The sequence below is a fragment of the Diadema antillarum genome, unplaced genomic scaffold (assembly GCF_040938485.1).
Source record: "Diadema antillarum isolate AM-2024a unplaced genomic scaffold, OU_Dant_1.0 scf00000127, whole genome shotgun sequence".
Taxonomy (NCBI): domain Eukaryota; kingdom Metazoa; phylum Echinodermata; class Echinoidea; order Diadematoida; family Diadematidae; genus Diadema; species Diadema antillarum.
Window position 1 is genome coordinate 502,790 of NW_027271016.1, and position 121,896 is coordinate 624,685.

Sequence of the window (121,896 nt, forward strand, 5' to 3'; positions counted from 1 at the left end):
CCCATTCTGTTTCTCGGTTTCATCTTCAAGGTATAAATGTGTACGGTACGTTAGTCATAATCAATCTGTTTTATATTTCTGATGAAAAAAAAGAAGAAGCATAGTCCAATTTTCCTTTTTCATGAATGTACGGGGAATATGATGCTACTGCAACCTTTGTACCAAGTATTCCACTTTAAATTTGTGCACATGTCATGCATGATAAGTTACAATCGCCAATTTAGCATGAAGCAGCCACTAGTGTACTGAATATGAATCACATTTGTACACGACTTCATACCATTTTGAGTGCATCATAGTGCGGTGCCTCAAGCTTAAAGCGATGGTACAATTTCAGTTGAGATGGGGCTTCAGGTTTCCAACGTTTTTGACAATGATTACTTGTTGTTGTTGAGATAATGAGAATCATCTTATGAAATACATGAAAGAGCATATACAATTGTAATTCTAAGAAGAATTCAAAGTTAATTTGGTGAAGATTGGTTTTGACATGGCCGAGATATCCAAAACAAAGCAATCCCACTAAAAGGTGGGACCTGCCTTTTTTTATCAGGATGGTTCTGTTTTACTTTGTTTTTGAATATCTCGGCCATTTCAAAGTGATTTTCATCAAATGAACTTTGAATGCGTCTTAGATTTGTATGTTCTTTCTTATTTCATACAGTGGTTTCTAAGTATCTTGGAAAAAAATTAAAAGATGAATCCTCACCTCAACTAATATTAAACCATTCCTTTAATCTATACTAGGGTAGTGCACAGCTAGGGACCTGATGTGGCTCAGTGGATAAATACAACGGACAATTAATCCAAGGTTCCTGGTTCAAGTCCCCTGGGTGCAGCGGTTGTGTCATTAGGCAAGGCACTTTATCCTCGTCTACGTTACCTTAGGTCTTTGGGAGACATGAAGCAGTGGTGACCCATGGCTGCTTGCCTACAAGCATTCATTACTCCCTTAGTGGCCACGTAAAACAAATCATAATACACAGTGGACTCCCATCATAATTAAGTCCTCGCGACCGGCAGTTTTCTTATGTTATATCAAAAATTTTGTTATAACCGAACAAATGAACAATAGTGGATAACGTTGTGACCCTAAATTTTTTTTTTTTCGTTGTAACCGGAATTTTGTTATAACCATGTTCGTTGTAACAGGAGTGCAGTGTAAATAATATTCATGACTGCAGCATAAAGGCTGAGTCTGTTTGATGTAAAATTCTTTGTGCTGACTTATTAACCCTTGGGACTAATAAGTCACAGATTCCATTCCGTTTGTGAAAAAGGGTTGTATTTCATATAAGCAGAGACTCCAACTCTCCCGTTTTCGACGGGAGATCTCCCGCCGAAAACCCAATTTTGCAAAATCTCCCGTTCTCCCGTTTGAGATTTAATTTCTCCCGCCCTGGCTCAATGTCTCCCGTTGGAAAGTATTTCTTACTTATTGCTATCGTATGTTGCAAGAATAAGCCTTAGATAGCACCAGAGAGCATCTGTAACCCTAGGAACTTCGCACTTCGCACACATAAACTTGGAGTCTCCCGTTTGCTAGGGGTTTCAGGCGGGAGAATCTCCCGATCAGAAGGTGCTTCGGGTTGGAGTCTCTGTATAAGTCCATTTTTGACGATTTTGAAGTATGGTCTCTGTCATAAAGTACAAAATAATACCTTTTAAATGATATATTGGTCACTACATATAAAGGTATATGTTTTAAGTTATGGTCAAAAGAAGCAAAAATTTTCTTATTATTCTCTTTATTTTTCTTGACCTTTAATGGCAAATATCTCCATTTGACAAATATGGACTTATCGGTTTTTGCAAACAAAGTCTTCAAATTATCCTTACTGCATATTCCTTCCTTAAACTATCACACCCTCACATTCTGCAGCAAACAATATAATCATCTCAATATTCCTCAGGCCAAATAAATTTGCCACGACAGCGTAAAAGCGTCTGTTTGTAAATGCTCAAGAGATGTAAGCCTCACACACAAGCACACACTTAAAATTGCTGTACATTCTCATTTAATATTCATGCCATCGTCCTTCATTTTCTCCACTTTCTCATTCCTTATGAGATGATTTAATTTTGTCACCTGACAACAGATATGAATAGGTACTGCACATACTTGTCTTTGTATAGCAGTCATCGCCATACATATGGCAACCAAATTTGCCAAAACAGGATGCTTAGCAACACCTCACAGTTCACTAAGCCATTGGGGGCCATCATCCTAAAATTCCTATTGATATTGACATGAACATATCGGTCATGGAATCAAGAGAGTTAAAGTCTTTACTATACTCCAGATCAATTCTCAACCTGTCCCCAAGTTTGAGATCAAGGGCATAACACAACAATATCCAATGCCCTTCTACGCCAGCACATCCTATTCACACTACATTCCTAATGAAATAAACAATCAAACTTGTATGGTTTAATATGTGTCATGATAAGTATTGAATACGCACGGCACATCTACTCACTGTATTCGAAATTTCATGATGGTGCACAGTGACCTTCCTTGATCTTTCTACATGCTGTAACATGAAATAAACTGCAGTATTGAGGAAATCAAATTTGCGTAAATTATGTACTCTTTTGAAGTAGTCTGAAAATTAAACAATTGCATATTTTTGGAAGATATGAATATATATGCAAGGAAATATTCTCATCCTTTTATAACGAAAGTATAAACAAGTGAAATTCACTGAAATAAGCGCAGAGCATTACATTTATCACGCTGGAGTTTTCCACTTTAAGAGCAGCTAAAGAACAGCAGCAGCAGCACAGAAGTTATGCTGAGCTCAGCTGTTGCTCACTGTACTGTCTACAAGAAAAAAAAATGGCCATCTGGAAAAGCCAGGTCACTGTTACATAATTAATGGAATGACTGCAAAAGAACACTGCTTTTAGGTGAGCATCGTTTGGGATGTGAGCCCTGGGCACTGTTGCCTAAAAGTTGAGATCAAACGTAAGTCTGAAAATTACACATAAGTCTCTGAATACTCAATTCTCAATGGCTGATACCTAACTTAACCCGTTCGATGCTGAATTCTGAAATCCCCATAGACTTAATACACAGGCCACCGGGTTCCAGTATGAAATGGGTTAAGTTTGGTTTTCTGACTTAAGTTTGGTTTTCTGACTTGTGTTTGATTGCATCTTTTTAAGCAGCAGGGCGCTGGCCAGTGAAACAAGTCGATCATAGCAGGGTTAAAACTTTTGAGATTTAATTTAGTAATAAAACACTTCATCTTCACAGATGCCAGAACAGGTGCACTGAAATTTAGCCCTACATAGGTCATGGCGAGGCTCCTTAGGCTTGCTTCAAGTGATTTGAAAAGGACATTGATTGCAAGCTAGTCAGCATCACCTTTTATTCTGCTGACAACTTTCTTGTGTATATTTATCTTTACAAAAATAGTATGCTGTCATTCCAGAGTCTACAATTGAATTAACCCAAAGAGGATCTGTAAATGTCATTTCTGACTCAAACACAGCTAACAAAAATTAATATATCCACTACCTACCTCTGAATCATAACACTAGCATGAATTATATCTTTATTTCTAATTCAACTTATTCACTTGACACTACCATTTCTCTTGATGAATGATGCTTTCTTTCATACAAAAAAAAAAGCATAACACTCTGCAATGATTTCGCTGGTGGCTACAAGCACTTCACACGGGCCTCATGAGCTGTAATCTGTCTCAGTCGACCTTTGTTGTCAAGTCCAAACATTTCCTGGGCAGTTCGTACATAGCCAGGCTCACTCTGTTCACACTTGTCCTCAGCATGAGCACAGCGTACGCGTCCAACACGGTGAGGCTCTGGGGAACGAACGGCCGCTGCATTCCACTGCCCGAACTCTGACCTCTCAACGACCTCCCCATCACGAATCCCGAGGAGCAGACGATCTCACTGGCAGCGGGGTCCCTGCTCTCGATGGCGTCGTCGATGTCGGCCGTGTTCCAGACGAGGAGCTGCCCATCCCAGCCGGCAGAGAGGAGAAAGTTGCCAGAAGGGTCAAAGGTCACAGCGCCGACAAAAGACTTGTGACCTGTGCACCAGAAGATGGATTAATTAATATTACTTTGTAACAGTGATAATTAATCATACTATGTAACTGTGAAAATAAATGATTAAACTAGAAATGTCGCTATGGCGACTGATGCCTCCGCCATAATGCATGATTCTCCCAACAGGTGTATAGTATAATGTCTTCACAATGTGAGATAACAGTTTCACATAAATGGCAAAATATTGAAATGACAGGTTTGTCAGAAATATCTTGAATGTTCACCTTCCTTGAACTACGTTTGCTATAATTGTCTATTAAAGAGTGCAGGTACACGTATTTGGGGAATTGAGGATTTTTACTTGACTTCTGACTAACCCTTTTATAAGTTTATGCATTGAGTAATTTTCAAGGTATAAAGAAAGAGTGTAATTACAGTACAAAACAGATTTTTTTTCTTTGCATTTAAACCTGGCCTTGACCCTTAACCTTTGACCTTCTGGCAGGAAATTTCCAAGAGAATCTCCATTAGGTAATACATTGTATATTAAGTTTTAAAAATAATAATGCAAGCATTGCATGTACTAGTATATGAGGGAAATAGTAAAATTTTGACGAGTTGACCTTGACCTTTGACCCCTGACTATTGACCCATGACCCCTAAATTCCCTAGATAATCCCTGCCAGTCAGTACATTTGTATGTACCAAGTCCCATGAAGATAAAATGAACCATTTGTGAGAAAAGTGAAATTGTAACATTTTCACCTAATCTTTGACCTTTTGACCTTTGACCTTATGACATGAAACTCTCTCTTGAGAATCTCTATGCAGTAGTATATGTCTACACTAAGTTTCAAGAAAATACCTCTGGGCATTGCATGGATATGGGGAAATAGCAACATTTTTAGCATTTGACCTTGACCTTTTGACCTTTGACCTCTTCCCAGTGTCACTAAAATCTACTCAACTAACTGCCCTATCATACATCATCCTTGGCCAAGTTTGGTGAAAGCTGCTTCATCCAGTTTTGAGTTATCACGTAAAAAGATAAATTTTAGGATTTGACCTTGATCTTTGACCTTTGACCTCTGTCCGATTTCACTCAAAAATTAATCAAGTAATTGTCCCACCATATATCATCCTTGGACAAAGTTTGGTGAAATTTGCTTGATCCAGTCTTGAGTTATCGCGTAAACAGATACAATTTCATGATTTGACCTCGACCTTTGACCTTTGGCCGATTTCACCCAAAATCTAATCAAGTAATTGCCCCATCATACTTTATACTTGGACCAAGTTTGGTAAAATTCCAGTCAATATTACTCAAGTTATCGCGTAAACGAATGCGGACGGACGTACGGACAGACAACCCGAAAACATAATGCCTCCGGCATCACTTCGTGGCGGAGGCATAAAAAGATACAGATTCATCTGACATGAAACTGCTACAAAAGTTATGCTCATCAAACTTTGTGGGGAAAAAAGGTGCACACACACTCAAACCCAATGAGAGAGATGATACAATTTCAAAACACCTTTCCCTTCATTGAGTCCACGGGGTATTTTGTGGACACCTTACAATTATCCAACCTTTTTTTTTTCTTCACTTCAAAGCCACTGAACAAATGAGGCAGCTTCATCACAGAACTGTCACAAAAGCTCACAATCATTAAACTTCACAAGATGTTATAACACTACTCATTCAATCCACAAAACAACAATGGTGCAAATGTGACAGAAAGTTTGTCTTTCATTAGGAAAATCCCTTTGCTTAAACTTGGATGGCTATTAATATTAGCACAATATGTAAGTACAAGTACTTGAAAGGTTTCTGGAGTTTTGATGAAAAATAAGCAGTCAAATTTTGATTCCACCTCTTTACATCTACAACATGACTCACTCCAGGGGCAGTGAACCAATCTCACCTTTTAGAATAGCACATTGGTGGAAGCCACGCATCTTTGCTGGTCTCCTTGGAGATCTTGAAACTGGAATGAAAAAATAGCAAATTCTATATTCTCACTGCAGCTCTAGACGGATGAATACTTCACTATTAAATCACTAACGACGCAATTCAGCTTTAAAGGGTGTGTACAGTTCTAGTCGAGGTGAGAATTTAGCTTTTATCGTTTAGCGAGATATTCAGAAACCACTCTATGAGATGTCAAAGAGCATGCAATTCTAAGGGGTATCAAAAGTTTATTTGATGAAAATCAGTTTTGTAATGGCTGAGATATCCAAAAACAAGGTGAAACGAAGAGATCCTAATAAAGTTGTGGCCTGTCGCCTTTTATTATTATCACTTCTTTGGATATTTCAGTCATTTGAAAACCATTTTTCATCAAATAAATGTTGAATCCTTCTTAAAATTACATGCTCTTTCATATTTCATAAGACTAGGTTTCTCATTATCTCACTTAAGAATATTCAAAACATGAATCCCCACCTCAATCAGTACTGTACAGTCCCTTTAACCTCATCATCTTTTCAAGAGTCCCACATGGCACAGTTAAAAAAAAAAACCTAGAAATGTCGCTAAGGCGACTGGTATGCCTCCTCCATAATGCATGATTCTCCTAATAGGTCTATAGTACATGTAGACAATGTGTGATTACATTTTCACAAAATTGGCAAAATATTAAAATGACAAGTTTGTCACAAATGTGTTGAATGTTCACCTTCCTTGACCTAGGTTTAACTGGATGAAAAGGAGAGCATGTATTTGGGGATTTACTTTGACCCATTCATAAGTTTATGCATTGAGTAATTTTCAAGGTATGGAGAAAAAGTGCAATTTCTGTATTGAAAAGTTCATTGTTACCATTTTCATCCGGCCTTTGACCCTAAAATTCATAGGATAATCACTGTCAGGCACAACATGCATAAATATGTAGTAAGTTTCAAGATAACTTGAGCCACTTCTGAGATATGGAGGAAAAAGTTAGTTCAGCACTTTCCCTTGATCTTTGACCTTTTGACCTTTGAGGCAAACAAAAAAAAAAGAAGAAAAAAGAAAGTTTCCAGAGAATCTCTATTAGGTTATACATGTACATGCATACACCAAGTGTAAAAAAAAAATAATAATCCTGCTGGCATTGCATAAATATGAGGGAAATAGTAAAAATTTGAAGTGTTGCCCTTGACCTTTGACCCCTGACCTTTGACCCATGAACCCTAAATTCTCTAATTAATCACTACCAGTCAGTACATGCATATATATACTATGTTCCATGAAGATACCTTGAACAATTTCCAAGATACGGAGAAAAAAGTGAAGTTTTAATATTTTTACTTGACCTTTGACCTTTGACCTTTGACCTCATGACCCCAAACTTTCACCAGAGAATCTTAATTGGGTAATACATGTCTACACTAAGTTTCAAGAAAATATCTTACGGCATTGCATAGATATGGTGGAAATAGTGAAATTTTACATATTTTACCTTGACCTTTTGACCTTTGACCTTGAGCATGTGCACCCAAAAGTTGATAGGCACAACATCACCCCCTTATACACATACATGCCAAGTTTCATTAGGATACCTCCAAAGGTTTTTTAGTTACGCTGTCCACAAAATTCATTACGGACGGAAGGACGGACGGACAGACCACGGTGATATACTTGTGTGTCTACCCCTTTGTTCTCCCTTTTGTTAAAATAGACACACAAGCAAAAATTTTAGCCACACAAGCCTGACGGAATAAAGGCCATCTATTGTGCACTATTGTTCTCCTAGCCACACAATATGTTTTCAGTGCGGGCAATATTTATCTGGTACCTCCCGAAAGAAAGGCCAGTCAATATCATAATTATTACCTATCCCCCTAGGTAAATTAAGAAAATATGTGAATACGGCTATACACTATAATATATGATACAGATCAAGCCACATTTGACTACCTGTAGACCATCAACATGTTGAATCATTGCAAAATTGTTCATCAATGTATATCATTCAATTCCAACTTCAAAGATACATGTAGTTGTAACAGGCAAACTTCAAACTTCTGAACGTTCTTACACTTTATTTTTACTTCTCTGCTTAAAGTTTGAGAGTTGTAAAACTGATGGTCACTGTGCAATTACTGATCACAAATGGACTAGTCATTGCCTAGTGCTGCTGTAAGTGGTCGACCTTGTATGAGTTGATTTATCAACGTTCTTCTGCGGTGCGTGTAACTGACACCCTGGACGTCCTGGAATGTTTTCTTTTCGTGGTCGATCGGAATGTTTACGTTTAAAGCAGGGAGGTGGGGAGAGAGATTCCACTCTTTCTCTTCCCACCTCTCCAAACCGGAAGATTGCACTGTTTGCACATACTGTTACTTTTACGCAGCGACGTGGCGAAAAGCATATTGACCGCTGACCTTTAACCCTGCAAAATAACAACTCCTGACCTTTAACCCTGCAAAATAACAACCGGAATTGCCTCGCAAAACTCCCTCGTATAGGTAATAATATGTGATATCTTCCGTCTTTATACAATTATGACCTTAATATCAGACTTAAGTTCATCATATGAAATTTTATGTGTACTTGGAGGGAAATGTTACTCCTTGGAAATGAGCACAGAAGATATCATTACTGAACGGGAATGAAAATATGGTCTTTTAAGTTAAATATGCCACTGCTGAATACAAAAAAAAAAATCTTAGATATCAATACCACGGAGGAAAGAATACATGATCTTTTCAACTTCAGATATCAATACTGGACAAAGAAGAGAAGCGTATCTTTTACATTTTAAGAGATCAATAATGAAATGGGGGAAAAAAAGATGCCAATCAATGCTAAAAAGGGAAGACACGGACATCTTTCAAATTTAAAATATTGCAATTCTGGGCGGGGGGGGGGGGGGGGGAAATGATGTCTTTAACATTAGAGATATTAGTGCTGAAAAAGGGAGAAAGTGGATGTCTTCTTCTAAATGTAAGATATCAACAATGCTGAACAGGGAAGAAAAGGAGGTCTTAGAAATGCAAGAATTCAATATTGGTTACAGAAGAAGAGGAGGGTTTTGTTTGTTTGTATGTGTGTGTGGTTTTTTTTTACATATAAGACAGCAAGACTGAAGAGGGAAAGAAATGATGGTCTTTACATTTAAGATAGCAAAACTGAATGGGGAAGAAGACAAGGTCTTTTCCATTTAAGATGTCAATACAGGACAAATGAGAACAGCAGGGGGTGTTTCATGAAACTTTTTGTCAGTGATTTACACTGACAACTGTTAAAAGCTTCTGAAATCCTTGCGTCTGATTGGCTGATAGCAAATTTGTCGGTGAAAACCTCCGACGAACTCGTTGATGAAACGCCCCACCCCCCCCCCCCCAGGTCTTTTATATCTTTGACTAATGGTATCATTATTCTATCAGGAAGAAAGAAGCATCTCTGAAATGTTCTCTCCTATTTTTTATTTGATAATGTGGCTACATAGGCGGGCGAGAGTGCATCAATTCCTCTCAGATTTCAACAAGCAAGTCTGCAGAAACCACAACATACTGGACAACTACTTTCCAACTGTTTCATTTTGTGTTGCTGATTTCTCTACTCCAAGAATCGACTCAGAAACTGAACATGATGTTCTCAGGAGTATATGATTGATGATCAAACCTGATTCCATATCAAATTAAAAGAAAAATGATCATGGCCATAATGATGGACTTAACTTTGCTTTACCTCTTGAGGGAATATCTCTGTCTACTGAAAACCTGCATGCACCCCTCCTCACATACAACAGCCACATGATTGTTGTTGTCTACTCACAGTAATGCTTGAGTGTCCTCCCTGGAGCCTGTGCAGTTGGCTTCTTCATGAAGAACACGGTGATCTGGTCATCTTCACCCCCTACCACCAGCAGGCTACATGAAGGGTCAAGGATGGAGGTAGCAAATAACTTAGTCAGGCTCTTCAAGAAACAATGGCTGATGAACTGAAAACTTGACTTCATTAAATTTGCAATCATTATTGTGACGTAAGAGTATGCTACAGCTTAAAGGTAGTAGAAGTAGTGCTAATAACAATACCATTTTGATATCGTACATAATATCATTTTTTTTTTTTACTATTATGAAGGACTCCATGGATTGGATTTAAATTTAGAATTCTCTTCTTCAATTTACCCAGGCTTGTCTAGTTTGAGGATTTACAGCCTAGAACTTTTCTAGATCTACTGAAAATTGAAAATGACCATGGAACAGTTTACCTGTTTCATTCAACAAGTAATTAGCAGCCATTCTGTGCCAACATAATCAGAAACCTAACTACTCAAATTACAAAATGTTAAGTTCAGCTAGCTAAATATGACAAAGATGATTCAACCTTTTGATAAAAATAATGTACTTTACTCTTCAATCAGCTCATCAACTTCCTTCTTTTCTTTTTCCAGGCCATCTAAAGGATAAGGTAATATACTTATGCCCCACTGTGATACGGCAACGGCCGTTATAACTAGACTGCTGCATTTGCTCTATGAGTGGGTTTCTCTGACCAGTGACAAATTAACTGAACTGCTTAACAAGTTAAAGCACTGGCATGACACATTATTACATCTGAGCACCATGATGTGCTCTCGGGGAGAACCTACAACTTTGTGGGATGCCAGGCCATGCACAGCACAGCTCCGTAGAGGATGGAACACCGGGATAAGACGTGGGAGTCGGGTGAAAACATAGAGGACGCCTGGTCGAAGGACCGCCTCGAAGGTGCCTTCTTAGCGTCAAAGATCACGACTTCACTGCTACGGTAGCCTACAGCGATAAACCTGGAGCGGTAGAAATTCAAATTTGAGATTCTAGTTAGTTTGATCACCCCCTTATGCAATTAATTGTAATCTTTCCTCCTTCCATCAAAAAGTAAAAACAAAACAAAACAAAACAAAAACTTAAAAAAAAATCTAACAGGAATAAAAAAGAGTTGAACAACTAATGAGGGCAAACACAATAAGTGGTTTTATGTTTGGATGTGAATGATTATTCACACATTGACTTGTCATTGTTATGGTGCTGTTGTGATTAGCTTTGAAGTTGCTTGCACATAATTTTTTAGTGTAAAGTTTAATTTTTGCGGAATGTTTACATTATCAAACTGAGTGAAGAAAAAGGGGCATCACATCAGTTGATTTATGAACATGTAGTCATCTTGCCAACATTTTTCAAATTTGGTGGTCTAATTTCAGTGTATTCATTAAAAAATAAACAACTGTTTGAGGAGGAAAATACCTACGAAAGCAATTCAGAATATTTAAATCATGTGGCAAACAATAATATATGTGCTTTTTATGGCTTTTTTTTATATGGAAGAGCCTTGCTTTGTAACATTAACCTTGGCACATATTCATCTAGTAATATAAATTTTTACAAAATTCCAACAACAGCCACTGTTGTCCTGTATATACAAAGTATACAACAACATAGACCATCAGATCATTACCGGTCATCCCCTGAAATGCAAATGGAGGTGACCCTTGACCGGGATGAGGACTGTGAGAGAACGGAGGACTCCATTGTGGCTGAAGGGGTGTCAGCAAGTTTCCACAAGAGGGCTGTACCACATGTGTGTCCAGAAACCACAGCTTTCCCAAAATGCAGCCACGACACACTGCCAATAAAGTGCAGACACACATGGAAAAGTAGGTACAGACAAGAATTCTCTAGTTTATCTTTATCATGAGAATATGACCCTTTATACTGGAGTACCCTGATAATGTCAGATGTCAACCCCCAAAACTGCAAAATATGGTGACTTACTCAAAAGAGGAGACTTGTTATTTGTTCAAAGCTAAGATGTTTGATGTCCCTTATAATTGAAAGGAATCTTTCAATTATAATTTATAATTATTATTTAATTTATGTGACAGTTTGTACTTTAAGATTTTTCATTACCTGACTTGGACTCTTTAGACTACCCAATGTACAGACTCTTTATATATCTATAGATGGTCTGAACTTTTCAGCCATTGAGTCGAATACAGATAACGGCTAAACAGAGTAGCATATAGTCATACCTTGTGCATAGGCTCACCCCATCAGGGAACCTAGATTCTGTGAAGACACTGAAGCTGTCGGCACATAATCTGTGTACTATGATCCTTCTGTCGTCAGTGGTAACTGCACAGTAGTTTGCTGTTGGTAAAAACAGATCAGTATTAAAGGAGTATTCATTTACTACTTCTACTTCACAACATGAAATCACACAAATCATTTCAACACACAGACAGAGAAAATGAATCTAGTAATTTTTATCCAAAAGGCTTTTATGGACCCTTCACTTTATTTTCCAAATCAACAAATAATCCTGATCTAGTCAACTTTAATACAACTTAAACTTTTTTTTTCACTGTGTTGCTTGACTACATTCTTAGTCCACAAAAACTGTACGCCAGCTGTTTTCTCACTTGAAGAGAGCAATGCAGATTTGTGTTTACAAATATACATTTACTGCAACAAAGTTTACATCCCTACACATCTCAATAAATTCAAAATGAATAGATAAGGGATAAATTCTGATATGACTGCCACTTCTCTTCTTTAGATACTTGTAATATTGTATCCTTACCCTCTGCCTGATGCTGCGACATGGCAACTGCAGTGACATCAATTGCATCTTCTGTCACAGGTCTCATCTGGGCGACGAGTTGGGCGACCGAGCGAGACAACTGCATCCCTGGGTCAATGGCATCCATCTCACTGCAGTATTCAAATGGTAGAGAGAATCATGATTCATCTCTTTTAATACAATGTACATGTGCTTGCACGCAACAGATGAGTCGGGTACAATATAAAGAAATCTTGCGACTATCTCAGCTTGTCTTTTTAAAAATCTTCTACTGTGACATCATGTAATGATGTACAGTTCCTGCCATACGAACAGCAGCACATAAAATCAACCAAAACTTGATCAATTTATAACATTTGTAACTAATGGCTTGTTCGGTATATCTTCAAACTTTCAATGGTTGTTGATGTGTCTTTCTGCATTCACTGAATAGACATACACATACATGTATGTCCCAGAATCTACATTTCTGAGGTTTGATGATGTTTCTTTTATAATAATTAGTGTGTTCCTTGCTTCTTTCATAAGGTAGAATGAATGTTCTCTTTCATCTGAGCCTTACTATGGTCATGGTATCTTATAGTCTTATACCACGTTTACTTTAGTTGCAGAGTATGAAGTCTCTTAAATTCTTAAATCTACTAGTATATAATTGAACTTTAAATTGGCAAAACATTTTGGAAATTACTTTAAAAGTTAATGTTTCTGTCTCAAATTGGCAATTTCTTTCTGGTTCTGTGCAGATCGATAAAATCAAATTGGCCATTCCCATCTAAACCTATCTCTGATATAGGAAACCAAGTAAGAATCCGAGTGCCAATTTGAATGAAGAACAGGATGATGATTTCTGCAGTGAAATCCCCCAGGACTTAATATAGCTTAACCAGTTGAGGACAAGCTGATTCGGCTATAACACATTTTCCCATAGGCACCTGCTCAAATTTACTCGGGACTAGTCCTCAATGGGTTAAAGTGTATTGAAGACCTCACCTCTCTGATGGGAGAGTACTGCTCCGGCTGACTAGTTTCCTTCGCTTGATCTTCTTCTTCACACCTTCCATTATCTTACTCATCTTCCGTCTCCTCTTGCCCCTCGTCTTGGTCACTGGCGTCGCTCTTTCCTCCTCGTTCTCCTTCTCCTCCTCCTCCTCGCTGTGGCTCTCATCTGCATCCGTGACACCACTGGAGGCAGACAGAACGCGCTCGCGGTGATGGTGGTTGGTGAAGGTCACACTGCTCATGCAGACTAAGCGCTTTGTATTTGAAGAGTCCTCTGATTTAATTTGTTTTGTAACAGCCAGCAAAATCTGAAATGTGAAAAATAATCTAGTCGCTTCAGGCTCACTCTGCATGTAACATATCTCTACTTAAATGTCTGTACATGGCATCAATAACAATTTCCACATCTGCATACCACACTCTTTCTTGGATCTCCTGAAAATAAGAGCTAGAGCATCAGATTTCTTCATGGTGGTATATTAATGTTTATACAGTCAAACCTGTCTATAGCGGCCACCCAAGGGATACGGAAAAAGTGGCCGTTATAGACAGGTGGCCGCTATAGACAGGTAATCCAACTTTGTGTGCATTGCCTACGTATACAGTACATGTATCATCGTTGTATACGTCTATAAATACTTTTACATGTACATGTATGTGTGTACGTATGCACACGTGTGTATCATGCATAGAACAATGCTGGTGTTTATGAAATTGTTGCACAGTATACAGCATGTGCACAGTCATGAAGAAAGCTTAACACTAGTGCATTATTGTGACTGAATAAGTGATGAATGCAGCGGTGGCGATCACTGAACGTTGCCCAGGAATGACTGGCACGGCTAAAAAGCAGAAAAACACGCTGAATTATCGGCTTGGCTATGGCTAAGTCCATCGGGTTTTTGGCCACTATAGACAGGTTAAAATCTACCACAGGAAACAAAATTTGTGGCCGCTGGCCGCGTTAGACAGGTGGCCGCTATACACAGGGTCTTTAACATGGCTTTTCTCTCGGGGGGATTTTTCAGTGGCCGCTATAGAGAGGTGGCCACTAAGGCAGGTTTGACCGTATCTGCAAAAATCTCCTTTAAATACATTTCATTGGACATTGAGATAAAGACACAAGACACCATGATTTTATAGATAGAACATTTAACTTGTAAAGTGTTACCCATCATGCACAATATACATGTACTACACACACTTGTAGCATGCAAGTTGGTTTATCTTGATTCATTCAATCCAGTACAAAAATATTTTCATGCTTCTGGTTAACATATCTCACATACAAGAATTTCATTGTGCAATTGAAGGTATAATTATGCTCTGGCAAAACAAAGAAAGAAAACGAATTCTAAATCTCTATCAGTACCATCACGATGCAAACTTATGCAATATATTTTACATGAGGGGGGGGGGGTCAAGAAGATTCTGCATAGGCTAGAAGGGAGCATGATAGCACAAAATTACACGGGAGAATCATCCAATTTGGACAATTTGAATATCTGATGAGATAGAAATATGACATACCCTGTGAGAATCCAGAGTTGTGTTGATTTGATGGGAGAGACACACATTGTCATGGAAACCAGCCCTACTGCATGCAGGAAGGCTGACCACACTCAAAAACGTCAGATTATTCACCTTTCTGGCATCCAGCTGGTTAAAAAAAAATAAAAATAAAACAAAATTGAAAAAGAAAATGACAATCACAAAGAATTGGAATGCATTTTGTCAAGTATTTTTGATAAGAAACAAACTCAGATAAAATATACAGTGTGGTTTGAGAATGCTATGTTTTAAAGATTGATAACCTTTGATTTGTATGAGATCTATGTTACACAGGGGTGTCACCAGCTTTTTATCAAGGGGGGCGCGTTTTGACAGTAAATGTAAATTTTAAGATTTTTTTTAATTTGATTTATTGGCTCCTGTGTCATCATGTACATTTACACATTGTACATAATACATGTGATTGTATACAAACACAAATCTTTCGCTAAGAAGGACTATACGAGGGTACATTATGTGACGGTGTGAGATCCTCGGCGATGATCTATTCCGCTCCTTCAGTGCGGAGGGTGTAGGAGGGGGATACCCCCTCACACGGTAGGAACTTTTTGTAAAAACAAGAGTATAAAAGTCGCGCTTATAGAGCATAGTAAAAATAAATATGCTATGAAGGACTATTAGGGGGGTACATTTTATGTGACGGTGTGGTGTGAGATCCTCGGCGAGGGAGCGAAGCAACCGAGCAGAAGAGGGTGTAGGAGAGGGATACCCCTCCCACGGAGGGTCTTTTGTGAAAAGAAAAAAAAAAGGAGAATTGCATAACAATAAATGCGAGCGAGCGGAGCGAGCGAACTTGAAAATTTTGATATTTTACAATCCCAAACTGCGGTTTGTAGCTATATTTTTTCGCTTTGGAAATGAAGGGGGGCGCACCGGGCACAACTGCTGGCAATTACTGGCAGCAACATGAGGATAATGGCATAACGATTAAATGCGAGTGAGCTTAAAAATTTTGACATTTTACGGTCCAAAAACTGCCGTTTTTAGCTCTATCTTTTCACTTTGGAGATTAAGGGGAGGATGGTGCACTGGGCGCAACTGCTGGCAATTACTGGCAGCAACGTCAGGAGAATGGCACAATGATAAAATGCGAGCGAGTGGAACGAGTGAGCTTGAAAATTTTGACACAGTCAAAAAAATTATTTTTTTGGGACATTTTACAGTCTAAAAAGTGCCGTTTGTAGCTCTTCCTTTTCGCTTTGGAAATTAAGGAGGGGGGGGCGCAGCGGGTGCAACTGCCGGCAATTTAATACTGGCAGCAACATCAGAATGGCATAGAGATCAAATACGAGCGAGCGGAGCGAGCGAGCGTGAAAATTTTGACATTTTACAGTCCAAAAACTGCCGTTTGTAGCTTTGTTTTTTCGCTTTGGAAATTAAGGGGGGGGCGGTGCGCCACTGGGAGTCAAGGATGTCGGTTGATGTTCATAGTTGGGGGAGGTACACATGTATGACCAGAGAGGGGGCGTCGAAGTGACCAAGCGGAGGAAGGATGTCCAAAATCTGCACTGTAGAGCATCCCCTAATTGTTTGTGTTTGTGTGTGTGTGTTTTATACATGGAAAAGTTGGGAAATAGCCCAGGTCAAGTCTTATTATTGGCAATGCAAGGCATTTTAATACAGACTATAGTATGTAAAGCAACACTCAGTGATCTAGCTTTGATATAACGAAGTGTAAGGTACAAAGGTGTACATTCTACATCACGTTGCGCAACATTGCAGCGACTCTTTGCTGTTCGGATGTTCTGAGTACACTGCTCCATCCTCCTTATCATTCAGAATGCCAACCAGGAATCACGCTGAATCACAATCTTTTGTCGGCTCCGGGCTTTTTGAACAATGTTTCACACTACATTGATGCCTCTTTAATTATAGTTAAAAGAAATCTTAGAGAAAAAAAAATAATTTCTTGCTCACCCTTTCATGTCAATTTCAAAAGCAGTTAACTAATCCTTGAATTACCATTTTGATATTTTTTTCTTTGTACAGTATTCATCGCATAATCGGGCATCTGATAATCGGGATCCTCGCTTAAATGATATACGCTTCCCAGAAACATTTCCAACGCACGTTATTTTCACTGGATAATCGGGCGGGGACCTCTGATAAACGGGACAGATTTTCTTCAAGCGATCTTTGATTTTGTTAATATTTTACACAAAAAATCTACCAAAATACCACAACAATATTTCAAAGATTCCGTATCAGTTGTCGTTTACAACAAACTTACAAAGCAAGCTTCGGATTGGTGTGTTTTGACCTCCGTCCATCCAGTACACGTACATGTATAGCCATGAAAGCGCCATGTATAAGTATCCATGCCATTGCAAAGCACATGCCTTCGCGAACATTCTTCTCCCCTACATAAGCAAAGCCATGTGCTCGCACTCGCTTGCAATTCCTACTCGATTCACATCCAATAAAAAACATGCCTCGCTCATACAGCCCAGGCTGTGTGCGTTGTTTAATCTCAGTCATACACTCTGAGGGCAAAGTCCATTGTTATCGCGCGCCTTCGTATCTTGTTATCTACTGTCTTTGGTTTCAACTTTCAACACAGCTGTACACTGTGATCTATGTGTACATCACAATCTTCCTCAGTTGTGACTGGGCAAAAGTTACGTGATTGAAATGAGGGCTATAAACAGTTACGTATTCAGTGAAATGGGGGAGAGAGTGGGAGGGAGAGCGTGAAAGATGAGAAGGGTTCAATGTATGTGCGAATACGTAACGTTTTATGAATCTAGACTATGAGCTGACATTGATTACGTGAACACGCGTGTTTGACAGAAGAAGAATCGAACCCGGTTGCGATTACTCTACATCATTGCGAGAATGCAGGGAGAACTGGAGGGTCGCGCCGAGGGGTAGCGTGTTGTGTATTCATGTACATGTACAGTACGTCAGTATGCATGTGTGTGTGTGTGTGTGTGTGTGTGTGTGTGTGCACTACATGTACATGTCGTATGCCGTTAGTGTATGGTGAGTACTCATCGCGAAATCGGGCACCTCGCTTAAAGGGGCCGTGTTTGCTACTCCCAACCTGTCCCGATTATGCGATGAATACTGTACCAGCGGATGGGGGGGGGGGGGGCACGTGCCCCCCCCCCCCCACTTACGCCACTGATTGGAGACCTATAACGGGGGAGGAGGGTGTGGGCGGGGTATCTCCCTCCCATGCGACGGAGCTTTTGCATTTTGTGAATTGATAATCCGTTGCACAATGAATGAAATACACTGTACACCTTACGTATACAGTACGGTCGATAGATATACTAGTAAACACTGTATGTATAGCATCAGTGCTGCCAGAGCCGGGGTGCGATAGTTTTTGTTTTTTGTTTTTGTTTTGTTTTGTTTTGTATTGTTTTTGTTTTTTCCTCCTGGTGCAAAATATTAAAAAAAATAACAAGAAAAATAAAAAAGAACAATTATTTAATAGCGTCCGGCGTTGAGTTGAGGTCACGAGCAGACTGAAGCGGTTTTTGTTTTGTTTTGTTTGTTTGTTTGTTTTTAGATGTTCTGAAGGGTACCAGCGCACCCCCCCCCCCCCCAACAACAACATACAACTGAATTTGTCAAACTGTGCACCTACTTGTTTGAGTTCATGTGCCGTGTGCTGCCTGTGATTTCTCATGGCGTGGGCACAAAGCTGGCATGCTAGGTTGGGGATGTGCTCTGCTACAATATGCTGCCTGTCAACAAAAAACAAAAAACAACTAGAAATGTCGCTATGGCGACTGGTATGCCTCCGCCATAATGCATGATTCTCCTAATAGGTCTAGATAGTACATGTGGACAATGTGTGATTACATTTTCACAAAATTGGCAAAATGTTAAAATGACAAGTTTGTCAAAAATGTGTTGAATGTTCACCTTCCTTGACCTTGGTTTAATTGGATGAATAGGAGAGCATGTATTTGGGGATTGAAGGGCTTTAACTTGACTTTGACCCATTCATACATTTATACATTGAGTAATTTTCAAGGTATGGAGAAAAAGTGCAATTTCTGTATTGAATAGTAAATTGTTACCATTTTCATCTGGCCTTTGACCCTAAGATTCATAAGATAATCACTGTCAGGCAGAACATGCATAAATATGTAGTAAGTTTCAAGATAACTTGAGCCACTTCTGAGATATGGAGGAAAAAGTTAGTTCAGCAATTTCACTTGATCTTTGACCTTTTGACCTTTGAGGAAAAAAAAAAAATATCTTTCCAGAGAATCTCTATTAGGTTATACATGCATACATCAAGTGTAAAAAAAAAATAATCCTGCTGGCATTGCATAAACATGAGGGAAATAGTAACATTTTGAAGTGTTGCCCTTGACCTTTGACCCCTGACCTTTGACCACATGAAGCCTAAATTGTCTAGATAATCACTGCCAGTCAGTACATGTATATACACTATGTTCCAAGAAGATACTTTGAACAATTTCCCAGGTATGTAGAAAAAAGCGAAGTTTTAATATTTTACTTGACCTTTTGACCTTCGACCTTTGACCTCACGACCCCAAACTTTCACCAGAGAATTTTAATTGGGTAGTACATGTATACACTAAGTTTCAAGAAAATATCTTCAGGCATTGCATAGATATGGTGGAAATAGTGAAATTTTATGTGACCATGACCATGACCATTTGACCATGACCTTTTGACCTTTGACCTTGAGCATGTGCACCCAAAAGTTGATAGGCACAACTTCACCCCCTAATACATATACATGCCAAGTTTCATTAGGATACCTCAAAAGGGTTTTTAGTTACGCTGTCCACAAAATTCATTACGGACGGACGGAAGGATGGACAGAAGGACGGACGGATGGACAACCTGAAAAAATAATGCCTCCCGCACCACTTCGTGGCGGAGGCATAAAAAGAAAACTGAAAGAAAAGAATGACTAAATGAGCTGAATCAACAATTAAATGAAGGAACACATAAATAAAGAATGCATTGGGAAATATTGAATAAGTGACACAAACAATTGATACAATATACTCATAGGAAAAACTTCATGTAAGAACAATGTGAGTGTTTTCTGGACTTCTGAAAACACACAAATTCATACAGCTTTTGGAGCCTTAACCATCAGTCTTGATGTCCTGGCAAATGATGTTGGAGCTAATCCATTTGCATCCTAGATTTCAAAGGCATTTACAGTTGAACCTCTCGTATCCGGACAAGTCGGGACCGGGGCTCATCCGGATAAGGGATTTGGCCGGATACAGGAGACTCAATGCTTTATACACGTACATATACATACACATGTACTGATATAGCCCATTGTAGTACCACATGTAGTAATGTGTATACTGCAACCTTTTCATTGTTACATTGGGGATGTTTCGGGATGTTGAAATGTCTGAAGGTAAGCAATTTGGAAGGAAATTTGATGCAATGTATGTTAATCATATTGGAAGTAATATGTAATTCATGTGTGTTTGGGTAGGAGTTCTCAAGGAGTTGGGAATCCCCCTTTCTTCCCGTAATTATTAAAAAAAAATCACGGCAAGATTGCGTCCGGATAATAGAGAGATCCGGATAAAGGGAGGCCGGATAATAGAGGTTCAACTGTATCTAAATTTGTTGATGACAGCAGTATTGCAAAATGGAATCAAATTTGTGAAGAACATATCACACACGTCATGAAGCACAGCAGTACTATAAACCCATTCCTCCCTCAATTCTCTGAGAACCTTCAATGCCCCCAAACAATATTCATTTTGCCCGTCAACACAGAACGGACAGTTTGGTAAGCTGCTTCTGTAAAAGCATTCAAGCAGTACACGTTTTCCCTTTCCATGGTCAACTGCAAGTGCCATTAAACAATACAATATATCAATTGGACATGAAAGATGAACAGAGTGTGCACTGGGCTGGCATACTCTTTTGTTATATACTATAAGGGCACCCAAATGGGGTTTGCAAAAGTCAAAATATAGTGAGCTCAGCCTTGATTGGCATTTTTTTAAAATAACAAAACAAGCATAACAGACTGCATCAAGGAGTATTATCAAGAAAAAAAAAAAAACAAGACGATTTTAGGAAGCACAATCTTTGACAATATCCAATCAAATATGAATTCCAATCGAGAAGTGAGATGAAAGACAACAGCACAAACTGTGAATTTGAACATCATGAAACTTACTCCAATCAAGTACAGTTGAACCTCTCGTATCCGGACAAGTCGGGACCGGGGCTCATCCGGATAAGAGATTTGGCCGGATACGGGAGACTCAATGCTTTTACATGTACATATACATACACATGTACTGATGTAGACCATTGTAGTACCACATGTAGTAATGTGTATACTGCAACCTTTTCATTGTTACACTCAGTAACAGACCCCAAAATAGAGGTTCGTGTTTGCAAGAATGAAATCATTTTTTTCATAAATTCTTGGGATGATTTACCTAAATAATTATTAAGAAATGTATCAAGTAGATCTTGAAAATAAACAGTACGAGTCGATGAAACTACGCTTCAAAATTTTGAGTGTTCAATATCATTCGTTGCTCAGCCAATGACTCCAAACAATGCATGTCTATCTAGTCATATTGACGGCTGTGTATGGACCTATATGTGGCAATGCGATATGAGAGGACTCGAGCACATAATCTGTCCATGTTCTTGCGATGATTTGGGGATGTTTGGGGATGTTAAAATGTCTGAAGGTACGCAATTTGGAAGGAAATTTGATGTAATGTATGTTAGTCATGTTGGAAGTAATATGTAATTTATGTGTGTTTGTGTAGGAGTTCTCAAGGAGTTGGGAATCCCCCTTTCCTCCCGTAATTATTTTAAAAAAAGTAATTATTTTAAAAAAAGAAAAAAAAATCACGGCGAGATTGCGTCCGTATAATAGAGAGATCTGGATAAAGGGAGGCAGGATAAGAGAGGTTCAACTGTACATGGTAGCCAAATTACATGCCTGCATGACACTATGGAAGTCTACACTTATTTGCACTGATGAGGGTTGCATATCATAAATTATCTTGTAAGCCTTATAAGCATTGCTCTGTTTGATAGCTAAGCAATGCCAAACACTGCAATAACTATGCTGCATCTGATTTGCAGATACAAATCCGACTCACGGAAAGCCAAAGTACTGATTGCAGATTCGCGCCTTGTCATCGAAGACGAAGCCCTTGCACTGGCAAATAGCAGCACCAAGGACTGACACTTCTTCATCCCTGTCGATATTCGTCGGTTCCAGCCACCCATTCAGGTATGCGTCATCATCCACATCGTTGCTCCGACAGGATGATCGTACCTGCTGCATGGGGATATGATGATATCAGACTTTTCAGTTAATACTGTATTATACTTGGTATATCTCACAGTATTACACAAGTAATGTTTGCAAAATCATCAACTCATCAAACTAGAGAAGCACTGTGCTGAGAGTGCAGATGAGACCTCCGCCAAGCATGCAGCTAATTTCCACCACTGATCTCGTTTTTTCCATAGAGATCAGTGATTTGCACCCATATGTAATTATAGCATTGTGTGCTGAAAGTCGCCCGATTTCCCAATATAAAAACCTTTTGTTACGTCATAAACTTCCAGCTGCGCGGTGCGCCTCACCTTGGCAGAAACTAGAGCAAGCACTTTAGTGCGCGCATGCAGACCTCAAATACCCGCAGCCTGAGCTCCCAAGTTCATTGACCCTACCTGCCAAAATATCAAAAATCCTTCATAACTTCCCAAAATATTCTCGGATCACTTCCAAAATTTTGATCATCTGTTACTTATATCATTCTTAACCTTTCCTGCAAGTTTCATCCAAAGCTGTTAACTGCTTTTTGAGTTAATTTGCACATAGACAAACTAATAAACCAACGATAACAAAAACATAACCTTCTCCCTTGGCGGAGGTAAATATTGAATCTTAAATTGAAAATGTGTTGTATGCATTGCACATAATATGGGAAATCCCAAACTTTTCTTGCAAAAGTTATATACTTTCCTTCTCATTCTAATCAATTTTGGTTCCACATCATGAATTCAACCACTCCCCAAATTACAACTGCATTTCAGGAAGAAGATACACTTCAATGGTAACCAAAGAAATTTTCCCCAGTGACTGCTAGAGTGCGGACTCTTCATACACCCTGTATTGTTGTTTTGTGAGTGCACGGGAGCACTGGAAGACAACAAGGTTGTAGGCTCACCCCTCATGCTAACACGCTAGCAAACAAGCAACCGGGGAGCAGCCAAATCACGAGTTCAAAAGTTCACTTAATACGCGCTGTAAAAATGTTACTTCGTTACTTCAGTATGCAAAGTCCGCCATTACTAGGTGGGTCAATAGCAGCCCCCATGAAATCACTGACACCATTGTAGAGTCCGCCCTCTAGAGGTGGGAGGAGAAAAATCTCTCTGATGGTAACATACAGGAACAAGATATATTTTGATGGTAACATACTTGTCTACCGCCAGCCAGTGATGGGCAGTGACATCGAAGGTTGCTGCATGCATCCAGCTCCTCTGAAATGAAGTCATCCAGAGGCATGGTTGGACGGTGGGTGTCCATCACGTGGTTGCAGAAACTGCACTTCTTGGACACCTGTCCATCTCCCTGAGTGCTACAATATTTCACAAATGACAAAAAAAATCCTAAAACCATTGCCAAAAGATCTTTGCAATTCTCGGTATTGCTAGTTCCCATACGATTCAATGGAGTTATTTGCCTGCTTTTCCGTTGTTACCCCTATTTTCTTGGCTATAATTCAGCTTAAAAGAGTTGAAAGTTTCTAAGTTTTACTGATTTGTGGTCACTAGAGTGATTGTTCACTACTGCAAGACTTCAATGTGCTGGTCACATGATGGAAAGTGAAGAAATCTTCAACAAAAAATACCCCTGGATAAAGACAGAGCGTGATCTGAGTGCATGTGCAGCCAAAACCACGGCAAGTTTGTCCTCTGAGCTGTCCCATGATGCATCTAAAATGCTGCTCTGCGCACGGCACTTAGGTATTGGCGATACTGAGAATTGCTGTGTTTCACAGTAACTGCAGAACTATAGGAACAAATTAAACTCTTGTCACTAACTATGAAAGTTTATCATATATGGTACAACATATTTCCTTCATGTAAATGGTAAGGGTACATGTATCTCCTTTTTCAAGACTAGAGGGAAAAAATAACACTTTACAGGAAAAATAGAAGCGTCAGAAGCCTTTTTCGTTTGTTTGTTTTTTGTCTGAAATAACGTAAACATTCCTGAAATATTGGTAGCTGCTATTACGTACCTATCTGGTGGATACTGAAAACCAGGACAATGCATTTCACAACCCACACAGGGATTGTCTGCTGCCCTCTCGTGGTTGTGCTTCTTCAGCTTGTCGAGTTTTGTCGGGTAGCGGTGCTCTGTTTCTGAGTGCTTGCAGTTCTCGCAGGCAGCCAGCCATGAAGTCTTTGCTACACCGGGCGGGCGCTGGTAGTTGCCACAGGCACAGTTACCACTCTGACACGGTGTCCCATTCTTCACACCTCTTATTCGAATCTTTGAAAATGTCATGAAAATTGATCATACTATATAGTGAAGTGTATTCAAAGGCAATGCACTCTTGCAGTTAATGTGGACAAGGACACAAGTCACTTTTTACTGATAGACATAGCTAGTCTAAATTCACACAGCCATTTTTGCTTTCATGTGGTGTGGCTCATATGGCACAGCACAATGTACATTTCAAACCCCCAACTTGTATACCAATACACATTCAAATGACACTGCCAACTACTTTCACACAAGTGCATATCATCGCTATCATTCCTGTGCTTGCTGACCTATTACATACTTTAAGGGACATTTAATTATCTTTGCACCTTGTATGGTATGTAACTGCCCACAAAAATGCACTGAAAGGCTCAAGGAATCTTTCTTTCGTTCTGTGTCCTTTAAATTGTTCACTTACCAACAAAAGCACAAACTACATCACAAATGTATATCATGATTACAATTATTAGGCGAGATACTGAAAATAAGAACTTACTTTTTTGGCCTGTGCCTCTGTAATCGAATCTGTGTTAAAGACATCAAGATGGACAGAGAATGGATACTATTATTTAATACCCACAGTACATTGTCATTATTGCTGTTTACAATTTTTTGTTCTCCTGAGCAGTAGTTGCATTGACAAATTGCTGAATATTTCTCAAGAGAATGTAGTTGGCATTCTTTGTCCTCAGTCCTGTCATATGCACCCATCAAATGGGGAAACTGAATGTCCTACGGCTATACTGTTGTCTGAAAAACTTAATAAACAATGTCATTCAAATGTATTTTCTTCTTTAATGTGGTTCAGACAGGATTAGCTCCCAATGGAATTTTGTATCTAGGTCCCTACATATTGACAGAAATGTTTCTAAGATCATTTTTTTTTCTAACTATACATATCAGCTAATCAGACAGATATTCACCATCTACTGTAAAGCAAGATCTTTCATAAAATTCACAAATTGGTACTGAGTGATGGCCTTTCTTGCGGCATGAAATTTTTCGTGAATTATCACAGGCATTCAATGCATATAGTTTCAGCAAGAACTTTTGCATGCACTTAAATTTTGTGAATCTTGGCTCTCGCAAAATTTGCAAATTAAAATGCTCATGAACCCTTGATATGTCACCTCCATGTTTACTAATCTGTAGCAGAATGCCACATTCATCTATATTTGACAATCAGCATTTAGACCACTGGTCAATGTCTATACCTTAATTCCTACTCATTTTGGCAAATTGTATTAACATACTCTTCATTAATCCTCCCTGTCAAAACTTTTTTTGCCTGTAAAGAATGTCTCTTACTCTTACCATGCTTACTGGAGTTAAGTGCTGTTTAGTCTGGAAAGTAAAAAATAACCCTATTACCATACTTGACGATTAGCCCCTTGGCACACTAACGTTAGGGGTTAAAATTACCATGGGCGGTCCAGCCATGCTTGCACGTATCACAGTTCTTTAGCTGCGTTTTGCCCGCTGTGAAGTCCGAACAAACACACCCTGGTAGGGTACAGGGATACATATTCCTGAGAAGGGATGAAGTGGAAGAAAGGGAAATATATGGATTACACAAACAGCTAATAAAAAATTTCTATGGAAAGAAAACAGAGCACAGCACAACACTACGGCGGTGAGTTGGCTCAGTTGGTAGCGCGTCTGCCTCATGATCACGCGGCCCAGGTTCGAACCCGAGTCTGGACTGAGCAATGTTGTGTGTAAGCATACCGTCCCCTCTAGCAAGAGGCAAAACACTCTGTCCCTCGGATAGGACATAAAATGGAGGTCCCGTGTATGAGAGAGTGACAACTCATGCACGTAAAAGATCCCGCTTCATTCATTCATCGTAAAGAGCAGGGTGTTTAACCCGGTGAAGTGGTCCCACCTCAAATCCAACTGGACCCCATGGAAGACCAGCTTAACGTAGCTGAATATGGGCTATCCAGCCATCTTCTCAGATGGAAAATGAACAAACAAACAAACTAAGGGCTCGGTCACACTGCACAAAAGTCGTGTAAACGCATGAACCACGCAAGAAATTTGGTTGTGCGTGCTTGTCCGTCGGGAATTTTCGCTGATTTACGCAATGAAAATCACTGATGGATTGCGCAAGAACTAAAAAAGATCACTCAAAAATCACTAACAAACCCCGCACTTTCAGCGCATAGGCACGCAAAGGCCCCAAATAGGGCGTAATACGTAGTTGTAAGTGAGGACTAAGTGTCCATGGTGAACCAAGCATAATCTGCCCATTATCACTACAGAGACTCCAACTCTCCCGGTTTCGACGGGAGATCTCCCGCCGAAAGCTCATTTTTGCAAAATCTCCCGTTCTCCCGTTTGAGATATTAATTTCTCCCGTCCTGGCTCTGTGTCTCCTGCTTGAAATGATTTCTTACTTTTTGTCTCGTTATGTCGAAAAATAAGCCTCACATAGCACGAGAGAGCATCATGAACCCTAATTATTAGAGCTTCCAGGGCCCAAACGGGTCCTCGCTCCCGGCTGCAAGAAAACTTTGCGCTCGCGATATGCGCTTCCACACATCAAGTTGGAGTCAGTCTCCTGTTTCTAGGGGTTTCAGGCGGGAGAATCTCCAGATCAGAAGGTGCTTGGGGTTGGAGTCTCTGTCACTAATGAACTGGTATGAATCGTGCATTATTTGCGCATGAATGCGATAGCGGCAACATTTCCGCGAATGATCACTGATATTTCAATCATTGTCAGCTTAAGAATTGCAAACTACGAAAAATTTATGTTAAACAGCGCAATACTGCTTAAACTTTCACGCGGAGCCGATTTTTTAGCTGCTCAAAACTTGGTCAAGGCCCAGTCACGCTACCCAAAAGTCGCATAAACGCATGAACCACGTAAACATTTTTGAGCCTTACGCAATACATGCGCGATTTTTGCATTTCATGAGTTTGTCTGACGTGGAAGCTTCGTAGTTGTCAGCCAATGTGCGCCAGATCAGCGCTTTATGCGATTCCAAGTTTTGAGCATCTCAAAACTTGGCTCCGCGTAAAAGTTTACGCAGTACTGCATGCGCTGCCTTATGCAATTTTTGCGTAGTTTGCGTAGTTCTTCCGAGAACAATGCGCGAAATATGCATGGAATATCAGTGATCGTTCGCGAAAATGTTGCCGCCATCGCGTTCACCGACGACCTTCCACTGACGATTAGCAGATAATGACGCATGTTTCGCGCTTTTAACACCTACGTATCACTGGAAATCACTGGAAAAAAATTATTGCCGTATGTATCTCTAACAGAACACGTAAATAAGGGCATGTAATAATACTATGAAATACTGATGTACCGGTATTAGTAGGGAGCTTTAGATTTTAGACGCGCGGACGTTCAAAGGGAAAAAAACATGTTCTGAGCGTGCGCACAAGCGCGGGTCAGTTGATGCACGCTTCTGCGCATGCTCACGTTTTTTTCCCTTTTAACGTTTGCGCGTCTAAAATCTAAAGCTCCCTAATAACAACTATCGTATATGATTGGTGCTATTAAAACGGCCATTTTATCATATCCCATCAGGCCAATTCCTGCTGCCGAGGGGTGCACATCAAACCCGTGTTTTGTGTGATCTCTCCATAGCCTGGTAGGCGCGGGCGTAGTTCTTGCGCAATTCATTGGTGATTTTCATCACATAAATCAGTGAAAATGGTTGAATTTTCGATGGACAAGCACGCAAAACCAAATTTCTTAGGTGATTCATGCGTTTATGCACTTTTGGGCAGTGGCTAGTGGTGACCAAACCCCATGGAATCGCGTACAGCGCCAATCCGGCGCACATCGGCGGACAACTACGAAGGTTCCACATCAGACAAACTCATGAAATGCGCAAATCGCGCATGTATCGCGTAAGGCTCTAATTTCTTACATGATTCATGCGTTTACGTGACTTTTGGGCAGTGTGACCAGGCCTTAAAAATTTCACAGATGGCCGATGGGTCACACAGCATACTGAACATGACAGAATCAACAACTTTCAGAGATCTTTGACAAGAATTTAAAGTTTTGTGTGTTGATGGATGAGCGGCATGCGGTGGATTAAGCAATGGAACTCTAAATCATTTCCTGTCACACTGTGAAAAGCATAGGTTTAAAAGAAATTCTGCATGCACACGTGAAGACATTGAGTGAATACAATACACAGTCACGACAGTGGTTGCAGAGCAGAGCAGAGCGGCCTTGCCTTGGGCCTTGAAGCACTACAAAACTGTAGCTTGGCTCAGCTCACAGCTTAGCGCAGCACTCAGCAGGTTTCTCTACCTACCTAAATCAGCCATGGATTGACACAACTAGATCTAAACTATTCACTAACCAGAACTAGACTAAACCTACGGCTCTACAGCATTTTCTGGGCAAAGTACATGATGAAGGGTTTCACCATACTGATTAATACTCACACTGTTACAGATAAGTCGCTGAGCTTATGTTTACTGGTCTCCCTCTGCAGCTCTGCTGCCTATGCCTAGCGAGCGGCTAGCCACAGCGCTGGCGCCTTGCTGCTTCGCTCGCGAGCCAGTTACGGCCGCCTAGCCTGTGATGTACACGGGTGTACGCAGACTTGAGAAAGATCGCGAGCTCGGCAAGGCGCGCGCTCAGCTACGAACTTCCCGCGATTGCCGAGCCCCACTCTGGTGAACAGCTGATTGAGCGGTGAATGGGACACTTCAAAGCCACGACACTCAAGTAGAAAAGGCGCCAGCTAGTGTCACAAACTGAACAATCATACGTGTTGGTGAAGTGGGTGAAACTTGTCCAATCCCTATATATAGGCCTCACGCTCCTTTTCCAGGCTCCCATAGAAACCTGTGTTAATGCAGCATATTCCATAAATCATAAAAAATTGATCGAATCATAGAATATTTTTAAATTGAAGCAGATGAAGGGAAATTTTCTCTGCTTTCAAGCAAACTACATATTTGGGATGTTTGTCAGCTCTAAAAAAAGTTAAGAGCCTCCATACGAGACTAGTCATCCAGGCACTCTCAAAAATGATAAAAATAGCAAATTACCTCATACATCAATAAAAATTCATTAAAAATACAGAAACCCTGATTCATTCAACTTCTTCATAACCTGCAGAAGCTCCTGTCCTCAAGCAATGTCAAACACTACCAAAAGTGGCAATTTTCCACTTGACTGATTTTTAATGATTTTTTTGGTAAAAAATAACATTACCTCATCTTTGTACTGCCTTCCCGGTAGGCAATGCGCGAGTTGAATTGGGAGCGTGAGGCCTAAATATCTTAGGACTGAGCGTCATCAAATCACACTTCACGCTCTGAACAGTAGTCATGGACATGCTGAGTGGTTCTCATTGCATTTATCTTATCTACAGTCCTGCAGACTTCGTCTTTAGATTCGTGGTGTCACTGTATTCGTTATGGGAAGAAGGCAAAAAATGTAATTGATTGTTTTGTCCTTTACATAATAAGATGCTCATGTTCTGTATGTTTCTGTACATTTCGATGAGAGGGATATGAAGCATTATAATTCATAAGCCTGGATACTTCAGTAAGTAGGACCTATATCTCCACATTGATGAAGCTAAAAACTTGAAACAAATTGAAACTGAAGTTTAGCGTACTAGTATATACTAGTACATGTAGTATAGGTAGCGCCTGCATCCGCAGATCTTGATTGTATCATATTTTTCGATGAGCGAACATGATATTGACTGGCCTTGAGGAAGATACCTGAAAGTATTGCCCAAACTGAGAGAATATTGCCCGAGTCGAAGACGAGGGCAATATTCTTTCAGTGTAGGCAATATTTGTCTGGTATCTCCCTCAAGGCCTGTCAATATCATAATTATTACCTATCCCCTGGGTAAATTAGGAAAATATGTGAATACGGCTACACACTATGATATAGATCAAGCTACATTTGACTACCTGTAGATCATCACCTACATGTCGAATAATATTGCAAAATTGTTCATCAATGTATATCATTCAACTCCAACTTCCAAGATACATAATCGTAGTTGTAACAGGCGAACTTCAAACATCTGAACATATTTACACTTTGTCTTTGCTTGTGTTTCAATTTGGAGAGTTGTAATAACTGATGGTCAGTGTGCAGTTGAGTACAAATGGACTAGTCATTGTTTGACGCGTGGCGCTGCTGGAAGTGGTTGACCTTGATGAGTTGATTTATTGGCGTTCTTCTGCGGTGCGTGTGTCCCGCCGATTTGTGAATGTCTCCTCTTTGTGATTGAATGTTTACACGTAAAGTGAATGGGAGACCCGGATGTAGGGTAATACCCACTAATATCACCCGCTGACCTCGACGACCGATCAAAATACCAACTATACAATTGCCCTGAAAAACTACCTCATATAGGCCTAGGTAATAATATGAAATATCACACCGCCATGGATAGCTTGATCTCTAACGATGGCAATGAAAAAGAAAATAACAACTACTGTACATATAGGTTTACAAAAAAAAAATGCGAATAAATCTATCACATGGTAAGAACCAAAAAAAAGTATATGGCAAATTAAAGACATCGACATGCGCGCTGCTTTTGCGATGAGTAATTTGATATCAAAACTTCCTAACTCGAACGTAATCTAGGCGACATTTCACGTGATTATGAAAATGAAACTGTTGTGCTCATTAACAGGGTTTTCACTATCTAGGCCTTCAAAACAACTTTACTACGAAAGGGAAATCTCACAGAACCTTGTACGTAAATGAGGACATCGTTCATTAAGATGACAAACACGTGTGTTTGTCAACTCTACTTAAGATAATGATTCGCGATGGGTATACACACAAAAAGAAAACAACAAAACAAAATTTTAAATAGATACAAAGATATCGATCAAACGAACAGGCGCGCATCCCTTTTATTATAACATCACATTGCTGGTCGGGATCCCTCACGTGTTATGATAAACCGTCCGCGCAAGATCACTGATCAGAAAACAGAGTTCCTCGTCAATCACATCTGTTACCATGGATTTAGATCAGTTAAAAGATAAAATTTCTGGTGTTATAACAGAGGCAGGCAACCGTCATGATTGCAAGATAGGCACCTCGATCCATAGGGGGGAAAACCCTTTGCTTTGTAAGGTGAATACCGCTGAATACTCACTGTCCGGCCGTTCTCATCTTTCCCATCTAAATCAAGTTCTAAATCATATTTCCAGAAATTTAAAGTTGTTTTTATATTTCTAGTAGGCCTAAGTCTGTCGAGGCAGGAATGCATGGTCTTGAAGCATTTTTTTTTTACTAAAAGGGATAGTATAGTTTTGGTTGAGATGGGGGAATTCAGATTTTAACTTTTTGTGACACAGTCAAGAAGCCACTCATAAGATATCAAAGAGGATTAAAATTTTTAGAGGTATAAATTCAAAGTTTATTTGATGAAAATTAGTTATGAAATGGCTGTGATATCTAAAAAAAAATGGTCCCGATACAAGATGGGTCCCACCTTGCATTAGTAATTCTTTGTTTCTGGATATCTCAGCCATTTCAAAACATATTTTCATCAAATAACATTTGAATTCCTCTTGGGATTGTATGCTCTTTTATATTTCATAAGAGGCTTTTAATTATTTCTCAAAGGAGTTGCAAACCTGAAGCCGAATCTATAGACCAAGACTATGTATCATCCCTTGAGAGGGCACATATTAATCCCACTATGCCAACCTGTCCCAAACCATCATTAATGCCGGTACTATAAAAAAAAAAAAAATGTTTCTATTCAGGAGGCAATAATTGCAAGTGTTCAATGTGAATTTGAATTGATAATGATTGAACGTACAGAAAGACAGTTTTGATGTCACTGTTTTTATGTATGCATTGGTTTGTATTAAATCGATATTCAAGTTCAAGTTGATTTATTTCATTTCCAACAAACACATAATTAGGAATACAATGAAGTGTTCGCATATACAGATAATGTCACCAAATCGGTATACAACAATGTGATAAACATGTAATAAAGACACGGGTAAATTATTAACAGAGAAACAAATAAATGTTATGTCATTATGGTAAAGGCAGAAACAAAATTGCTGGAAATGGAGGGGACTGCTAAAAAGCAGAGCTTGTAGTATCAGTCCCCTCATAAAAAAGGGAAAAATCAAATTGCAAAAAAGAAGAAACAATTTTCTGAGAGATGGAAAAAAAGACAGAGCAGTAAACACATACATGCACACACAAGGACGCACATTAACAATCACGATTCATTGTTAGATTTAATTTCATTTGTTATGCTCATAATCTCACATAAACATCTATATGTGCGACTTTGTAATCTATACACATGCGATATGACAGGTCTCCTGGTAGCCATTAATCTCACTGATTCCAGCGTTGCCTGCATGATGGAGTGAGGTATATATACTTCTCTAAATCTACTTTCTATTTGTCACTGCAATAATCCACTGCTGACGTGTCGTCTGGAGCACTGATATGCAATCAGACAGATGTTGGGGGGATAATGCTTTACTCCATATACTTTTCTGTTTTCTCCCCACGTCTAGCTGCTATTGATTGTAATATTGGAGGCCCCCAGAAAAAAGAAAGAAAACGGGGTATTTTCCTTCTGTCCTCTAATACAGGCGCAACTCTTATGCAACTATTATATTGTACTTTTCATGCACAATTTTAATCCTCTCGTTCTCGATTACTAACCCCTTAGTGTTTGTTTGTGTGTGCGTGCTTGTGTGTGTGTGTGTGTGTGTGTGTGTGTGTGTGTGCTTGTGTGTGTGTTGCTGTTTAATTGTTTGTTCTTGTTTGTTTGTTTGTTTGTTTTTTGGGGGGGAGGGTCAAGATGTGTGGGATGTGCATGGACTTATGTCTAATACCAGATCTCTGTCATTGTACGATGAAATAGCGCCATAATGATTTAATTGAATAAATAATAGAGGCTCCTTCATGTTTCATGTTTCAATTTGTAAACTAACATTACACATATGTCTATAATGTGCCTATTTATACTTGGTTAGCTTGTGTAAATGTTCAGTCTGAAAACTTGATGCATAAATTTTAGAAGAAAAAAAAAAACCCAATTGAAATTATTAAATGAGCATGTGAAAAACACGCAGTTATTTAGAATGTGTCCTTACTACTGGATCTCTTTTCCTTGATCTCTCGATCATGTCAACCCATGACTTTACCTGGTCCATCTGTCAAAGAATCATTGATTCATTTTGTAATCAATTGATTTGTTTATTTGTTTATTTGTTTATCTATTTATTTGTTCATTCATTTATTAATCTTTTTGTTTATTCATTGATTTATTCATCTATCTATATATCAATTACTTATTTATTTAGTTTATTCATTGATTTATCTATCTGTCGATGACTTATTTATTTATGCCTTTATTCACTAATTAAGTAATCATTATTAATCAATAAGACTTTATCAATTCACCTCTCCATCTACTTATATCTACTTATCTATCTATCATATCTATCTATCTATCTATCTATCTATCTATCTACACTGCAAAAAGTCCGGTGTTGAATAGTGAACACAGAGTTGGTGTTAAATTTTCGGTGCTCATTTATGGTGTTAAATTAACACCTCCGGGTGTCATTTCCAAATATAAAACTGTTTTTTGAAGAGTTTCTTAGTATAACTGCACTTCTTGTTGATTTTGAATTTAAACAAGACGATCAAGAATTTTACATTAAAATACTAGATTTTTGAAAAATTTGAAAAGAAATTTACACCACAGTAACACCAGCTGGTGTGGTCTCTTATTGAAGCTGGACGGGTGTTAAACCATTGATATTAACACCAACAAATATCAAATCAACACCATGTGGTGTCATTTTTGAATTAACACCAGTACAGTGTCAAAATAACACCAGGTACAGTGTCAAATTAACACCACGAAGTGTCAGGTGAACACTTTTCAACACCATCACAGTGCATTTTCTACACCTGTGGGTGTGGTCCTCTATTGAAGTTTGATCGGTGTTAGATTTAACACCCATGGTGTTAAATCTAACACCGATGTTTTTACAGTGTATCTATCTGTCTATCTATCTATCTCTCTATCTATCTATCGATCTATCTATCCCTATCTATCTGTCTATCTATCTATCTATCTATCTATCTATCTATCTATCTATCTATATCTGTCTGTCTTCACGAATCATGTACGTCTATACATTTTAAGTTTGTTGATCATGATGTGACGCATCGATGAACCCGGAAATATCAAAACAAAGTGCTATCCATATGAGGTACTAAAGGTCTCATTCATTTTAATCATCTTTTACAATAATCATATCATAATCCCGGAATATTCCTCACTTTCTTTCAATCCTTGTCAATAGCCAATCAGATACGTCACCTTTGACAAATGCAGAGGCCAACCATGATAGTTGGCAAACACAATATTCCCTGACAGGTATTCATGCTAACCTAATATTCGCGATACCCTTTACTATTAATCCCTCCGCATTTCTGTTTCAAACAACTGGTATAGCATTTGCTCCTTTATTCTGTTTCATTCTGGAGTTCGTCCTAAGTGATAGCAGGTGCATATGCCTATCTAAAAAACGGACAAAAACAAACAAAACAAACAAAAAAGTTAAACATTACAAGCAAAATCAAGTTATTTTGCAAGTGTTGACAAAACAGTATAAATTCCTCAGTCATTGCTTACAAACTGTCTGAAAAATAAGAGAATAGAAAGTTTTAATCTTAAACTATTCAGCTATGTTATTATGATATATATAGTTGATATTTTTAGTTGATCATTAAGGTGAACATTTCTGTCGTCTCTCTCCCACTTCCTGTCAGAAAGGTTTTTTTTTATATAATGATTACAATTCAATAGGCCTGCAGCAACTATTTCACAGCAAAACGTTACAATATTATCACCGTTTGTGCTCAGTTTATCATTCAAAGTGCACGTCATTACACTTATTACATTCAGAGCACGATAGACCTTCAGAGTTCACGATCAATCCTATCATAGCCTATGATGTTAGCTTTAACAGCTGTTAAACGCACCAGATTCTGCGCAATGATATAGTCTCTCATGAGTTATGGTTGCATGTGATCTCACCTGTCCTCTTCTCTCTCCCCCTCCATCTGTCCCCCCCCCCCTCCCCTTTATCTCTCTCCCCCTCTTCCCCTCACCTCTCTCCCTTTCGTATTCACCCCTTCCCTCTCTTTCTTACTTAAAGTACTGTGTCCTGATAATGTGTGTCCCACACTGCAGGTATCAAAATTGTGTGTTTGTATTCTCACCTTCTTTTGTTGACGAATTAATACCATTGTGACGTCAACTATTAACTAATCTCTGTTTTCTCCCGTATAATACTTGCTTCGGTATCATTATTGCTTCTTCTGATATATAGAGTTTACATTGCTGTGTGACAGAAAGAATATATGAAAAGGCTTTCACCAGTCATGCAATGAAATGCCCGATACTTTAATTTTATAATTTCCATAATAAGTATACCTCACGACTGTCTTCAAAATGTCAATATATTCCATGTAACATAATAAAGCGTATAAGGGGCTTTGATTTGGTTAAACACCGAGCCAATTTGTCTCCGTTTTGTTTCATTAATGTAAAAAATGTTGGTTTTATTTGATGCATTCTTTATTTTCATTTTGGTAATCACAAGTCTTTCCCAAATGAGGGTTATTTTTGTAAACTATCTGTTTGTTCGGCGGCTTGCCTTTTTGTTCCTTTGTCTGTTTGTTAGTCGTCTTGAGAAAGAGTTGGCGCATACTGTGCATGCTCTTACCCAATTTCACGATCTACCCAATTTAAACAGAAGCCTTGTTTTGCACAACTGAAATTCGATAACAACTGTTCACGACAATCACAGTCTATTACTTCGTTTTGTGCTTATTGAATAGCGACTAATTTGAGTAGACTAAGAGGGAAGAAAAATGATAGTAAATGTTGCGTGCCAAATTTACTAAAACGAGGTCGATTCGTAACTCATGCACTCTTAGCTGTTGCTCTCTGTAAACGCTAACTACTTTATACACAATGCATAATGGAGAAAGAGAAGTGATTCATCCTCGCGATCTCACAGGAGATAACGCAAACACGAGACAACACGCGCACAGCGGCGGTACACATCGACATCATCATGCACTCCCCTTTCCTGGCACGCGATTGGTCGAAACTTTATGCCCACGTGTTGCACCACCGCAGGTCTAAAGTTATTTAGCTCTGAGTGACTCTTTAGTCTATCGTCTTGTCAAACAATTTCTTGGATCGACTGATGGCGGGAACGCACAACTCTCCGGGCTAGTGGTGGACTGTTTACCCAGGATAATGGTGGCGCTGCCTTTTGGATCTTAGCCGGGTGACAAAGTCTATACATGGGTATTATGTGCATGGAGGAGTGAGCAAGGGATTTCATGGGAATGGTTTAGTGCATTTCCCAATAAGTTATATTTTTGACTGCCGGATTCCTTGATTTTACTCCTTGTTGTGTTTTTGAAGTTGATTCAAAGAGGAATTGATGTAATTTTGGACTCACTCTTGACCTATCATCGGACTAGCTCTCATTGAAATGGTGAGTATAACTTCAACTTTCATTTAATCACAGCAGTCTTAAAGTTTGAACTCCGAACTGAATCATTCAGTTCATAATCATGATTACACTTTTGAGACAATTTCTTTTGATAGCCAATGACCATGAACTTATAGCAGACAATCATGATTATAAATTCTTTTTCAATTAATGTTGTTGGCATCACTTTATTGAAACTACTGAAGTATGAGTATCATAACAAACTTGTGTGAATTTTCCATACCTTATTTGAAGAGAAAGAAGTGAATATCGATATAGTTAATCGAATTATAGTAACGTAAATTTGAATAAAGAGAATCAAGGTAAGATTTCTTGTATAGATCACTTATTGTTATTATTACTTTATACTGAGCTTCCCTATCGGTGTAGAGTGTTTCATATACTTCTTGAAACTGTAAAACGCATCATGTTCCGACAGTCAATACACAATTTATTGTTACGAAATCATTTGAAATAATTACACTGAATGCGCTCCTTTTCACGGTATAGAACCTTTTTATCTCATTTTACTTGAATTATATATTTCTCATTTGTATGCTTATTTGCCCTTATTGGTATCATTTTGTCCCTACTGTGGAGAACAAAATTAGTATAAGATTTCTGTTATTGTTCTACACCAACGACAAAGCTTGCATGCATTAAAACATTGTACTTAATGAGTAATGTAGATTGGTAGGCCTATATATAGCTTATAAAATATTAATGACACTGCATTCCACTTCTGCAGGGACGGGGGAAATTGTTTGTTACCTCAAGTTGTTTGTTACTGACGCGTTTCCGGAAAGGACACTGCTGGTTTTTGTCTCTCACACGACAACATCAAAACGTCTCATTATTTTGAATGTTTTTCCCTTAACACATTGAGGCTGCATCGAACCCAGCTACATGTTCCATTTTGACTCTAACACTAATCAGTTTTTGTTTGTTTGTTTTTAAACAGAGATAGGGTGATTCCGAAATATTATTATCGGTTTTCCGTAAGCAACATGGGATAAACTGTTTAGGCCTATAGTCATGGTTAAGTCGCGATGTTTACATTATGCAAAGACCCATTTATTTTTGCTCTTGCAAGTTTCAATAACATTTTGCTTGACAATCTGGATTAAATCAGAATTAGATTAAACGATACTTCAGGGAGTAAATGTAAACGTTTGAAAACTAACCCAATTTATGCCCGCTCACTTTGAAGAAGAAAAAAATAACAGAAAAAAAAGAAAGAAAGAAAGGGGGAAAGAAGAATAAAGTGGATGAGGAGACATTAATGCCTTACTATTTCAACGCCCAAACTAACAGCTTAGTCATACACAGGTGTGCCCAGGAAAGGGATCATAAAATATAGGTTCTATTCACCACAATGGTGAACGTCTTTCAAGGAACTCGTCGTCTGAAACCTGTTGAGTCGAACTCGTAGTCCATGAAACTCGAGTCAGAGAAACAGTGCTGCTGCCATCAGCACGTACGTACACGCGGCTTCGTACACTCGGCAAGTTCCACTTCATAGTCAGGCGATCGAGAAACTCGTGAGCTGGGGAAGCGCAGCTGCAGCGCAGGGTACTAGTAGTACTTTTGTCGTTAATCGGTCGTTCGTTCAGCCGGCTGGGGCCCTTACTTTTTTCACGTTTACTGCTAGCTCTATGCGTTTGGAACGTCGGATGTAATGTTGTGCTACCAAGACAGTACTATCAAATTACTTCTTTCAGTACATGTTCGATCTCGAAATGAGTACATGGGGACTGGTATTTGTACTCCTACTGGATAATGACCACACTGACCAAAATGGTAATGTATTCTCTTTCGGAAAGCAAATTATTCCAAATTTTGGAACTTAACCGACTGCTCGCCGTAGCTTAGTCCCATGTTTGAACTTTCATGTGTGTGGTTCAACTTACAAACGGATGAGCTGCCGCTGCCCAATTTGTTCGCCCTTCAGATTACACACTTGATAGTGACTTGTTCTGCTTTAAAGCGGTAGAGTATGTGAACACAACTGCTGTATCAGCAGTAGTAATGTGGGTGGCAAAATATCTAGATGTTCAAATCTTATTCTTAGTGAAGACAGTGACTTCGTGCCTTTGTCTACTAGGTCTACTATCAGTAGGCCTGATAAACTTTACTACATTATCGTTTACAAACAGACGTTGGAATTAGTAAACCTTACTTACTACAAATTTAATAAATTTACAACCTTGATACCCGCATGCGCCGCGAGGCCGTTTTTTTTTTGTTTTGTTTTGTTTTAAATCAAGAGCGTGATTTTTTGTTTTGTTTTTTGGAAGATATTTGATACAGGGCTGCCAATACTGGAAACTAGTTGAGAGTAAGACTCCCATAGGGCCCATGCTATAATTTAGGAGTCAAAATGAGTGAGATCAATAGAAATGCATGCAAATGAAATAAAAGTTTTAGAGTGAGAAAGGACCAAAATGCATGAGTCTCACGCTCAATGCGTGAGAGTTGGCAGCCCTGTTGATATTGTGCAATCCCAGCTATGTTACATTGTCATTGCTGAAGGAAGATAGTCACACTCATGTACTCATAGATGCTTACAGATGTGCACGTTACTCAGTAGTCTTTCCATAAATTCCAGTCATTCAAGCTTCCTCTGAAAAATCTCTTCAAAATTTTGTCTTGGTTAGCTTAGTCATTTGAATTCAAATGTTACAATGTACTGGTAGTAGTGTTATCTACACACCCTTAAGTTTGATGTACAAAACTCAACAAGATATAAAAATGTTGGTTTTTTTTTTCTGATTCAAAGTAGAACACTAGTTCAAGGCATCTTTAAAAACTTATCTGTTTGAAAAGAAGCATAGTGATTGTTGGATGATGACTTTGCAACATATTAATGTTTGTGTATTTTTCTTTTCCTATTTATTTGTTTTCCCTCTAAAGCGCATAGAGACCTTGCCAAAGGTATTTATGTGCTATATAAGAATGATGATGATGATGATGATGATGATAATAATAATAATAATAATAATGATAATAATGATAATGATAATAATGATAATAATGATAATAATAATAATAATAATAATAATAATAATAATATACACTGTAATAATAGTAACAATGATGATAATAATATATTAATGATAATTAATCACTGCTGTCATCTACCATTTGCAGAAAATAAAACTTCTCACTCTCACTGAATGGTCTCTTTTGTCAGAGCAAAATAGCCTGGATGTGTTCTTTTTTAGTTTTATCACCTTAGAATTCTTCCTCTTTTGCTATGTCACTATATGATAAGTTATATCTCATTAATATATTACTGGTATTAGTATACTTTAAAAAGAGCAAGTGAACCAAAGCTTGATTTGAAGAAATCTTTTTATAGATATAGCAGTATATGTAAATAGACATTTCACAGAATAAAGAATACATAGTTGATACATGAAACAAACAAAAAGGTATGTCACTGAAAACTATTGAAGCTTGATATATTGTTCAAATAGATATGAACTTATTGATAAAAAAGAAACACAATGTGTGACATCATACAACTGTATATTGATTTTGAAACTAATGATAAATAAATGTCGGACCTGAAATGATGTTAAAGCATGGTATTTATATCAATTACAAATGATATTTTGAGTTGTTAACTCTTTATGTGCCATGTTGGAAACCCCCTGTGTGCCACGTTATTCCGAGACACGAAGGTAGTCATGCTTTGAGAAAGAATTCTGTTTTTTAAATTTGTATAACCTCTACAAATTTCTGTTAGGATGGGCATAGTAGTAGGCAAAGTTAAAGAGGAACGCAAACTTTGTTTCGATATAAATTGTATGACGAATCTATTTTCAATTTCTCTTTCGAATGACCAGTTGCTACATTACTGTAAAGGCATGACTTTTGCACATAAAGCAGTGACAGAAACTTAGAATGTACGAGCAAATCTAGTTGGGAACACCGCTTGATAGTCAATCACCACATAGAATGCAAGGCTTATATAAGAGGAACAAAAGCACGGAAAACGCTTTCATTGTGCCGCGGGATTAGCAGTGATTAGCGATTTATCGATCGGTTTTTGGCGGCTTTGTTTGTTGAGCAGAATATGCGAAGTTGGCACGCCGTCGACTGAGCCGGACGTGCGAACGTGGCACATAAAGAGTTAACAGACTGGATGTAGTATTTATGAAGTGTTCCTGGACGATGGGGAAACAAAAATTGGTCTGTCTTTGTTGCACCCATTAGGCGGGAAGAGAGTGGATTGAGAGCCGTTTCAACAGGAAGGAGTGTGCCAAGTTTGTCAGTAGCCGAAGGGACCCAAGAAAGTGAGTGCAGTACTTTACATCATAGATTATTAGTTTACCATGTGATGCAACCTATACTTGCAAGTAGTGCTTTGGGATAAGATTCAATGTGCTATTTCCTGTAAGCGTTTGAATATTCTTATTGATTTTTTTTTTTTTTTTAGATAAGACCTCCATTCTTATTTGAGCAATCATGCTATGATACAATGCAGTTTTTATTTATTCATTTATTTATCTATTCATTTTTTTAAATATTTTTTTTATTGTTGCACTGCATGTGTCTGCTGCATGTATTCAGCATTAGGTCTCTTCTGATGACTTTTGCCTGAATATAGCACTTTATGTGACATTTTTACAAATTTATCCTTTGTTTTGATAAATTTCCTTAGAACGTTTGTCATTGAAAATGGATACAACCTGATGAGTGTACTAAAAAAAAGAGAGTATGTTTACAAGAACTCGGCTCTTTCCTTGGGAATTGAAGTATGACTGCTGTCTCTACTATGTTTCAAATACAAAACTTACATCTTGTGTCTAGTCATACAGTCTTTGGTCGTATGCATTAACTACAGTAAAATTTTGTTTAAAAAATATGGTAAAGTATGAATGGATTCAAGATCAAAAGAGAATATTGTTGCCCCCCCCCCCCCCCAAAAAAAAAAAAAAAAAAAAAAAAAAAATTGTTCCACACCCTCCATTGCATTTTTTTTAATTCTTTCAGAAAAAAAAAAAAACAAAAAAAAATTCAAAAGCAAAGAAGACTGAAATATGACCTTCACCCCTCTGGAGTTCAATGAAATGGATTTTAATGGGTGTTATGGCCAGTGCAGTGCAGTTGCTAACTTATTCAATTATGAGGGGAGATTGTTTATAATGAATGGTTTCCTTGCAAAATACCGGTAATGGTCAGAGACCATTGAAAGTGTAGTGAGGCGGAGCTGATGCATTTTGGAAGAACCAGTGTATATGGTCACTGAAAGCAATGCTATTAAATCTTGCTGATTGTGTGGTTTGAATCTGCATATATCGGCATGTGGAGTGTATGATGCATTTTCATTTTAGTGTATTGTATAGGCTACTCATGTAACTGTTGTTTGGACTGAAAATATTAACATTTCTAATATTGGATAACAGATGGATTTGAGTTTTGTGGTTTCTTTTAACTGGCTGTGGAGCTTCTATACCAGTGATGTAGGAGGCTTTATATTAAGAGTCATCTTTCCGTTGTCTATCCATCTATAATGTTTTTTTGTGCCTGGATTGGGCTAAATTTGGTCAAAGTCATGTGTCAAAGGTCAAGTGATTAAGAGTCATAAATTTTACCTTTATGTGCACCAGGTTTGGGTTTCCAATATGGAATGAAGGAAGATTTTACTCTCTGGCAGAGGACATTAGATTGATGTATTTGTATGTCCAGTTGGACAATATAAACACTAAATTCAGAAAGCATACTTGACATCATAAAATAAAACTTTGTAGTCAAGATTTTGTATTCGGGCACTTTACTTTATGTTGATTGTAGTCAAAAATGGATATTATGCCTGCCTCAAGACACATTGGGATAATTTGTATAAATTGTGGCTCATGTCATAGTTCTTGGAGCATGCTATTGCTTGTAATTCTGATTCTTTATTAGAGCCACTAATATTCAAAATGTGCATAAAAAGCAAGGATCAACCATAATCAGATGATTATGAGGACGAGAAACTACTTTCTTCTTTAATTGTCCTTATGCAGGTTTTACATTTGATAAGATATGAATGTAGTTATACCGAATGCACCTTATTAAAGTTTTGAGTCTTTGTCCATATGTGTTAGATAAATTCAGACATAGATACTTGATCGCCAGAAGTAGACAATAGACGTACGTGTATGATTTGAATGCACTGTTCCCTAACAATGTACCCCTTGCACTCTCTTCCCAGTCCGGATGATGAAGCAACCTGCATGTCACTGGATGTGTAAGCATGTCAAAATCAATATATTTTGTTGGAATTCTTTTGCATTGATTGCTCCGTGATTCATTTTGCCGGTTACATCTTCATGAATACTAATCTGCCATACAAAGTTAATCTACGTCTTTCTTCTATTTCCAATGCTTCTTCAGCCATCAGTACACATGCATGCAACTATGGTGGTACTTGTTGTTTGTTTGCTGGCTTTATTTCTGTGTACATGTTCTTTCCTTTCTCCAGCATGTGATATCCCATTTGTTGTTTAATGTTCAAAGTATCCCATTAATTTTATGTGTATATTGCATGGATACAAAGGGAAGGAGATAGATCTCATTATTCATATTCATCTGTTCAATTAGCAGGGGTATTGTTCAAAATATGAATGCTGAATTTTCAGACTAACTTTACATGTTAGAAATCATAATCATATGCATTTACATGTATCCAAGTCAAGGTTTATATTCTCCTGTAACTCCAGTTGATATGTATGCCCTCCTCATCAATAACACTTTATGATATTCTCATACAAACGAGCTCTCATATATACTGGTATCATAACCCATGTGTATTAGAAGCTTGCATGTCAAAGTGACATTTGACTCCTAACAGATATCAGTGCAATATTGGGTAGTATTTCGCTCTCTACCATAGGTATTGAAGACATCCAGACTTTGTAAACACGCAGAACTCTAGAGCACTCTCTAACAAAAATAAGAAATGAAATAAGATAAAATTAAAAAATGGCTATTATTTCCTCCTCTAAATGTTATGTATTGATATGAATTAGAAAATATTTCCCTTGTGCGGAGAGATTTGAAGTTCAATCCTAATGAAAGTCAGAGGCTAGGGTCAAGGAACTTCATTAAAGTGTAAATAAAGGGGCCATATAATTACAGCAGAACATAGTAAATGCTATTGAAGAAAATGGAGGCATCCAAGTCCTGTGAAAGCTTCAATTGAATTGCTCCAGTCTCTTTCTTGTCTTCTTCTCACTACCCCTCATCTATAGATTCGCATTCGCATGAGCTGATTCCCATGTGTAATCTTCACTCCAAGAGTATTCAATATTTGAATGTAATACATTAGTTTAATCAGATGTCAGCATAGATTTTCATCGTGGCAGTAGCAAAAGAACTTTTTTATTTGTCATCCTTTACTTTGTATGCACTTTGCATTCCGTTAGTTGTTTCTTAGTTGGGCTAGCCTTCAGCATGCTATGGAACTGCCAGGGATAACCTTTGTGTTAAAGATACAAATGTTAATAAATACATATATGCATGACATTCTGATGTGTGATGGGAGTTGGTCTATTGCATTAAGATTAACCCTCTCCATCATTTCAAATTCCCAGTGACATAATATACAAGCAGTGTAGCATTGGCAGTTAATATGGAGAATGCATTCAGAGGGTTGACTCCAAAACTGGTTACTGTAAAAATGGATATTTTTGCACGACTAATTTTTCGCGCTCAGCGAGGTAAGAAGAGTTTTGCGTGTTTTTAATTCTGCAGAATCAAGACATCAACTATAGGAACATATGGCAAGCAAACTTATTCGCCTGCTTTTATTTTCTCATTAGTTTCGGGTTGCGCGAAATGCCCGAAAATTTCAACCGCAGCGAAAATTTCCACTTTTACAGTACGGTATAGCACTTGACTGTGCAGTGTTGTGTCTCAGCAGTGAATGTAGTGCAGTGGCCATGGTCTTCTTCTCTCACTTGTTTTCATTCAATATATCCGATTATAGTGCTCCCACAATGGCCACTGCAAAACAGCTGCTATGTTGTGTGAAGTGCATTCATATTCATTCAGTAGAACTATGCGCAGGCTGTTAGCTGAGCCGTCATAGTGTCCTTCTGTTTTTGTTTTTGTTTGTCCACAAGTAAAAAGCACTAACTGTAATTCCCCTACTCGGAGCTCAACATTGAAAAATAGAAATCTGCACTTGAGGTCATTTTCTTCATGTGCTAGACATCCATGAATTCTAGTGATGTGAGGACTTACTGTGCGCAGCTGTGTACCATTATCGTGACTATTGCAGTTGTAATTCCCAGTTTTAGAAATGAGTAGAAGTCCCAAACAAAGTAGTGTATTGCAAATATCTAACAGCATTAGCAACATAAGATCGCAAAACAAGATGAAGAGTAGATTCCATATCATATTGATCTCATTATGTGACTCATTCAAAACTAATTAGAATTCCCTCAGATATGACACATATTAATTAAAGAAAGTGAAATGAAGCCAATATCATATTGAACAGATGTGGTGATGAAAGTGAAGTGAAGCCAATATCATATTGAACAGATGTGATTTCTGAATTGAGTACAGCCATGATGAACAAAAAGAAAAAATAGCTACTGCAAGAGAGAAACCGAGGAAAAAAAGAAAAAAGAGAGAGTGTTTAAATAGTAACACAGACAAAATTTATTTGTTCTTTTCACATTTTATTTGCAAAAATCTTAATGCACAGTGTGCCTGAGGAGACCTTTTTTTGTAACATTCTATCTCATGCGGATGATAGGGTATTCATGAGGAGTCACACTAAAAGTGTTATTTTCAATTCCATGAAGTAGAATGCCATGCTAAGGTAATTTGCAGAGGCTCGCACACTGACTGCTAATGCTTGGTGATTACAAGGCTGCTGATGAATATACAAACTTTTTCTCAGTAATTTGCTGCCTGCCGTGTGAGGAAAATATTAGCCAAGGGCTGCAGAAAGGAGGTTAATGTACTCTACCTTTTATTACTGACTGAGTTTATGGATTACTTTTTTATTATGTTTTTCATATTATTGTCCATTCTGCTCTCAATGTGTGAAGTAACCACTCCTAAAGAGTTTCTATCATCTGTTGAGAATGAGAAGGGCGTGAAGTTGCCTCGAAAGTGACAACTTAACGTTCCTATCATTTTCACCCGACGTTATATACAATGCATCAAACCCTTGCACTGAAGCCTTTAAGTCACTAGGAAGGCAGTACCATGCCTTCTGCAAGGAAACAACTGGTTTTCTTCCACGAGACACTGAAAAAAAAAATCCAACTTGCTCTGAATTCTCATGGGTCTGCAAGAGACACTATGGTCTTGCATCTTTTATGTGCTTGGAGATAGTGTGTCATATCTTGCTTTTGCTCTCTCTTGAATTTGATGTACTACCACTCGTTTATTAAACTTATGATATATGCGTTCATACACCTCATATTATTTTGTTGCAGAATTGATATTACAATGAAACATCACAAACTGTCCCATTTGATCCTCTCACACATACTTATCCACAGACTCTGTCTCTTCCCTTCTCTCTCTCCTCCCATTCTTTCTTTTTCTCACTCTCTCTCTTTCTCATGAATACACTAACACATTTTCCTAATTTATCTTTTATAAATTGCTTTCATAGGCATTTTGATTTTCAGTCACTTCATATCCAGATTTGCTTAAAAGTCTAGTGATATAAAGTGTGTGCTTGTCCTCCCACTAAGTCACACATGTAATTTCATTCAATGGTAAATTTCTTGTCAGTTTCCCTAATTTGTTTAAATCTATTCATACTGTAATAAGCAGCAGCTTTTCTTTTGAAGCAATTTCTTTCTTGTTACCAAACATATGTGTATATCATTGAGTACTTGAGGCATTAGAATGTATGTTTGTTGCAGAAAGCAAATCAGTAGGCCTCCTTTAGTTTCTTGCCCCCATCTCGTGAACTTTTGCACTCCAAAAGTGAAAAGCGCTCTTATATCAAAAGAAAACAGAATATCAAAAAGCATACAAAATAACAAGCAACACACAAACCTTGAGAACTCTAGCAAAACAATTCAAAGCAAGACTTATAATAACAGTCATTCCATGTATAAATGCGCGCTCTCTCTCTACCCTGAAAGATAAATAAAGGTGAATCTTATTTGTATGCTTTGAGACAGCTGTTCAATGGTTGTTATTGGAAAATAGTGAATAGGACCCCACTAGGCTTCTTAGTCACTGTTGTCAGTGCCAAAATGCAACATGTTGTTTTGCAGTTGCTTTTTCTTCCCAATAAATCTTTATTGAATGTATTTACACAGTGTAGATTGCATCCTCCATTTGTACTGTGTACCAGTAGGTACAGTGTATTGAAATAGGGATTGCTCTTTTAATAATGGCAAAGCATTATTATTTAACAATCATCTAGTGATTGCTCCATGAATAGAGCAATAGTTATGTTATGATTGTAATTTCAAATATATCATTAGTTTGTTTGTTTTCTGTATGTCCATATTAATTCCACGTGATATGCATGACTATTCAAAGTCAGCTAAATCATTGATTTGTAATTGCCATGTATTGTATACCGATTTGAATAATGTGTCCATCCTTCTTGTCCTGAAATAATCATTAAAAATCTTGCTAACTTTATATAAATTTCTACAAGTGAAGGTGAAGCGGTTTGAATTGAAAGAGGGTTAAAGATTTGTTGATCATAATAGACCAAGAAGTGCATTTCTGTTTGAACTACCAGCGGGCCACGATTTCATACTTTTCGATTCCCCCCATTGTTTATGAAATTTTGCTTGCAGCTGTGTGGATGGATGTTTCAGACAGGTGCATTGTTTGTGTCATATACAATGAGAGAAAAGTTTCGGGGACAGGTTTGTTGGCTGACTGAAACTTGAAACGTTGCTCTCAATTTGCTAATCCACGGGGATGAGTACGGCGGATTTGGAGGTCACTTTTTCTTCCAGCCGAAGTATTAACCAATTACGCGCAAACTGCCAAGTGCAGATGGGGGAGCGGGAGATCCACAGGACAGCATCCAATAGTGAAAGTGCCCATTCATTTGGTGTTAGGATTAGGACATCTTGTTCTTTGTCTGATATAAGTTTTTAAGGTTACGCCCGATTCCCAGATTGCCTCAACAACTACTTCATCACGGTGAAGCATCGGCACGTGCGTGCAGATTCACCTGCATATAGAGCGATATTTCCTGTTTGTTACGTTTCCGCACTGGACTTCGCTGCATTCACAATGTATTTGTATTTCAGAATTCACCTGTTCAGACGGGCCTGCTTGGATAGTGCTGAGATATCTGGGGGTGACAGTCAATTGTATTTGCAAAAGACTCTGTACTGGTTTCACTTCCTCTCCCCTCCCCCCCCCCCCCCCCCTGCTCCAGAACAAGTTAGGTAGAGAAGAGGCCAGCAATATTGCGGAGACAATGGCTTAAATTCATTTGCACTTTTTTTTTTCTTGCAATTTAGTTTCATTAGTTTCTTCCTTTTTTATTCATTTTTTTATTTTTGAGTTTGGGGTTCATCATTGCTTCGTTCAGATGTTTACCCAGTACAATTATTTCCACGTATGAACAATTTGAATTGACAGTTGTTGGGTTTTTGTTTTTGTTTTGTGGAGTGGGGGATGGGGGGAGGAGATGGGGTTTGGGGTAGAGAAAGAAAAGAAGCGCTTGACTTGAGTTTATTTAGTGCAGACAAACATGATATACTGATATTATTCTAACATTTTGAAAGAATGTGAACAATCAGCCCTAAATTGCAAGTGAGATTTAAATATTATGCTTCTCAACTTGATGTGAATGTGGCACGTACATTGCATGTATATGTAGCTATGTTTTTTTGCCAGGCAGTTGATTCTTGCAGAGTAGCGCATTTTGTATGTGTGTGTCTGTGTGTTTGTGTGTATGTTGCACAGTTTTTGTTGTGCTTGATTTGTTTCCTCGGGGTATGCTTTAGGTTCCAAGCAGTAAATACAACTTTTTGTGTGTGTTACTTTATTTGGAAGTCAAAAGCTCTGACACACTGCAATATTAGTAGTTGATAATTTTGTAGTAGAAATCCAATTTTTTTTTTTTAGATTTCATGATTTCCATTCAGTAAACATCTTAGTTTCAATATCTTTAACTATCTTTTATTCATATTTTTACCAGAATATCTTAAATGCCAGTTTTATAACATTAACAGTTGCTAGAAATTTCATTGGTGTACACCATCATCTTTAATAAACATTCCTCTCACTTGATCTAGTTTGTTTGAAATCCTTTCAGTGCCAGGGACATAGGACAGGGTGTACAATACCATTGGGTTTTTTGTGCCAATAGACACTCAAACCGCACAAAGGGTTAATGAGTTTTTTTTTTTTTTAGATGGGTACATGTACAAATATTCATGTCTCCCTGAGAGTTTCTTGTGACTTTCCACGAAAACTGGGGAGTACACATTTGCAGTAGTTGGGTCTGCAGTGAATGGAAATCATCAGGTTTGCTTGAAGATATAGATAATATTATCCCCCCCCCCAAAAAAAAAAAAAACAAAAAAAAAACAAAAAAACAAAAAAACAAAAAAAAAACACACACAACAACAACAAAACAAAAAAACAAAAACAAAAACAAAACAAAAACAACCCAACAACAACAAACAAAAAACACAACAATGACAATGACAACAACAACAACAACAACAAAACTAGTGGCTGTCTGTTCAAGTGTAAGAAGCACCTTAGGAAAACATTTTAGCTCAAATGAGGCTGCAATTGAATGTTTTGACATTAATAGGTATGTTGTAAGGGTAGGTCCCTCCCAAAGTACAGTCATGTGCCAGTGGGGGTTTTAAATGCTTGTTCATCCTGCAAAGATTCGCCACAGGAACAGTACCCACCTCAGACATACACCAAGGCAAGCCTGCTTAACCACAGTATGCTGTATCTCAGTTTATTCACGAAGATAAATATTATATAGAATATTATTTGTAATACCAGGGAGGTGGATACATCCAACTGACCTACTCTAGTGTTAGCATGAAAAGCTGGCTTTTCTTCAAAGTGGTACAGCAATGAAGCTTGTGAGTAATATGCATACATAATATGAAAAATTATTCAAAGTTCTCAATCTTAGAAATTGACTGTCCTAACATTTCTTAGTATCCTTTTGAAGCACAGTCGAGCATACTTTAGGAAACCAGAGATAAAATTTGATAATCCCCGAAACTAGGGAAAATCCCTATGGCTCTAATTGGAACCACATTCATTTTATAGCTCTTAAATTCCAGGTGTTTACAATAACCACTCGTCCTGTTTACTAGCAACCAACTGTCTATCTGAAGACATGTTGGTTTGCCTGGAGCGGAAGGCTTGTGTGATTCGTCTTCGCCTCGCCCTTTCTAGGCATCCAACTGAACTCTATCTAATGCAAATTATCTTTATCCCGCCCGCCACCACCTACGACAAGCTAGAAACCACTGATTTCACCAGACTTGCCTGAATAGCAGCATGTCTCCATACTTACTGCTGCAAAAACAGCATCTGTCAACTAAACTGTGTATCAAACACAGCCAAACCCATGCTTTCTGCAGCTTAGGCATGTATTTGTTATGCAAGGACTCTGTTTGGATCTAGACATTGCATACTGAGTTTGCAGAATTGTACCTAAATCAGTGGAAAGTGCATACATTAGTTTAACTGACTAGGGAGCAATTGGATTTTCTCAACTCTTATAATAGTACAGCCTTCTCCATAGTGTGTATGTGTGTGTGTGTGTGTGTGTGTGTGCGTGTGTGTATTTGTTAGATTGGATTTTGTCGTCTTTTTGAATGATACAAGCAATGTGAAAAGATGTTGCTTTTGCCGTTTGATCCAGTGGTTGATTGCTGAAGATTGAACAAGAATCGCCATATGTAATAGCTGCCTATCTTTGTGTGGCTGAAATCTAGTGCTCTTGTTTTACACACAAAAAGAAAGAAAGAAAAGAAAATGTTCCCCCAATCGGTAGTACATGAGTGCATTACATGAATGTATTTCATGAAGGTTCTGTAATACTGACTTTAAAAACACACAGATGCAAGATCTCCATCTCTAGCATTCATTGTGTGTTAATATTTCTCAAAGCAGTGTTTTAGTAGCATTGTAGCATTTGTCCGACCCTCTTATATTATCTGAGACAGAAAGCCACTTTCAGATTTGTTATTCAGGGATAATGCAAAAGAGGGTTTGCATCTCAACTCTACCTGAGCAAGTTGGAATATGCCATTATAATTCACCACAGTGTCAGCAGTGATAATTACCCTGTCCTGTGAGAGTGGCTGAAACGTATCTGAGGGGCTTCCTGACATCAGCTAGCAGTGAATGAACGCCCATATGTGACCATGCATCACAAAACCAACAAAAAGTCGCCAGGCATGGATTTTTTTAGTTAGGGGCAGATTCTGAAAGAGCAGACTCAAAGCTTTAAAAATGATGTACCTATGGTACTCCATTCAAACAGACTCTCCTATAACCTATCTAAATATTTGAAAGAAAGCACACACTCTGGAAAAAATGTGATCTGAAAAAAAGAGGCTCTGAAGTACTGGGTCTATTCAAGTGCTTAATTTTTACCAAGCCCTGCTAGCTGTGCAGTGAATGGGACAAAAACAGGATGTAAACCACTGTGGCAACAACAATGGAGGGATTATCAGATTAACCTGAAAATTGAGAACGCTGTACTAACACATTCTGTCAATGATTACTGCCAACTTTCAAAGCATTATAGCGTCTTCCTTTTAAAAGTTATTAGAGTTGAAAGTGAAGAGTGTGTTAAGAATTTTCAAGAAATGAAAAGGGGCCTGTAAGACATAACTGATCACACTACTCTACAAAGAAAGAGGTTGTAGAAAAACTGCTGTAAACACACTTTCCCATTTATAATGTCAAAGAAGAATACTGTAAAAAGTGGAATTTTTGCTGTGTTGAAATTTTCGCGCATTTCACGCAACCAGAAACTAGCGCAAAAATAAAAGCATGCGAATATTTTTGCTTTGCATATGTTCCAGTAGTTGATACCTTGATTCCGCAGAATTAAAAACATGCGAAACTCTTCTTACCCCGCTGAGCGCAAAAAATTAGTCGCGTGAAAATATCCACTTTTACAGTAGTTCTTTCAGAAAATATGAAAAACTCAAGATTGACTTGGTTGACCCAGTTCACCTATTTTGAGTCCTTGTGTAAAATCAAGGGGTGCGACTTTTTGTTGGTTTTGTGATGCATGGTTATACATTTCAGAAGAGAATGATTTAACATAGATGATGTGACATAGATGAGTTGACATAGATATAAACCAGGTATATATTCTAAGAGATTAGAAGATAACTATCCTCACACAAAATGCATTCTCAATTGTGACATCTGAGTAATGGTTGCTATTAGAATTTGAACAACATTTTTGTCTTTGTCCTGGAATAACCTTTCCACAAAAGGTTTCGTTACTTACGACTATGAATTGATTTGCAGAAATGCTTTATTAGTTGGAAGTGGAGATGAGAGACATGCTATTGGTTGATGTAAAATGCATTTGAAGAGAAGCCCATGTCAGTAGCTCCAGGAATGAGCCTGTAGATGTGGTACATACATGCCAAGTACATTAGGTGTTGCCTTTGGGGAAATTAAAGTGTATTGCGGTACACTGAACTGATGGGCTTCTAGAACCTAGTTGTCTTGATGATGGTTGTTAGCAGTGTGTATGAATATATATCTAAATGTGGTGAATTGCACAGCCGTGTTCACATCTGAACATACAGTGTGTGATGCATCGCAAAAGAGTCTAGCCAGTCGATGACTGTTAACCTGTGGCTTCTGATTGTGGTGTGCATGTGCGTATGACCAACACGTCAACCCAAAGTTAGCATTAATTACCTATGTATCCTCATCCCAAAGACTGTATAATCTGTTTGTCCTCACTGGCAAAGTCTCTAAGCTTCCCAAGTGTAAGTCATGTTTTAGCACAGACCAATCCATCACTAGATAAAAGGGAAACAAAAACAAAAACAACCCCCTCCCAAAATAGTTTGTCTTTTGTTACAAAGGGAGACACCCAAAATCTTATTAAAGCACACTAACCTATTATTTTCTTGTGCGACGTGTCTGTCGGACTAAATAGGTACCCAGTGTTTCCATGTTTTACTGATCCATTCCTAGAGAAGTTACTGGTCCGACAGTGATTTTTACTGGTCAGGGACCGTTGGACCAGTGCCAGTGTGCAGTGTTGATTTTGATGTCTTTTGTATAGATCACACTACGTACATCATATTCTTCAATGAATTATGTGTGAATTTATGTGTGTGTTTTATGTGTGTGTATGTGTGTGTGTGTATAAGGTATCTAAAATTGATCCTCACATTTTACTGAATTACAAAGCCTCAAGTCTTTTGGTGACGATGTACCTCTACATGTACATCATACCTGCATGTCAGCTTTAAGACTCTTCAGAGAGGGAGAGAAAGAAAGAAAAAAAATCTGGTTAGCCCCACAATGTTTTCAAGCAGGCTGAGCAGGGGATCTTCCAAATTATTCACAGGGCTTGGGTCTTAGTTTTGAAATGTAAGGGTACTCACTTCCGCTTGAAGAGAGAAGCAAGGTTCTCTGTTATAATGCACCCTAGCTGTCAGTGCATGTTTTCCCCCAATGGGAAGCTGTTAAGTGTGAAAAATCTAATCTTTGCTGCCAAGTCCTACTGCTTTTGTTTTTGTTTTTTCTTGCGGAGAGCCAAATGTTACACTTGAGTTGACAGTATGCATATACAGCATGTTTCACCTGATCACCATTTCCTGTATACACGGGACTGTACATTGTCTGGCAGGAGAACTGTGCCAGCAGAATTAAATCCCCCAAGAATGATACAGGGAGAGACAAACGTCCCAGTGGCCATTAAATGTGACATAACAAACAAATTGTACAGTACATTTTAGAATTTGGCACTCCCTGTCTAAAACTGCATTTTATAAACCACACATTGTGTTGGATTTTATAGTTTGTTTCCTCACATATATGCATGAAAACTTGCCATACAAAAGATATCTTGCATATTACTAATGCTTCATCTATTAAATTTGCAATTTGTGGTTTTAAGCAATATGTATCACACTGTCTTATGAAAACATGCTGTGGAGTTCTGTAACTTCCTTGTTTTTATATTTGATCATGATGTTATTTTCCATTGGTGTTACCGCAGTTTGATACACAAAAACTATTTTACTTTCAAGTATTGACTTCTATAAATTGTGCAAACAGACTTTCCATGATGTCATTCTGTGACGTATTTGAATATTTTTTTGACCCGTTTCTTGCTAGAATTGTTTAGTATGACCACATCATAATCCTTCAAAAACATTTGTTCCAGACACACACACACACACACACACAAATCACAGAGATGTGATTTGTAGATCTGCTATATTTCTTACAAACTGATTCAAGCAATTCTAATTTCAGTGCTTTTTCCTCTGTGATGAATTTTGGATTGTGAAATCTGAACCCCCACAATTAGAGTTCATATGAAGACACAAGGGTCAATTTTGCCTGAAACTTTGGCTAGTGCGGTATAGAAATCCACATTTTCTTTGGCCATCTACATATGGAGTTCTGTGCACATACAAAGTGTATAAGCGTTTGGCCAATCTAGTCGCCAAAAGAGATCCAAATTAAGCTACTCGGATGCCATGAGGTGCCATGAGGTTGACGGCAATTTGGGCATTCAATGCCAAACTCGCGGTTTGCAGTGCACCCGGCGTCGTAGATGGGACTTGCTACCCACCAAGGCATGACTACTGATTTAATAATGCCTGCACTTTGTGAGGGGGCATCTCCAAAAAGAACCATAGGCATGCCACACACTCCCGGTAATGAAAATTCCCCTTGTCTGTGTACGTTTCCCTCTTTTCCCTTTCTCTTCCATTTCCATCACGTATACAATCCGATGTATACATGTGCATATAGAGATATTTATCCTGTCAACACAACTCCTTCATCATATATGTATTCTCCATGCTCACTCGCCGCTTCTGATAATGCAATCTCCAGTTTCAAATTTACATGGATCAAGCTAGTAATACATTCCCCTGTCCATAAAGTGGGTCGATCAGTCTGTTGCGATGCTTAAGTGCCATTTGTCCAGATAACATTTTGATGATAGACAGGGAAGTATTACAGTTTGTACACAAATCATTTTATATCTGTTTGGTCATAAAAGTTTTGAAATACAGCCATGAACTTTAAATGAAGATGAATTGTCATATCTTCACATAATTTGCTGTTAATTCATGAACATCTCTGACTCAGCTCAGTATGTGAGCAAATGGCAGAATACAAAGATCAAAGATAATTGGATTTTTGTAATTTCTGTGGCCTATGCTGCGTGTTTGAGTAGAGATGAGTACCTACAACTGATTTGTAGCATGCAGCTTTAAAAGATGATAGTCATCAGGATTTTTTTTTCATTTTTTATTATTAAGAAAACAATTCATTCACTGACGTTGTCGCCCACTCTTGAGATCAATGTGATAGCCACTGGAACGTGGCGGAGTTGACCTTTAAGTAGGAGTTATTTGTCGATCGAACAATCCTTCGCTCTTTCTCAACACAGTTCATTAAAGTAGATTCCTGTCAGTAATTGACGGTCTGTGATTGCGTGAATCAGGACAGGAAATTTCTTTTTGACAGCAGGCCCTCCCATTTCCACAAATTTTCATATTTTTCGCTTTGTTTATCGATGGTGATCAGTGTGAATTGTGTCAAGCCGCAAGAAAAACTCTCTCCCACTTTTTGAAAACAACTGAGAGATGAATATTGTACTTTAATTTCCTATTACTTCCTGAATGTATAGAGCACATCCTCCTTTCTAGAGAATCAACACTTCAATCTATCAATGCCTTTCAAGTCTCCCAATGTTATTACTGTCAATTATCAAGCAACCGATTACTAGTTATACTTTTTTCTTGTGCCAACCAGTGGAAGTTCGTCAAAGAGATGACATCAGTGCCCCTTCTTATTATCATTTAGGATTATGATCAATGCCACTGTCTTTTATTAAACATATGAAAGTTTCAAATTCCAGAGCTTTCCTCTCGGATTTAAATGAAACGTCATCCATTCTCGTTTTTGTTGAGTTTTGTCCTCCCAGTTGCATCAACATGAGAAAAAAGTGGCATTTTAATGTAATATGTACATATTCAGGAATGATTTACCTGTTCCTTAGACCTCCCATGATGACCATGGGATATATGTTGTATAACTTAGAAATGTGCTTTCATATTGCACTCTTTCTTTTCAGTTTTTATTACTCTGGTATGGAAATAGCGGGAAAAAAAAAGATTGAAACTTCATTAACAGTCATTGAAGTAGGACATGATATCTGTCCATTCGAATTCATTGTAATATCATTTGTGTGTGTGTGTGTGAGTGAATATGTGTGATTTTGTGGCATTTTGTTTTCTCGTTCTACTAAGAGGATAGGATGGACTATAAAAAAACAGTGCATTTTAGATTATTATGACTAGGAAATATCTGTGATGATTAAGGAATGGGCAAGGTGGCTGAATAGATTGCCAGGTGTAAACAGACATGGGTACGCAAAAACTGTTTATGTGAATCAGTGATTTATAGCTGTGCATCGCAAGTGTAAGATAGACGTTGCTTTTGACTACTCTTGCTTTGTGGCTGCTGGGAAGATTTCTTAGCTGTGCAACTGTCTGTAAGACTGTCAACATGCAAAACTACAGTTTTGAAAGTGAAATTTTAGTTTCGTTGTCTCATTAATATAATAATTTCCTGTAGGAAATTGTTCAACAATGCAACAGAACTTCCTTTTTTTTTTAATAGTTTGAATGTAAAAAAAGTAAATGGGTAGCTGTGAAGTAGGTAGCGAACTGGTTTTGTGCCAGTTCTCACAGCACTGAAAACTGCATACTGTAAAACGAGATATTTTCGCGACATCAGATTTTTGTGATTTGGAGCCGACTGTCTTTTTCAAGGCATGAAATTTTCATGAGTTGCGTCTAACATTCATCGCATATAGTGTAGACAAGAACTTTCACATGCATTTTAATTTTGCCAATCTTGGCTCCCACAAAAGTCGCGAAATTAAAATGCATGCGAACATTCCTCGTTTTACAGTATTGATTATCCTGTTCTGAAATGATATCATACTGCAGTATGAGTTCTGCAATAAGTGTAATTCATTGCGCAATACCATTCGGTTTTGTTTTTTGCACAGCTTTGCTTCTTAAATCATCTTTTTGATTTAATAGTTACATGTGTATCTCTTCACCCAGTCTGTATTCATTCACAAAAATTGCCATGTCTTTGTCTGTCATTTTGGCCAATCAACCAACTATATAATGAGCATTGTCTTTCAGCTGGTGGGTACAGAAGCAGCTGTGTCACAGGCAATTAACGTATCATGCGTTCCATCTTCTCCTTCAGTGGGATTATCAGCTTTCTGCTCGTATCGCCGATCGCTCTTCCGGAGAAGTGATGGACCTTCGATGCCCGATAAGAGTGTTCCACGCTCTGTCCCACGTACTCTCTGATCCGCTGTTTTTCCACTGACAGACAGGGCCCCCCAGTGTTATAGGTTGAGTAAATTAGGAAGTGGTGTAGAATGCGCGACAGATCCCCCAAATATTGTGGAAGGGGCATTTATTGTGGAAGGACTTCAGTTGAAGATGCATAGTATAAACATGTCTGTATGACCAGAAATTTCTGCGGAAGTGCACACAGTCAGACTGGCACATCTGTGGTGGGCAAAACAAGTGAAGTAATTATGGCTGAAGAAAATTTTTTGTCTTGAGACTGATGTAGGAAGTGAATTAATTTCATTTGGTGCAGCTCTAAGTCATTTCGGGTGTAAATGGAGAGGATTTGCTTGAAGACACTTTCAAGCTATTGATGTAAGACCTTTAAACTCCACTTTTTTGTTCTTAAAGAAAATCATTGGAAAATCTTCACACATAAAATGGACGGTTCTATCCACAAGTATAACCCTAACCCTATCAAAAGAAGCCTAAAACCCTATCACAACCCCAACCCTAACCCTAAGCTCATGGAGAAAATAAGACTGGAGTGATTGTCGCAGGAGAAAATGTCGTGTCACCTTCATGGAAAACTCTACCTGTTTTATTACTTCTTGAGATCATTAAGTACAAGGCATAGTACACGTTAAATATACTATGTACTGTTTTGACAGGAAATCGTGATGGTATTTTACTCCCCCTTAAAGTTCATTACTTTCATTCTCTCTCTCTCTCTCTCTTTGCTGATATCCCTGTAGTAGAGTCCGATTGTCCTTCAAACAAATTGCAAGTATTTCTCTATTCTGGTTTTGAAAGGTGCTTTTGCTACTGACTGCTACTGTTGCGACTATGGCTACTGCTCTTATTATTTCCTCTTGGCCATCAGAAGTGGTATGACAGTTCTTCCTTGATATACAATACAAATGTACTACAAGCCATATCCACTTATATTTATGCTTTCATTGTTTGAATGTAACATTAGCTACTATGACTTCTACTACTACTACTACTACTACTACTACTACTACTACTACTACTACTACTACTGTACTACTACAACTACTACTACTACTACTACTACTACTACTACTACTACTGTACTGCTACTACTACTACTACTGTACTGCTACTACTACTACTACTACTACTGTACTGCTACTACTACTACTACTACTACTAATAATAATAATAATAAAAATGATAATAATAATAATGATAACAATGATACTTTGACTACTACTTCTACATCTACTACTGATGCTACTACTTTTGCTGCTGCCACCATTCCACTATTACTGCAACTGCTACTAATGATAATGATAATACCTCTACATGTCACTGTGGCTGAGAAGAATTTCCAAATGAAAACCCGTCACTGTACAACAAGTTGCTGAAACAAGGCCTGCTTTAAGAGCATACATGTTTGTCGTACAAACAGGTTGCATCTAGGGAGATGTGGGCAGGTTTTGTCATACATTGTACAAGTAATACAGTGTGATGTGAGGGTAGGGGAAGGGGAGACCCCTCCTGTACCCCTCTCGTGGCCCACGCGTGGCACGGAATCTGGGGAGAGAGAGGGAAAAGGAAGAAGAGAAAAAGGTTGACTGTGGCCTGTGATATAAGTTGAATCATGAGTAATATGCTCGTCTTCCATCTGGAGCGGGTCCAAACCACGAACTAGAGCCCTGCATCACAGCCTCGGGTCTACCTGCCGCCCAGCAAACAGCAAGCCAAGACTCTCTATTAGGCCATAATGCAAGGGGAGTTCTATACAGCAAAGAATAGACCAATTTGACAATGTGTTAAAAGGTCCTTGTCTCCAAATCTGTCATGGAGGGTTTTACTGTACATGTATGGCGTCCCTGGAACTTTTATGGAGCTTTGCCGGATAAAGCAACATCCAGAAATAGGTCAATTTTGATAAATTTATTAGTTAGAAAAAAGGGTATTATGAAGAGCGTGTCAACATTAAAATTTAGTGTGATACACACCCAAATTGGAATATATAATCAGCCAAGTGATGGAATGATCTTTTACATGAATGTCATGCCAGTCAAGGCTTTTTAATTCCAGACTATTACATAATTTGCCAGTAAATCAACAACAAACTACTTCAGCTGCGGTGTAACTTCTTTCAGAGCCTCGTTATCTGGTATGATATGTTTTTGCATTCATCTCACGCACAGAGCTTTACATCCCTCGTTTCTGTCGTTGATATGCTTTTGAATAAAAAAAAAGAAGATGCTGTAAACGTCTGTCAGGAGGACTGTCCAGGTAAACAGCAGCAGGGTGTTGATGTAGGTTATGGATCGAATCACTCCCTCTGTCCATCATGGTTGAAAGAAAATGGGTCCGTCTCCTCCTGCTTGCTGATAAGAACTGCCACGATGCTCGAGGTGGGACAGGTGACGGATACGATCATGCTCATGAAGAGTGATGAATTGGCAAATTATGTCAGTAGCGCATACTTAAATAACATGACACATTTGGCATCCCTTCTGGAGAAGTCCCACTTGCTCACGCCGTGCAGTAATTCAGTAATTTGGGTCACTGAGCTCAGGGCAGGGAGAAGGTTTCTTTAGCTTCTAAGTATGACTTCATATCCATGAGTATTGCATATTTTTTTGTTTCCTCAAAAGTTATATATGACTTAATATATTTTTGTTTTATTCTGTAACATGGCAATGCCTGTATAAAGGATATCATTGTTAAAGATTGAGGTCAACGATCCAAAGAAGATATCAGTCGTTGATTGTTGTTTCAAGTAGAAAGATAAAACATTTTATGCTTCTACCAACTCATGAATATCACATAGATGACTTATGATATGAACAGTGACACAACATTTGCCCCTGCAACAATTCCTCTTATGTTATTTTCTCCAAGCACTTAGGGTTAGGGTTACAGTTGTGATAGGGTTGTAGGTTTAGTTTGATGTGGGAATGAGGATTAGAGTTTGGGTTATGTTTGTGGGCAGAATTTATGTTTGGCTTAGTGTGCAGAATTTTCATGGGAGCAATTGTAGCAGGAACAAATGTCATGGAACTGATATGAACATAATAGAATATTAACCACCTGTGATTGAATCCTCTGTCGCATTTGAGAATACCATACAATGTACAACTTACAGCTTCAGTGCGTGGAGATGGCTGAAAATGTTCTGTCCCACACATCTCATTTTCTCTCTTCTAATGCAAGAGAAGAATTAATCCCAGTGTCTATTTTTTCCATCTCAAATGTAACAGTAGATTTTCTGCTCTGCTCTCTTTCTGTCAAAGTTGATAGATGAGTACCGTTGGACGAGAGTTAGCCTCTAAGACATTTCGGGGACTCTGGCCAATCTATGTTGGATACATGCTCTGATCCCACATGAAAGACCGGCAGCTAGATAGATTGAAGGGTGCACCATCTGTGAAGTTTGTATTTTCCAGCTTGTCTTGGATAGGTTTCCGGCATACATTGTAAATGCAAAGCTGACCTCTTTGTTAAAATGGGTATCACATGCTAAAAAGGAAAGGATCATTAAATATTCCAGGGAAAATAAATGCATTCTTTCTTTAACCGACCTTTTTAAAAAAAAAAAATCTGTAGACAGTTGAATTTTCTGCAATTACATGCTGCAAGTTTTGCTGACAGGGAAATTCATGGGGCGGTGGGGGGTGGGGGGGGGGGGGTCGGGGGGGGGGGGGGGTGGGGGGAGACCGAGAATACTCAGTAGCCTGTTTTGAATGAAAGCAGAATTGAGAGCCGCAAGTAGGTAAGAGACTTTTTGAGCTATCAAAATGAAGGGCTCAAGGGAGCTGTTGGGATTACTTCCCGATGTCCAGCCACTGGCAGCATGACTGGTCTGTGTTTTGTTGACTTGTTGCTAGGTGCCAGGTACCGGATGGCCTGTGCATTATATCCCTGTTTCATCTCCAGCCCTTTGTATGAAATGATGAGTGAAAAATATGTGATCAACATTTTTGTAATATTGGGATTCATCGTCAAGAGTGGAGGCATTAGTAATGAACAGAAAATAGTGTCAGAGAGAAAGTCCCCCTTTTTCCCCCCTGTAATTCGTATTTCCTATGTGGCTGATGCAGGTTGGGTTGATGACTGTAGGGAGTACTAACAGGACAAAATATTTAGAAGTGTGAGCTCTTTAAAGAGACAAGATCATTTTCACCCCAAGTAGTGAAAACAAAGGAATGCAAAATTACTGCTTTTCTTGGAAAACGCTTTTGTTTTCCGTGGCGCAGGGTCGATGGCCTACGAGCTGAATGATTATACAAATGTGGGAGGGATTAGTGGAGGAGTTGTGAGTAGAGATCAGTTTTCACAACACGAGCACACTCACACACACACACACATACATATACACACACACACACACACACACACACACACACACGCACAGACAGAAAGGAAGAGCTGAGAGTGTGCATATAACCTTCTCAGAGATTTGTGATGCTTTCCATGGGCTTACTCATCGCTGTACATCATCGCCCGATTTCACAGCTGCTCCGTGAGGACAATTTCCAGGACGTTGCTCAAGACGAATTGCACATCATGGCTTCTGGGTTTTCCTTGAGCAGATGAAAAAAACACACAACAACAACAACAAACATAAGACCCTCGAAAAGCAATGAGCCAGATTACGAAAACTTCATCTCTTCTGAAACTCGAGCGCCCTTTGACGCCACACCGATTCTGCTCCTCCCCCAAATTATGGCGATATCTCCAGATAATGTTTTTTTTTTTTTTTTTTTTTTCGATCTGGGCTCTGGGTGAATGAATCATACTCTCCTCTCAGAATAAAAGGTTGACTCAAGGATTATCATGCCATCATGGTAATGGGGCCTGGAGAATTGATTAGAAATAATGTAGCTCTCTTGCTGACTACTTTTTTGTTGGTGCTATGCATAGCTGTTGCTATTGCAGCTCTCCATCTACCAACTGTTGAACATCTTTCCTGGGTGTTCTGCCCTTTTCACATAATCAGCATTGGGCACCAGAATTAAGAAAAAAAAAGATGGTTTTCTGTCTCCTACTTAGGGGAGGAACAGTTTAAGGGGGGGGGGGGAGGGGAGGGAGTTCCTGAACAGTGCGCTGTTGATACTGACGTTTTAGTCATTTTATATTTCTGTCTCATTTGCATCATGTGATATGGGAGCTGATGAATATTAGTCTTAGGTTGGCAATTTGGCATTCATAGTTTATGGCTTTTCAGAGTGAAAAAAAAAGTAATCAATCTGGAATAATGATGATAATAATAATTTTGATAATGATAATATCTAATATATAGCACTTAATGTAGGCTTTCCCAATACCTGATCTCCATTCTTATGACTACTTCCCCTTCAGTGAAATCCCTGCTCTGACTGGCATGCTCTCTATGCAATGCTTGTGTTCAGCACCAGCACAAAACAGTTTGCTTTTCTTGTGACTCTGCATTTTACTTGTCTTGAAAAGAATGAATACATTTTGTCACTTAAAGCATTTCAGTAGTAGCAGTAACTTGGGCCAGCATTTTTCATTTCGCCAGGAGAAAAAAAAATCCTCAGAACTAAGAAGCTTGTACAGTAATTCATGTCACCGTCACATAAACAATGATTTTAGCCTCAAGGAAAAGCAATGCATTTTTGTGCCATACTTCAAGAGGCCCTTGTTTGTTTGCTTCTGAAAAAATTATAAAATAAAATGTACTACTGAAAAGGTAACTAAGCACATTGTTAGTTACATGTCATTTCATTGAGATGTGTCCCTTTACTTTAAAAAAAAAGGTAGAAAAGAAAGAAACATAGCAAGGAATTTGTTTCAGGGATTGCTAGCACAGTTTGGTTTTATAGGCCTGTATTAGACTAGAGGCATGTAAATCAGTTAGGATGAGTCCTTGATGTTGTGTGTCATCGCTAGGTAGCGACATCCACATTAGCTAGATGCTGCATTTGTCATCTGTCTTCGCATGTGAGCTGAAGACGTTTCTGTGTAGCAATTAGCATTGAAACCATTTAAAAAGTTGCTATATTTAGACACTCTTCCCTCCCATTCCCTCGGATCACCGGTGCTCCCCAATGCTGATTTGAAACGCTGTCCCGCGTGTGCTGGCAGCCGAGATTCGCTTTTGACTTGAAGCCAGGAGCAGGGAGCACTGTTTCATGCCAAAATTTGGTGCCTAAAAATGGCATGTACACTTGGCAAGTTAAATGTTATTTAGAAATTCAGCTGCAAGTAAATTGTTCTCTCAGACATACCATGCATGTGTTTGCATTGGGGGAAGGGAATCTTCATTCGTCTGCTTGGCGTTCAATTTTGTTTTAAATTAAAGATGACAGTGCAGTTCAGTGTCTGTTCAGAGAAAACTTTGTGCTCAGAAGTATAGGTAGAGAGCAAATGTCAAAGACTGCTTTGAGCGTATCAAACATAACCATGCAACAGTTAAGCAGTAGAGATGAGTCATATACTGCATGTTCAGTTTTAAACTGAACTCAGGTCCCAGGACCGTGGAATGATGGGATGAACGCTGCAGAGAATACCTTGTTACCAGGAAGAGATAAATGAAGTGATTCTACCCTTTTCCTTTTACCTTAACAAGAGTTGTCTCGTTACAGCACTTCACTTTGTTTGCCAAGGTGCACGAATTAAAATAGATAGCGGAGATGGAAGAGATAAAACGGGGTGTGTTCGTCAGTGCAACTGTCTACGTACTAGCGGTTAACGTGAGTCTCGGGTGATTAAAGCTCATGTACTGTGCCCTTCAGTGCCAACTTTTGTGATGCAACTGTTCTGGGCAGTCTCTTTAAAGTAAAACTCTGCTCAGTGCTGGATTTAGCTTTAATGAGTAGAGTGAATCACACTAAAAAGGAAAGGGCAATATCTTAAAGTTTACCTGCAACAGTGTTAGTTTTCATATTTGCTGATGCAAATTGGGTGAGGATATGATGCCATTATCTTTTAATACAGATCCTACATTTGTTTAAACACGCAAATCTTTACTAAACTTTCCCTTTCTAACAGAATCAAGAAAACAAAAATGTTGCATTTACATTAAAATATTTTGCAATCGTGACTTTTCAAATGGCAGGAGTCAAAGGCTACTATATAATTGATGAAATATTTCATGAATCATTAATGGGCAAGAGAATGTTTACATCATCACCTCATTACCTTTGCATACATGTGATTATGACCAATATCTCTGGTATTTTGACAGTGTCTGTCATTTCTTTCTTTTTTTTTTTGCACCTTCACTCTTCTTTGAGTTTTATGCTTTGCTTGGTTTATTGAAAAAAATGAGCACCACCTACACTTTCCTTGTAGATCTACACTCATAGTCTATATTTTCTCCCTTTTGGGGGCAAGCTATGCTATTTCCAACTACCTTCATCCTAGAATAATGTATCCAGCTCTACAGTAATGATTATGGTGATATAAGGCATATTTCTGGTAAAGAATATAGGTGAAGATGAGTTACAAAATGGCTGATAGTGGAGCATATTTCTGAGAGAGATGCCCAGAGGCCTGGGTGGTGGAAGGTTTCTGCATTTAGCATGCCCTCTAAACCCTCTCAAACCCTCTCAAAATTAGAAGAGGAAGATAATGATGGGAAAGAACGAGAAAAAGAAGGAGGAGGAAGAGAGGGAGGAGTTTGAGGAGGAAAAAAGTGGCAGAAGATGAAGAAGGGAAGCAAATAGTAATAAAGGAGGAAAAAAGGTAATAAGAGGAAGGAGGAAGAGAAAGAAATTTGGGTTGGGTTTAGGGTAAAAAAGGTGTGAAATTAATTTATAGTAAAAAATGGGCATCATTTTGCTGGACTGTTTACATCGACTGTGCAGTTCTGAAAGTATGATAATAGTATTTCTTTACAAGTGTAGGCTATGAGAGATGTGTCTGTCTAGTGGTAACTAGAGATATACTGTGTCATATAGGTTACAGCTTGAGACGGAGACTTGAAAGATGGTTGATGGAAACCCTAGAATGCTTTACATCGAAGATGCAGAACTAGATTATTCACAGCCACCAGGGTGGCCACCAAATAATCAAAGGTAGAAATGAAGTTGAAGGTGCAATGTGAGGTACGCAGCCACACTCACACACAAAGAAAAGATGGTATTCTTCTTTTCTTCCGGTTTGACGTCATCGAGTGAGAGCGTTCACTTACCGCAGACCAGACGGCCGTTCTCCTCTGTCGGCGACACGGATGCTCTTGAATACAAATAGGTTCATTTTCCTTCAGAATGAGGACTTGAATACTGAACCTATCACATTGTACGATGTCAGGTCATAATGAAATATTTGCCTGAAAATGATATGAGGTAACTGATACTCTTGCAACCACCTGGAATATGCCTCAAAATATCCGGAGGAAAATAAAAGGGAAGAAAAGAAAGATGTCTGAGCTATTCTTCTCTGCCAAACATCTAGGGAATGCAATTCTAATTTTTTCGCAGAAATGAGGATATATGCAGCAAAGATATATTGCAGAAAGTACTTTTGGGTTTGCACGTTTATACTATCTTAGGTAAATTCTAATTAAATGACAACTTTTTAAGAACATATATATTTCAACATGCTGTGCATGAAACATTGAGTGCCTGTATGAGAGGCGTGCTTCTTTGACCAAGTTGTAGCTCAAGGGGGCAAGATGGAGCGACGATCTAATTTGACGCAGTCCTCACCTAATTTTGGGATTGCCATGGGGGCCGCGAGGCAGTCTCCAGTGTTATTGAAGAATTGAATGACCAGAGAACGGCAACAGAAAACATGGCTGATTACCACACAGGCAGCCTTAGCGACCGGGTTCAGCTTCGTCCCTACCAGAGATTCGTGGGAGTAATTCAGTCCTTGCTTTAGTTGTGCTGTATTCTTCTTCAGTTTTTTTTTTTTTTTTTTTTTTTTTTTGTGAAGGGCAAATTAGGTCAGCTTTCCAAACCATATTTATTGAGATATTGAAAGTTTACTCTAGACTGGCTGTGCTTCACATCGTGTAGAGATCTAAAACAATGCTATGACCGCAACAAAATGATCCAGATGTGCATCGAGTATGTTAATGTTATCAGGAAACAGCAAGAGGATAATATTTTACTGACAGTGATGCATTCTGTGACAAAACAGATGTGACATTGCGACTTATTTTTGACATGTTCTTGTAGTTATGGTGGTGAAACTGAAATTTGATAATTTCATATTATATCAAAAGTGATATGGGCCTTGTTTTATGAAGAGTTAAAATTGATTATAAAGTTGATTTCTATGGTAAATCTGCGGCAGCCTGTGTGGTAAGGAAATTTAAAATCAATTTTATCTTGATAAAACAGGGCCTAGATCACCTGAAGTTTGACAACTTGAATGTAGATTAAGAACATTTTGCACATGATGACGATTTTCTTCTTTTTTTGTGAAAGTCTTTATGTAGCAGGCTAATAAAGAATAGCTGTACAGTCTGTATAAAGAGATACAATACTTAATGCTTCATCAAGTTTGATTGTTTTTTTTTCTGCTATTGCTTACTCAAACACATCATTTAATATCAAACTGTTGAACAGCACTCTTGAATGCTATGTGCTTGGGTGAATAGGATATCTCAGCATGTTAAGATTTTAAACGGCTATTTTTAAACTGCTGTGCTGCTTGTGTCTGCTTCATCCCTGTCCTTGTGACGTCAAGCTTGAAGGTAAAATTGGATCATAAAGTTGGGAGAAAGTGCCCTTTAGCAACAGTTTATCCCTGCGTCACGATTGATGATGAGTTCAAATGGTAACGTGAAGACAACAGCAGCTACCTGTTCAGCAGGATGTGATGTGTTGTCACACAGTCACAAGGCTTTTATAGTCGCGTGCCACTCCTTGGTCATATGGCTATGTCTTGGCTGATAGATTGATGGCTAACTTTAATAGTCAATATTGCCATGTCAGTGGAATCAAGTGCTACTCAAAACCAAGTCATCTGGCGTCTCTTGATATTTGTGTCAAAAAGTGCAGTGAAAACACATTTTAGACAGCTTTTAGGGATGGCATAGTATTGGTTGAGATGAGGATTCAGCTTTTAATCTTTTTTTTTTGTGAGATACTTGGAAACCACTGTATGAAATATGCTTTAAAAGCATTCAATTCTAAGAGGAATTCAAATTTTACATGATGAAAATCAATTTTGAAATGACTGAGATATCCAAAAACAATGTAAGACAATGCAATCCCAATGAAAGGTGGGTTCCACTGAGGTGCACATTAAATTTACAGGCCTTACAGCATTGGTGTCATTTTTCGGGGCTCACAGTGAATTATACAAATTCTGTTCCAGAAAGTGTTTAAGATGCAGTGAAAATTGTGTTCATGAAATAAAAAAAACAAACAATAAGATATATGACGAATCTTTCAAGGTGAATTAAAAATTCATTTACATGACCCTTTTAAATGTGCGATAAAAATTCATTTCACAAATCTTTTTGATGAAAGATAGAACTTCAGTTCAGCACTTTTGCTGAAAGTTTTAGAAGTATAATAAAGACATATTGATGAAACAGACACGATTAGGTGACAGCAAAGGCAGATTTTCCTTCACAAAGAAAGTTAAAGAGCTATTTGAATAATAACTGAGCCATGATTCAGATTTGGCATTTTTTGGAAGTCATCCAAGATAGAGGAAGGGAAATCCTTTACAAAAATGACCCCCCACCTAAAAAAAAGAATGACATGTGATATATTACTGACCATAAGTACTGCACAATTAAAGAAGAGTCAGTGTCACAGTACCTGCAATAGATCTTCATGTGATGCCATGATAGGTAAGCTACCAACTTTCACATGGTCAAAAATAATATGTTTTGAAAGATATTGGTAGAATGTAAATGTCAAATGGTTAGGAGTCAATGGCACATTTTTCCCTCTATGTTCTTAACTAAATTGGAATGGAATCACTTTATTACAGTGAAAATTTGAATCATTTGAATCATGTGAATCACATTGCTGGACCTAGTCTTTATTTAAGACCCAGTTGTTAGGTTCAGTGTGGTTTTCAAAACTTCCCCAGTCAACTTGAACTACATTGTGTAAATCCAACTCTTCATTATTTGCTAGTAGGTGAAAAAAAAAGATGCTTAAAGTTGCAGGAAAATGCAAATGGTTATACAAAAGAAGAATTCTCATTATACAAGTATCTTTGATATTTTGTAAAATTGCCATCAATTTGAATAAAGAAATAGAAATCATGGCTGAGTATGATTATAGACAACCATTTCTTCCCAGTAGATGTAGATACTCAAAGATTGCATAACTGTACACATCATTTACGAACTAAATGAAAACAAATGCCGACCTCCTACCTCTCGCCCTGTTAGTGCCTTTTCTTCACCTGACGACGGACGGCTCAATTGCAGCTCAAGGGTCGTCAAAGGTGGGGTCTGTGGGTGCATAGACTAAGAGTATCCAGGTTACTCATTCCGCCTATTGTTAAGGGGAACATCACGGATCATGGTAATTGAGTCGCAGGGTATCTCTGGCTGGCTGATTATCAAAAAACACCCCTTTCCATGTCCCTTAAGGGGGCCTTGTATCTCTGCCAGCTCCTCACTCTTTGTTGATAGCATCGATCCAAAAAAAAAAAAAAAAAAGAAAAAAAAAAACTCCTGCCCCTCCCTGAACCGGGTCTATCTCCCTGAAGACCTTTTCGAAGAGGTTTTTAAGCCCTGTCATGTTTCCCTTGTTTATTCTTTTCTTCTTTCTTTTCCTTTACCTGTATGCATATTTCTTGTTTTTATTATGATTGACCCTGTCATTTGATGGCGAAGCAACAATGAAACATACTGCAACTTGATAGCTTGTGGTGATGACATGTCAACAACGTAATACTTGCGAGTGACTTTGGGTATTCTCATTTATGCATCACCAGAAATTGAAGAGGTCAGTGTGTGGCTAGCTTGCATTGTACTCAACATCAGTAATAACTGAAGACAGCAATGTAGCAAGCACTATACACAGAAAAGGGGATTCCTTGACTTTATTCCAGGCCCTGTTTTCTTGACGTCTCCTTGTTCCATTTTCCCCCCTGTGGACAGATCAAGGAGTAAGTTGAATTGAAAGCCTTGTAACTTGTATTGTGTAGATGAGAAGGTTTGGCTGATGCTGTTGAAAGCTGTAAGCACAAACTGCTGTCGCAAAGGTTTTCGTGCTTTGTGAAACTATCTGATTATTTCGGATGGAAGTATCCAGCTTGTTTCGATTAACTCCTCCAGTGCTGAGACCATCGTGTGCAGTTGGAAAGTGGGATTTGTCACAAAATGTTGTTATCAGCTCATTTAGCAGTGGCGGCTCAGAAACTTTAACAACTCGTAACATTTTGAACAGATTTCCTGATTTTCATTAGGTTTCTCTGCTGGATTCTACTAATATTGCTGCATTTATTCAAACCACATACATGCATCCATATTTGAGTTTCATACTCCTTTAGATTAAAGAGCTAACACCATTATCATGATGAAACCTCTGCTGTTTGGTATTATGGACTCAAGTTTCCCAGAGCAGTTTTATAAAACCACTGTGTACTTGATATAGACAGAGGAGGGTCTTTCTCTTCCATTCCTTTACTGTGCATTTTGTTGTTGTCCATGACCATTTCTGGCTGTTGTCTCCAGAGTCTTTTTTTTTCTGTAGAGTATTCTTATTTCTCATCATTAATATTCATAACTCCTCACCGAGTTGATAAGATCATGCATGCTTCATAACCCAGATATAGTTGGAGATGCTGTTGCATGTTTAATTTTCCATATCTCAAAACTCTGTTGACTGTTTCTTTTATTTGATGTTCAATATCCCTGAGGGTATCTTCACCAAAAATAGATTGTTATTGTGATGAATCTTGTGAGTGCCTACATGTGTATAATGCAACGGATTATGGTGTGTACATACGTTTGAGCTAAAATTGAAATGTTATGACTAACAATTAAAAGCAAAACAAAGCATTTTGTTGAGGGATGGATCTGTGAAAGCAGAAGGGACATGTCAACATCAGCCAAAGGAAGTGATTTAATGAGAATGTTTGTTGGAGGACATGAAAATTACATGTCATCTTGATCAGCAAGAAGGATGTCATGCTAAGTAGAGCAAACATTTCTTTGGGTGTGTCCCACAAACGCAATGACCTGGACACCGCATGGCAAGTTACATACGGTGTAGCTTGTATCTTCGCAGAATTTCTATAAAAGTTCGCAAGGATTTGTTTATTCATGGATATTAAATGGAATAAACATTCATGTAGCATTTGTTTGACTTCATATGCTGTTTTATGCAAGCACAAAGAATCATTGCTATTACAGCATTTTGTGATATAACAAATTCTGTCAGCTACATGTCCATTGTACATGCTGTAAGCATTACAGTACATCTTTAAAATACTACCTTCAAATCATCCTATGTTTTTTATGATTCAGGGTACAATGAGTCATGTTTTTTTTTTTCAAAGAACTTGTATAGTTCTAGGTATTTTACTTTGCCCACACAATATTCTTCCTTCATTGCAACCCATGTTTATCATTGCAGACATTTGTTGCAGAGGTTTTATTTGTATTCATCGCACAAATAGATTCCACCCTTTGCCTGTGTAAACCTCATTCCTGGTTGATTGTATCAAAAGTCTGTTAGGATTTCAGACATTTGTAGGGATTGGATTACACATTGGGCAATCATGCAGGATAATTCCATCCTTCTTGTTGTTTTGATAGGCATCATTATTTTCTTTAAAAATCTCTTCATGGCAAAGCATTCAACAACAACCACAGCATATTTGAGCTAGTCCACTCATGTACAGTAGTCATCCGTGTATTCCACATTTTACAACTGCCGGTGCCGTTAGCCTCATTCCGGTTGAGATTATTTCCTTCAATTATGGCATACTTTTATCATGCATGACTTTGTGCTTGTGACTTGTTTCAAACCATTTCTACTCTGGCATTGCTTCTCAAATGAATGTTGTTTATGATATTTTCAGTATGTGTACTCTGGGTATTGTCTGCAACATGTTTGTGTACCTTGCCAGTGGCATTTTCAGTTGTTAGTTTTGAAAGTGGTAATTGAATACATCTCAAAATATTGCATACCGGTACTTTGTTGTTATGTACACGAACCAACTGTACAATCATCAGTGAGGGTAATGACTAACAGATTAAAATCTGCAAAAGATTTGTGTCTGAAATTCATGCTTTTTATCATTATAATCTGTACTTTTGTATTGAAAGCCTTTAACAACTCTGTGAGTTCTTTATGGTTGTAAACATGGTCATGATATACAATAGATTTCAAGTTTGAACATTGATTAAATGTGCCATGCAAGATCAGCCCTGAAGAGGAAGTATACCTCTGAATATTTGGAAATTTGTACCTGAAGATTCACTTAGCATTTAACATTAACTCCGACCCCCTCCCTTGCCACTCCCCCCTCTCCCCCTCCCTCATAAGAAGTAGAGCGTGCAACTTACTCTTGTCAAGCTATTATTATAGAATACTCTGCCATATTTTCTTTTCTTACCTAAGTTATTTAGTGAAGATGACAGGCATTTCCGCTGCAGCCTCACCTTCGTAGAGATTAAGGAGTCAATTAAAATCACAAACAGGCCGACATGCCATCTCAAAAATATTACATCATTTCTGCAAAGGTGTGCCAATTCTGACAATGATGGTTTCTTGGCAAACATTCTTGGTAATTTAAGTCTTCATGTGTGGTACCACGGAGATCTGTAGCTATGGGTCATTTAATTTGATGTAATGACTTTCTTGTCTGACAAGGCCAGGCTACAGCTTGAAGAAAAAAAAATTACTATTAATACGAGAAGACTAATTAAAATTTTGGGGGTGAAATGATGTTCTTTCATAATAACATGCAATGTCAGCTGTAAGATAGTTTAAAGGACATATACTCTCAGATCATCAAGTAGTGTTTATAGAACTCTTGTTTTTAATTCTTGGTATATGTAATTGTTGTATTTGTTTATTTCTTAAGAAATTGCATTTGGTCTTTTTTTTTTTTTTTTTTTGAAGCATCGCAGGATTTCTACCATCTGGAAACAGGTTTGTGGTATTCAACCACAGGTTCTACTGGACTTGTGCGTTTGTTGATATAAACGTTAGAAGGACACCACGTATTCAAGTTCTGATTTTTAGCTTCATCAAGTATTCTCCGCATCATCACTTAATTGCCCCTCTCCATCTGCTTCTTCCCCCTCCCTGTCCTCTGCATTCCTCACAGATGCGGATGCGGGCGCAGCCTCGCCTTCCACCGCCAGCTCACCCAGACGTCGCACCTGCGAGCCTCTTCCGGCGCCCTCCTCTGGAATTCCAAGAGCCACACGGTCTCTCTGGCAACGGATGCCTACGGACTGCTAGAGTTCCAGGGTGCTGGCCATGGCAACAAAGCAAAGGTAGGTTTAAAAGGTCCAATTTGGTACAAATTAATGTAATGGTAGGTAACTGCATCCACTCATGAGTTGTAATGCGATTAATTATCTGCTAGATTGTGAATGAAATACCCTGGTACTGTAAATTCATATTAAGGAGGATGAATGTGGCCAGTTACGCGGTACTCGGGTTTTTCAATCTCTTGAACACTACTTCATATGTTTTATAGAATTTGCAAGTTATGTTTTGCAGTTCCAGCAACTGCTGCTAGAAAAAAAAATCAATTATTATAAGCTTGTGGCAGCCTTATTTGCCTACTGTCATGGCATACCTGATATGCAAGTATTGTAACATTTTCATGTGAGTGTGTAGTGGTTTTTCTCTTGTTAGCACTAGCAGTTCCAATCAGGAAATGCTTTTCATGATAAGTGCTTTTAAAATGAAGGACATTAAATGAAGATGATGAGGTAACTATCATTTTTTTAGCTCATCATTCCTGTGGCAAGGTCTCAGTTTGCTTGAAGTGAAAGGAAATAAGAAAGTATGAGGTCGAAAATTCATGATTAACAAAACAAACTGCTGCAATTACTTGATATATATAGAAATTGTGACTGTTGACTGTACACATTTTATAAAGCTTTTCTTTACAGACACTTTTTTTCCCATGTCTGATTTGTGATGTAACAATATGTAATAACACATTAAAAAAGATTGTCGATTCTTGGTCTAAACATGCAGTTCAGCTACCACATTTATACCATTTGTAACATAAGCCCAGTAAATACTAAAATTGATTCTTGAATCTAGTACAGGAATGGCAACCATTTTTTTTTTTTTTGAAAGGCCTATGGCTGTTACAGTACAATCAGTTGCATGTGGAAGTGATTAGTTGATAGCATTGACAGTAAAATGAATGACTGAGTGCACACATGCAACTAATTTTTGAGTGCACACAGAAAAGGTATGCTTATTGTGAAGTCAGAGCCATGCAATGGAACAAAAACTATGAAGTAGCTAACTTGAACATGGGAGTCATTGTAAATTGATGACATCAGCCGTGCAATATCCATTTTTGGTTGAACAAAATTGCACGGCTCAACAGCGGCAGCATACAGTGCTGGTACTTTTAACTGCATATCACGTTACGGGCAGTCAACCAATCAGTATCTTCTCTGAAATTGTATATTAAACATCAACTATTCTTTTGCTCACTTTTCTTGAATGCACCATGTGTGCACACAGTACATCAGGCTTGCCGACGACACGCCCCCAGACATGGTGCTGCAGCTGCTGAAGAAGCACTGGAACCTGGGCCTGCCCAACCTGCTCATCTCGATGAGGGGCGGCCTCCAGGACTTTGCCATCCAGCCCAAGCTGAAGAGAGTGCTGTGCAAGGGGCTGGGCAAAGCAGCCAGGACCACGGGGGCTTGGATCGTGACTGGTGGCACCAACACAGGTTGGTCTAACTTTGCGGAAACTCTGTCTTACATATCAGCACACACAGGACTACTTCATAGTCTGTCTTACGTTTCAATACACACAAGACTACTGTACAGTCTCTTGTATTGTATTCAATACACATGCTACCTCTTTACAACATGATGAATAGATATTATGGTAGGTACTAGGTATCGAAATTAAGGTAGTGCAGATTTATTCAAAGAAATGTACACATCTGTATATCCCATGAATTGTGTGCATACATGTGATTTGCTACATTACACTTACACTGTAATGTTTAACATTTACGTGTATGCTCAAATTACAGATAAAAATAATGAAGAAAAAAACAAAACAAATAGATAAATGGATATTAACAGATGAAACCAATTTGATCGTACATACCCTCCAACCTACAAATACCTACCTACTGTACAGGGACATACATAAATATATGCACATGTTGTAATGAGAGATCTGAATGATGCATTATATATCTTGGCCTTTAATTGCAGAAGTCTAATACATGATATACTGATGCTATAGGTTTGAAGGGTGACAGTTGTTTAAAAAATAGACTTAGAACATGAGCCAGGGTAGAAGGAAACATTCAATACCCATTGTAGGTGCTATCTGTATATTAGGGGTTTTTTTCTGAGGGAAAAAAAAATAATCACACACAAAAAAATGCCCCTGCAAAGCTGTGACTCCAGGGAGCAAGCACCTGCATATTTCTTAATTATCTGTATCACTAAAATGCTTGGGATACGCTGACAGGCCATAAAAAGTTTTTAACCCATTGAGGATGAGTCCCGAGTATACTCAGGAAGGTGACTATGGGAAATGGGTGTTGTGGCAAAGTCAGTCCGTCCGCAACGTATATGGGTTAAATTGCTTTCATCTGATTGACTGTCGTTAAAAAGTTTGAGTCTAATTTGACATGATATATTCCACTGGCACCTACAGTCTTTGCATAAATCTCACTGGCTAAAGCAATGTAATGCTACTCAATAACAAGCATTTTTGGATGCCCAAGTTTAGTCACTTATTCTTGTATCCCTTTGTTAGTCAAACCCTTTGATTTTCATTGGAACCTGGAATGCATTGCCAACTCTTGTGATCTGTGAGCTTTAAATTATTAAAATGAATCTCTATTTTTGTTGTTTTCCTGCGGTCGGCCCTTTTTCAGTACCGGTATTACAAATGCTGCAGAAGTACGCAGACATATGACACAGTCATATAGCAGTGGGAAAAATTGAGACATATAAAGAGAGATAGAAGGACAGAAAAAGAGCAATCTATAAGGAAAGCTCAAGAGCAAATTTGTCAAAGAGACATATTCCCCAAGTGGTGAGGTTGAAAGAAGTTGAGCCATTTGAACTGAGCTAAGCATCATGGGATCAAGGGATTGTCTGCAAAGCATTTGTTCTGTGTGAGTGGCTGCAGTTGATCTAACAGTGGTCAAGAGTTGTCGGAATCTAGGCAAAGAAAGTATCCCATGTAATCAACACTCGTGTGTTTGTCCAACAAAGTGCAGTGTGTGAGTCAGCCTTTAATTAGACTTTCCATGCCACAAAATTTTTATGACTATGTTGAATGATTAATGCTTTCCATCAAGGACATATCCATAAAATATTTAAAAGTTTCTTCTTCGTAAGAAACTTCAAGGCAGTGTAAGAGTGGTCTTTGCATAATTATGTAAACTTCAGGAGCTTTTTTTGTTGTTGTTGTTTGACACATAGATGCACGGACGGTGTCATCGATGTGAGGATATTCTTAGAGGAAGTGATCTCCGAACGTGACTTGCGTCATAAGGTGTATGTGTCTGTGTGTGTGTGTCCTTGGGGGGAACACATGCCGCTTGGTAATTCTATAACACAGTCACCCCTTTTTGGATTACGAATGTCTGGGCAATTGTTGCCCAAAATGGCTCGTTGTGCTTTGGGAATCAGGGGGACCGTGTGTGTACGCAAATTGAACGTTTGATCACCCGGTCGAAGGGGTTTGATTCATCTTCTGACGTAGTTTTTGTGTTTTTTCCTCTTCCCTTGTTGCACTTCTTCACGGAGGATGTGACGTCATATACACCTCTTGGGCTGACTCAAGGAAATGCTTTAACGCTAAGCCATGCCAATTGCTCCAAAACTTTATCAAGACTTCCTCTCAAACTGCTTCTGAGCTGAAACCCCTGATCCTTCATCTCCTTTAAAGAGGTTATATCCCGGCGGGAACAAATCCCTTTTTCCTCTAAATTGGACCTCAAATTAATTCACTCCATGTTACCGAAGCCATGTCTATTGCTTTGTGGCGTTCATGAAGCTTAGACTGTTGTTTGTGGTGTTGATTTAAATTCCGGTGTAGCTTTGATATTTTGGGTGTTACTGTGAACAACACCACTGAGCTTTTCCTTCTCAAACATGTGAAATGATACATCATGAGGCATATAACACAGTTAACTGTAAGGACAAAAACAAGACAAGCATATACTTTGTATCTAGCGATTTATCTAACCATCTACCTATCAATCCATCGCTTTATCCATCCATCTGTATACTCTAAATGTTAAATTTTGATGGCCTAATTGCCAGTTGCATCATGTTATTAAGAAAAATAGAAAAGGAGAAAAATAATCACAGTAGATTTTCATAACATATCCGTAAGATGATGTGCACAATGCCTGGAGTAAGATCTTTATTCGTTTTCAAATTTGTTGATTCAAGCATCAAATATAGTGGAAATTTTGTGGTACTTTCTGTTCTCATTTTCAAGTAAATTTTCAGTTCAACTTTCAGTTAAGAACACAAAGTGTAAATAAGCAAAAATGAGTGATGATGTTGTTCACAATCATCATCGTCGTCATTATCATCATCATCAACATTGTCGTCGTTATCGTAATCAACATTATCATCATTTTTGTAAAGGAAAGCACAAGGAATATCACTGCCAGACTCCAGATTTCAATTTCTAGATAAATTACCCAAATCATAAAATGAGTCAAGCAATCTTATCTCTACCCTTTTCTCCCACCCCTTCCTCTCAACCCCCTTCTTATATTCTAATCTTTTAAACAATAGTTTAGATGTGGCTGATGGCTCATGGTAAAGTCATCCCATTGTATCATTATGACACATTTTCAATTATTTGCATGTATTACATGAACAATGGCTGACAGTGCAACAATTCAGCTCATGATTTCGAATGAAACACGTCTCCCTAAGGCAGTCAAAGTAATGTTCTCATCAACAAAGAGATACATGCAAATCACGTAAACACTGACACCTCCTCCCTCCCATCCCCTCCCCCCACTCTGGTGGAAAGATTTGTCTTGCTCTTTAGTTCATCAACTTATAATCCATAGTGACTGCGGCTGATGATCTCACCTGGTGTATGTAACGTGGGGACTTTGGTGGCATTGTAATTAGACACATGAGACAAGTCATGACGTTATGTTTGTACGCCCCTTTTTCCGCAGAGAGGTCTTAGGGATGACACAAGAGAATGAGAAGTTGAGGGAGAGAGAAACAATAGACAGACAGACATGCATACAGACAGACAATGGACTTTAACCTGTTGACGTTCTGCTCTAGATATTAAATACTTATGGAGAGGGAGTGAAAAAGGAGGCAGTTGAGATAAAGAGACAGACGGACTGATAGACGGGCAGACGTACAAGTATGTACAAAACTGTGGAAAACTGTTAAAGAGGGGGACCGTCTCATGAGGGGGTACTGTATCTCCACCGACTGCTCCGCAAAAACTGATGATAAATCATCCACAAGAAGCCGCAAGATAACGTTCAGTCAGGCGTTCTACCGAGGCCTATTTAACCCCTTTAACACCATCCTATTCCCCCGGCGGCAGTCACATGTGGCCTCCTCAGGAGGAGGACAAAATATTCAAAATTTAAGACGGCAGACACGAACGGGAGAACTATTTATAGGAACCGCATCTCTCTTGGTTGTCCACATAATCCCTTGAGGAAATGAAATGTGGTGAAGGACTGTTTTAGTGTAGCTCCCAGCCATAGGCAGACCTATAAACCTTTATAGGAAGATTTAGCGCCGCACATTCAAAATATCTTGTCCGAATTTTAAAGGACGAGTTCAGTATTACTAGAGTGACAGTAGAAATATCGGTTTTGCCCCATTGCTATTAAAAAACATGAAGATAAAAAGACAAGAGAAGTGGAGATAGTGAATTAAGCACCAGATGCTTTATTCAAAGGTAAACAGTAATTTCAAGGTGTACCATTCAGTGATCAAGTGTTAAGACAAAGTAGAATAGAAGGAAGAGGGATAAACACATACAAAAACGCACACAAGCAGTCGAATACACCCCGTAGATACTGTATATTGTCATAGCATATATTTTATGGGGATTTTATTTTCGTGAAATTCATGAAACGCATGCTATTAGCGATTTGGTAACACAAAAAAATATCAACTCTAATCCCGACGTAAATGCAGTGTGTGAGAGTGCATTTCTCTGTTCATTAACGCACTCCATGATCCTGAATTTAACTGCTCTTTATTGGGAAGTCCCAATCCATGAAAAAGTAGATTCGCTGAATATACGGCATAAGTAGATAGAAGCAAGGAAAACAAATAGGTAGGAGAAATTCAAGAAGCCTTGAATCTGCCAGAGGAAGAAATGGAAGAACTGAGATAATTGGAGAAGAAGATATTATTCTCAAACTGCCAGAGAAAGTAAAAAGATGGAAAGGTATAATCACAGAAATAGATAAAGCATTAAATGTTGCAGACCAAGACAAAATGACTGAAAGAGATGTTCGCAAAGCTTGTAGCAAATGTCACCTTCAAACTGGGCAACAGCAAAAAAAGGAGATAATAGACCAAAACATATCAGAAAGATAGTTGTATAATCTTACTGATGAAGTAAGAGATGTGGGCATATGAAGAGAGAGAGAGAGGAGAGAAAAAAATGATATTCAAGCTGTTAGATACAATGGAGACAAAACAAGGAGGGGAGAGAGAAAAAAGAGAGAGATAGAGAGATTATCAGAAAAATTTATATCACAGCCAAACCAAACACATAAATAGAAAAGGAGAAAAGGAAATAAGATGATAAATGCAACATTTAAAGAGGTTGTAATGGAGCAAGAGAAAGGGAAAGAGATAATCAGGCAAATATATCTAATAATGATCATGCCGGTCAGGCAGAAGTGAGGATAACTGCATTTTAGCTATTCAAGTGCATATCAAACACGGTGTGGTTAGAATTAAACTATAACTCCAGCCAGAAAGGATGCCGTGAATTTATCCGCTAAGTTCATTCTATATGCATTGGCTGCGAGCCAGCGGAGAATGGTAATTCAGACCACAGACTTTGCAATTGTGTGAGCACTCAACTTATTCAATAGTATACACAGATTCCCTATGTGGCTGTGGCAATGGCCATCTACCTTGCACTGTAGTCTGAAATCCAGACCCGCTAGCTGCAGCCCTCTTCCATCTTGTTTGATTCTTAACTATGAAAATGCAGGTCATCCAATCCTTTACGGATGTTTTCCCCCCATCAACCCATCAATTTTAACGAAGGGAGCGTGCTCTGTGCCACATGTAGCAGAGAATCTCTCGTACCGCGGGAAAAACGATATCCTCCTTGGGAGATCGCTGAGTGTTACTACTTTTTCACCGGCGTGCTCTCCAAGCGAGAAATACCTGAACACATTATACAGTGATAACAGTTGAGTGCCCTCTTCTGTTTACAATCAATCGGAGTCTCTCCCACCGTTTGATGGAGTAGGTAATGCATGCTCGGTGTGCCGTCAGAGGAGATGAGTGTGGCAAATGAAGAAGTAGTCTATTAAAGAGTAATGTATCTGCCCCTGATTGAATAGTGTACTGAAAGGACTTGACATAGAGGAGGATGAATGTCTCTGTGTAGGCCGATTCATTTATTGTAGAGGTACGAGTAGAAAGAAAAATGGCCCAGAGCCTTGGAGTCAGGCTAAACTTCCATGAAGAAAAGTCTTCAAATGCTAATAGATCTTTCATCATGTGATAGCTTCATGGAAATGGTGCGCACATCCATTCTGGGATAAGTACCGATCATATGGGAGAAAGTGCAGTGGCATGCATTAGATCTCAGACAATAAGTTTTCCGCTCTTGGAGCTTGGCGGTCCATTACTGACACACAAAGCCTTCAGATCTTTTTTTTTTGCCACGAAAATGGAGCAAGTTATGTTATGGAAGGAAAAAAACGTGAGGAAAGCACTCAGTGAAAGATCTCCCTTCAGTTTCAGAGGCCTCTTTTGATTGTGCGTGTGCCGCTGTTGTTACAAAATGTATGTCTTGACAAATGTAAACTGTGATCCTATGTTAATCACCTTACTTCAAGGCAGTTTGCCCAGTTTGTAATTTAGGCATCAGCGGTCACTTTAATACTCTGTGCTGGCTGTTATCATTGGTGTGAAGTGACCTTTCAGCTTCTCATGTCCAGTATGTTTAACTCACTCATGCCCACCATCCCAAAGTACTAGTAGTACTTTTCATCATGCTCAAACAACTTGCCAAAGAGAGCGACAGAGTTAACCGATATCTCTTGTGCATCTCTCCCTCCACCCTCTCTTGTTCCAGGAGTCACCATGCTCGTCGGCGATGCCCTCAACAACCACTCGGTCAAGATGCGTGGCCGAGTGGTCACCATCGGGATCGCCCCCTGGGGCGTGCTCAACAGCAGGGAGAGTCTGATTGGGCAAGATGTAAGTTGATCTTTCTTTCCTTTTTTTTTTTTTTGAAGAAAAATAAAAGAAAAGATGTGAATTCAGCCATCTAACAAAGGAATTTAAATCATTTGCCCTCTACTGACTTTTGCAAGTATGTTCAGTTACACAAAAGGAAACCAAAATCCAAATGTAAATGTGGATTTAGTAAAAGCAGCAATATTAGGAGAACACATCAGTGAAAGTATGGGGAAAATTGGACAATCCGTACAAAAGTTATGAATATTTAAAGTTTCAGTGCTGTCATCATTGGACTAGGGGACTACTGCACTTCATGGCATTATTTTGGGCAACAATAAAGAAAACATTTGATGAGGAAAATTCAACAAAATTTCATTTTTCAAGAAAACTACACATTCCTTCAAGTGACTGGTCACTGATATATGTTAATAGTAATATTATCCCCCCAGCTCTCTGAAAGAGGTATAAAGTCATGCAGTCTTCATTATGCTAGAAAGGTGGAAATATGTTGAATTTTCTTTATATTTTCTTTATGTTGTCCAAAGTGGCGTATAAAGTAATGTATAAGTACATATGTAGTCTCCTTATCTAGCGATGACACCGCCAAAACTTGAAAAATTCTTAACCTTTTGAAATTTGAATGGATTGTCTGATTTTCGTCTCACTTTCATTGATATGTTCTGTTAGTATTGCTGCTTTCACTCAGTCCACATTTATATTTTGACTTTGGTTTCCCAAGTTTTGTTTCTGTTTTTGTTTTTGTTTTTTGTATTGTTTTTGTTGTTGTTTTGGGGTTTTTTTATAGTTTTTTTATGGGGAGAGGGGGTCTTCTTTACTTTGGCGCAGGCATGAGAAAGTGATTGCTGGGAGGGAGATTATGAGTTGGGTCGCTGAGGCATTAGACTTAAACCGCATGCCTGCGACTTGACGTGTTTGTGGAAGGCACCATTCCATGTAATTTGTTTGACCTCTCAAGTTTCAAGCAGCTATCACTGACATTGACCAAGAGACTGGTGAGTCATGTGGTCACTATTAAACTGTGCCGATGTGACTGTATAAAAACCGGCTTGACCAGTGACGACACACACGAACTAACCATGTGTCTGAGTGTTTAATGAGGCCGCCGCTATTAGCCGATGGAAGCTATATATATGGGCCTCTCTCAGATGGTCCGTGGTAGCCTGTAAACAGGAAGTTGAAGTTGATTGGCCATTGACACCTTGACATGGCTGACGCCATGTTCGTGAGACGACTCGGTCGTGGCACACTTGACACTCGCGTCATTGAATTAGGACTCTTCTGTCTGCCCCATTAGCATATTCTGGATGCAGGCCTCTGTATCAAATCTCAGTCTGCAAGATCCTCTATGTTATTGTCTCCTCAAAAGCCTTACCAAGCTTCCCACCTGCCTGGCCTTTAATACTTTGCCTTGTGTCAGCATATAGCACATCATGTGGTGTGCATTTCTTTTTTTTCTCCTTTCTTTCTTTCTTTAACTGGAAGTGGTGTTGAGGAACTAGCACTCAGTGAAAGGGGATTTTGTTCTGCTCCTAGACTTTCTATCACCACAATAGGTTGTAGAATTAAGGATTTATTACACCTGAGTTGATTTGTCGAACTGAGTTTTGCAGAGCTTTTGCCAAATACCAATTAAGATAGCTTGTAAAGTTATATGAAGTGTATTGGCACATAAAGTCTAATAAAGACTTTGTGTATAAGTATAGAGCATTTCTACAAACAATTGTACATTAAAAATTTCGTGATGAAAACGAAAGAATGTATCAGAAAATGAGATTTTCTTAGGATGTATTCCAGCAAGGAATGAGGAATTTCTAAATATTAACATTTTTCTGAGGTGCAAACTTAAATGATGCTTTTGACATTGGTCTTTTAAAAGAGTTCAAGACTGCTTTCAAGATCCCATTAATAGTTTGTCTGTGAAAGCAGCTTGCAAAAGTTGTCAGAAAACTAATTAACCCGTTCCTCCCGCAGTTCTCTTAGAATCTTCAATGCCCCAAACAAGATTCTTTTTGCAGTTTGACAGAGAACAGATAGGTTGGTAATGCACTTGTGCAAAGGCAGTCAAGCGGTACATGTATTTCCTTTCCACAGTAAACTACACGTGCCATCAAAGAAAATATTGAACGGGCACGAGGTATGAAAAGAGCATGCACTGATGGACTCGCAAACTCTCTTGTTATACACAAAAGAGGCACCTGAATGGGGACAGTGAAAGTCAGAATCTGCTGCATTCAGCCTTGATCGCTATATAGATATCTTTATACAAGTTTTGAATAGCAAAACAGGTGCACGTTACATTAAAAAAAATTAGTAATACTGCTGTACACAAAGTTGGTCAGAGAAAGCATATATTGATAGAAGAAACTCTAAAATCTTTTTATCAAAGTCATTTTCTGAGCAGCATAACACAAATAAACATGAATTTAAGCCACGAATGCAGGCACTCTACATTTTGGGAACCTGGTATACCAGGTTCCCGTAAGGAACAGGTTTAGGGAGCATTATTCCTGCTTACAAACATCGGATGACAGAGTCATTTTCTTGTTTGATTAGATAAAGTCAAGTTGATCAATTATCACAGTTTGATTATTGCAGGGATGCTGATAAGGACTATGTATACCGGACACTAATTGTAAGATGAAAGTATCCCTTGAAATGATTGTCAGATTAAGAGTTTTCAGTGCATACATAGGAGAAACAAGACAATAGATTTGGCGAGAGGGACTGTGAACAATGTATTGGTTGGTGTGTGTGTTTGTTTTTTTGTTTTTTTGAAGGATATGGGTCTTTTTTTTTTTTAAACAAATGACAGACTCGCTTCTTGTAGAGAAGGAGGGATAATTGTAAATCACCATTTGATGATGCTGTATTCTCTTTGCACATCCTTGTGGGGAGGGTTTGGAGTGATTGATCAAGTGCTACTTTTATGGGATGGATCTTGAAAACTGTCTCAAGATATAAATCTTTGTTAGGTATAGATCCCAAAACTGTCCTATGAGGTGAATATCATCTCATTTAAAGTTTGTAGGCTTAATCTGACGTTAGGACAAGATGAGTGTACATTGCAAGCATGTCCCAGTCATGGACAAACTGCATTAAAAAAAAAAAAACTGTGCCAAAGAGTCCCATCATGTAGACAAGTTCGCATGAACATGAGAAATACCCTAGTCATCAGAGAGAGTGCTGCGATGCCTTGATATACTAGGTAATGATTAACACAGCTGTACAAATTTGCTTGAAATCAGACAAGAAGTGGGAAGATGATGAAATGAGACAGGTCATGAAAAAGCAACAACCATGTGAATGTTGCCTAATGTCTCACCTGGCATTCCAGGGGACCATCTGACAGCTGTCTTGATCATGTGACTCTTACCAGTTGTCTCCTAAAAATATTCTTATTCTTACTACCAAACTTGAAGAGACCACAAATATCATCTTTTGTCAGTAAAGAATTTTAATTTCCCAATCTCTGGGAATATAAAAAAAAGTGTGATCTAAGGTATGCCTGTAAGTCTTTAAAAAAAAGAAGAAAAAAAGAATGGTTTCTTCAGTGGAATTAGTGATATAAACAGAACATGAATTCTGTACTGTGTATGTACATTATCACATGACCTAGACAAGTTCTCTATGAACGTTGTAACAAGATGATTAGTCGACTAGATTACATTGCGATGATCATACCTGTCCTAATGCCTGTCTTGATTTCTTTCCAATCAAATATGATGCTTTGCCTTGGGTTCATCGCTTAACGCTATATATAATGTAGGTTTCTCAGTAGGATAAATTCTGCTGCGGTTTGAATGTTATGTAACCTTGGAAAAGAGCACCGTCGGGGCTTTTGGACCGCTTGTGAGAGAAACGTCTTTTGTTGCCTGTCGGTGATTCACCGTCTCGTTGGAGGTATCGTGACTAATTTGATTGTATCTGACATGACTTGTTTTCCCCTTATGGTTGCTATGTGTGAGAGAGACGTGAGTGGGCTGTTATCATCTCGCCCCACCCTACACTTCTCTCTTGAATCTCTCTCTTCTCTGCCTTACCCTTTTCTGACATCAAATCAACTGCTATAATGTTACTGGGACCCCCCTTTTTAGGACTCCTTAAAGGTTGTGTCACCCGTGAACAACAAAACATCACAAAATTTTGCATGATTTAAGAATAGTGTCTCCCAACATTGTGTGTGAAATCTAACACTACAGTAAAATAATTCAGAGTGTTAAAAACAAAATATTCAAAACTGACCCCATGTCACTCGAAAATACATTCCCTTTTGTGTAAATACAGTGAATAATGATTATAATCTTATTGGTGTCCAAACAAATTCACTGGAAATCTATAGTCCCTCCATATCATAAAGAATTTTCCAGTTTTCGTTGAGGAAAGGTCTGCATTACCTACCTCTACAATATACCAGCTTATGGATGGAATTTAGTTGTCAGGGTTGCAAAATGGACACACAAACTTCAAATTCTTATCCATATTTTCATATTTTATTCAGGAATCACATTCTGAAGAGATATTGCTTGTTTTCTTTTCATTTTTTTTCTCTGTTGCTTGTCAGAATGCAAGTGAGAGGAATATCAGTACTTCGAATTTGTATGAAGTGCGTTATCTGTGAATGCTTTGGGTACCTTCTAGTTGCCCAGAGGCAAAGAAATCAGAAGCACATAAATAGATACATTATTTCGATATTGATTTGAGTGCACAATTTTCTTATGATACACCTCTTTGAACAAGGCAAATAAAGAACTTTGCTTGGCTGATAAAAACAAAAACCCACATTCACAAGCAGCAAACAAAATTGAAAAAAAAAATAATGGAGAGTTAAGTTGATTTAACCACAGAAAAAAAAAAGCTTGCTATAAGCTTTTAGTTGTTTTCATCAAGGCTGAAAGTGATAAGGGCTTTTTACACTTGTGTTTCTTAACCCCGGACTTTCTCTGACCCAGGACTATCGTTAGTCCCGTACCAATTTTTCAGCTTTTTACACTCGCCAATTAGTCCCGTACTATCTCTTGTCCGGGGCTAAGGAGAAAACTGACCTTTTTACACTCGTATTTCTTAGCCCCGGACTTTCCAAACCACATGAATATTCATAATTACGCTGTGTACTGTACACGTACACGCACGCACCGGCAGCACTTGATTACCTCGTTTCTGATTGGTCAGTGAGGGTCGGACTTCGTCTCCGTCGCTTAGCCCAGGATTATTTTTTCGTTCTGTTTACACTCACTTGCTTGGCACCGCAATTGCGGTGCTAGCACCGCTATTGCGGTGCTAACCCCTGCTATTTTGCAGGGCCAGATAGTACCGTACTATCGGTGGGGCTAGCCCACTTTGGCAAAAACGAGTGTAAACAGAAAGTGGGCTAAGAATAGTCCCGTACCAACGGTGGGGCTAAGGCCCCCCCTTAGCCCCACCGTTGGTCCGGGGCTGAGCAAAATTTTACAAGTGTAAAAAGCCCTATAGCGTACAAAATCATAGGATTACAAATATAGGGAGAGAGAGTCATGACTCAAAGCCAAAATCATCATTACTTAGAACGACAAATACCTTACAAGAATTGCTTGAATTCATTTTGCATATAATTACAGATTGGCCTACTACCATGAAATATACATCATGTCGTATGTCAGTCTTAATGCAGTTTAAAGAACCTTCGCTCAGTCCAAGAGAAAAGAATAGAAATGAAAAGAAGAAAATCAAGAAAAGAATGGATAAACATGTTTGTTTTTCTAGATGGAATTTCAGTCGGCACCACAAATGAATGCATATTATTCCGACCCATGTTGCCTTCTGTACTATCAATAGAAAAAATTCACTTTTATAGAAAGGAGAAAAGCCTGGAAGGCTGATTGCCTGTCTCTCAGCAGTGACAAATAGGACAATCAATATCACTTTTGATGGAATTCATCTCATAAAGATGATCTCTAGTATTTATGTTGTTGAAGGCCATTGCAGGTTAGAATGGGTACTCCTAGCTGAGGCATTCTGACCTTTAAAGTGCCAGCTGAACAGCTTTTGAAAATGCAATTTCTGTGCATACTTCAGTTATATCCCCTGCATCTTATTTTGTGTGATTGGAACTTTTGACACTGTTTTCTGTAGCAGCATGCAGCAGTATTAGTTGTCAGCTGTGAACCAGTAGGCAGTTAGTTTTTTGAATACTGAATAGATTCTATTTGGCTTACACTCCCCTGGGTCGTCACTATTCATGTTTATTTGTAAACTATGTAAGACTCACATTCTGCTATCAGGAATTGTGTTTGTTTGTTAATATTTGGATATTGCAAGCATACTGTACATGAATTGATGAATTAAATTGTATATGTGCCTGCAAAATCTTTTCATGTTTTGTTTTGGAGCTGAAACTAGTCTAATGACTCCAGACCAATACATAAACAAAGAATTTGGCCTTTGTTTTGAAACAGATTGGAGCTTATTTGGTCAGTGAGAATGATTTCTGTTGACAAAAAAAAAAAAAAAAAAAATACAGACAGTTCAAATATATCCCATTACTGCTCCATGTTTCTGGGAGTTTTTATGCAATCGTCTTTGAAGCATAAAGGACAGTGTGTGTAAATGTTGGTGTCTTCTCTACGAGGAGATAAAAAGAAAACAACAGCAAAAACAGCTCTAGATGTATAATCCAACCTTTCTGTAGTGTGCAGTTTAAATTTGTTTCAGAGCAGTTGTGGATATTGTGTTATCCATTTACAACATACTTTTTTTTTTCCCAGAGACACAAATTGTTTTTGAACATAATCTATTAGAAGAAAATTATTTCTTAGATGCTTCATTGTGATAGTGTTGTTTACTTACACAAACTATGTGCCCCCCTGCTCATAACCCACAAAAAGTTGCAGACTAGGATTCTTTTTAATGGACCAAAATGTATATTTTTGCTGACTTTGCCTGGGAGAGTAATCTTTCCTCTACTCACTATCAAAATTTTGCAGCTGAAAACCAAACCAAAATAGCAATATTAGCAGTCTTTCTGGACCATTTTTTTTTTCCAGACAGGCCCTGTTTTCACTGGGAAATAGAATATATTTTTATAGACAATTATGTTAGGCATGCTTGAGTGACCCTAATCTTTGAATCCTCTTTTCTCCCGTTTCTATGAAACTCCACATCCTAATTCTCTCTTATTTCAGTCACTTTTCGAATGGGATAGGATGCGCCAATTTTTAACAAGTTGGATATCATTTCAAAGCTTAGAGCTTACTCTTTGGAAAAAAAAAAGTGGAAATTCATTGTGGTCTACTTTTTGTGAGTTTTGAGCTGGACAGTCACATGAGTTTGTAAAGATGTTTTGATGTGAGATTTCCCAACTCTGTGTGACTGGCACATTTATCTGTAATCCATTTTGTTATGCATCTATCTTATGGGATTCAGTACTGCTTGAAAATAAGAAATAAAAAGAGGACACCCACGAATGAGATGGCACTATGATGTGAGTTTTGCCATCTTAGTCTCTGCATTTTCAAATTGTGTTATGTTCCTCTTGATGGACTAGGCAGATAGCCATTGGGAGTTAGGCTTGCTCTCTTGACACACCTAGATTGGCATCGTTTGAAAAGAAATCAGAAATGATCATATCACGCATGCTGGTTTTGTAGTTATGTTCCCCTGTGTGTGTGTGTGTGTGTGGTTTTCTTTTTTTTGTGTGTGTGTGTGCTGTTGTGTGTGTGTGTGTGTGTGCTGTTTGTTGTGTGTGGGTGTGTGTATGTGTGTGTGGTACCCTGGATACGAGAGGAGGGTCGTCACTGGTCACTTCCTGCGGACATCAAGTCTGTGAATCTTCTGTTTGCATTTGCATTGAGGACACATCCCGCAAATGGGGGGAGTAGAGGGAATCTGAATAGAATTAGAGAAATGTTAATCTGTGATTGTCATCACTGGAAAGCTACATTTCATAATCATCTTCCTGTTTCCTTCGAATGTTGTCCTTAATATCCAATCTTTTTCATAGAAGAAAAGAGCTCCTTGCATCTCAAAGGGGGAGGGGCGATAATGCATAAATTTGTTTAAGGACTCTACATCATGAAGCATTTGGGGATCTTTTGACCTAAATTGGAGAGACCTTGCGCCTTTTTTTCCGCTGATTCATCAGTCGACTGGATAAGAGTGGCATTGTATTCTGTTTAACAGCTGAAGAGATTTCACTCATGCCAGCGTACATGGGGTTCCTGTCTTTCAACCTCCCAAAATCGTCCCCCTCCCTCTACCCACAGCATGTCCTACCCTTATGCACAACTTTTTTTTTCTCCAATGTTCTGTCTTTTTTTGAAGCCCCACCCCCAATTTTCCGCTCATCTTGTCTTCCCCCCTCTTGAGGTGCGTGCCAAGTGAAAGAGGCACTTCACCTCGAAATTTGAGTTCTCTCTGACACACGGCTCAAAGTAGCAATTTTCGTTTGATGTTGCCCAATTGATGGCTGCCTTGTTCCAAGAATGAGGCAATGACCATCACGGAGAATGGATGAATGTGGTTGATTCAAAGATAAATATGAATGATTCCTATCAATGAAGGAGATGCCAAAGGTTGATTAACAGTCGAATTTAGTAAAAAGTTTAAAAAAAAGAGAGAGAGAAAATGCCTTGTTTCCATGACACAAGAAAAAAAGAAGAGAGAGATGATGATTATGATCTGTCACCATGGTACTATGATATAATATTTTACAACACTAAAGCCAAGAAAATTTAAATTTTGTGCCATTTTCTTCTCATTCCATTTCCTTCCCTCCGTCTTTTTGCAACTTTGCAACAACAACAACAAAATGTAACTGCTCTTTAAATTACAAAGCTACCCTGCAGGGAGATGTTACTGGGACAGATTTACAGCTGGATATGACGTGACTATCCTTTTAAAAAGGGCATCAGCCTCCTGTCAAAATCAAATAATGGACACCCCCCCCCCACACACACACACACACTCACACACTTGTCTAAATGCTCTACATGCTTTTAGAATTGGGCTTGTATGCCTGATGATGTGTACCATCTGTATGGAGCATGAAGATTTTGTGTAATTACCCATGGGTTTTAGGAGATTCCTGCACGGAAAATGCGAGGAGAGATGCTTAAACATTCAGCCATGCTGCCGAAATCAAAATTCCTTGGCATGATACGATCAAACGTAATAACACCATCAACTCCATAGACAGTGACCCGCTGTGCAGTTTGTGTCATCTTTGATAAACAATGTATAATTATGCACTGTGAATATGCTCATTAGAATTTAGACTAATTATCATAAATTCTACACGAGTTAGGGGGGACAAAACAATAACAAAAGCAAAAATTGGTACATTGTAGATGTAGATGGCTCAATGGCGGTTCACCAGTCTCAGAGTCTTGGAGCAAATACTAGTCGCTTGGGACTCGATGCTCGGAGCTTAAGGACGGGAGGAATCAAGATTACCTGAAAGCGTGCGAGAAGGGGCTCAAAAGTGGATGAAAGATCATGAGCCTTCACGAATGTTGTGTGTGTTGTTGTTTGGGTTTTTTCTGTGATGTCATAGCATTAGGTGGAAAAATGTAAGAAATCAATTAAACAGGAGGCCAAGTGACAAAAAGACAGGCAGTTGTCGTCGATGGGGAAGTTGGAGGCACAACTCGGGGAAGAAAAACTTGACCTTTTTCTGGTGTATGATGGCAGCTTCGGTATGCTTTCTGAGCATATATGGGTGAAGGACAGGTCTATAAGTGGTCCCTCTGATCACCCTTGTACGTGTTTGTCTGTTTGAAGATGCTGAGATTCAAGCGTCTCCATGAGAATTCTGTGACGACACTCCAGGTCTTATGTGGGATTTTGCAATTCGCTTGAGATGAAGTGATGCCGGATAGACAAGTTGTGTGCGCATGCATATGCACACACATACACACACAAAAAAAAAACCCCACAAATCAAACAAACATACACACACATAAACATGCACAAGCAAGATATGCATACCCCTCCCTGTTATTTATTGTACAATTTGAAAAGGAATAGATTCTAAATTTGTAAGATTATACTATACCTCATCATGAGACAAGGCTTTGAAATGAAACATGCAATATGACAACTGATTCTTGAAAAGCGCATTTCATAACTGAGTTGATATCAGTAGAATTGAGCAATCAACAAAGCAAGTGTCTCTGCAACATTGTGCAATGTTACCGTGAAAAGTGCTATGACCTGTACAGTACCCTGCTGAACTTTATGCGAAGAGCCAAAGCTTTGCGTATATTGTGTAGTACAGATCATAAACTTCCAGTAAACAAATATGATCTAGACATAACAGATAACAGGGTACTGCCCAAAATGATGCACTTCTGTTCCCTTCCCTCCCCACCACCACAGATAAATCGCATCTGTACCAAACAAATAGTGTGGCTTTGTGAATCCATCTATGTCTATGTTTACAATTTTGAATGAAAGCAACAATAAACAAACTTAAAAATTTCTAGTCCAAACCACATACCATGTATATAACAAAGTGATTAAGCCCTGCTGTTTTGATGTGACATATAAAAGTTTATGAACTATTTCGATATTGACATGACATACTCTGGATTTCAGTTTTTGCTTCCATTACTGTTTGTTTGTTGTCATGGGGACAAGTTGTAAGAAGTGATTACATGTCGGCCTCAGACCGTATGGCAGGTGCTTTGGTAGAAAGTGGAGATTTGTGCATTGAAATGTCAATGCCATTCTTGTTCCATCTAGCTTCAGGCTGCTGAAGAAAATTTAATCCACATTTTAGCCTCGTAGTAATAGAAACTTCTCCACCACCCTGTGGTATGCTGTTAGCAGGGCTTGACATTAGTGGTTCCCTGATGGCCTAGGGCCACTAAAAATTGATTTCACCAAATTTCAAAGAAGGTTATTGTTTAGTGGCCCGATTGGCGGGTAAAATCCAAAATTAAATTTTGCATTTTCTTTTATTTATGCCATTGCATTTCTTTTTCGTGCCACCAAAACTTCACATTCAAGGATTTTGATGCTCAGAATGGGCTACCAGAGGAAAAATATTAATGTCGAGCCCTGCTGTTAGTTTTCGATCATTTGGTAAGCTTTGCTAAAAGAATCAAGGTTGTTGTAAATTAAAAGTCACAACAAGAGTGGTAAATCTATTATAGCACCATTTGATTCTGGTCATAATGATACATCAGTCTGATTTATCCACTCATTAAAAAAAAAAAAAAAAAAAATCAAAATTATATGAGAACTATGCAAGGATGGTTTCATATATATCGTTTAGTATTATACACGTAAAAAGCATGTTTATCCTCAGACAGAATTTGATGGAATGTCAAAGGACTATTGAGGGGACTACATGGGTAACCGTCTGAATTTTAGAGTTTCTTGTAAACTTAGCAAACATCCATTTTCAGATTTTGCCTTTCCCAAATTACTGAACTCTCAACTTTTCAGAGACAGGACATTTCATTCGACTTGGTTTTCCCAAATCATGGCACAGAAGTGGGGTGAAAGCTTACCACCAAAAATGAAGATATGAGAAAAAAAAAGTTCTTTAAGTTCAGGTGGAGTTAAGTATGATTGAAATATGACACATGGATTTTAAACACAGTAGATCTATGGCAATTACCTGAGGAGCACGGTGAAAAAATATAATAATATCAATAAACAAGCTGCTCTGTATCCTTTCAGTACTTTGCATTTGGATTGGAATTAGTTACTATTAATTAGTAACTGTTAAGTTATGAACAAACACAACATTTTGTATTGATTACATGAAATCACCTTATATTGCAGTGTACTTGAGTTTTATGCCAATGGCTTTAGCATACTGTAAGGTCATGTATTTGATGAGATGAGTACCCCTGTTGTAACTTTGTCATATGTGTACAGCGTCAGTGCCCTTTTGTCTCTCAGTAGAGCATGCGGTGCACCAAACTTGATAACTTTTATATCAAACATCCTTTGCGAATGAGATTGTGAAGTCTCCGCAGACTTTTTTTGCAGTATCCACCAGACTAGAGAGAAGCTGTTGCGGCTCAATGGATAAAACCTGGGACTATTAATCATGAGGTCCCTGGTAGTTGCTCCTGTGCCTCTTTGCTGCCTTAGCAGTCATGTAAAACATACAATTCAAATCACTCTTTCAATCAGGAGGCTTATACAATAGTTTCCAAATGCCTAGCAGGAAAACAGATATTCATGTTGCAATTGAAATATGCAAATTTGAAAGTCCTTCAATTAACAGCCTTTTATAGCTAAAAAGACATATCATTCTCACTTGAATATTTCTTTCAAATCTTTTATGGTTTTTGTTTTTGGAATGCACATAATCTTTGAGAGTATACATTGTATGACCATATAGTTTAAATCTCCAAAGTATAAGTCTTCAGAACAGCGCCATCAGTGTTAAAGCAGATGGCACTCGGCGTGACTTTAAAAGCTGCTACCTTACAAATGGGTGCAATAACCTTTAAACCTGTTACGCATGGAGAGGACGGTTGCAAGTTGGCACGATCTCCAAACGTGCGATGCCACGCTCCTTGTGCAACGGCTTCAGACAACAATCGATAACCTAAACCAAGTGAGAGATATCATATGGGGGGAGAAATAGAAGCAGGAAGAGAGAGAGATGCACACCCTCACAGACTCGTGCCAGAGGTTGATGGGACACATGTAAGAGTGCCTGATAGATTTTTGTAAATGGTGAATATGATTAGAGCAAAGAAAGGTATGAAATCAGTTAGAATACTGACATCACACATGATCAAAATGACTTTATGCAGGAGATATGCCGCCTTGTAGAGATGCAAAGACTATCTTTGTGATGCGTTCTGTCATCATCGTAATCATTTATGAAGGATAAATGACATCAAAGATGAAAGACGGGCAATTATTACAGCCTCTGCCATTCTCGTACAATGCCCAAGTTGAGAGCTCTCCCCGGGTTTGGGGCCGCAGATCATTAGCTGAGGTCAAGTTACAATCAATGAGCAGATTAGCTTTCAAAACATGCTATATAGAAGGAGAGGCCAATTTCGCTGCTTTCACCCCAGGGGTAAACTTGTCCAGCACCTACCTCCCACAGATCTCATGAGACTGTAGAGAGGAAGCCGATATTTCCCCTTTTCTTGGTATGTAACCATCTTGTAAAGCATGACATTGTCTGTACTCGAAGCCATAAAAACAGTTCAGCTTGTGAGTGTTTTCTTGTTGTTGTTGTTGTTGTTGTTGTTGTTGTTTTTGTTTTGTTATTGTTGTTATAGTTGTTGCTGTTGTTGTTTTTATAAGATCTCCACACATCTTTCCCTTTCTTCTCTCCTAACTTTCAAATTTTTTTCTTTTCTTTTTTTTTTTGGGGGGGGGGGGGGATGGGGAGGGGGAGCAAGGAGTTAAGACTTAGGTGGGTGTTGATGTAGTACACTCTTACTGTGCACAAATCACAAGTTTCTTCCCAAATCGAAAATGATTGTTCTTACAGCTGGCAGGAAAGCTCTCTTTTCTCTCTCTCTTCCCTTTCTCTTTTTTTCTTGATTTGTTTGTTCTTTTTTTATCATTTCTAATGTGCTCTTGAATGACACCTCAGTGTCAAAGCATTTATCAGTGCCAGACCATTGTATGTAATGCAGACCATGGAAAGTGAAATGTTGTGTATAGGGACTCTGTCAGTCTGTTTCCACCTGTCACATCACACAGAAACTTAGACTACAAACAGACAAACAGATCCCAGATGAAAAGATTCAAGGATAATTTGTCCCACATGAGAATTGTCTCCTAAGAGAATGTATTGACAAGAACCTCTACTGTGAAAAGAACATGATTGCGTGAAATGATCAGTTGTAGCTGACGAGAAATGAAAGAATGCAATATAGTGACTTTTATTGTCTAAAGAAAAGACAAGTAAGTTATGTTGCCTTTGCTGGGCTGAAGGGACTATGATAAAGCTGTCTGACTGATTCAGTGATTGCTGACAAGCAAATGCTCGTGGAAAAAAGGGAAAGTAACAAAACATCCTTGTCCTGTCATGTATTTCATCATGATTGTTTTCATTGACCCGTCCCCGTTGATCTGCTAGTTTCTTATTCATGAAAGGTCTCTATTTATGCTCAAGTCTCCATGGACTTTGTCATCTACAGCACTCACAGCACTGCAGTATTCATGAACATGACACCAACTTAAAGCTTTCATCTTATGAACGCTGTTTGCTTGAGCAAAGAGAAAAAAAAGATAATATATGAAAAAAACAATTACAGTATGAGATTGAATTTCACAAGTCTCTGTCCCCCCCCCCCAATCTATATATTCTATATCTCTGTATTTAATTTGTATCTACATGCTCTTTCTCTCTTTCCTTCCATTCGTTTTTTTTTTTCTCTCTCTCTTCTTTTTCTTCTGATCCTGATTGATAAAGGAACATTATGAGCAATACCCATATGTGCATGGCCTCCAGACTTCTTACATAATGTAAGGAGTAGCAATGAAGAAAAAAAAGCAGTGAACGAAAACCGCCTGAAACACATGTAGGTACACTGTGTCTTCAGGTGGTTCTCTTCTCATGATACACAGTATTCAGGGATATGATTTGTGCGTGACAACGGATGGACCTCCTAGAATACACTGTCGGGAAGGAGGAGTGGGGGGGGGATGTGGTTTGTGTCATGAGAATGAATGCTGCGTGAGGTAGTCTGTGAAAGGATGTCTATGATTAAACTCTAATCACGTCTGGCTTTTGACAGGACAGTTCGGTTCCCTTGGTTGTGCTCCAACTGAATAACAGCTTGGGGATGTGCACGGAGGTTTGCTGTGGATTATGTAACAAAATTGAAACATTGTTCACCTATGTTTTATTACTCCCTCTCCACTCCCCTTCAGAACAAAAGAAAAAAAAAACTTTTAGGAATGTGTAAACTGGTCACTGACAGATGTGATGTGTATATAATGTAAAAGTGGATATTTTCGCACAAGTAATTTTTGCGTTCAGCCAGGTAAGATGAATTTTGCATGTCTTTGATACAAAGAGTCTTTAATACAATTTAATCAAAGACATTAACTACTGGAACATATGACATGCAAATAAGTATTTTTGTGCTTTTATTTTTACGCTGGTTTCTGGTTGCGCGAAATGCACAAAATTTCCACACCGTGAAAATTTCAAGCTTTACAGTAATTGTCACTTATGAACATTCCTACTTCTGCTATTTATTTCAATGTAAAAATATGATAAAAGTATCTCTTACCATATCTAGGTATTATCCTATAATCTTTGGTATTTTCATGATTATCCCTCCTGCACAAATATAGTGAAACACACTGTCATTCAAGCTGATGTCATTATTACCTCATCATATTTGCATGCGTGTGTGATTACTGTGGTTATGTGACTCACATCACTGACGTCGCAAGAGTCCGTGTGAAGATATGAAAATCTTTGTCTGACCCAATTTTTGAAAGTCACCTTTAAAGTGCAATTCTCATCCATGACTACGTCAACTTGGGTGGAGTGGAATTGCTCTTTAATTCATGAAACCTCACCCCTCTAGAGAGTTGTCTGCAGCTATCTCTGTAAATGCAGGGTCGTCCAGACCCTTGTCATTATGCAGTGTGACACTTAGCAGAGTGGAGTGGGGGGGAATCTAAAATCCTATAGTCTGCATCGTTGCATGGATGAGGTCTTACCAGAAGCAAAAAGACCGTGGGTGGAGAAAAAGCAATCACAAATTATCATTATCAATATGATATGCATCATGTCGGTTGGTTTTTTTTTATGTAACTAAGGCCAGATGCGCACATATGTGATCAAATTAGAGACCACGACCAGACAATTGTGGACTATACACTTCTCTTTCATTTTGCTAGGGATCAAAGAGAGAGAATGACCTAAGAAGAGAGGAAAGGAACTGTATTTAAGTGGAGGCACCTGTCTCTTATGACCAGTGCTGTGAAAAATATTGACTGCTAGCATTACACACATACACAAATATTGAATGGGCAATATTGCTCTGTGGTGTAGCATCCAGCTGTTAAGGAAACTGAAATCAGTGCATTCAGCACAATATGACAATTTCATTCATTCCTTGTCAAACGCATGATGTTTCCAAGTAAGTTTTGATGATTTCATTCATTTCTAATCATATGCATGATGTTTCCAACCAGGTTTAACTGCTCTGATTTTCTTAAAAGCAGTGTCATTCCACTTTTTGAGTCTTACTTTTTCTCTATTTTTTTCTTACTATAATATATGACCTCTACTGAAAACTAAATTTGAAACTTAAAACACCACTATGTTACTATTAGTGAGTTCCAGGACTTAATTATAAACAGAAGAGATAGTTACAGCAGTAACACATTTCTGTTTGTTCTCTCTATCTCTCTCTTTTCTACCTACCCTATTTGTCTGCCTATTTATATCTTTGCACATTCCCACCCCTTTTCCCCATCTGTTTGTTTGCCTGTTTCTCTCCGTGTGTCACTCTCTATCTGTCCCCTTCTGTCTTTCTTTCTTTGTCTCTTGCTCTGTCCCCCTCTCTATCTATATGTCTCTCCCCTTTTTTCTGTCCATCTATTTTTTTTCCATCTCTCTTTCTATCCCTTCTTTCTCTATCTTTCTTTCTGCCTCTGTTTCCATCTATTTCTCTCTCTGTTTCTCTGTCTCTATATGTTTGTCTGTCTGTATCTCTCCCTGTCTGTCTCTTTCTCTCTCTATCTGTCCATCTTCTGGCCGGGTCGCGTCGGGTCATCCTGCAGGCAAGCCGTCCATACCATTCTGTGGCCTGTCCGGTCAGCAAGGGTTTCAAGCTCAACAGCCATCACACCCACTTCCTCCTGGTGGACAATGGCACGGTTGAACAGTACGGGTGTGAGGCGCTCTTGAGGCGCAAGTTTGAGAAGTATCTCTCCCAGCAACACGTCAGTCCAAGTAAGTCCCACTTTTTTCTACTTTCTATTTTTGCAGAAATCTTTAAGAAAATGTACCTTGTCAATGTTTAGGAAGTTTTGTAAAGCACATGGAGAGTCTGCTGGATTATTATGCACTATAAAAAATGCAAATCATTATCATTGTCAATGTGTACTTTCATCCTCGTGGCCTTGTTGTAAAAGGTCTTTTGTTTTTGATGTTGTGAACAATTTTAGTGTAACTAATACAAGTTTAAATATATGAATAAGTAAATGAATGAATGAATGAATGAATGGATGAATGAATAAATGAATGAATGAATGAATGAATGAATGAATGAATGAATGAATGAATGAATGAATGAATGAATGTAATTAAAAGGTGAGTGACAGCGTGACTGCATGAATTAATTATTCATTGCTTGAATATGACTCATATCCATCATAGTGTAACAAGTTGTTCTTTTTATACAGACCATTTGGGGAAACTGGAGAATTAGTGGAAGTGTCATTCCATAGGGATTAAGCAAATTCTAGAATGTATATACCAATATCAAAAATTCATGTAAATTAAGCAATTTTTATACTGAATTGACAATTAACACGTCTCATATTTTTTGTTAATCTCCAGCCTAAGGAATAGAAAGAGTGAAATGAAGCATGTGCTCGAAAGGTTGAGCAAGTAAAACTCATTGTTAGTGATTTCACTAGAGCACAATTGTTGTTGTTGTTGTATGTTTTGTTTTGTTTTGTTTTTTGCTTTACCTGAATGAATGGAGAATGAAACTTGAAATTGAAAGAAAGTCAAAGATTTGATAGATAAGCTGAAGTGATGTTTATTCCATATGATCCATTTGAAACAAGATATTGTGTACGTGTCATCAGTCTAATCTTGCCAAGAGAAGCTGGTATTCACAAAGTAGCGAGCCCTGTGTGACACAATGCAGGATTTAATGCCAGGATCTGTAACACTCAAGGGCATAGGGGATCTTTGTTGTACCTACTAAAAGTCAGACTTGCATCTCCTTCATGGGCAGAGGGGTTACAATCGCTTTTGAGCGATGCCTTCTCGGGATATAGCGCCGTGGTCGCAAGATCTCAGAGAATCGGCTTGAGTTCTTGCCGATTGTAGGTCAAAGCAATTCAGCTGTTGAGAAACTGAATTAAAACTTGGAAGTCGTGAATGAGCCTTGTTGACAACAAACCTTATCTTGCATTGAAGCAGCTTTCAGCTGTGATGTTAGCCCAACATGTGTGCTGTCTTCAAGATAACACATGTGCATTCACATCTAGTTCAGGCAGTTTTACTCAAAAGAAAAGAAAGCACAGCTTTTGAAAAGGGGTAACTGTTTTCGGTCTTTACAGTTTTTGTATTGTACCCACATACTATTCAATTTTGATGATGAGAGTGGCGTTTGGAGCAAAATAATTCCCTTTCAATCCAGGAAATGTCAGGAGTTCAGATCTCCAGACCTGAACAATCTTTCTGAACATCGATTGAACCTGAACAGTCTTTTTGAACATCGATTGAAGCGAATGTCACAATGAACGGTCCTCTCAATGTTCTTCTTGGGGGCACATGCTCAAGGCTGTCTGAAACTAAGGCAGGAAAATCCGAAGGAATGGTTTCCTTAATGTCAGCTCACCAGTATCAAAAAGAACTTTTTGCCCTAGTAACAGCACATTTTACTTATTTGTATAGGGCCCCATTTTTCTCTCTCTCTCTTCTTTCTTTCTTTAAATCAATAACAACAACACATTTTACTTCAAATCCTGGTCAACCTTCAATATATTTATATTCCATAATCACACAAAAGTCCTTGTGACTACTTCCTTGTTTTGCATTTAATTGTATCAGCATTTGGCGACTTTTGCTTGGTTCCCCCACTGTGCATTTAGACATGTGTGTCTGTGCATGTTTGTATGTTCGATGTGTCATGTGTATTATGTGTCTTTGTGTCTATTTATATTTTTGCTACTGACCAAAGTAAGACTACTGTCTGTAAAATTGGCTGTGTATTACTGCAGCACAAGAAAAGTAATGAGATTTAGAAACTGGAAGTATTTTTCCATTCATACTGTATGTAGTTCATGGTCATATGTCGATAGATGACAGTATCTTTAGAAAAATAACATGTAAATACCTTGGGTCACACAGATAGGAAGCTAAAAACCTTCATGTGCTGAGGCACTTTTAGCTTTAAAGGGATAGTACAGTTTTGGTGGAGATGAGAATTGGGCTTTTAACTTTTTGCGAGATACCAAGAAAACACTTATGATATAGTACAGAAAATACCATTTTAAGATGAATTCAAAGTTTATTTGATGAAAATCGGGTTTGGAATGACTGAAACATCCAAAAACAAAGTAAAACAAAGCGATCGTAATAAAGTGTGGGTCCCACACTTTATTAGAATCGCTCTTTTTTGGATATCTAAGCCATTTCAAAACCAATTTTCATCAAATAAATGTTGAATTCCTCATAGAATTACATGCTCTTTCATATTTCATGAGACGTTTCTCATCATCTCACCAAAAAATGTTAGAAACCTGAAATTAGGTCTCAACCGAAACTATACGATCCCTTTAACACGTTGAGGACGAGTCCCGTGTATACTCGGGCAAGCTTTTATGGGAAATGCATGTTGTAGCAAAATCAAACCGTCATCAACGGAAGCCATCCATTCAAACTTGACCTAGTTGACCCACAAGCCCAGTCATGTGTAGGAATATGCCTCAGTCCAACAGGAAGCCCATGGTGACACAATGGGGATTAGGGGGATTAGTTAATCCTTGTTCATTGACAATGTGTTAACGGCCATCTGAGCCAATCAACAAACCGAGCACAGTTAGGGTTAAACTGCTCTTCTAATTTTGTTGTTGTTGTTGTTGTTGTGCATCCACAGGAAGACAAGTGCCTGTAGTTACTGTTGTTGTAGAGGGAGGAGCCAACGTCATTCGAACAGTACTAGCCAATGTGAGTGGAGACCCACCCATCCCCGTCGTTGTGTTCGACGGGACGGGCCGGGCTGCTGATATCATCGCTTTCATGCACAAGTTCAGCCGGAAGGATGGGTGAGAATGCAGTACTAGTCCGTACCTCTCTGAGAGTGGGAACCTGGGCACCGTTACATTAAAGTCGTCAACCCTGACAAGATGTCAGTCTTGTGACAATTACCATAGTGACAGTCAGTTTCCAGAGCTTCTCAGCCAATCAAAACCAAGGATTTTACAAAAATTGTCAGAGACTGACAACTTTCATGAAATGGTGCCCTGGATACTCTTCTCCCACTCTGTGAAAAAATTGGCTTGAATGAGTGGAGTGAAGTCCACACAGACAGAACAGTGCAGTTTTCTTTTAGAATTACACTTAAAGTAAGAATATTGTGTTATGTTATGCGTATGTTGAATTAATGAGCTTGTTAGAAATGAAAACTACATTGTTTGTGGATAACTGGGATAACAAAAGATATTGTTGGTATAGATATTCTCAGCATGGTATGTGTTAGGTGTTCAGAATACCCTGGGTAATTAGTTTTTGCTTCATTAATAAAACATGAATAGGCTGTGGGTATGTTAGCGTAATATGATAATCCTTCTTCAATTTTAGAAATTTGACTTTATTGTGTACATTTTCAGAAAGGACCAGCAACAATTAGCTTTGATAATGTTGTTGCACTGATCATCAAATTATAGACTATTGTTTTATGTCATGTTAAGTGTCTGTCATTACTATGTCTTTGAATTGAATAATAAATTCTACAATTCATTCCTTCAGTAAAAAATATTTTCTAAATGGGTCTCTGAATATTTTCTTTTAGCTCTAATTATGCTCTGTGTTTTATGTCATGTTCTATATCTGCCAGTAATGCGTCATTGAATTGAATGACAGATTCTACAATTAACCCCTTCCATACTGAATTCTGGAATCCCCATAGACTTAATACACAGGCCACCAGGTTCCCGTATTGAACGGGTTAATTCCTTCATCCAGAAAATATCTATCTATATTCATGTTTTTGTTTTTCTCTCAGAACTCTGGTCCCATCCCTGAGAGAGCAGCTGCTGGAGACCATCAAGCACACTTTTGACTTCAACCAGCGTCAGAGTGAGAAGCTCTACCATGAGCTAGCCATGTGCATGAAGAACAAGGAGCTTGTAAGTTCCCGAGTTTTGCTACACCTCTCCCCCCCCCCCCCCCCCCCAAAGCCATCCACATTTTCAATCCACCCACTCATGAAGGCATAATTGATCATTTGCAGATGAAACAAAAACCGGCTTTAGTGCTTCAAAAGAGTTCTAAAATGTGAGTTAGGGATAGAAACAACCAATGTAAATATTTGAATCAGTATAATTAATGATAAGTATTGTTAAATATACAAAATGTGAACATTAGTTATAATAAAAATGTTTCTAGAATAAGCCATCTACAGTTATGGTTTATTGAGAAAAATAGTGATATCTCCTTTTATCTTAGGCTTTACTGCAAAATGTTTGCATGGTAGAATGTTTTGTGCTACAACTGGGCAACACATATGCATCAAATGTGATATCTCGAACATTTTTTTAATCAGTTCTCCCAAAGGTGAACTGTACCTTTGAGGATAGCAGTGGTAGTATCATTTTCTGACTGCAAATCATCATAAGATTGATGACGATGGGCATGATGATGATAATGATAATGACAGTACCAAGAGCAATGATAGTAGTGATAACTGCAGCAATCGTAGTAACAGTGATGATAATGATGAAAAGCAGAAGAAAATGCAAACGGATACACAGAATGAGAACAAGAAGTAATACTAGAACATTATCAACACAAAAATATATAATAGCCAGAGCTTGAGAGAAAAAGAAAGTTTGTCTTAACGATCATGGCAACTGTCAGCGTTCACACTTATATATTTCATTTCTTATGTATTCCCCTATTTGTATATATCCTTGTTGGCATTTAAGGCTTTCTTTGCCAGTGAGTCAAATGTCTACAAACTTCACACATATACCTGTAGACAGTAAATTACTGTAAAAGTGGATATTTTTGCGCGACTAATTTTTCGCGCTTGGCCGGGTAAGAAGAATTTTGCGTGTTTTTAATTCTGCGGAATCAAGACATCAACTACTGGAACATATGGCATGCAAAAATATTTGCGCGCTTTTATATTCGCGCTAGCTTCAGGTTGCACGAAATGTGCGAAAATTTCCACTTTTACAGTAATATGGCACGCAGAGGGTTAGGAGGAAGCGTTCACATCGGATGTAATTTTCCACCTTCCCCACAGATCACAGTATTCTGCCTTGGTACAGAGGGAGTGGAGGACTTTGATCTCGCCATCCTCACAGCCCTACTCAAGGCCCAGGCCAAGTCCTACTCGGACCAGCTGAACCTGGCTCTCTCCTGGAACCGTGTCGACATTGCCAAGACGCAGATTTTTGTCCATGGTCGGGACTGGCCTGTGAGTACTCCCAATTCTTTTCTTCTTTTTTTCATCTGAAAAAAACAAACAAACAAACAAAAACCACGTTCAAGAACATAAACAAGAACATAAACAAAGGTAATAAAGGGAGATTAGTTCCGGAAATCATTTTTAATCTTAAAGGACAAGTCCACCTTCATATACATGTGGATTGAGTGAATGCAGCAATATTTGTAGAACACATCAGTGAAAGTTTGAGGAAAATCGGACAATCCGTTCAAAAATTATGAATTTTTAAAGTATCTGCACAGTCACTGCTGGATGAGAAGACTATTAGAGTGCATGATGTCACATGCGTACAACGTTATACAGAAAATATAAAGAGAATTTCACAAAATGTGACTTTTTGGAAAAAGTGCACATTTCCTCGACTCGTCACTGACGTATGTTTAAGGGTAATATTATTCCTCTTCCCTTCTGAAAGAGGGAAGTCAAGTGTTCTTTTATTATGCGAGAAAAGTGAAAATATCTTGAATTTTCTTTATACTTTCTTTATATAGTTGTACACATGTGGCATCACAAGCTGTAGTAGTCTTCTCATCCAGCAGTGACTAAGCAGAAACTTTAAAAATTCATAACTTTTAAACGGATTGTCCAATTTTTCTCAAACTCTTGCTGATGTGTTCTATTAACATAGCTGCATTCACTCGATCCACATGTCTATGAAGGTGAACTTGTCCTTTAAAATTTGAACTTGATGCACTGATGCAGTGAGTTTATTGTAAATGGTATCTTTTCTTTTGAAGTTTGAATAATCAATTGATATTCAGTAAATTATTTACTACTGATTAGATCAAGCTAAGCTAGAAGTTTATGACATCAATCTGAAAATGGGAAAGAAATATGTACAGTCAGTGAGTGAGTGCTTTGCCGAAGTGTCAGAAAGTGCTCAATTCACTGTCACAATGGGTGACAGTGAAATTACACGGATAGGCTGGTTTCTTTAAATTTTTGTGCCAGCGATTGTGCTTTTGTAATATTTCATTCAGCTGTTGTTCCCGCTGTCATCATCATCTGCATTGCATATGGGCATCTCATTCAGTTGTTCGGGGAAAAATGGCCTACTTGGCAGTAATCTCTCAGTGGTGATGTAATGTTAAACTGCTGTTGTGTTATTGACATGACAACATGGATTTACATGGATGGGGCTGGAAGCGCACACAAAAACAAAAAGGGAAAATGCTGCTGTGAGGTGTAATGAAGGGTCTCTTTCTACCAAGGCAGAGTGAAATTAATAGCCAGGGGCCATAGACTAATTGAATTATGACACCGCTGCGCACCCCTTTCAATCAGCTCTCCGCTGAAAACAACAAGCAACCTGTGAGCGATGAAAAAAGTCTGTATTGAGTCTCACGCCAGGAAAAGTCGCTAACTGGCGCGATGAAATGAATGGAATTGTCCTTTGTTGCAAAACAGCAAAACATTACCCCCTGTGGGTAACCGGGCTTTTAATTGACTTAGCTCGGTCCAGCTATTTTTGGTAGATAACAGAGAATGCGTGAGAACTGTGTACCAGTCACGCAGTGTTGATTTTCACCATTTAAAGAAATAATCAATCGCTGATTGTATCTGCCACTTTGCTGAATGAAGTTCTTAGGGTTTAATGTGTCAGATTCACTGTTGTGTAAGACAAAGAATTTTCTTAAAGACAAAAGCAAAATAAACAGCAAAAGTCTTTTTGAAACAAAGGTTCACCCATGCTGTGCTATTCCATGTATATAAATGTTTCTGAAAACAACAAAATGTAATGAGTGTAGTATTCTTGAACACAAAGATTTATGTAACTTTTGCAAAAGGCTTTATCTACTATGTGAGTGATGTCATATTACTACCATCCTGCATATATCACTGTGCAATTTCATTTTCTTAGTAACATAAAGCTATGTTTTGGTCAGACTTAATGGGCATGCTTTGACTTGCCCAAATTGGGACCCTTGTTCTCTCCATGTTTTCTCTGTAGTCCTAATCATGAAAAACTAAGATGTGTGACAAATCCCAGTGTTTAATCCAGAACTGACATGGTCAAGTTGGTTCGCATGTGATCCCAAAGGTTTCCCTCGGGCACAGGGGTCCCAGTGAAGGGTAATATTTTAAAGATTAATCATAAAGACTTAATCTGTAACTGACAGGGCCAAGTTTGTACCATAAGAAGTATCGTAGGTGGTCAGGAATACTGAATTATAAGTGGACGGTAAAAGGCAGACAACATTTGGTCCCAGAGAGAGCAAAAAAAAAAAAAAAAATGTTGAGATGTGCTCCAATTAGGATTGTTCAATAAAGCTGACCTTTCTTCATCACACAAAATTACCAGTAATTCTTAGCCCAACTTGGCATGAAGTAATGATCAAATGGGTACCATAGCTCAAGGGGGGGGGGGGGGGGGGGGGGGGGCTATATATTCAGTCCTATGAGGTACAGTATGAAGAAAATGCTGGACGTACTGTTGTCCTGATGCCAGATGTAGTTAATTATCAGTCAGAAAAGTTTGTGGTTTCATATTCAGCCACCATTCTGCGGAAGTGTCCTAAAGGTTTAAAAAAAGACAAACAGTCATACTCAGATGAGCATTTGTCTCACTGGGTCGTGGGCTAGGGTGATAATTTTGGCACAGTTTAATCTGTTGCTTCCAAGAAATGGCTATCCCATGTGCTTTCAGACAGTAGAAATTACCCAATCTTTGAGACAATGGACATTAAGCAAACAGTATGACAAAGAACAGTTGTGTTAGTGTTACACACAAAAATGCAAATAGATTTTTTTTTTAAATTTGTGGGTCTCCCAAACATCTCTTCTGTCCAAATAAGCGAAATAAACACCCCTCCTCCCCCCTCCTCCCCCCCCCCCCACCCCACGACACTTCTTGTAAACCCAATTTCCGTCTGCTTGTGCAATCACGTCCTGCTTGATGACTTGTCTTCCCCATCCTAGGAAGGTGTGCTGGACCAGGTGATGATGGAGGCCCTGGCCAACAACCAGGTAGAGTTTGTGGAGCTCATGAAGGACAATGGTGTCAACATGCACAAGTTTCTCACCATGGCTAGACTGGAGGAGCTCTACAACACGGTGAGGAAACACACTCGTTCAAAGAATTCATAGAAATATACATATTTGAATATTTCATTTACAATATAACGTCGTTAGAGAATTTAGTAGACCCATTCTGTAATTTATAGGGAAAAAAAAGAAAGTTTATTTTCTCACGGCCTAGTCAAGAATCATTTAATTCACCTGCTCCCTCCAATTAATTTTCTCACGCAGGAATTCACTCAGCATTCATCTGAGTTGTTGCTAGATAGGGCAAGGCCGTTGCAAGCTTTTGTGAACAAAGCATGCTTAGGATTTGATTACACAATAGAAATGGTCTATTTGGATGTGAATTTACATTTAGATGTGAATTTGAATAATTTCAGTTTTCAAATTAATTTCTCCACATTCTGTGATAGGGGTATTGTGATTTTTAAGGTGCATTAGACAGGCGTATTTGTAGACATGACACATTTATGTTTTATACACATATGTTTATATGTATGTTTTCATCTTCTATATGTATGAAAATTCTACAAATAATCTTTTTGTTTATTCACCCCAACAGAAGCAAGGACCAGCCAATACATTGCCATATCTAGTGAAGGATGTTGGAAAGGTAAATACTTTATTTACAAAATCTCTTGGGGACGACATACAAATTTATGCCAGATTAATTTTTTTTATTGATAGTCTGGTTGCTGGATTTTAAAAAATCATTATTCATTTTCCCGAGTTTTCATTTATGAAAACTTGAAAACTTAATATAATTTTGACATCTGAAAAGATGTATGACCCTATAGTAATGTCGCACCAGAGAGTCTTTCAAAATTATGACTGAAACCGATTGATACATGCCATAGTAGTCAAGTGAAGTATAGACTGTTTCTGCACTTTGATAGGAAGTTTGGTGGTGTGGACTCTGGTGATGCTACTGATCATTCTGCATGCTGTGATGAGGATACTGATGATTTGATGTTGAGATGATGATGATGATGATGATGATGATGATGATGATGATGATGATGATGATGATGATGATGATGGTGGTGGTGGTGGTGGTGGTGGTGGTGGTGGTGATGATGATGATGATGATGATGATGATGATGATGATGATGATGATGTGATGATGAGGAGGAGTTGAGGAAGATGCTGCTTGTGATATGAGATCACATCTATCATCATAATAAGAGTTATGAAAATACGTATTAGTCGTCATGGTGATTACTAACTTACATTGCAGCACCACCATCACCTTCAGAAGTATTCCCTGTATGACATGGGCATGGTGTTTGAGAACCTCATGGGTGGAACGTACCAGTCAAGCTACACCGATAGGACCTTCAAGGCTCTACACCAGAATACCCTGAAAAAGGTAATCATTGATGGCGTGCAAGATGCACCCTTTATTGCCTTCTGATTATGGATTGTGCAATGACAGAATGTTAACATGTCTAGGTTTGTGAAACAAGTACAGTAGAAGTTCAATGTAGGAGACATGATATTGACTTGTGTAAAGGATGTCTACACTCATGAATTATGTCACTAATATGTCAACTTGTTGTAACAGCTTTGTCTGGTATGTACTGTCATATGTAAATTGACTCATGGATATTCCAAGATGTAGGACTAATTAAATGTTTTTGCCAAAGCTCTGAGAGGGTTTGATGAGTTGCACAGGTAGACTTTCATAGTTGGATTGTTTTCAATATCTTCCAAAGATTCCCAATCTTTGTATAAATACTGCACCATGTATTCAAGGACATGTAACATTTGTTTAAAACAATGTATATTGCCAATCCCTTTGGGCCATCCAAAAATCCAAGGTGTCATCAGTGAGAATTCATTCTTTATGAAGTCATCCAGTTTTAGAACTTTTGTAAAAGTACAGTATACTTTTCTCAGCATTGGCTACATGCATACACTATTATGTTTTACTGATCTTCAAGACTAATGTTCATCTCATTGAGGATGATACATGCCTGGCAGTGTGTGCTTGTTTCTTTTGCTCACCATTTTTCCTTGCTTCATCTTTTGCCCCTCCCCCTCCCAAATCATGTGACCAACCCCAGGGCCTGTCGTTCACCTTGCTAATAGAGCGTGAGGCTTCCGACGCCACGGTGCCGCCCATTGACCCCCTGCACAAGACCTTTGACTTCCCCTTCAATGAGCTCTTCATCTGGGCGGTGCTGACCAAGCGCCAGAAGATGGCCCTGTTTCTATGGCGACAGGATGAGGAGGCACTGGCCAAGGCACTGGTCGCCTCCTCCCTCTACCGGGCCATGGCCAAGTCGGCGGAGGTCATGAACCTTGAGACTGACATCAGCGGAGAGCTGAGGAGATACGCTGAGTGAGTCTTTACGTGCAGTCGAGATTGTTTGTGAGAGAAAGATGTCTGTTGAGAATGATAAGGGCATTAAGTTGCCACAAAACCCATAGTGTTCAAGACCACTTAACGCCCTTCTCATTCTCAACAGACGATGTTATGTAACCATGCACTTCCTGGTAGGAAATCCCCAATTCTGGGTTTGTTCATGCAAGGGTTAGGGGTTTGTGGGTCAGGTTAGGAACTTTGAGGGCATTTTCCCCATGGCAGCCATATGTGGTAGAGTTAGGAAGTTACAAGATTAATTGAATGGTATTGTACATGTGTTTCAGCCTTATTTACATTGACTGTATATAGGAGTCAATATCACTTTGTTTCAGTCAAATTTTTCTACTTCTTTAGAATGAATACAACTTTTCATTTCTCAGCCTTTTTACTCCTCTATGTTGTCTGAATATGATGAAAGAAAAATCAATCATACTGTTCATGTGGGCATCCTATTATTTATAAAGTTGATCACATACAATTGTAATACTGTAAAAGTGGAAATTTTCGCGGTGTTGACATTTTCACGCATTTTGCGCAATGAGAAGCAAGTGCAAAAATAAAAGCATGTGAATATTTTTGCATTCCCCAAGTTCCAGTACTTGATGTCTTGATTCCGTGGAGTCAAAAACACGCAAAAGTCTTCTGACACGGCCAAGCGCGAAAAATTAGTTGTGCGAAAATATCCACTTTTACAGTAGTCCATTTTCAGTGATTTCATATTGCTTGCATTGACCCAATTTAACTGACAGGGACAAGCCTTCATTTGGCACGCTGCATTCATTTTTTTTTTCTTACACAATTATATCTATGAGAATGTTTATGTGGGAGTCAGTTTCTGTGTAGGTGTTATCATTCTACCTGGATAGGCTTACCTCAATTACCATCAGTATGTCAGCCAACAAGTTGATCTATTCTTGCACAAAATGTCGGTCACAGGTGCTGTAATTGCTAGCAATCCAGGTGATTTTTGCTACCATGAAAGTTGAAGGTCTGGTTTTTAGAATACCTGATATATAAATATATATATATATATATATTTTTCATATTGAGGCCATGTTAGTATATGTGCCAACAGAAATTGGAATTAGCCTAAAAATACTCTTGTGGCTCTATTTATGGATGTGTCAACTGCCAGGAGTGTGTAAAGTCAAGGAGAGGATTCATTTTTAGATTGGCCGGGCTGTATGTCATTCCAAAGCGCTTTCAACGAGTGTGAATTATTGATGGTTGCATTTAACATGGCACAATCTGGATTAACAGCTTATCAGCTGTGAGTATGTGGTATTTAACCATATTTCTGGGATGGCATCATAATTTGGGGATGCCATCATAATCAAGCTGTAAAGGTAGCTTCTGCCCAGTGGGTATAAGCCTTAGCCTTCCTTTGCCAAGCTCCATGTAGAGCTGTGATGAGGTAGAATGAAGAGCACTGCATTTGGATATGTTGACCCATATCTTTCGAGGTCACAGGGAAATAAGCTTTCTTTTGTATAACTGGAAAAATTTGAATGTGAAAGAAATTAATCACCTTCATTCCATCTGTACAGTGATTTTTGTTAATGTGCTAAGAGGAGGAATAGGGAGAAAGAGTGTATTCACTTTTGCATGATTTCAGTTCTTACATTTCAGCTTTTTTTTTGGAGCTATCTGCATGCAATTTGAAAAGTGTTCAAACAACAGAAATTTGCAAGTTGTGATTGTGAACCTCCCACTCATCATTCCAGGGAATTCAATGTTCTCGCCCTGGACCTGTTGGACCGTTGCTACCGCGAGGACGAGGTGGTGACCATCCACTTACTGACCGTCCAGCTGGACAACTGGAGCAAGCACACGTGCCTGAGCCTGGCCGCCATGGCCCAGCACCGGGAGTTCATGGCCCATGCTTGCTGTCAGGTGCTCCTCAATGACCTGTGGCATGGTGGACTCCAGGCTCAGAAGTACATCAATATCAAGGTGTGGGACTAAGGATTCTTGCACTGGGGAAGGGGAAGTAGGGGCATGATTTTCTGACACATAGAGTTTGGATTAAAACCTGATTCTATGTTTTAGCTGTAAAATTTGTTTATATGCAGTTATATTTACCAATTTTACTGGAAAAACTTATATGTTTTTTTCCGTGGTATCATTTACAATCATAGTGATTTTGTCAACTCTTATGTAGACCTGGTAATGGGGCTACACAATTACTGATTTCGGCCATTGATAATTGATTGCTTTTGCAGGTGATTACCAGCCTCCTCTTCCCGGCCTGCATCTTTGCCATCGGCTTCAAGAGCACAGAGGAGCTGCTGCTGATGCCCCAGACCCTGGAGGAACACATGCAGGACGTGGAAGATGCGGACCGGCCCTCCTTCACTTCATCCACCTCCTTCACCCGCCTCCACAACGCCATCGAGGAGGAGGAGATCGAGATGGCGGTGAGCAAAAAAAAGAAACGATAGCAGCCGTGTCTTTTACCAGATGCTCGTGTCCGTCAGCATTGCAAATGAGATGGTGTTTCTTGATGTAGACTATCGTAGTTACATCTGGTAACATCTGGTAACATGTATATGTATATAATACGTCAACCATCATCGTTGTAGGGAGATGCTCTTAACACCAAAGGAATAGATTGTGCTGCAGGTTATCTTATTTATTATCTGAACTACGAATCACTCTGCAACGGTTTAGTAACACTTGCAATGTTTATGTTTGAAAAATGCTACCATTTTGGATTTTACAGATGAGTAAGGGATGTAATATTAACAATCTAATATGATTATATTGAGATTGTTTCTATACTTGTTGAATATGTGAATTGTCATTTTCATGTTGACCCGCCAAAATTATAATGAATATGATTTTTTTTTTTTTTTTAAAGACAGATGATGTTGCTTATCTGTGACTTGAAAGCAAGAGATTAGTGCCGATGTGAACCCTACCAGATACTAAATTATATGCTGCGTTCCATTGTTACTCGGTCCCGTATGACATCTTCTGACCATAATCTGTAAAGATATTATGAATTGGGAGGGGATGCACCATGCATCAACCTCACAGACAATGTCTAGGTTGGGGGCAAAGGAGTAATATGATTCTATAACGAGCACCATGATATGATTGCCCATTGATTGCCGAGAGCCAAAATGCCTCAAATAAATCCCAGTCCAGCACCTGACACTTGACAGTGATGGCATTTCGTTTTCAGGAGCGGCCAGGCCTTCGCAAGCGGCTGACCATCTCCTCAAAGGATACCACCCCCAGTGAGCACCAGCGGCACAGCAGCAACCGAGACCTGCCCATCAGGTCGACTGATAAGCGGCAACTGAGCGGGGGCAAGAAGCTCTACGAGTTCTTCAACGCTCCCATCACCAAATTCTGGTCCTACACGGTAGGAAGACACCACAAACAATGCCCCAATGTGCAGTTAAATACTGCTGTGTCTCTTTTGAAATCCCAGACCATGGATTGATTTGATAGTAACTTGCTTTATCGTGGTTTTGAGAAGACATGAAGGAGCTAAAGAAGAGCATTCAGAATATGTGAGGAGCAAAATATATACTCTTTGCTTGGAATCATACCTTTTTTTATCATACTCTTTCTTTCTTTCTTTAAAAAAGAAAAAGATAGTTTGCCCCTGTACTGCAGGCATAACTCTTTATGAAATCAATTCCATGTCAATCAATTCCATTTGAGTGTGTTGTACACGTTGGAACTGTGAATTAACTGCTGTGAAAAATATGCTTCTTGACCCCTTTGGAGAAGCTGCAATCTTATTAATGATTTCAATTTGAGGACTTGCCAGCATATCCAGATGGGTTTTGTTGACATTACCTCTAAATCTTTTTGATAGATTATGGGTATGTTTGCTTAGAAGTGTAGAGATCACACAATGAAGGTCTCAGTGTAACTTTTAGAGTAGGAGTTAAGGGTCTCAACTGTCTAATCTCAAAATGTTTGCATTAGGATAATTGGCAGTTTCTTTTCACTTGTGTCTTTTTTTTTAATGTGTTCTTTTGCTAGATTTTCTACCTTGCATTCATGGCCCTCTACAACTATGTATGTCTGTTCCGGATGGGTCCCATGCCGTCAATCTTTGAGTGGATTGTCATCGCCTACATCATCTCCACGGGGATGGAGCATGTAAGAGAGGTAGGTCTTGTAGGATTGCCAAACAAGAAGAGAAGCAAGAATGCCAGAGCTGCCAAGTCTCCCTCATTCTGCAGGAGTCTCCCTGAAAATGTCAAAATCTGTTCATGTCTGAATAAGAGAATATCAAAATCTCCCTGATTTTGGAACTATCTCTGCCCACTGAAATGCATGCATTTACACACAGATATCTTCCTGATTATTGTGTGGAATCTCCCTGATCTGGATGTGGGAATGTTGGCAGACCTGGAATGCACGGGAATGAGCTTGTGACATTCATCGTTCCCTTATCACATTTTTTTTTCTATTATGATACTGTTGCCATTGTAACAATATGTTTCATCCTCAGTTTTGGCTTACATATGAGGTAGGGTTTTAGGGTGATGAGAGCTTCAAAGAGATACTTGGAGTCAAGTTTTATCCTCCTAATAGTGATTTTCCTTGGAGTTCTGCATTTTAGCATGGGGAGTGCATCCCGTCCTTGTGTTTGTCGTAGGAATGTGGCTTTTATGATTTGGGCCATTCTGGAGCTTTAGCGTGTCTCACAAATGCTCAACATATTAGGCAATCAGCTGTTCATGTGTGAAAGTATAGATTTGAAAACAGTCACCATCAAGCTATTGTGTTGCAATTTTGATCGTGTAATGTTGTTGCATGATAACACCAGGAAAGTTTTTTAAGAGTATCTGATATAAGTAATCCTAGTGTAGAATATTGTACGATAAACATCAGCACTTCAGATTTAATCTTATGGAAACAGCCTCGTAGAGTTTTCATTGCACTAACACTTGAAATTAGTTATCATATGATAATGTGCCTTTGGCCAGTATATAAACCTGGCATGTCCATGGCAACGCTCTGGTTTGTCAATTGCAAGTGATCAAAGCTTATCCCCCACATCAACAGGTATATATTGATCTGTCCTCAACAAATATTTGCCCCCCTGGCAGCTCCTGGCAGCGGAACCGTCTAGGCTGTCTCACAAGTTTCAAGTCTTCTACTCGGTCTTCTGGAACGTGCACGACTTCTTCGCCATCCTCATCTTCGTGGTGGGCTTCGTCCTGCGCATGGTGCCGTCCACCCACCTGTCGGGGCGTGTCGTCTACTGCGTGGTCATTGTCCTCTGGTACCTGCGCTTCCTGGAGATCCTCAGCGTCAGCAATTACCTGGGTCCACTCATCAACATGATCGGAAAAATGGTGAGACCAAGCTGAGAGTTGAGAATTGGCTCTTTATCATTCTTTTTTTTTTTGCAACTGTGATTGCATTGAGCAGCATGGTCATTATACTGTTGTTAATGTGAGCAGAAGTCAATTACCGGTACATAATCTTTTACAGGTTTGTTTGGCTGTAACCAAATTTCGATACAAGAAAATTGTTATAGTAGGAGTCACCTGTATATATGCAGTCAACCTCGCCTAAGTCAAATCTATTTGGTTTGAAGAAATAGCTTCGACTTTAATAGAGAAAATTCTACTTAGGAGGGATTAAAATTAATAGAATGTAAAGAGAAGACAACTTGAAAAAAACCTTCGACTTAGGCGACTATTCGACTTATGCAAGGTCAACTTAAGCAAGGTTGACTTTACATGCACCACCAGAGCGAGCAATGTAGGTAACTTTAAATATCAGGTACCCGGTTGAATCAAATGCTGCATGGATGTGTTCCCTTCCATGGTTAATGAGCGTGATACCCTGTGCTACTGTAATGTGACAATGAGACCTTCCTCATATCTGCTTCGTCTTTTCTCTCTCTCTCTTCCTGCCCAGCTTCGAGACATGTGCTACTTCCTGATCGTGCTCATCATCATCCTGGTCAGCTTCGGCGTCATCCGCCAGTCGGTGCTTAATCCTAATGTGGAACCCTCATGGTGGCCGATCAGGGAGGTGCTCCATGAGCCCTACTGGATGATCTATGGGGAGGTGTATGCAGGAAAGATCAATCGTGAGTGCAACGAAAGAGAGAGAGAGAAATTCATATCCAACTTCCGATGCGAATGAAGTCGATTTGGTTTTTGTAGCCACAGGGTGGTGTACACAGACAAGATCGGTCATGTGTTTAAGGGAAAACACAGAGTCATGCCCAACCTCTAGCATGAAGTTCATGCCTTTTCAGTCTTCACGTGGTATATATGCAGATAAGATCAATCAGCGGTGTTGGGGAAGACTTACAGTGCTGCCCTGCTCTACAGTGATTTGAGTTGCCTTTGTTCATCTCTCGGGAGATGCATACAGACCATTTCTGTTTTGGCTTTTTAAGGAAGTCGCATAATTGTGCCCAAAATAGTGCGAATGTACTTGATGCTGTTTAATCATAGGAAGGCGGACACAGATAAGATTAATCATGAGTGTTGATGGAAAACACACCGTCATACCCAACTTGTACTTTGAATGAACTTGATGCTATTTCAAAACAGGGAGGTGTATGCAGACATGATATGAAATGAGTTTAAGGGAAGACAGACGGCATTTCTAGATGGCTAATTGAAATAGGAACAAACTGCAAACATGATAGAAATGATATGCTTTGAAATTTTATACATTATGTTGATAGACTAGTTACGAGGTTATTAGAGATAAATTCAAGCCTATGTTCTCTAGTTGTTGAACTTACCAAAGCTTTTAAAGTTGAAATTCAGTGAATTGCATGTTTCTCATCAAAAGGTATTGTGTGTACAAACATATAATTGATCATATTTTGTCAGAGTAAGCAAAAAACAAACAAACAAACAAACAAAACAAAACAAAAAACGCTTTGCAGTGTAAATTTATTTTAATTTTCATTGACATAATATGTGAGGGGTAGGGTTAGGCCACTGTTATTGTAATCCGGACCTGTAACTGTTTCTTTACGTGTGATGTTTGTTTGTTATGGAATTTAAGTGTTTCACTAAAAATTTTAAAATGTGCTTGAGAAGATAGATGGCCCATTTCCATTCCAGTTATCCACATTCTGATTAAGTTGCAACTGTGGCAAACATGCGAACCATCAACATTACATACTGCAATGTGAACACGTATAGAAAAAAAGCAATGGCAAATATATAAAGTTGAAGCAAATTTGACCTTTGGAAAGGCAAAGTTTGTTTAAGTTAAACCATTTTCTACAGTCCCAACTAATTTGAGGTTAGCAAGGTTGACTGTATTTGTTATAAACTTCTCTCTGTATTCATCGTTTGCATCTCTCTTGGACAGCACCATGTGGTGACGGGCCTGACATGGATCCGTGCATGACTGGATACTGGGTGGTTCCCGTGGCGATGTCCATCTACTGCCTGGTTGCCAACATCCTCATTGTCAACATTCTCATCGCCTTGTTCAAGTGAGCTTACTATGTCTTGGCATCTCTCAGCCGAGCAATTATCATTGCTCATCGATCGAATCATATCAATTACCAAATCATGCATTGCATTATTTTTTTTTTTTAATCACAAGGAGTTTTGATAGTGGCACTTAAGAAGTAATCAATTTAAGATCTGTATACATCCCAAACTTGCTCTGCAAATCTGATGTCACTACATCATCAGCAGTGTGCTTATGTGCTGAGGGAATCAGAGTTTGGAGGCGAACTATTGAAGACATATTCTGAGCAAAACAAAATAGCTGCCAAGCAATTTTCATGCCGCCATAGCAGTTGTGTTTTAGCAATTTGTAGGAGTTATTCTCAGCAAAGTGAATCCACCTGGTCATTAGTGTACTAATGTCCAGTGAATAGCAAAGTTGGGCCCGTAGGCAAAAGAAAATACTGGTCATGTGTCATCTCTCAACCAATCATTTGATTGGGATACATATCGTCATTTGAACATGCAGAATATTGACAAATGACAACTGTTTTGTTAGGATCCATATCGCCATTTTGATATGCAAAATATTGACAAAAGACAATTGTATTCCATCCACCTCCTCCTCCTCCTCCTCCATTCTTAGCACCACATTCCAAAGAACGATGCCCATCGCCAACCAGCTGTGGAAGTTCCAGCGGTACAGCGTCACCATGAAGTATGAGCAGAAGCCCATCCTGGTGCCGCCCTTCACCATCCTCTGCTACCTCTTCTCCTTGTTCAAGTTCATCGTCTGCCAGTGCAGAAACTGTGAGAAGAGGCAGGAGGACCGCAGGCTGAGTGAGTGACGGAAGCATGGATATCCCTGAGTCATTCAGAACAAGCCATTTTTGTGCAAGTGACTTTGCAGTAGTGTGTTCAGAGCTGTGGGGTTTTCTGTGCCAATCAACACGCAAAGCACATACTGTAAAAGTGGAAATTTTTGTGGTATCGAAATTTTCACGCATTTCGAGCAACCAGAAACTAGCGCGAAAATAAAAGCACATGACTATTTTTGCTTGCCTTTAAAATGTTCCAGGAGTTGATGTCTTGATTCCGCGGAATTAAAACACGTGAAACACGAAAAATTCATCCCACGAAAATATACACTTTTACAGTAACGTTTAAAGGGGGGTGGGAGTTATCCTTGTGAGATCTGATCACTTCAAGTATTATAGCTGCTTTCCTTAAAAGAGCACAAATTGGACATGTGAATAATCTTAATATTCTTAATATTCTTGGCATCCTCCTTCTCTGTTGACTTTCTGTTTGTTTTTAAGTATTTACACTTAGCTGTAAGTTATCATCAGTCCATCCAAATGATTCTCATTGTTTATGAAGAAGAAGATCTTGTATCTGAGGGGATTAGTTATCCAGTAAGCAATGTTTTTACTGACATAAATGTAGGTGTTAATCTCTTTAAGCCAATTCTACATACCCTTGATGTTATGCCGTGATATGGTTGTGTAATGCAATTTGAGAGCTGGGGTGCAAATCCTCCCCCATACATTGCTGACTGTGATTGGTGAAAGTCTATCAAATGAGCTAGGCATTTACTATAGTTCCAGCTGGATAATTTTCTAAAATATAGAATTCATCTAAATGAGTGAATAATCGTAGCTCTGCGTGGCAATCAATCTGTTCGCTGATGTACTAAGTTTCTTTTATTTCAGAGCTATTTCTTGAGAAGGAGGCCATGGATCAAGTACAAGACTTTGAGGAGGCTTGTTTGGAGATCTACCTCAAGGACAAGGAATCTCAGAGACAAGTGTCCAGTGAGGAGAGACTCCGGGAGGTGGCTGAAAGGTAATATGCAAGATCTGTAGTGTTCTCTTCTTTCTTTCTTTTTTAGCAGGGGAAATCTGAATTTTTGAGCAACAATGAAAAATGCTAGTAAATATCTCGCATTTGCAGATCTAAATAATTGAAAGCAAACGTTAAACTCTGCAGGGGTCAAGAGACAGAGCTTGATGCAAAACAAAGCATTCTGTTTAAATCTTCAAGACTCTTTCAAGAGCTACTGTGACGCAAGTTTGTGTGAGGTGAAACTGATGTCTAGTGCTGTTCAAATTAAGAAGTGGTATGTGGGAAAGCCTGTGGTGGTCCCCATTTGTCCCTTGGGACAGGTAGCCAATGGCATCTGTAGCCAGGAATCGAACAGTGGAGAAAATGTGGTATGTTCTGTGCAAAATTCCTCTGAATGCTATTCTTTAAGACCATTTGCTTACTGGAACAGGGTGTACAATACAATAACTCTACAGTGAATCGCTATGTCTTACAGGCAACAGGTTAATTCAGATGTAATGAATTGTTGCTCAAGGAATTTTTGTAATCCACGCTTTCTAAAATTGACCCAGCTTCAGCCCTAAATCTCAGTTCTGTCTTTGAAAGAAACTGTGTGGTGGCATTCAGAGTTTTCTTTTTTGTTTTAGTGCATTATGCATGTGAGCAGGGAAGAAATGTCTTAAGACTCTACCAAGGAATTTTGATTGACACTTAATGCTGTGATGAGGTCGTAAAATCTGTGAACTGAGAAGTGTTTCATCTCTGGTAAATCTTTGCAGATCGGAGGACCACTCGTACCAGCTGGAGGAGATTGTGGAGAAGGAGAACCTTTCAAAGCTTGGCATGCGCTCCTTCGAGCGAAGACTCATGCGAGTGGAGGAGGCCACGTTCCAGACGGCAAGGAGCATATATGACATCCGCCAGCTGCTGATGACCAGTCTCCTGTCTGCGGAGATCAACGAAAATCTTCTGGCGTGCCGTCCTCCAAGTACAAGAGCGCCAGCGATGGTGCCCTCAATAAGGATAAATGGCCTGGTGAGAAGAGATGCCCAGGCGGGGATGGAAGGTGCGCAGTGGCAGCTCCTTTCCGCCTATGCAGCAGAAAGGACACGAGTTTGAACCCCACCCAGGGTTGCCACCGCGGTCGGAGCTGTTGAAGAAGGATAAGGATCTTCCCCTCGGTGCGCCCAGTTTGGGGATGGAGCGAGTGAGCCCGCGGACAGGTCGTAGGAAGCTGGTATCCAGCATGGCTTTCGATGAGGGATCCTTGGAGCTGAAGACGAATGGCAATGGTAAAACCAGTGGGAACAGCTCGGACAAGAGTCTGCACCACAGTGAGCTGCACAGCGGAGACAGCAGTGGGGAGAGCGACACCGCTCCCACCTCGGACAAGGAGGACGGGCCAAGAACCTTTGGCAGCCCAACCCGACTGGTGCCAAGGGTGGTGCTGGATGGCAGATCTGAAGTGAAGCGCAGCAAGAGCAGCCAAAAGGTGCTGCGGCTCAGCACCTTTGAGCGTTACCTGTCCATGGTGGCGCCACAGCAGGACTTTGAGAAGAATCACCAGCCCATTAAGCGGCAGGTCGGAGGCGAGTTCACGCGGAAGCGCAACGTTGCCCGCAGCCCCGTGGAGAGGCTGCTGGGCACCTCGGGGTTGCGTCACATAGACTCTGAGAGTACCATGTCTATCTACAGTACGTCGAGCGTGCAGACCAGCAACCTGACATCCATGCAGCGTCCCATGCCTTACACCTCGGCGCCTGTCTACTCCACCATCACGGACCACATCGACACCAGTGCAGCGAACACCAACCGTCTTCATGAGCTGGGCGCATCGACATCAAGCACTGGCTACATATCAATGAATGACAATTTGGACCTCGACGTGCCCCCATCTCCTTCGCCGTTTGTGAGATCGGGATGTCCCTGGACTTCACGCCTTTCACTAGCCTGCGATCGGACACTCTCCAACGATCGCCAACGCGGCCAGACCACCTGAAAAAGGTGGAGCAGGGCTGCTATGAGATGATGGACGAGAGCGAGTCCGACCAGGACCCGGTGCGGATGCGAACTAGCATCGAGGACGAGGATGAGAGCGGGATAGAGTTCACGGTGAGGAAGTCGTCCGAAACCAGTCAGGAGAGCAAAGAGGAAGTGACCAAGGAGACGACCTGCTGAAATCAAGACTGAGAACACGCCAAATAGGAATTCCCATTTTTATGCTATTTCACTGAAAAAAAACATTTACAATGATATGAGACAGCTCATCAGTGAATTGTAATGTCCATCATCTTGCTTCGTCCTTATGTTAACAGATTTTGACCAATTCATCAACGCTGTTTTGTCCTGGTTGCTGTCAACAGTGAAAGACTTTCATTTTCCGTCAGTTTACTGGGGCAAAGAGGAAATTCTGGCCTATGTGTGGTCTTTGGAACTTGAAACATTCCAGCATAAAATTATAATTAAAACTTTCTTCAATTACTTGTGCAATGTCAAACATCTGGCAAGGCAATAAATCTATACTTTGTTTTTTTGTGGTGGAACTCTAAACAAAAAATCTCATCAAGTGAAATGTCACAGCCTCATTTTCGTGACATGAAATTTCTCTCTTACATCAATTGTTCCGCCTAAGATTATTTCAGCAGTATGCAAAAAAAAAAAGTTCATAAAGATATTAAAAGAATGTGGTACTTTACTATTGCCAAATTTGGAGGCTGTTCTTGGTTAAAGTAAGTGTGAGGAGATATGTGCATGATATTATTTATTATCTTTTCCTGTCTATCTACAGGGTTAAATATTGAAAGGGGGGGGGGGAGGTTGTCTGCTACACAAGATTACTATGCAAAGTGTGAAGGATAATGTCTAAGCAGGGACTGTCCAGTCATGTAGTTAAATAGTAGGAGACCTAAATGATAGTGTGATGAGATGAGAAACATTCCTTGAAAGATTGCTCAAACAAAGACCACAACACTGTGGGACTCCATTCACATAACCCCACCTCACAATACTTTGAATGGTTGTATGTTATTGTTCCTATTATTGTTACTCATCCAAGATTGTTGATTTCAGAGGAATATTCATATCTTGAACACCACACATGGTTGTAACCATTCTCTTTGTGTGCAGGGCAAGGATCAATGACAGTCACACAAATCCATGTTACTTCGACTTATTCCTCCAAAAAGCGCTTATCTAGAAACAAAGTGTGCAGATAGAGCAGTGTCCTTCTTCATTTTGTAAATAGTACATTTATTTTGTCATATTTCTTTATTTTTGACATATGAATTTACTTTTTACCAAGGGACTTTAATTTCTTACGTCAGCCAAACTGCCTTGAAGTAAAGGAATGTTTTACCAATTGAATGTAACATAGTTTGCAGGGAAATAGAGATTTGTGTTTGTGATGTATTTGTACAAGTATGTAAATATACGGACAAATATTATTTGTAAATGTCTTTATCATAGAGGAGGAAGAGTTGGTACTGCACAAACTATTTATTCAGCAATGCCTTCGTTTCATAGAGACTGTAGTATAACTCAAATTAATCCAAATGAAGAGGGATGTAGTGTGTCCTTGTGGCAGTACTTTTCAATGCTTAGACGATCTCTACTAAACGGGGTAGACGATCTCTACTAGACGGGGAGCGCACACTTCATAACATTGGAGCCATT

At 38.8% G+C, this 121,896-nt stretch overlaps 2 protein-coding genes across 2 annotated transcripts; one reads left to right on the forward strand and one right to left on the reverse strand.

Annotated features, from left to right (window-relative positions):
- Positions 1–3,710: 3,710 nt before the first annotated feature.
- LOC139720361 (uncharacterized) lies at positions 3,711–28,302 on the reverse strand. Its single transcript, XM_071631728.1, has 16 exons — positions 28,228–28,302; positions 26,075–26,246; positions 25,149–25,177; positions 24,420–24,658; positions 23,579–23,738; positions 22,245–22,423; positions 18,740–18,839; positions 15,103–15,231; positions 13,564–13,880; positions 12,574–12,704; positions 12,023–12,140; positions 11,449–11,616; positions 10,604–10,780; positions 9,784–9,878; positions 5,945–6,007; positions 3,711–4,060 (listed from the first exon to the last, which is right to left on the reverse strand). Exons 1-16 carry the CDS (start codon positions 28,300–28,302, stop codon positions 3,711–3,713), a joined length of 2,502 nt encoding a protein of 833 aa, XP_071487829.1.
- Positions 28,303–38,848: 10,546 nt separating this feature from the next.
- On the forward strand, positions 38,849–120,402 carry LOC139720362 (transient receptor potential cation channel subfamily M member 3-like). The gene is given in 27 exon segments (XM_071631729.1): positions 38,849–38,989; positions 40,103–40,123; positions 41,411–41,490; positions 72,940–73,111; positions 74,331–74,544; positions 81,129–81,253; positions 97,970–98,141; positions 101,026–101,194; positions 102,154–102,277; positions 103,399–103,572; positions 106,522–106,656; positions 107,186–107,236; positions 107,861–107,992; positions 108,690–108,967; positions 110,716–110,944; positions 111,214–111,408; positions 112,179–112,361; positions 112,994–113,122; positions 114,070–114,318; positions 114,890–115,064; positions 116,315–116,441; positions 117,047–117,240; positions 118,113–118,245; positions 119,004–119,191; positions 119,194–119,274; positions 119,277–120,137; positions 120,140–120,402. Coding segments are annotated over 27 exon segments (4,875 nt in total). The 5' UTR covers positions 38,849–38,968.
- The last annotated feature ends 1,494 nt before the right edge of the window (positions 120,403–121,896 follow it).

Bases quoted from the DNA above. Each gene is read 5' to 3' on its own strand.
- LOC139720361 (XM_071631728.1), bottom strand. From the start codon at position 28,302: ATGAAAATCACCAATGAATTGCGCAAGAACTACGCCCGCGCCTACCAG. The intron at 26,247-28,227 runs GTTTGATGTGCA...TTCTTTCCATAG, and splicing joins AGAGATCACACAAAACACGG to AAATTTTTTATTAGCTGTTT. The intron at 11,617-12,022 runs GTATGACTATAT...CTTTATTGGCAG, and splicing joins GGGGTGAGCCTATGCACAAG to TGTGTCGTGGCTGCATTTTG.